Source organism: Odocoileus virginianus, chromosome 21, assembly GCF_023699985.2.
Source record: "Odocoileus virginianus isolate 20LAN1187 ecotype Illinois chromosome 21, Ovbor_1.2, whole genome shotgun sequence".
Lineage (NCBI taxonomy): Eukaryota > Metazoa > Chordata > Mammalia > Artiodactyla > Cervidae > Odocoileus > Odocoileus virginianus.
Genome location: NC_069694.1, coordinates 55,244,580 through 55,374,004, shown reverse-complemented (window position 1 = coordinate 55,374,004; position 129,425 = coordinate 55,244,580). Strand labels below are relative to the sequence as shown.

General features: G+C 40.1%; 1 protein-coding gene, 2 long non-coding RNA genes, 1 other non-coding gene and 1 pseudogene across 6 annotated transcripts; 3 read left to right on the top strand and 2 right to left on the bottom strand.

Moving 5' to 3' along the window:
* Nucleotides 1-36,999: 36,999 nt before the first annotated feature.
* Nucleotides 37,000-114,014, top strand: PRSS12 (serine protease 12). Its single transcript, XM_020879782.2, has 11 exons — nt 37,000-37,664; nt 63,994-64,144; nt 71,845-72,023; nt 74,325-74,466; nt 77,420-77,616; nt 82,504-82,645; nt 91,267-91,472; nt 94,245-94,323; nt 95,215-95,337; nt 110,448-110,728; nt 113,244-114,014. The coding sequence occupies exons 1-11, from the start codon at nt 37,172-37,174 to the stop codon at nt 113,549-113,551; spliced, it is 2,301 nt and encodes a 766-aa protein (XP_020735441.2). The 5' UTR covers nt 37,000-37,171; the 3' UTR covers nt 113,552-114,014.
* Nucleotides 76,833-117,799, bottom strand: LOC110128800 (uncharacterized). 3 transcript variants are annotated; one of them, XR_011482552.1, is made up of 5 exons: nt 117,302-117,799; nt 117,007-117,051; nt 112,980-116,824; nt 108,028-108,249; nt 76,833-77,853 (listed from the first exon to the last, which is right to left on the bottom strand). It is a non-coding gene; the product is annotated as an uncharacterized lncRNA (long non-coding RNA). The 3 variants fall into 3 exon arrangements; XR_011482551.1 differs by lacking the exon at nt 76,833-77,853 and adding an exon at nt 96,976-101,949; XR_002311283.2 differs by lacking the exon at nt 76,833-77,853 and having other exon boundaries at nt 107,987-108,249.
* On the bottom strand, nt 117,121-117,251 carry LOC139030311 (small nucleolar RNA SNORA24). The gene has a single exon (XR_011482611.1). It is a non-coding gene; the product is annotated as a small nucleolar RNA SNORA24 (small nucleolar RNA).
* Nucleotides 117,800-118,082: 283 nt separating the features above from the next.
* On the top strand, nt 118,083-119,630 carry LOC139030245 (uncharacterized). The gene is made up of 2 exons (XR_011482550.1): nt 118,083-118,281; nt 119,153-119,630. It is a non-coding gene; the product is annotated as an uncharacterized lncRNA (long non-coding RNA).
* A 4,635-nt stretch (nt 119,631-124,265) lies between these two features.
* LOC110128802 (peroxiredoxin-1 pseudogene) lies at nt 124,266-125,885 on the top strand (annotated as a pseudogene).
* The last annotated feature ends 3,540 nt before the right edge of the window (nt 125,886-129,425 follow it).

Below are 129,425 nucleotides of genomic sequence, written 5' to 3'. Positions count from 1 at the left end.
ACTCTTCACCAGGTATTTCCTGACTCGCCCTTTATTTCCTTTAGGACTCAGTTCCTCTGGACCCCTTTACTGACCATCCAGTCGAAAGGAGCTTATAGCTATTTTCTATCACAGCATCATGTATTCTTCACAGCCCTTATCACTCTATATTTTCTTTTTTGTTTTTTTGTCTGCCCCTCCTACATGCTTGCACATGCATGTATGCATATGTGCATACATGTGCATGCACATTCCTTAGAGTATAAACTCTGTAAGAAGAGACATTTTCTTTGCCTTGTTTAACCACTGCATCCCCATGGCCTAGAATAGTCTCTGGCCCAACAGTAAAAAATGTTCAATAAATATTATTGACTGCTCTAATGCGTTGCAAAGGCTATTATTTTGAAAATGAGTGATTGGTTAAAAAACTTGTTACCTCTTGCTCTTAGAACATTACTGAAAGATAAGAAATTTATAAAGTAGTTTTAAATTTTAAGATGGCCATAACTGAAATCATTGCTGTCTAATATACTTTATTGACACAGTTGGTTTAACATAGTTATTAGGTAAATACCATGTTTTACATGCTATCTTTATAATATATCAGCATCTACTTACTTATGTATTATTTATTATTTGATTTGTTTTTTGAGGTTAAAGTTTTTTGGGGGATATAAATTATACACTACTCATATCAGGCAGTCAGTACGTGGCACTAAATTGGAAGTCTTCATTTCTCGCTTCATCTTTGCTACTATTTAATTTGTATAGCTTTGGGAAGAAGGGCTTCCCTGCTGGCTCAGCTGGTGGTAAAGAATCCACCTGCAATGTGGGAGACCTGGGTTCGATCCCTGGGTTGGGAAGATCCCCTGGAGAAGGGAAGGGCTACCCACTCCAGTAATCTGGCCTGGAGAATTGCATGGACTGTATAGTCCATGGGGTTGCAAAGAGTCGGACACACCTGAGCAACTTTCACTTTGGAAAGAATTGTTTAACTTGTTTGTATCTCAGTTTTTTCATTTGCAAAATAAGGGGGTTAAATTAGATAAACTGATAAAGTCCCTTCCAACAATCAAATCTATAATTCCATAATTTAGAGTTCAATTTTACTAGTTTAAAATGTTTATAATTGTTGGATGTTCATAACACATTTTTCTTTACTTTTTAAAATGTTAAGCTCTTTAATGTTACTTACGCTATAAAATCACAACCCCCAGTTTGAGCATGGAGATTCCTTTACAGATTTCTACTTAATTTTTCTTAGGAGAAGACATATCTTTTTTTTTGTTCCTACAGTATATATTTTTTAATTTTAATTAATTTAAAATTCTTGGCTGTGCTGGGACTTTGTTGCAGAAAAAGCACTAGGGCTTTCTCTAGCTGCAGCTCTTGGGCTAAGTTGTCCCATGACTGAGATGAGTAGCTGGCTCTCAATAAATTTTCTTGAATTTTTAAGTTGAGTCTGTTAAAAGAAAAGGAAAGATAATATAGCAATGATTGATTGCTAAGAAAAATATCATACTCTAAAAGTATATAACACTTTACATCAAGGAATTCCATTTAAAAATAACAACTAAAATTATAAATTAAAATGCATGATAATTTAATGAGAAGATGAAATGCTTTCAGACTCTATGGTATCTATAAAATAAATTTTATTCAACTTCGCAATTAGATTTAAACATAAGAGACATGAATCCTGATATAAAAAGTAACATCAAAAGGACAATGTTGATTTCTTCTCATAAACTTTAGGATCTTGAATATAAACAACCATCATATGTTAGAGGAAATAGGTCTTAGAAGTTGAGGTAAGTTTACTTTTCCAATTTCCTGACCCACTCCTGGACTGTCACAATTTTCCTCTCTCTCTCTCTCTCTCATACACACACACATGCATGCACATACATATGTAATATTTTGGATATATTGAAAGTAAAAATTTTAGGAAATGTAGCAGGTAACTGTTGTTTAATTGCTGGTTGTGTCTGACTCTTTGTGATCCCATGGACTACAGCTGCCTGATTCTCCTTCCCCTGGGATTTCCCAGGCAAGAGTACTGGAGTGGGCTGCCATTCCCTTCTCCAGGGATCTTCCCGACCCAGGGATCAAACCCGTGTCTCCTGCACTGGCAGGTGGAAAGTTTACCACTGAGCCACCAGGGAAGCCCAGGAAATTGTTAGTAGTCTAAAATACATAATTGGTGTCTTCAGAGATTCAAAATGGGAGGACTAGCTATAAATATCCAATATAAAGTCCTGCTCATTAAGAAAATAGTGAGTTGTGACTCTACGAGGTTAAAAAGCTTTGATTTACTTCACCTCAGGACACTTCTATGATTATAAATGTGTTCTGTGAATGTAGCTAGTCAATTTGATTTGTTACCATTTCTATATAGGAATAAAGATAACATAAAGGGAGTCTCTCAAGAGGATTAGAGACTTCAGTACTGGCCAACCACTTGGTACCTTTTTAATTATCTTTTTTCTCTTCTCTGTATTTAGACCATTTAATTCATTTAGAATCCCCATTGAAACTCTAGCATCTCCTCCACCATGAACCATTTATGGAAAGACTTCCTCCATACAATCCATTTTGCATGATATAATGAAAGGGCTGAGCAGAAGGGATTTGTTAAGCATAATTTACATCTACTGCATAGTCAACCTTAATTATTTAGTGACTGATTGTCCTTTTAGGGGATTATGCAAGCATTTTGTTTCTACTCTGTCTCACTGCTGCTGTTTAGCCATTTCAGTAATCAGCATGTCTATTAAGAGCAGTTTGGAGATAGAGTAAAGCAGAGGATCACACTGTGATCCATCATTTTGCCATTTCTTAGAAGATTTAGTAAAATCTTTAACGATGTGGGGGACTGAAGCTTTTGTGTAAATCAGTGGAATTTAATGATTTCATTATCCATCTTATTCTTTGTCTCCTGAGGACAATTAAAAGTTTGATGTATTCATTTTGAAAATCTTAAGAATAAGAACATGCATCTTACTTTGTTCAGGATGCTATAATAAAATACCACAGACTGGGTGGCTTATAAACAGCAGAAATTTATGACAGTTCTGGAGGCTAGAAGTCCAAGGTCAGCGTGACAACTCTCTGACTGCAGAACTCACTGTATCCCGCTGGAGCACAAGCGGCTGGGGAGCTCGGTGCGATTTCTTTTTTATGGAAAAAACTCGAAAGAATTTCTTGGCCAGCTGGATATAAACACACTTATTCCGTCTAGGAGGGCTCCATTCTCATAACCTCAACAGCCCCGAAAGACTCCCCTACTAATAACATCACCTTTGAGGGTTAGGGTTTCGGTATATAAATGATTGAACATAAACTTTCAGCCCACAGCAACAAGGCTATTGTTGTTCAGCTGCCAAGTCCTGTCTGAATCTCTGTGACCCCACAAGACTGTAGACTGCCAGGCTCCTCTGTCAATGGGATTTTCCAGGCAAGAATACTGGAGTGGGCTGCCATTCCCTTCTCCAGGGGATCTTCCTGACCCAGGGACCAAACCTGTGACTCTTGCCACATCTGCATTGACAGGTGGATTCTTTACCCATGAGCCACCAAGGAAGCCCCAGCAACATGACTAAACACATTTAAATTTTTAATGGGTATTGCTATATCATCCTGTAAGAAAGTTTCACCAGTTGTTACTCCCCGTGAATGGTGCATAAGCGTGGCTTCCCTCTCTAAACTTCTCCAAACAATACGACATCTTTTTCCCAAAAGGATGGTTGAATTTAACTGTTAAATCTTTCAGGTAATTTATCTTTCAAATAAACTTACATAAATGTACAAGACATTTTCATTTAAAGGGATAAAACCCATAGTAGAGAAGTTTGAGGGGTAAAGGTTAGAGGGAGAAAACATTTAAATACAGCAAATTATTTTTAATAATACAAAATGTTTCCCTTGAAATGCATTGTTACATTAAAATTTCCTTTTGGGAGTTGAAAAATCAAGTGGAGAACTGTATTTTTAAACAAATATTTCATGTTAATATGTAAAAAGATAAAAATGTTAGTCGCTCAGTTGTGTTCCCTCTTTGTGACCCCATGGACTGTAGCCTGCCAGGCTCCTCCGTCCACGGAATTCTTCAGGCAAGAGTACTGCAGTGGGTTGCCATTTCCTTCTTCAGGGGATCTTCCTGATCCAGAGAGTCTCCCACATTACAGGCAGATTCCTCACTGTCTAAGCCACCAGGGAAGCCCCAATGTTAATATATAAGCTTACATTAAGTTATAATATTAATATATAAGCTTATATTAAGTTATATTGTTATTTCAGTATAAAATGCCACTAGTAGATAATAGATGGGGAAACAATGGAACAGTGAGAGACTTTAATTTTTGGGGCTTCAAAATCACTGCAGATGGTGACTGCAGCCATGAAATTAAAAGATGCTTGCTCCTTGGAAGAAAAGTTATGACCAACCTAGACAGCATATTAAAAAGCAGAGACATTACTTTGCCAACAAAGGTCCGTTTCATCAAAGCTATGGTTTTTCCAGTAGTCATGTATGAATGTGAGAATTGGACCATAAAGAAAGCTGAGCACCAAAGAATTGATGCTTTTGAACTGTGGTGTTGGAGAAGACTCATGAGAGTCCCTTGGACTACAAGGAGATCCAACTAGTCCATCCTAGAGGAAATCAGTCCTGAATATTCATTGGAAGGACTGATGCTGAAGCTGAAGGTCCAATACTTTGGCCACCTGATGCGAAGAACTGACTCATTGGAAAAGACCATGATGTTGGGAAAGATTGAAGGCAGGAGAAGGGATGACAGAGGATAAGATGGTTGAATGGCATTACTGACTCAATGGACATGAATTTGAGCAAGCTCCAGATTTGGTGATGGACAGGGAGGCCTGGCGTGCTGTAGTCCATGGGGTCGCAAAGAGTCAGACACAACTGAGCAACTGAACTGAACTGAACATAGCAGTACTATAAACTAGAAAATTAGATAAGGATTATAAACTGGAAAATTAGATAAGGGTTATATGCTACATTATAAATGAAAGGAGTGTATAAAAATTCACCCATTTTCAAACTAACAGTAGCATATTTGCCTTTGACATTCAGACCCTTTTTCTCTGAATCATTTCCTAATTATAATTATTTACAATAGACAACATTTGGAAATGGTCAAAATCTTCAACAATGTAATTGAATACTATGAAGCCATTAAAATAGACATTTCAATGAAATTTTTAATGGCACAGAAAAGATTCTACAATGATATAATGAGTGGTGGAGTCAGAGAACAAAACTGAAAATACAATGTGACTCCAATTTAGTATTTCCATCCTCCACTGGAAAGAGAGAGTGTGAGTGAGAAAGGAAGTATGGAAAATGCACAGTAAGAGCACTGAAAGGAAATCAAGTCAGCAAAATGTTAACAAAATTACCTCTGGGCGATGGCATATAAGACCTTAATTTTCTAAGTTTTCCTTTATTTTTGAGTTTTTATAGTGATAATAACTTTCGTTAACAAAATTTCTTCCTTATTTTCTGTTTTATTTTTTTAAACATCTACACTATCAGCATGCACTGCAGCAATGATCATGTTAACTCTTCCACAAAACTAGGATTTCCTGGGGAAGACAGCCTTGTTTATTTATCTTTATACTCTCAGCAAGGCAATGGCAACCCACCCCAGTATTCTTGCCTGGAAAATCCCATGGACAGAGGAGCCTGGTGGGCTACAGTCCATGGGGCCGCAAGAGTCAGACACGACTTAGCGACTAAACGAAACGAATGATACTCTCAGCATATAGAGCTTAACAAAATGTTTGTTAAATTTCAAAGCTTGAGATAATGAGAAAAAAAAAAAAACACCTCACAATATAACTAACACCCAACTCTCGGGGCTTTGGACCTTCCCTTGCGGCTCAGATGGTAAAGAATTTGTCTGCAGTGAAGGAGACCTGGGTTTGATCCCTGGGTTGGGAAGATCCCCTGGAATAGGGCATGGCAACCCACTCCAGTGCTCTTGCCTGGAGAATCCCATGGACAGAGGAGCCTGGTGGGCTGCAGTCCCCGGGGTCACAAAGAGTCGGACACGACCGAGTGACTAAGCCCAGCGCAGCACATCAGGGCCTCCCAGGAGGCTCAGAGGTAACGAATCCACCCGCGGTGCAGGAGATGAAGGTTCAGCTCCTGAGGCTGGACCACGCCCTGGAGAAGGACGTGGCAACCCACTCCAGTATTCTTGCCTGAAAAATCCCATGGACAGAGGAGCCTTGCGGGCTACAGTCTATGGGGTCACAAGAGTCAGACATGACTAAGCCACTAAAGAAACAAAAAACATGAGTACTCATCCTCTAGTCCAAGTGCTAGCATCTGCCACATTGTTCTATCCATCTATCATCCTTCTATCTATATCACTGCTGATGCCATGTGTCACCCTTACAGAATAAAAATACTCTTCTACACAAACATCACCACCAAGAAATTTAATACTATGTAGTAATGTTATATTCAAATTTCCCCAACTGTCTGAATAGTGTTTATAGCTTTTCGTTTGTTTAATTTAAGATCCAAACGAGGCTCATGTATTGCATTTAACTGATAGGTTACCCTAGCCTCTTTTACTCTAGGTAAAAAAAGGTGTTTGTTTTTTTTTTAACCTAAAAGAGGGTTCTGGATTTTTTTCTTTGACTTTCATGACCACCATTTTTAAGCATCTAGGCCAGGTGTTTTGTAGAATTTCAGTTTGTCTGACTGCTTCCTCACAATTAGAAGCAGTTGAAATATTTTTGACAAAAATACTAAAAAGATGATATAATGTCTTTTTTAAATGCATCACATTTGGAAGTACATAATATCCACTTGTCCCATTATATTTATGCTATTTTTAACATAAGTGTTAAAAGTTTTGTAATTCCTTCCGACTGCCATCATGGCTGTATCCCACAAATTTGGATAAGTAAATTCATTTCATTCAATTCTAAATATCAACTTCCACTATAACTTCTTTAACCCATAAATTACATAGATATGTGTTTTGACATTCCAAACAAAATTTCCTCATTGTTTTTACTATTTTTCAGACTTCATATTTTGAAATAATTGAAGTTACTGGAAATTCACCTGAAAGTTTCAGAAATGTACACAAAGCTCCTGCATGTCCAGTTTTTGAGCACTTCCTTACTGGCATATCAAAAGACTTCAGATTTGTACTTTCCTAATCCTGATGTGGAGATAGACAATATTCTAAGGATCTTGGTCCCTTTTTCTATGTGTGTTCAGTCGCTTAGTTGTGTCCAACTCTTTGTAGCCCAATGGACTGTAGCCCATGGGGCTCCTCTGTCCATGGAATTTTCCAGCCAAGAATACTGGAGTGGGTTGTCATTTTCTTCTGCAGGGGATCTCGCCAACCCAGGGACTGAGCCCATGTCTCCTACGTCTCCTGCACTGGCAGGCAGATTGTTTATCATCATCAGTGCCACCTGGGAAGCGCCGGTCCCTTTTATAAGGTGCGTGTTTGGGTGACCAGTCACTTCAGTCACGTGGACCACAGCCTGCCAGGCCACGCTGTCCATAGGATTCTCCAGGCAAAGATACTGGATACAAGGTAATGGAATTTAAAAACAGGATCTGGGCATGGCATGCTTTCTTATTCTGTGTTTTTAAATGACCATAACGAGGCATCGTGAGATGGAGATGAGCGCATGAATTTGTTAAGTCAAAGTGCAAGGCTCCAGTTTCGACCAGCCAAGTTGCCAGCTGTGTGACCTAGGGGCATTATCCTTCCTGATATTTGGTTTCCTCATCTTTAAAAAAGTTACCTAAAAAAATAGTAACAACAAAAACAATAATGATAACAAAGAAGGGAAGGGAAAGGATATGTGATTATAGTAATCTGATGGGTACTATTCTAAGTTCTTATATAAATACTTAATTTTCACAATAATATTGTTATTATACCCATTTTACAGATGAAGTAAATGAAGGTCATAATAAAATATTTATATCATTCAAATAAAATGAAGTATGTGGAAGTGATATGGATTCGAATTGTTTGGGTCCACTTATGTGCGAATTTTTTTCAACAGTCAATACTACAGCACTACACTGTCTAAGGCTGGTTGAATGAGGGGATGTGGGACCTCGGATTCAGAGGAATAGCAAGCATATTTGGAGGGTCAAGTATAAAATATACACAGATTTTGGATTTAACCTCCACGTTGTTCAAGGGTCAATTGTATATATATACATATAATCACTCAATTATTTATTGATTCAATCAGTGAGTATCTATTAAGTATTTACTAAGTACCATATGCAATTTTTATGCTAAGTATAAAATAAAACAATGTATACATGTTAAAGTTTATCATTATATATGCATATCTATATGTTTGTAACTCCATAGAAAATTTATTTTAAAGTGCCATACAACAAAAATATAATTAAGTCACATATGTAATTTAAAATTTCCTAGTAGCTGTAGTAAAATGGCTTTATTAAAGGTGAAATTAATTTTAATTGTATATTTTATTTTACATAGTATATCCAAGATATTGTCATTCTAACATGTAAATGTAAAACAACTATTAATGATATATTTTACACCTTTTTAGTCTTCAAAATCCATTGCAAATTTTATACTTAGCACATCTCAGTTAAAACAAGCAACAGCTTAAGTTCACAACAATCACGTGTAGTTAGTGGCATCTGTTGGATATTTCAGGTCTAGAATAATATACAAAAAACTGATTGGGAGATGGAAGAGGCAGAGGAATTTACCTTTTATTACATATCCTTTCATACTTTAGATTCCTGTATGCTGTGGACTTGTTGCCTAATCAAAGAAATTTGAAAAAATAAGTTAATATATTAAAAGCATCATGTTTTTATCTGTGCATGTGTGTGCATTCTTGTCTGTCAGTGGTTTTCAATTGCGGGTGATTCCCCGTCCCCTTCAGGAGACATTTGGAAACTTTTGGAGGTATTTTGGGTAGGTGGGTGGGGACCGCTGGCATCCCCGAGTAGCTGTGAGGCATGCTGTTATAGATCCTATGATGTATGCTACAGCACCCACCCCCCAACAAGAACTATATGACCCAAAATATCAACAGCGCCGAGGCTGAAAAACTCATCTACGTTATGTTTTACAAAGTAAAAATTCCAGTGTCTACTTGTTACCAGGCATCATCAAGACCTGGATATACAGAGAAGGTCCACACACAGCGCCTGCACATCAACGTCTAGTGAGGGAGGGAGACAATAGGCAAATAATTGCAGAAATGTGATAAATTTTAGAAGAGAGTAGAAAGAAGGCATTAAGAAAGAATTAAAGTATCTGTAAACATATTCATTAACTAGAAAGCCACTAGTTAGAAACACCCATTTGAATCGAATAGTTGAAATTGAGGGCTTCCCAGGTGGCGCTAGTGGTAAAGAACCTGCCTGCCAATCCAGGAGATTTAATTAAGAGACCTGGGTTCCATCCCTGGTTGGGAAGATCCCCTGGAGAAGGTCATGGCAACCCACTCCAATATTCTTGCCTGGAGGATCTCATGTATAGGGGAACCCGATGGCCACAGCCCATGAGGTTGCAAAGAGTCAGACACAACTGAAGCAATTCAGCACGTACACAAGCCACTGAAATTGAAACATCATTTCAGAAGTTATTTTCTACCAAATCCTCAGATTGAGAGTGTAGCACTTTATTCAAAGGCTTTAGTGTGCCTCTGTACCACTCTAATGTCAATAAAAGATGTCTGGAAAGAACCCTTAATTTGGTTATAACATCTGTTACTCTATTTCTGTGCTGAGTATTACATTTTGGAACTTTAAATGGACTCTGATATATCTTAAAAAGAATGTGTAAGTCATGACTAATTGTTGTTGCTGTCTGAAAGAGATAGCTATATTTTATAAGAACAACAGTCCAAAGGATTATCGTGCTTTGCAGATTTCTTCCCACGAATGTCTCCACTTTTCTAAGAGGCTCCCAAGTTCAACCATATTTCACTACCTATCAGAGAAATGAGACAAAAACTCAGACTGTGAATTCCACTGAGTTTGTTTAGGTTTTCTTAAACCTTAATGCTCTCATATTTTTGCTTTGGTTTAGTTTTTCACGAGTGAGCTCACAAAGTACTGTCCACATCTGTTTGCAGATTGAAAGAAGCCTGTGGCCTTCTCACTGCCTGCAAACTGCCAATACGGGGCAGTGGGGAAGGGCAAGTGCTCTGGCATCTGGTAAGACCTGGCTTCGAGGCCTGGCTTCACCTCCTAAGCTGCAGCACAGCTTACTTAACCTCACCAAACTTCTGTATCCTCATGTAAAATGTCTATCCTTCAACAAGATCAAACAAGATAACATACTAAATTCACTTATCATTGCTAGGAATGAAGTAATGGGAGCTGTTATTATCTGAATGGCATAAAACAAAAAGCAGACTTTTAAGCTGCAAGTCAGAATAGAGCTCATGGGCTTTTCTCCACCAGAAATTATTTACGTTTTCATAGTCATTATGTTCCTAAAAAGTCAGTGATTCCCTACCTTTTTATTTGAACCTTAATCAGAGAAATGTGAGTGCTGCTTTGGCACTCTGGGTTGAATTGGTTCACATTTCCATTCACTATTCATTTCTTGGTAACTTTCACCACTGCGCTGTTAGAACACTGTTACTAGCTCCTATCTTTTTATGTCTATGCTTCTTCCCAGCTAAGTTCACACTGTGTATTTAAAACCCAACTTCCCCGTTGGGCCCTCATTATCACACTAACTAAACCTCACTAAAGAGTAACCTGTATCTGTTTAGCAACAAGCCCATCTTCAACAGCTTGAAAAAATACAGTGCAGTTCCACAGAGTTCATCTATACGCAGAGACAAAAGGCTTCTTCTCGACTTGTAATTTCAACAGACCAAGTGATTGTAATGTTACTGTGGTAAAAAATGCAGCTGCATTTTTTCACGCTTTCTAGAAAAGTTGAGATACAATCTTAACAATCACACCACACAAGGTTTATTATTCAAACCTCAAAGAGGTTTGAATTTTTCATTCTCAATTTTCAATTTTCCATTTTTCAATTTTCAATTTTTTCATTCAAAAAGCTGAAATTATACATTTCATTTTGCTTGTGTGAAAAGTTATACTGGAATCAATTAATTTTATACAAAATCTTACATTCATCTTCTGTCAAAATACCCACTGAATGCCCAATTAAAAGATGCAATAGCTTTCTTCATCTTTTAATATATTGATATTTTACACTACCCTATTTTCATGACAGCAAAAAGTTAATGACCTAATTCAAGATTAGAGGAGGTTATAATAACAAAGAAATAGGTAATTTCATTGTTTTTCTTATGATTGATATTAATAATGATAGCATTAACAGAGAAGAGCATAAATAAAAGGTAAACTAACAATCTAATAGCCTAATGACTTGAGACAGACAGTTAGGCTCCAATCCATCAAGGAAGATGAGGAGACCTCCAAGGTGAGCAGGTTTTTTGTAGAGAGGCAGAGCCTGGACACTGTCCTTCCCTTGCCACACAAGGGAGGATGAGAACCAGATCCAAGCTTCTTTTAACATGTTTCCTCCTGTTTTTCCCTGCATTCCTTTCCTAAAGGGAATATTTCAGAGGTGGTATGTCCATTATACACATAACAGATTCCAAAAGAGGGATTTTTTTTTTTTTTAATGATAGAGCATGTAAGGGAAGGAGGAAAACACAAATGGGGCAGGCAGAGAGCACCTGCAGACTTCGTAAGTAAGCCGTGGAGAAGAACTACCACCGGAATGGGTGTGGGGAGAGGCAAAGAGAGCCTTTGGGGGAAATGGCTGAAGAGCTGAGAGAACAATCAGGGGAATGCAGATGTTTAGAAATCTCCATAGGAAATCTAAAGCCTCAAGTGGATCATTTTATTATTTTGCCCCCCAAACTGAGCTCAAGTTGCTTCTTTATCCAGGTCTGGAGAGCTGCGAGAAAAAGTCCTTGGCCACAGGCCCAGCAGAATATGAGCTGCTCAACAAGCTTCTCATCAGAAGCACCAGTCTCAACCTGCTGACGCTCCTTCACCTCTTACCTGGTCTAGAATTTTAACCTCTCCTCTCATTCCTGTGGGTGACACACCGCAGTGGATGGTTATCTTAGAAAGCTATTACAAGACTCCTGGAGGTGGAGAAGAGGCCCTGAGGGTTCTAGTCCAGCACAAAGGAATGAATCACATCAACTGCTGGCGAACACTCAGGATCTGATGCTGTCCACAACCCTGGAAAAGGGCATGGCAACCTACTCAGTATCCTTGCCTGGAGAATCCCACGGACAGAGGAGCCTGGTGGGCTACAGTCCATGGGGTCACAAAGAGTCGGACATGACTGAAGCGATTTAGGGGTGCACATTGTCCGTAAGGCAGTGTTTGTGATAGGAGATGTGCAGAGAGAGGACAGCAGGCAGCCTTGAGGCTGTATTCCTGAAGCTACCTTCTGCGTATGAAGGGGTGAAGAGCTGGAAAGTGCCGGATCTAGGAGAGCAGGTCCTGGAATTCCACTCAGTGTACTGCTACAGAGGGTGCTCAAAAGGAAGAATATGGAAAAGCAAGAAGTACCAAATTTATGTATTTCTTTTTTTTATTGCATATAGGGCTTAACTTGGTTTGATATCAGTTAACAACCATTCTGGAGTGGGTCTGGGTTGGAATGCTCACTGTCTGGAGCAGGCTGGTATGAAAAGGGGGGGATTATATTAGCATGCATTGTCTCAAAGAGGCTGGTGGCACTCTTGAGAATCCAGAGCTATATTTTGGGGCTAATGCCTGAGCTCCAGGTGGCCAAGGGATAAAGAATCATCTGCCAACGCAGGAGACGCAAGATATACAGGTTCAATCCCTGGGTTGGGGAGATGCCCTGGAGTGGAAATGACAATCCCCTCCAGTATTCTTGCCTGGAAAATTCCATGGGCGGAGGAGCCTGGGTGGCTACAGTCCATGGCGTTGCAAAGAGTTGAACATGGCTAAGGGACTAAGAATGCGCACAAACACACACACACACGCACACACACACACGCACTCACACACACTCACACGCACACTCACCCACACACTAACACATGCACACACTAACACACACTCACACTCACACACACACACTCTCAACGCACACTAACACACACACTAACACACACAAACACACACACATTCACACACACGCACACTAACACACACACTCACATACACACACTCACACACACACACTCACACACACTCACCCACACACTAACACATGCACACACTAACACACACTCACACTCACACACACACTCTCAACGCACACTAACACACACACTAACACACACAAACACACACACATTCACACACACGCACACTAACACACACACTCACATACACACACTCACACACACACACACTCACACACACTCACCCACACACTAACACATGCACACACTAACACACACTCACACTCTCTCACACACACACTCTCTCAACGCACACTAACACACACACAAACACACACACTCACACACACATTCACACACACACGCACACACTAACACACACACTCACACACACTCTCAACGCACACTAACACACACACACAAACACACACACACTCACACACACATTTACACACACACGCACACACTCACACACACACACACACTCACACACATACTCACACACACACTCTCTCAACGCACACTAACACACACACACAAACACACACACACTCACACACACATTCACACACACACTCTCACACACGCTCACCAAAAAGTCTCTCAGAACTGAATGAGGTCAAAACTGACTGATTCCAACCTAAATCAAGGTTAATCATTCAGATGAGTGAACTAACCACTGAAATTTAGGGCAGAGTCGTGAGGAATTCTATTAACAACAGGTAGCCCAGTGCTTTTTAGAATGAGGACCATTGTTTTAAACAACATTGTGGACTAGAATCGTCTCGAAGGATATTTATAGGAGGAAACAATGGACCTTGGTTAATTGGTAAGATTAAATAGTTGGAGAAGAGGATGAAGACAGTCATTGATTCACTCATTTATTTCTTCAAGAGATTACTTGTGAGGCCTCTATGGGAACTCTGCCATCAGGGGTTTCGTGGAGAGCAGAAGGGACAGGTTCCGGCCCTAACGGTGCTTACCTTCCTGAGTGTGGCGTCAGACAACAAACACAGTAAAAGACAAAGCTCACTTCAGGCAGCAGTGGGTGCTGTGAAGGGAGGAGAGCAGTTTAACAGGATGGAGAGTGACCTGCGGGGAGGCTGACGATGAGTTTTTAGCTAGAGTGTGCAGATTCGCAGACTACCTGGAGAGGTGGTATCTGATTGAGACCCAAGAGTTGAAGTGTGGCTCTGTGAAGACCCAGAGAAGGGCATTCTTTGAAGAGGGAGTAGCAAGTACGAGAGTCCTGAAATATCAGTGAGCTTGATAGAGCAGGGGAAGAAATCAGCAACAACAACAATGAAAAGCAAAGTGGCCAAAGAAAGTAAACAAAGGACAAAAACTCCAAGACAAAGTTAGCAGGCTAGGCCACATGGAAAGTTTCTGCAACTGTAAAGAGAATTAACAGGGAAGATTAAAGTAGAGGCCAGTTCTGATCCAGACAAGATCCAGAAAAAGTCAGACAGAATCCATTAAAACAGCATTTTTGAGGACATAGAGAAAAGAGGGCAACCCTGGGTGTAGCGCCCCTATAATCGTAAAGACAAGAGCTAAAACCTGGGTGATACTCAATGTCAGTAAGCTTTGGTTTACAAATATGTGCTCCAGAAAAAAAGGTGAAAAAAAAAAAACAAAACCACCTCTCTGTGGCTGTAGCATAGGTAAGGAAGCCCAGGGATCAACACAGACTACAGTGTTACAGTCCCCACAGCTGGTATTCTAAATCAAGAGGAAGAGGGAATGACTACCACTGACACCTTCATTAAACTAGAACAACAGACTTACACAGATAAAATGTAATGGCCTCAATATCTTAGATTTTTAATGAAGTAAAAAAAGTTAAAATCCCTGTGTAAGAACCCAAAAGAGTATCGGTGCATAATTTAGTCTTTAGAGGTAATATCTTACTTGTTTTATGTTTCAAAGGCTTAACAACACTTTAATTTGGTCTGAATGCCTTTGTTTACCAATTTAAAAGGCAAAGGAAGTTCAGTTCTTTCCCAAAGAAGCTGAGATTTTAACTAACTACACATTATTTACCAGATTTCAGAGCCACAAATGCACACTGGGTAAGGGTTTGGTTTTGTTTTTTAAAGGTTAGCATGTTCTCAAGGATGTGTAGCAACTTTCCCTGCTGTTCTGCTTCAGTCTGGATTGTAAAACTGCATGTTGACTCAACATGCTTTGGTGGGAAAAAACTAACATCCTTCAATAATATTGAACAAAGGATGAGGTTAGACAAAGAGGGGAAAAATGAAACAGAAAACATACCATCTGTTCAGTGGTCATGAAGCAGTCAGCACAGCATTTTTCTTGTTCCTGCACAACATCACCCTGAGGTGTGGTGACACCCCTAGATGCAACTCGGAGAGAAACTAGCAAAGACCTGAGCTGTTAAAAGGCTGGGGAGAATTTGATACAACAGCCTTTGGTTGACAGTCTGTGCTGTCCATCATGCTACACAGCATCCCCTTATTTAGATGTTTGTAATAGAGACGATAAAAATTTGTTTGCTGACGTTAAGAAAAATTAATAAATGCAACTGATGAAAGGTCACTTTAATTGTAACACCCCCTTTTTCTGATGGAAAAGTTACCTATTAAAAATTGGCGAAGGATACAGGTAGCTTGGCGGAAGGAAAACAGGGCCGCAGAGCACGAAATGGTTAAATAGCATCACTGACTCAATGAACAGGAACTTGAACAAACGCTGGGGGACAGAGGAGGACAGGGGAGCCTGGTATGCTGCAGTCCCTGGGGGTCAAAAAGTCAGACACGACTTAGCAACTGAACAACAACATAGGTACTGTTGGCATTCCCTGACGGCTAAGTGGAAAAGCATGTGCCTGCCAATGTAGGAGATGGAGGTTCGATCCCTGGGTAGGAAAGACCCGGAAAGGAGAAAATGGCAACCCACTCCAGTATTCTTGCCTAGAAAATTCCATGACGGAGGAGTCCATGGGCTCACAAAAGAGTCAGACACAACTTAGAGACTAAACAACAACAGCAGGTACCTCTCACAGAGTGTGATGCAGAAGGCCTGGAGAAAGGAGGGAGAAGGTAACAACAGCCTGCGTGGGAGCCTAGGATGATTGTCCACCAGAGTCTGAGGAAAGGGAATTTTTCCAATTCCTTTCAGTCAGTCAGTTCAGTCACTCAGCTGTGTCTGACTCTTTGCAACCCTGTGGATGCACCCATTGGATGCCGTGGCATGCAAAATGCCAGGACTCCCTGTCCATCACCAACTCCCGGAGCTTGCTCAAACTCATGTCCACTGAGTTGGTGATGCCATCCAACCACCTCATCCTCTGTCATCCCTGTCCCCTCCTGCCCTCAATCTTTCCCAGCATCAGAGTCTTTTCCAATGAGTCCGCTCTTCACATCAGGTGGCCAAAGTACTGGCGTTTCAGCTTCAGCATCCATCCTTCCAGTGAATACTAAGGACTGATTTCCTTTAGGATGGACTGGTTGGATCTCCTTGCAGTCCAATGGACACTTCTCCAAGAGTCTTCTCCAACACCACAGTTCAAAAGCATCAATTCTTTGGTGTCAGCTTTCTTTAGAGTCCAACTCTCACATCCATACATGACTACTAGAAAAACCATAGCTTTGATGAGTCAGACCTTTGTTGACAAAGTAATGTCTCTGCTTTTTCATATGCTCTCTAGGTTGGTCATAGCGTTTCTTCCAAGAAGTAAGCGTCTTTTAATTTCATGGCTACAGTCACCATCTGCAGTGATTTTGGAGCTCCCCAAAATAAAGTCTCTCACTGTTTTCATTGTTTCCCCATCTATTTGCCATGAAGTGAGGGGACTGGATGCCATGATCTTAGTTTTATGAATCTTGAATTTTAAGCCAAAATTTTCACTCTCCTTTTCACTTTCATGAAGAGGTTCTTTAGTTCTTCACTTTCTGCCATAAGGGTGGTGTCATCTGCATATCTGAGGTTATTGATATTTCTCCTGGCAATCTTGATTCCAGCTTGTGCTTCATCCAGCCCAGGATTTCTCATGATGTGCTCTGCATATAAGTTAAACAAGCAGGGTGACAATATACAGCCTTGACATACTCCTTTCCCAATTTGAAACAAGTCTGTGGTCCCATGTCCAATTCTAGCTGTTGCTTCCTGACCTGCATACAGATTTCTCAGGAGGCAGGTAAGGTGGTCTGGTATTTCCATCTCTTGTAGAATTTTCCACAGTTTGTTGTGTTCCACACAACCAAAGGCTTTGATGTAGTCAATAAAGCAGAAGTAGATGTTTTTCTGGAACTATCTTGCTTTTTCAATGATCCAATGGATGTTGGAAACTTGATCTTTGGTTCCTCTGCCTTTTCTAAATCCAGTTTGAACATCTGGACATTCATGGTTCATGTACTGTTGAAGCCTGGCTTCAGGTATTTTAAGCATTACTTTGGTAGCATGTGAGATAAGTGAAATTATGCAGTAGTTTGAACATTCTTTGGCACTGCCTTTCTTTGGGATTGGAATGAATACTGAACTTTTCCAGTCCTGTGGCCACTGCTGAGTTTTCCAAAATTGTTGGCATATTGAATGCAGCACTTTGACAGCATCATCTTTTAAGATTTGAAATAGTTCAACTGGAATTCCATCACCTCCACTAGCTTTGTTCACAGTGATGCCTCATAAGGCCCACCTGACTTCACATTCCAGGATGTCTGGCTCTAGGTGAGTGATCACACTATCACAGTTATCTGGGTCATGAAGATCTTTTGTGTATAATTCTTCTGTGTATTGTTGCCACCTCTTCTTAATATCTTCTGCTTCTGTTAGGTCCATACCATTTCTGTCCTTTACTGAGCCATCTTTGCATGAAATATTCCCTTGGTATCTCTACTTTTCTTGAAGAGATCTCTAGAATTTCCCATTCTATTGTTCTCCTTATTTCTTTGCATTGTTCTCTAAAAAAGGCTTTCTTGTCTCTCCTTACTATTCTTTGGAACTCTGCATTCAAATGAATGTATTTTTTCCTTTTCTCCTTTGCCTTTAGCTTCTCTTCTTTTCACAGATATTTGTAAGGCCTACTCAGACAACCATTTTGCCTTTTTGCATTTTCTTTCCTTGGGAATGGTCTTGATCCCTGCCTCCTGTACAATGTCATGAACCTCTGTTCATAGTTCGTCAGGCACTCAGATCTAATCCCTTGAATCTATTTGTCACTTCCACTGTATAATCATAAGGCATTTGATTTAGGTCATACCTGAATGGTCTAGTGGTTTTCCCTACTTTCTTCAATTTAAGTCTGAATTTGGCAATAAGGGGTTCATGATCTGACCCATAGTCAGCTCCTGGTCTTGTTTTTGCTGACTGTATAGAGCTTCTCCATCTTTGGCTGTAAAGAATATAATCAATCTGATTTTGGTGTTGACCATCTGGTGATGTCCATGTGTAGAGTCTTCTCTTGAGTTGTTGGAAGAGGGTGTTTGCTATGGCCAGTGCATTCTCTTGGCAAAACTCTATTAGCCTTTGCCCTGCTTCATTCCGTACTCCAAGGCCAAATATGCCTGTCACTCCAGGTGTTTCTTGATCTCCTACTTTTGTATTCCAGTCCTCTATAAATAATAAGGACATCTGTTTTGGGTGTTAGCTCTAGAAGGTCTTGTAAGTCTTCATAGAACCATTCAACTTCAGTTTCTTCAGCATTACTGGTTGGGACATAGACTTGTATTACTGTGATATTGAGTGGTTTACCTTGGAAACGAACAAAGCTCATTCTGTCATTTTTGAGATCGCATCCAAGTACTGCATTTTGGATTCTTTTTTTTTTGACTATGAGGGCTACTCAATTTCTTCTAAGGGATTCTTGTCCACAGTAGTAGATATAATGGTCCTCTGAGTTAAATTCATCCATTCCAGTCCATTTTAGTTCCCTGATTCCCAAAATGTCGATGTTCACTTTTGCCATCTCCTGTTTGACCACTTCTAATTTACCTTGATTCATGGACCTAACATTCCAGGTTTCTATGCAATATTGTTCTTTACAGCATCAGACTACTTCCATCGCCCGTCACATACACAACTTGGTGTTGTTTTTGCTTTGGCTGCATCCCTTCATTCTTTGTGGAGTTACTTCACCACTGTTCTCCAATAGCATCTTGGGCACCTACCAACCTGGGGATTTCATCTTTCAGTGTCCTATCTTTTTGCCTTTTCATACTTTTCATGGGGCAAGAATACTGAAATGGTTTGCCATTCCCTCCTCCAATGGACCAGATTTTGTCAGAACTCTCCATCATGACCTGTCTGTCTTGAATGGCCCTACATATGGCATGGCTCATAGTTTCATTGAATTAGACAAGGCTGTGGTCCATGAGATCAGCTTGATTAGTTTTCTGTGATTGTGAATTTCATTCTGTCTGCCCTCTGATGGAGAAGGATAAGAGGCTTATGGAAGCTTCCTGATGGGAGAGACTGACTGAGGGGGAAACTGGGTCTTGTTCTCATGGGTGGGGCCATGCTCAGTAAACCTTTAATCCAATTTTCTGTTGATGGGCGGGGCTGTGTTCCCTCCCTGTTGTTTGACCTGAGGCCAAACTATGGTGGAGATAATGAAGATAATGGTGACCTCCTTCAAAAGGTCCCCTGCAAGCACTGCTTCACTCAGAACCCCCCGACCCTGCAGCAGGTCACCACTGACCCATATCTCTGCCAGAGACTCCTGGACACTTACGGGCAAGTCTGGGTCAGTCTCATGGGGGAGACTGCTCCTTTCTTCTGGGTCCTGGTGCACACAAGGTTCTGTTTGTGCCCTCCAAGAGTCTCTTTCCCCAGTTCTGTGTAAGTTCTGGCAGCTCTATGGTGGGATTAATGGCGATCTCCTTCAAGAGGGCTTATGCCCCTCAGGTCTGCTGCACCCAGAGCCCCTGCCCCTGCGGCAGGCCACTGCTGACCCGGACCTCCGCAGGAGACACTCAGACACTCATAGGCAGGTCTGGCTCAGTCTCTGTGGAGTCTCCTGGTGCACACAAGGTTTTGTTTGAGCCCTCCTAGCATCTCCAGTGTTCTTGCCTGGAGAATCCCAGGGATGGAGGAGCCTGGTGGGCTGCCTTCTATGGGGTCACACAGAGTCGGACACTGAAGCGACTTAGCAGCAGCAGCATCTCTGGTGGGTATGGGGTTTGATTCTAAACTCAGTTTCACCCCTCCTACTGTCTTGTTTGGGCTTCTCCTTTGCCCTTGGATGTGGGATACGTTTTTTTGGTAGGATCCAGCATTCTCCAGGTGATGGTTGATCAGCAGCGAGCTGTCACAGAAGATCAGCGCACGTCCTTCTACTCCGTCATCTTTTAGAAACCAGTTCCTTTGGCCTGTTATTATACTATCCAAGAAATCATGCAGAAGCCTAGGATGAGCTCCTTAAAATTTACAGAAACCAGCAATCTGTTTTGTCTTTCTTTACAACACAATAAATACAGAAGTGTATGAGTTCTTTCAGGTAACATTTAGGTTTATGGATCAGTATTTTTGCTTGGAAGAAGACTGCTGTGCTTGCTCTTAAGCATGGACCACTTGAAACCCGAGCACCTAATGTTATCCTGGCTCCTGGGCAGGTTGAGTCTAACTGTTAGTGAACCTGTGACTTCTCTAAACCACGTCCAAACTTCCTTCTTAACCTCGTTCTCAGAAGACAGTCTAATGGCCTGATCTGGGGCCAACATCAACAAAGCAGTACAGAAAGCCCTGTTCTATTACGTTGCACCTCCCCGATCCTAAGGTGTCTTAGTCTGGCAATAATATTAATAGCTATCATTTATCCAGAACTTACTGTATGCCAGGTATTATGCTGTTACTGCACTATTTTATTTAATCATCACCAATGAGTATACTTGAGGTAAGTATTACTGTTGTCAGTCGCTCAGTGGTGTCTGACTCTTTGTGACCCCATGGACCATAACCCACCAGGCTCCTCCGTCCATGGAATTTTCCAGGCAAGAGTACTGGAGCGCGTTGCCATTTTCTTCTCCAGGGGATCTTCCTGACCCATGGATCAAACCCAGATCTCCCACAATGCAGGCAGGCTCTTTACCATCTGAGTTACCAGGGAAGCCCAAGGTAAATATTAGAGTTGAACTCATTTTATAATTGTAAACGGAGCTAAAAGAAGTAAGCAACTTGCTTATATGATAATAAGTACATAATTTCTTCAAAAAATGTTTTTGTTTATGAACAGCAGTTTTCAAATACCTATTTTAACGAACTAACTGCTTCTCACTTTTAATTAATATTCTTTTGATCCCTTTCCCTCTCTTTTTCTTTCTCAAAGAGCCAGACCTAAATAAATGCCTTATAAGCATCATCCCACTTAATTCTCGTAACAATTTTATAAAGCTTATGTAAGTTATGTAACTTGCCCAAATGATCAACTTGATACTAAGCTACTAGGATGGATTTGAACTTAAGCTGTCTGAACCCAGAGCTTGCACTGATAACAGTCAAATCATGCCATTAAAACTCACCTGTGTGATAAAATCATAAACTAATCAGACAACAGCTCAGGTAGTCTCTCGGGAGCTATCATCTTCGCATTTGACTTTTTAGCTTTTCAACAGGTCAGATCTATGTATTCAGCTGGCACTAAAGTGTGAAGATCTATCTGAGAAGTTCAGTCACTGAACCCAAATAAGCCCCTGAAATCTACTTTTCTATGGCTGCACAGCAGAAATTAACTAAAGCCTGATTCTAGCCTTCAGTTTAATACTGGAAGTTAATCAAATCTACTGAATCTTTGCTTTGAGAACTGGTGAATTGTATATTTGTGCTGAAATCTATGGGTTTCCCTGGTGGCTCAGTGGTAAAGAACCCACCTGCAATGCAGGAGACGCGGGTTTGATCTCTGGGTCAGGAAGATCCCCTAGAGAAGGAAACGGCAACCCACTCCAATATTCTTGCCTGGAGAATTCCATGGACAGAGGAGAAGGGCAGGCTGCAATCCATGGGGTTGTGAAGAGTCGAACACGACTTAGGGATGGAAACAACAAGCTCTCTAAGTCAGTTTTCTCTTCGCTTGTCAGTGGGATAATAATGCCTCTATTATGGAATTTAGGAAATATTAATAAATATGTATTAAATGTATGGTTGATAATGTGGTTAATGTTACGGTTAATAGTGTGATTCACTTAGTGAACATAAGTGTTCAATTAATGTCAACTCATTATTTAACCTAAATTGTCAAGACAGTTATTTTGACTCTTCTCTTGCCTATAAATTGTACACTACTAACATAAACTTTGAATGTGAGGGTTCAGTAGGCAGACAGATCTGAAGAATTAAGCATGCATTTTTGATCTAGTACTTATTAGGTTTATTATTCATAATTCTTCATACTTTGCTCCATATTAGTTCACATAAAGGTTGAGTTGGCATTCATAACAAGTTCAGTTTGGAACAAATTGTGGCAGATACTTAGTGACACACAAAAAAGAAACTCTTGCCTCTATTGTTTGCAAATAAAACGTAAGTAACTGGGACTCCCATGGTGGTCCGGTGGTTAAGAATCTCCCTTGCAATGCAGAGAATGTGGGTTTGATCTCTGGTCCAGGAACTAAGATCCTACACATGCCTTGGAGCAACTAAGCCGCACTCCAAAATTAGAGAGAGTCTGTGCGTTGCAACAAAAGAACCTGCATGATAGAGAACCCAGAGATAAACCTATGCACATATGGGTACCTGATTTTTGACAAAGGTGGAAAGAATATACAACGGTCAAAGATAACCTCTTCAATAAGTGGTGCTGGGAAAACTGGGCAGCTACATGCAAAAGAATGAAATTAGAGCCCTTCCTAACGCCGTACACAAAGATAAACTCAAAATGGATTAAAGACCTAAATGTAAGACCAGAAACAACAAAACTCTTAGAGGAAAACAGGCAGAACACTCAATGACATAAATCAAAGCAAGATGCTCTATAACCCACCTCCTAGAGTAATGGAAATAAAAAGGAAAGTAAACAAGTGAGACTTGACTAAACTTAAAGGCTTTTGCACAGCAAAGGAAACTATAAGCAAGGTGAAAAGACAACCCTCAGAATGGGAGAAAATAATAGCAAAGGAAACAATTGACAAAGAATTACTTTCCAAAATACACAAGCAGCTCATACAACTCAATACCAGAGAAGCAAACAACCCAATCAAAAAGTGGGAAAGGGACCTGAAGACATACAGATGTCTAAAAAGCACAGGAAAAGATGCTCAACACCACTCATTTTTAGAGGAATGCAAATCAAAACTACAATGAGATACCACCTCATACCAGTCAGAATGGCCACCATCAAAAAGTCTACAAACAATAAATCCTGGAGAAGGTGTGGAGAAAAGGGAATGCTCTTGTATTGCTGGTGGGAATATAAATTGATACAGCCACTATGGAAAACGGTATAGAGAGTCCTTAAAAAACTAGGAATAAAACCACCATATGACCCAGCAGTCCCACTCCTATGCATATACCCTGAAGGAAACCAAAATTGAAAAAGACACATGTACCCCAATGTTCATTGCAGCACTATTTACAACAGCTAGAACATGGAAGCAACCTAGATGTCCATCAACAGATGAATGGATAAAGAAGCTATGGTACATATATACAATGGAATACTACTCAGCCATAAAAGGAATGCATTTGAATCCATTCTAATGAGGTGGATGAACCTAAAGCCTATTATACAGAGTGAAGTGAGTCAGAAAGAGAAAGATAAATACAGTATACTGACACATATATGTAGAATCTAAAGAGATGGCACTGATGAATTTATTTCAGGGCAGCAGTGGAGAAACAGACATAGAGACCAGACGTATGGCCATGGGGGCGGGGGGGGAGAGAAGGGAGAAGGGGAGATGTAAGGAGACAGTAACACAGAAATTTCCAATACCACATGTAAAATAGACAGCCAATGGGAACTCAAACAGGGCTCTGTGACTGGGTGAACAGCGTGCTGGGGAGGGAGATGGGAGGGAGGCCTGGGAGGGAGGGGACGTGGGTGTACCTATGGTGATTCTTATTGACGTCTGACAGAAAACCACAAAATTCTGTAAAGCAATTATCCTTCAATGAAAGAAATTTTAAAAAAAGAAGCCACATGATACAACAAAGATCCTGTGTGCTGCAACTAAGGCCTAACATAGCCAAATAAATACATTTTTTTTAAAGTTATTGTTGTTTAGTCACTAAGTCATGTCCAACTGTTTTGCGACCCCCATAGACTGTAGCTCAGCAGGCTCCTCTGTCCACTGAATTTCCCAGGCAAAAATATTGGAGTGGGTTGTCATTTCCTTTTCCGGGAGATCTTCCCAACCCAGGAATCGAACCTGAGTTTCCTGCATAGGTAGGTGGATTCTTTACTGTTGAGCCACCGGGGAAGCCCTTTTTGAAAGTAAGCAACCATAAAAATTCTCAACTCCTACAGAGTCATTTAGATTTAGGAATAGTTAAGTTTATATAATAAGAGTTTCTCTTTGAAATACAGATATTCCTCAACTGACCACGGGGTTATATCCTATAAACATAAGCTGAATATATTGTATGTTGAAAGTGCATTGAATACACCTAACCTACTAAACATCGGAGCTTCGCCTCATTCACCTTAAACATGCTCAGAACAGTTACATTAGCCCACAGCTGGGCAAAACCATCTATACAAAGTTTAATTTATAATAAAATGTTGACTAGCTCATGTATATGAATATTGCACTGAAAATCAAAAACAGAATGGCTGTGTGGAGACAGATGGTTATTAACATGTGTTGGTTGTTTACTGTCATGATCGTGAAGGCAGCTGCTCCTACTGAGTATCATGAGATTATACCATATAATGTTAGCCTGAAAAAAAGATCAAGCTTCAAAATCTGAAGTATGATTCCTACTAAATGCATATCGTACTGCCATTAAGTTAAAAAATCATTAAATTGAACTACTGTAAGTCAGGGACCATCTACAGCAGCATTGTTAATACCATATCTTTTGTCTTTAAATACAGCAATGTTGTTAATAACATTTCTTTTTTAACTTTATAACTTCCTGAAATATTGGATCCATTTACTTGTTTTTCCTGAACATAGTATACGTTCATTTTTGCTGATTCATATAGAACAATTTCTTTTTCATTCAGTATCATTCTTAAGATTGTTTAATTTCCTGCAACTTCATGAGACAGGTGGGCTAGAGTGAAGTTTATAAAAACTGAAATCACAGCATTCTCCAGTATTTGCAAAATAGGAGGAGGGATACAATGTGGTTGTGTGAGTTCCATGATTAATTTTGCGCTTGTATGATGGGCTTCCCTGGTGGCTCAGATGGTAAAGAACCTGCCTACAATGTGGGAGACCTACGTTCGATCCCTGGGTTGGGAAGATCCCCTGGAGGAGGGTATGGCAACTGACTCTAGTATTCTTGCCTGGAGAATCCCCATGGACAGAGGAGCCTGGCAGGCTAGTCCATGGAGTTGCAAAGAGTCAGACATGACTGAGCGACTAAGCACATGACTGACCCTGACCACCAAAAGCACTCTAAAAAAACTGCCATTGCTCCAAATTCATCTCCAGATGCTTAAAAATTGTTTGGTCACAGTCCCTCTAGAATTGCTAATCCAATCTGTATCTAAGGGCATAAAAAAGAAAATATAATGGGAAGATACATATTTGTAGCAAAATAAGATGTTGTAAATAAAGTCAGTTTCTTTGTTTTTATTAATATTTTCCATAAAAACTCATTTAACTTGCAGGAAAAACTCCGCATTTCACTGCCTTATGTGCATTTAACTCCAGGCAACCATCTCACAAAGGTAAACAACTAACCATCAAGAGAACTAGACAAGAGACTACAGTCACTGAAAATATTCACTGAGAAGCTTCGTAATGAGGATCCAGAAATGAATAAGATCCAGCACCTCACTCAAGAGCTTATAGAAGCCCAGCACAATTCCATCCAACCACTTGAGAAAAATTCATTATGAAGAAGACAATATATTTTTAAGTGCTGACTTGGATTCCACTAAATGTGCCCTTTGTGCTTTCTGTGTAAATCTTTATCAAACATAGTTTGAAAATAAAAGAACATAGAAAATTATGAAGTATAAAATCATAACTTTCAAACACTATTATGTATCACAATCAAGAACCAAAATTATGGCATTATCTATATTCTTAAAACTAATGCTATTGCTCAGATTTTTGTGTTGATTTCCAGTGTTCAAGCATTTTAAAACTCTTCAAGAGGTCTATCTCTTAAAAGATTTCTTCTTTCTGCCTTCATCATTATATGCCCTGTTGAGCTAGTTAAGTTCCAAAGGTTAATATTATTCAAAGTTATTGTTGAGTCTTTGAAATAATTTACCTAAAACATTCCTGAAGACAAACATTCCACAAGACATTTAATAGCGGTTCTTTCACAGAACAAAACCTTGTTAGTTAACATTTCTTATTTCAGGTTCCTAGATAGAACCCACAAACATCCATGAAGTTGCGTTTGCTCAGACTCAGGAGTGAGCTCCAACAGAACTGATACTGTGGGCCTAGTATTGCTTTTCTTGTTGACTGACTGACCATGTTTCATTTTTCTAATGACCAGGGGATAGCAAAGAACATTTTGCCATATGTAGAGACTTTTTACACTGGAGAGAGGTTTTCTAAGCCTTCTAAAAATAAAGACTAGTCAAGAGTGGTGCAATATTTTTAATGCCCCGAGTTTATTACACAACTCAGTTATAAATACTGCCAATGAATCTCTGTTTCAAAACTGTATCTATCTTTCAGTCTCCAAATGAGGGCAAACTGTACTTCACAATGTAACTGCTTTATGGAAGGGGAGAAAAGAAATTCTTTCTGATCTCAACTCCACCAGCATATTTTGTTTCTAGTTGTTATAGCAGTGTTATGCAGGAATGTGAGCCTTTTTAATGCTTTGGTGTTTTTGGTTAGGGTGTGTAGGACAGCAACAGCAATGGGTGAAGCTTAAATTTCTTGGACAAGAAACTTCACTGCATTACAAAATTCTGGGAGTTGTGGTGAATACAATTTAACTGAGAAGTTTTGTGATCTCCTCATCAAATTGTTATTGCTGTTGTTGATCCGTCACTAAGTTGTGTTCACCTCTTTGCAACTCCATGGACTGTAGCCCGCCAGGCCCCTCTGTCGATGGATTTCCCAGGCAAGAATACTAGAGTGGATTGCCATTTTCTTCTCCAGGGGATCTTCCCAACCCTGGGATCAAGCCTGTTGTGGTCTCCTGCTTGGCAGGCATATTCTTCACTGCTGAGGCAACTGTGAAGTACTCCCATCAAATTAAACCAGGGCTATTTTTGTTTCATGTTTCTTTTTCTTTATCAGTATCCTACTAGGGACAGCCTTACATGTGGCACAATTGCAGGAGGCTTCCTTCTTATCCAAATTCCTGCTCTCCTGGGACTCAGTTCAGGGGATGCCTGAAAGCCCCTAATTCCTTTGTCCATTCCATGCATTCTTTTGTCCCTGTTACAATGTTAATATCTCCACACTGGTTGATACATTAAGTCTTATCAGGCAGCTGGTACACTTTGGGAGTCTTTTACTAGGAGTTTGGAGACCTGAATTCATTGATAAAATCTTTTGGTTTTTTTTCCCTTTGCAAACAGATGAAAAACAAGACTGAGTTAGCTTATAATGTAGAGTGGGGGATGTAATTCTAGGGATATTAAGACACCTTTGCTTACAGCTGACCCTATGTTTCACTGACGTGATTGTTTAATTGACAATCACCTCCAAGTTATTTAGCATTGGGAAAATTCATGTAGTCACACTGCAAAGAAGTATCTGTTTAAATTTCCTGTCTGGGACTTCTCTGGTGGTCCAGTGGTTAGGAATCTGCCTTGCAATCCAGGGTACGTGGGTTCGAACCCTGGTTGGGTAACGAAGATCCTCCATGCAGCGGGACAGCCTGGCCTGTGGGCAGGGCTGGACGGTCCAGGCTCTGCCGCAATCTGGCACGATGCAACAAAGACCCCACGTGCGGCATCTGGGATCCAATGCAGCCAAATAAATAAAGAAGGACTTTATCAATTCCTATATATATATATATATACGTAAAAATTCCCTGCACAGAACAGTTTTGCAGAATGCAACCCTGGGACTCACACCCTGGGACTCTGCACCGTAGCAGAGTTCGTTTACTCTGTGAGCAATAGGATATGGCAGAAGTGACAGTATGTCTATTGTAAGATTAGATCATAAGAATCTTCATGATTTCTGTCTTGGTCATGCTCTTGCTCTTTTGGATCACTGGCCCCGGTGGAAGCCAATGCCTCATTGTGAATGGCCTTATGAGAATTCCATGTGCTGAGGAACTAAGGCCTCCAGCCAACAGCCTGTGAGTGATCTGGGAAGCAATTCCTCCAGCGCAGCCAGGCCTTCAGATAACTGCAGTCCCATCACCGGTTGGACTGCAGTTTCATAAGACATCTTAAGCTGGAAACACCCAGTTTGGCCACTCACAAATTCCTGACTCCCAGAAACCCTGTGAGATAATAAATGCTTATTGTTTTAGACCACTAAACTGTGAGACAAAACATCGTCATGTCACTGTAGACATTTACTATGTATCTCCAGAATCTATAGGCTAAAAAGTGTAAGTTTAAAGGCAGAATCTGTGAAACATCATAATTTAGCATGAAACTGCTGCCAGATAAAAAAGTATAAACTGGGTGTAGTAAACTCAAATGCTTACAAAGTCCAGGCAGGTAGGACCCATGGTGAATTGAGGACTGTTCCCTAAGTCTAAGGACGGAAACAGCCATAGACATTTGTCACTGTGTGGGAACTAGGGATGTCACAGTACCAGAGCTTCTGATTTTTTCAATTTGTATTGTACATCGGTCAATCCTTCCCAAGTGCCCACATAGTTAGTCCAAGCTAACCACAGCTAAGTCTATCCTTCAGTCAGTGATCGTTGCAGGGACAGGTGTGCATGCAGGCTCAGCTGTGTCCGACTCTTTGTGAACCCGTGGACTGTAGCCTTCCTGCCTCCTCTGTCCATGGGATTCTCCAGGCAAGAGTACTGGAGTGGGTTGCCATTTCCTTCTCCAGGGATCAAACTCGTGTCTCCTGCATCTCTTTGGCAGGTGGATTATTTACCACTGAGCCACAAGGGAAACCACAGGGACAGGCATGGAACCCAGGAATGGCCTACAAGGTGTGTGGGGAAATATCTCTGGACGACTCTGGGAAAGATTATTTTGCTCCTGAAAAAGGGGCACAGAAAGAACATGTTCTTCTTCCAGACAAGAACTCTATCTAGATGTAATGTCTTGTTCTTTGTTGGAGGTCTGAAGATGAAGCCAACACTCAGATAGCCAAACAGAGAGATACAGAGCCTGCCACCTCAAAGGTGAGGTCAGGCACCGAAGCAATCAACCTGGATTGCTTGGTACTGCCTACCGAATGAGATCATGTAATCCTCAAAAATACCTGACTTTAAGCCAGTTTGAGTCAAAGCGTCTTTTACTTGCAGCTAAAAGCTTTCTAACATGCACTCACACAAGGAAGGCTGGTAACCCATAATTTCATGGATGAGCTACTGATTTTAAATAATACATACAGTTCAATTATTAAAGTAATGCTTCACTAAACAAATATATCTGAATGGCATGTTCATCTTGGTGGTGGCTAGTTTGTGATCTCTCTTGTAGACACTACACTATCATATTATAAAAAAGCATTAAAAGCTCATTTGCATTTTATTTGAGGATCTCATTTGTTCACTGTTCATTGGCTGACGTTTTTAAAAACTTGACTTAAAATTTTTAGAGCAGTTTTAGGTTTACAGCAAAATTGAGGGGGAAGGTACATAGATTTCCATATATCCTCTTCACCATTCATGCATAGTTTCCTCCATTATCAACATCCCCCACCAAAGTCACTTATTTGCTACAACTGATGAACCTACAATGATACGTGGTAATCACCCAAAGTCCATAGTTTATATTAGGGTTTACTCTCAGCATACATTCCATGTGCTAGGACAAATGTATAATGACATGTATGCATTATGATAGTATCATATGAAGTATTTTTACTGTTCTAAAAATTCTCCAAGCTCTACCTATTCATTCCTGTCCCAACACTTCAACCTCCAGCAGCCACCAATCTTTTTACTGTCTCAACAGTTTTGTCTTTTCCAGAATGTCAAATAGTTGAACTCATATAGTATATAGTCTATTCAGATTGGCTTCTTTCACTTAGAAACATGCTTTTAAGATCCCTCCACATCTTTTCATGCTGAGTAATTCTTTTCAGTGCTGAATAATACTCCATCACCTATTGGCTTCATTTAAGGACCAATCACTATAGAATGCATGATTCTTTCCATTGGGGGTTTTACAATGAAAACAAGTCTGGAACAACGTGATTGTGGCTGTAGAAATTCCATGTGTACGGCATGCCAGGCTAACCTATATTTCAAGAGCAGAATTTGATTAGGGAAGATTTCATAGTTTGAACAGGCTATGGGGAATTTTGTCAGATGGACAAAAGTTAAAGAGTAAACTCAAATACAAGAGTGACTGTGTTTATTGTATAACAACCACATATTATGCAGCTGTGGAAAACAATGTAATCATAGTGTGGTACATGGAAGAAGAGTGACTTTTTTCCATTGAAATCTGCAATGGGTAAATAATATCTGATGTACTGTTTTTAATTCTGTGAGTTGCCATTTACTGCCATATTTGTCCTGATAATTGTCTTCACATACTTAAATGATAGTCATATGCTCACTGTTCAGCCCTTAATATACTGTTTCTAACTCTTACAGCTTCGTAAAATAGAGTTATCTCCTTATTACAGACAGGGAAACTCTATTTTCAAAGAGGTGAGCAGTGATTGATGGATGAGTGGGCAGCCAGGACCCCTAAATCCTATCTCCACCCCCACCCTCTCTCATTCTCAGGCAACGAGTTCCCCAGAGGACGTTTATGTATAGGATACAAGCCGGGCAAATACAGACTTTTACAATTAGCTGAGGCTTTGATCCCAAACCCCAAAGTAGTTTCCTACTAGTGGTGGACGTGTTAGTCACTTAGTTCTATCCAGCTCTTTGTGACTCCACAGACTGTAGCCCGCCAGGCTCCTCTGTCCATGGAATTCTCCTGGCAGGAATACTGGAGTGGGTTGACATTCTCTTCTCCAGGAGATCTTCCAGACCCAGAGATGGAACCCGGGTACCCTGCATTGCAGGCAGATTCGTTACCAATGAGCCTCCAGGGAGGCAACCAACCAGATGGCTAAACAGCTTCTCTCCCTCTCTTCCAACCTCAGCCCAGGTCCAAATCTCAACCTCATGGTCCCTAAGATTCCAGTGATGAAGTAGGAAAAACAGTGAGCAGAAGGAGGGAAAACAGGACATTGACCATTTATGTTTACACAGACCTATACCTCCGATGATACTACTACTAAGACAGTCCAGAATGAGAATCAACTGCTGTCCTTGGATCTGCACACTCCAAATCAGGACATCTCTTTCTTGAATGTGAAGGAAGTTGGGGAGAAAGGAGTCTTTAATACCACTCCCCCCCCCCCCAGAGGCCAGGAAACTAATAAATAATTTAATAGGGATTTGAACCCAGGTCTGCTGGACTCGAAATCAGTAGGAGAGTATAACCAGCATCATAGCTGGATAAAGTAGGTTTCCACCTGGGGGCAACTTGTGGCTTAGTAGATGGTAAGATTTTCCTAACAATTTGGATTTTCTAGAGACGGAGTGAGCTGGCTTCCAAATAGAAATTTCCCCCACCTACAGTTTTTAAAAAATACCTGGAAGTCCACTTGTTAGGAAATTCTGGAAGGGTTTCCTGCATTTAACAGAGAGTTGGGGTTCTAAGTCCTTTTCAACGGGGAGATTCTGTGCTTCCCAGATCACAGGCAAACAGTTCTAGCCAGGTTTTTCTTTCTATCTGTTTATTCCTTTTACCAGTGACCACAGCTCACTTGCAACTGAAAGATGTGAAAACTACGCATTATCCTTAGGCAGACTGCTCAGGAAGCGTTTTAACTCAAAATGTCTAGTACTGGGTTGACCAGAAAGTTCATTCGGGTTTGTCCGTAACACTTTGGCTTTCAGGGACCAAACCTGTTGTGGGGGAGGAGACAGAAAACCCATGGGACAGGACTAGTGCTCAGGGGAGTGGAGCGAGGGTGGCTGCATGCTTGTCCGTCTTAGAGGGGAGATGCTGGGGGGCAGCGAGGGGCAGGGGCGTGGGAGCGAGGGGATTTTCTGCTTTGTGGAGACAGGTTTTCAGAGTGACCTACTCTGAGGAGTTAAGAACTCAGTTACTGAGGCTAACCTACCACATCATAGTTGGCACTTTCTGGGTGCTCTGCTCATCAGTTTATAGGCATTATCTCAGTTACCTTCCCCCATCAGATCTATCCTGGAAACATGACTACTATCCCTTTTTCGAAGATGCTGAACCTTTGACTTAGGAAACTAAGGGAACTCGCTTAAGATATTTCAAGGCCCAAATTAACCTTTTTTCTTTTGGGGGGCTCAGGGGTAAAGAAACCTCCTGCCAATGCAGGAGATGCTGGTTTGATCCCTGGTTCAGGAAGATCTCCTGGAGACAGAAATGGCAACCCACTCCAGTGTTCTTGCCTGGGAAATCCTGTGGACAGAGGAGCCTGGTGGGCCACAGTCCATGGGGTCACGAAAGAGTCGGACACGACTGAGCAACAAAACAACAATGAAAATCTATATATTTACATCTATATTCCTCATATACCCTATGTATAATTTGAGTAAGCCTGAAAGTGAATCTACAGAATTAATTTCCATGTAGGGATTACACCAAGGTTAGATGAACTTTTTAAAATAAATGGAAACAAAAAAGTATTCTGTTTTATAAAATTCTTTTTTAAAACAATAAGGAAAATAGAGATCAAATGCCTTTTAAAACCATTATTAATACAATGAGCCAAGCAGAACTTTTCTTTGGCTCTCGGCCACCATAAGTAAGGTCAGCAGCCCTTACACATGGTTATATATGGTTATATACAGAATGGCTGTTGCAATTGTGGGTCCTCAGACGTCTTCATGGCACAGGGCTGGCAAAGCAGAGGGTGATCAGTATGAGGAAGAGATATAAACCTGACATCTACTGCCAGACACTTCTGCCAACAGAGGCCCTTTGCCCAAACCACTGTGCCATTTATTTAGCAGTTCATTACTTGGTTTCTGGATATTTCCTTTATTTTCTAGAACTTTTAACTAAATACTATATGTTATTTTGTTGTATCCATCCCCCTTGACCAACGGCCTGATAATGTCTTATAACTAAATCTTCCACAGTCCCTAGACAGAGACTTATGTTATTGATATTATTTAATAGATTTTTGCTTTTATGTGAAAGAACAGTGCCCAGTGTTTCTTTTTTAACAATATTTTTGCACTTGGAATCATTCAAATAAATACTGCTTTTAGCTTTTCCAAATACAGGCGGTACCCAAATTGTACGTGGAAACTTATCCAAAAGTTATTGGTGCATTGGTTTTAGAACTCTGTGTATTCAGTGCATTATGTCGGTAAAGCATAATGATCCCCTAAACGACCGGAAAACCAAATGCCCCTGTATAACACAGTTGCCAGAGTCAAGTGCAGGTATGCACGTGTATTCAGTACTCAGGCCCAGCTCTACCCCAAGGCCGCACCCCCCTCCCTGCTGTGAGGTGGGAGGGAGACAGCCCTCTTCACTTCCCTTGTTAGGCTTTTGGCTGGGAGGCTGGGGGCGGTTGAGTTCTTGAGCCTTTGTCACCCAGGTTGCTTGATAGGACTGGAGGTTACAGGGATGACAAGAGAGACTGGGGACCTCATGGGGCTTTCGAAGGCTTGTGTTGGGAAATGCCTGCCGAGCGTTATCTGTTTCCTTCTGTTCCTTCTCCTTTCTCCTTTATTGCTGCTGAAAGGATTGGAAGGCAGAGAAAGAACCCACAGTGGGCTTCTTGCAGCTGTAACACGATGGAGTTGCCGCCCCCTTTGCTTCGGTTTGCTGTGTGTGACTGGGTGAGCAGTCTGATGGGAGAGCGGTGGCCGGGTGGGGCCTCTCCGGGGTGGGGGGAGACTTCTCCCCAGCCCCCAACACAGGTACTGTACTGTATCAGAGGCAGGGGCGAGAAACGCGTGTCAGGGAATGGGGAATCCACCCCACTGGATGGGGAATTGGAAATCCTAAACATCTGCATGTTGCTAGCAGCCAGGAGGAATGAAAGAAGAGAGGGAAGGAAGAGATTAGCAGAGGAGGGGAGTAATATGTAAAGAGCACGTCTGTTTAAGTCATACTTTCCCGTAAAATACAGGACAAAACCCAAATCGAGGCCCTTGACTTCGCAGTCCAATTACCGACACGCTGTTTTATCATCTCGGAAAGGGTACGCTTTAAAATGGAAGTGATTACATCCAGATGTGGAATTTTCTGTGTGTAACTCCACTTCGTATGTGTCAGCTTCATAACCTGCTAAACGTTAAGTAGACCTTGGAAAGCCTTCAGCTCCTCTCAGGTGTGAAACGAGCTGGAGAAGAGGCCACACCAGGGTCCCTCCTCTTTTGAGCTCAGTTCCAACCATCTTCTCTTCTACTCACTTCTGTCTTGTTATTTTCCTCTCTCCAAGGTGCAGAGGTGCGCTGGGACTGGGTCTGCCTCCAGACTCCAGGAGGTGTGAAAGCTTGGGTGTGTGAGCCACGCAGAGAAAGGAGGGCAGCAGGCCTAAGCGGGCCACTCAGCATCCCCGAGTGAGCCTTTCTTGGACCATCATGTGGCAGAAGGGGGAGACTCAGTTTTGAAGAAAAAGGGTGATTCCTTTGAGAACTGTCACCTATTATAGGCAAAGAATCTATGATTTGTCAGAATCTGTGATTCTTCCCTGATGGTCCAGTGGCTCAGACTCCCTGCTCCCAATGTAGGGGCCTGGGCTCAATCCCTGGTCAGGGAACTAGATCCCATGTGCTACAACTAAGACCCAGCACAGACAAACAAATAAAAATAAAGAAGTAATTAAAAAACATAAAGTGTAGAAATCAATGGTTAAAGAAAAAAAAAAAAAGAATCTGCAATTGATGAATTCTGCTGACCCCTACTAAAACAAGTAAACCAACTTCCCCCAAATATGTATTTAACTTTACTCTTCTTCACCAAGTACAGTTTTAACCATGCTTTTGGAATCAGAAAAGTGTAACTTTAAAAAAAATGAAACAGTGGGCAAAAGCATCTTGAGTAAAAACATCTTGAATAAAGATTTGATAAACACATTCCTGGATGCCTAATATTGTTCATTTGTCCACTTCTCTAAGTAAAAATCAGATATTTCATTAACAGGAGTGAAAAATTAAGAAAACAGGAAGATGATTCAGAATGGTTAAACGAAAATTATTCGAGTTGGGTGTAGGAAATTAATTCAGTTTCGAATTGAAACTAGGTTTGAACAATAAACATTTAAGTCAGGTTCAGGTTTTCTTCGGAGTACAGTGTACTATGGGATTCCCGGTGGCTCACACTAAAGAAACTCCCTGTGATGCAGGAGACTCCGGTTGGATCCCTGGGTCAGGAAGATCCCCTGGAGGAGAAAATGGCAACCCATTCCAGGGTTCTAGCCTGAGAAAACCCATGGACAGAGGAGCCTGGTGGGCTACAAAAGAGCACCGGGTCATAAGAGTCAGACACGACGGAGCCACTAAAGAACAGGATACGTGGGACGGCCGGTCTCCCCACCCTTCAACGCGATTATGCCAGGATGCAAAACATTACCTTCTTTATTGGCCTCCCTTGTTTCTTGTTTAACTTCAGTGGCATAGTCAGGAACAACTGAAAGGGGAAATCCCCAAAACATCCAGCTTCAGGGATTTTAAAAAATATTCTAAAGCAACTTTTTTTTTTTTTCCCCTGCCCGGAGAGGTGGGGCGGTGCAAGCCGGGGGAGCTGTTGAAAAGGCTTTGCGGAGGTCGAGCCAGCAGCTATAGAGTTGCCGGTGGACACAGTCCACTGTGGAGAGGCAAATGAGTAGGCTTAAGTCAAGTCCCATGCTCGGCCAAAACGGGGCAGGTGTTAGAGCGATGGGCTTTTTGGATAGGATGGAGACCCGGACGGATGAAGTCTTCTCTGGTTAGAAAGGAAATTTGGTATTAAGAGGGCTTCACTGAATCCCAATAATAACCAAACAACTGGTGTTGTTCAGGGCTCCGGTGGAGAGTGGGTGGCAGGAAGTAGAAAGGCTCGACCTGCTTTCCCTGGGTCGGTTCAGGAATTTAATTTCAGCAAATGTTTATCGGAGCCTAATAGGTGTTGCCCACGGTTTTAAGTTTTAAGCACTGGGATACAAAGGGAAACGAAACGTGGTCTTGTCCTTGAGAAGCTCACAGCTCAGAAAATGGCTTCGGCATCCCAAGTGGGCTTAGATAACTTTTACCCCGGGACTTATCAAGGGACTAAACCCATCCATACTTATAAATATTGCAAAACATAGGAAATGAGGCGCGGCAAGGGGGGTGGAGGAGAGGTGGGCTGCAAGGGCTGGCGGCGGGTTTGGCAGCCGCCAGACGGAGGGGCTGCGGTGGTGTCGCCTGCTGGCAAGGAGCAGCCAAGACCGTCCCCCGCGTTGGCACCCTCGGACTTGGCTCGGGCACCCCGAGGCCGCCGGGGTGCCAGCGAGCTCGTCTGGCCGGGCCGGGCAAGGACAGCGCGGAGCCCGGCTCCGGGGCGACACCGCGCGCCTGTGCCCGCCGCCAGGGGGCAGAGTGCCCGGGTCCGCGCCTTCTCTCAGTGGGTCCTCTCCACGAGCCAGGGCTCCGCGGAGCGCACGCCTTCCCCGCCCGGGACCGCTCCCGGGCGCGGCGAGCAGGGGCGCGGCCGCGGGCTCCGCGGCGGGAGGCGGTCCGCGCGCGGGAGGGCGGGAGGGGGCTGGCGCGGGGGTTCCGGGAACGCGCAGCGCCGCCCCCGCCTCCCCTTCAGAAGCGGCGGAGCGGGGGAGCATGGACCAGACGCCGCGGCTCCGGCACCATGACGCCCCCCCACTTCGCGGTGGCTCTGATTCTCGGGGCGCTCCCCGGCGTGGTCAGCTTTGATTCGGTCCTCGGTTATTCCCTTCCCCCCCGCCATCACCGTGCGCCCTCTCGGGGTCCGCAGGACCCTTATTCCCTTACCACCCAGCGGCGGCCACAGAAGACACGGCCGCCGCCCCCGCTCCCGCGCGCCCTGCACGCCCCGCCGGCGCTCCCCGCCTCGCACGCGCACGGCCTCCGCACGCCCCGGCCGCCGCCGGGGGACTGCCCCGCCGGCGCGCCCGGGGCCAACGTGACGGACTCCGGCGCCCCTTGTCTGCGCTGGGCAGACGTGCCGCCGTTCCTCGCGCGGTCGCCCCCCGAGGGCTGGGCGCAACTGCGAGGGCAGCGCCACAACTTTTGCCGGAGTCCGGACGGCGCGGGCAGACCCTGGTGCTTCTACGGGAACGCCCGCGGCAAGGTGGACTGGGGCTACTGCGACTGCAGACGGGGTGAGTGGCCGCGGGGCGGCGGCGACCGGGGGCCGGCGGGGAGCCCGCCTGGGTGGGCGAGCGCGTTAGGTGCTCCTGGAGGAGAAAGTGAGAGGCGGTGGGGTTGCGGGTTTGCCTCGCTCGGTGTGAAGGTGGACGGCCACGGACTTAGCGTCCGCGTCCCTTGGCACCGTGACTTGGAACTGGCGAGGCGCGCTTAGTGTGCGGTTACCTGGGTTGACAGTCTCCTTGGAAGGTGCTGCACTCTCGGGCTCCTGGGTGAGGGCTTGTCTCCGGGCTGCGGGCTTGGCTACAGGCTCCGGGCTCCGGGCTTGGCTCCGGCCACAGTGATGCGTGGGGTGGGGGGGCGGGGAAGGGGGTGCGCGCGCGCGGCGTGGATGTGTGTTTTCTGCATCAGCTGTGCCTTGAGAATGATACCGTATTTACGGAGAAGTGGCAAAGCAAAAGAGAAGATAATTTCTAATTACCTGTTTTGGAAAGGGAAATATTAAATCTAATATGACAGTCAATTACCACCCCCGCCCCTCAATTTCTTCCGGCAGTTGACATGTATTTGAAAAAGTTTTTGCAAACTTGCTGGGCCAAAACGCGACTTGTCAAATGATGTTCATGTTCTGGGGCACACCGTGGTAAATATCAGTGAGTGGAGAAGAAAGAAAGGGAAAAGATAGGAATAGTAACTATTCTTGGGAAGAAGCAACTTGATATAGTCAAGTGCTGTTTTCAAGAATGCCAGTATTCAACTGTATATGTTATTTGTGGAAAACCGGAATTAGTTGGTAAAGAGATAAAGTTGGTAAGATGTTTCACATTAATTAATGTAAAAGATCACATTAATAGATTTAATGTAAGTGAATCATGTGCCTTTGAACAGTGCTTTGTTTTGAGTTGGTGGCGTTTTGTTTACTATTAAGGCTTTTTTTTTCCCTTTAATAGTTGTGGGGAAAAAACCTAAAGTTCTTCAAAGTTTGGATTTTGAATTTTTTCTTAAATTTTTCTTTTTTTTTTGGCAGCTCTCCATCCAAGCACTGTGGCCGGGGCTTCGTTAATTGTGATTCTGAGATATATTGTACTTTGTACCTTTTGGTGATTTGGAGGTTAAACTTTCACAGGCCCGTTCTTTGCCTTCAGAAATTTTTATATATCTGTGCCTTCAGTTGCATTAGTGCTTTGAGTGAAAGGGAAGTGATAGGAAGGTTAAGATCCATTATCCTTCATCCTAGAGAATGAAGTCATCGTTATACTTGTTACACAGACAGAATGCCAATGTGGCTGTAAAAAATTTGAGGTGATGTCAAGCAGAGAGCCCTAGTGCTGTTTCACTCTTTACTATGAAAATGTTTCTAGTAAAAGCTCATGGTTAGCAAACACTGACACTTTTTTCATTTTTGTATTATTATATTTCATATTTCCTATTGTGTGTACATATATATGCAAATAAGTGGAATTCAAAGTTAAAACACTGTAATGATCTATTGTTCTCTAACACCTAATTTTTTAAATTTTACATCCGGAAAGAGGAGAACAGCATGGCGGTTCATTTTCCCCACCCTCTTGTGTTGAAAAGAAATTTAAACCTATCATCAGTACAGACTCTTTGGGTTACCTTTATGTTCATAGCTAATTCTCACTAGACAAAACTCTAAGCACTGCGTAATGGTGTGTCCTTCCTGAAATAAAGTGACTGAACACAAGAGAAACAAAAGAAACCCCCCAAGATGAGAGATAAATACACTCCCCCCCCCCCAAAAAAAAAAAAAAGAAACAGGAAAACAATCTGCTGGCTATGTATTAATTTCATTACTCTCACAGGCCCAGTCTGTCATTTACTCCTCACTTTCTGACTGGGCATAGTCATGCCTTAAAAGGACTGACATGTTCTGAAACGATAGCTTTCTTGGTTCTGCATTTCAGTTAGGAGTGTAAACAAAGCTATCATGGTGTGGTGAAAAGAATATGGAATTGTGTTCTGGAAAACACTGGTGTCCACTTTGGCTCAGCCAGTAGCTATACAGTGCTGAGTAGGACTCGTCACCCCCAGGGCTTTGGTTTCCTTATCTGGAGGAATGCAGTTTGGGGATAGATTTATTCAAAGGACTTTCCTAGCACTGAGCACATACCAGAACAGCCCAGCCTGATAGTAACAGGTAGGATTTATTGAGGATTCATTCTGTGTTGGAGGCTGAGCTAAGCATTTTATATATTAGTTTTCTCATTTAATTCTCATAGGAACGTTATAAGATAGTGCACATTCCACTCCACAGCTCATTTTCCTCTTTAATTAGATGAACATGTAGAAAGTCTCTGTGCTCAGTTGCTCGACTGTGTCCAGCTCTTTTTGACCCCATGGACTGGAGCCCGCCAGGCTCCTCTGTCTGTGGGATTCTCCAGGCAAGAACACTGACTGGAGTGGGTTGCCACTTCCTCCTCCAGGGGATCTTCCCCACCCAGGGAAGGAACTCGAATTTCATGTGTCCCCTGCCATGCTGGTGATTGTTTACCACTGAGCCTCCTGGGAAGCCTGTAGAAAAGTCTAATGATTCTTTTTTTGTAGCTAAAGACTAGTTTAAAAGGAAAGAGAAATGAAACTATGTTTGGTTTAATGCACATGATTTCCAGTCTCTTATGACTTGAAAATATCCAGGGTTTTCGTTCTCTTTCTTTTTTAAACAAAAAACAGCTTCAACAAAAGGAAAGAAGATTAATTGTAAGGGAATCCCTCTGTTGAAAAATACACTGGAGGCCAGATTTTCATGTACCTGGTTGCGCGGAGAGCAGTGAGGAAGTTGGTGCCTCCAAGGTGGAAAGTTGATTGAAACCTCGTTGCAGGGGTGGCAGGGGGATCTCAGGTGAGCCGGCTCAGGGTGTGGACATTCAGTGGCTCAAATGTCTGAGAACAAGGAAGATGATGCCTGGGCCCTGGTTGTGTGAAACTTGCAAATTAGTGATCAAAGAATCTTTGGGGGATTGGAATACCCTGAATCAGCCCCGGGAGCTAGTTCTTATAATAAGCATTAGAATTGTGGCATGGGAGAGGTGGGGGCGGGGCTTATTAAAATGCAGATACCTAGACTCTAGCCTTGAGACCCTGTTTAAGTAGTCTCAGGAATCTGGCTGGGGAATGTGCGTTTCTACTGGGCAGTCAAGGTCATTTGGAAACTGAAAACTCATTGCCATAGTCAGGGAAAACCAGGGGAGGGATCAGAACCCACCTAAGCTGTATAGAGGTGGGTGGTCACATCAGCTGAATCTGCCATTCTGTGACTTAATCCTGCTAGATTAAGGTGGCACTAGTGGTGAAGAACCCTCCTGCCAATGCAGGAGACATAAGAGATGCAGGTTCGATCCCTGGGTCCGATCGCTGGGTCAGGAAGATCCCTTGGAGGAGGGCATGGCAACCCACTCCAGTATTCTTGCCTGGAAAATTCCATCGACAGCGGAGCCTGGCAGACTACAGACGGTAGGATCGCAAGGAGAAGCGATTTAGCATACATGCACATATGGCAGGCCTGTGGTAGCTTTTTGTGTGGTTTTAGAAAATGGTACCACACTTGTTATTTGACCAGTGTGGGATAATACCAACTTAGTTCACCAGAATGTGATTTATTAACTGAATGTGAGCCAGATTAGTTTTTACATTTCTACAGGAAGAATTAACAGGATGATCTCCAGTAATGTGCTCAGTTGTTCAGTTGTGTCTGTCTCTCGGTGACCCCATGGACTGTAGCCCACCAGGCTCCTCTGTCCATGGAATTTTTCAGGCACGAATACTTGGAGCGGGTTGCCATTTCCTCCTCCGAGGAATCGTCTAGATCGAACCCCCATCTCTTGTGTCTCCTGCATTGGCAGTCAGAGTCTTCACCACTGTGCTCCCTGGGAAGCCCCAGTAATTTACGACTTCCTGACTAGAACCAGAAATCCCTTTTCTAGTCTCAGGTTGGCCCTGCAGGTGGGGCGACTTGCTTGCACTGTGCTGGGAACTCCTCTTTGTTACAAGCAACTGAGTGGAACTCAACCTTAAGTGACTGATGTGTAAAATAGATATAAGAAACAATAGTGCTCTAATAACTGAGATTTTACCAGAAAGAATGATTCATAGATCTGATTATTTGTTGTGTCCTGCTAATCTGTTCACCCAAATCTGATTCAAATAGAGATAGTGGACTTGTGGGATAAATGCTGTTGTTTACAGGCTGTGCTCTCTGAAGTCCATCTGGTGTTTGAAGTGAGGGTTAATTAAAAAGTTGGCTGAAAGCTGTCTCTTTTAAAATTTTTTTAATGCTGCATCTCGATTCTGTGTAGCAGGTGCTAAAATCATTTATTAGCAGTAACAGATTTGATACATTTCCTGGCTGGATTTTAGATACTGAGCTCAATTTTCTTTACAGGCTAAGGCAGATATAAAATACTTTGATTTGGAGTCATTATCAGACTCTTTACTAATGTGAAAAAAGATTTTAAGAAGAAAATGAGACGTTCAGTTACTATTGCCTTTTATTGATTATCCTGGACACACACTGTATACAGATAGACATAAACACACTCTCACTGAATATATATTTATGAAATAAATATATTTATTCATATATAAATATGAATATATTTATATTTATGCAGTGTGTGTGTGTGAAGGTAACCTTTGTAAAAATAACTGGTTTTATAACTGTGAAGGCAAGCCTAAATGTGCAGCAGTAATGGATTACTCAGAGATCCCTTTATTGGATGTATACTGTGCAGGTCCTAAGGCTTCCCAGGTGGCACTAATGGTTAAGAACCCAGCTGCCAATGCAGGAGACGTAAGAGACCTGGGTTCAATCACTGGGTGGGGAAGATCCCCTGAGGAGGCATGGCAGCCCACTCCAGTATTCTTGCCTGGAGAATCCCATGGACAGAGGAGCCTGGTGGGCTACAGTCCATGGGATCGCAGAGTCGGTGTGTGGTGCAGCTCCTAAGTGATAATTGCGAAGATTGTCTATAAAAGATAGAAAAATGCTCATGATAAGGTTGAAGGGAAAAGATTGACACAAAATGTATATACGTTATTGCTAACTGCAAATAAAGATGGCTATGGAAAATTTGGGAGAGAAAACAGGTGATGATTATGAACTTGGATATGAGTGTGGCTTGGATCAGTTCACGTAGCTTTGGTGGCAAAGAATAGAAAACCCAATTCAAAATGACTGAAGGAATAAGGAGGTTTGTTGTTCATATTACAAGAAGTCGGGCTCCAACATAGTACATCTCTGTCTTTCTGCTACTCTCTTGATTCCATTATTTTCAAAGTGTGGCTTTTATCCTTAGACTAATGGTTATTCCAGATTTCATATTGAGATAGAATAACTTGAAGATGCAAGATGGGGCGTTCTCTTCATGTATGTCCTGTTGAGAGAGCAAGGAGACCTTCCCAGAACTCCTGCACAGATTTCCTCCTGTGCTTCACCGGTCAGACCTTCCTGGCACTCTCTGGGAAGGAAAATGCAGTTACTGCGCTTCGCCGATATTAGTCAGGACTGACCTCTGAACACATGGGGCCTCTCCGGGCAGTGAGAAGCAGGTAGTTATTCAAGAGAGCCAACAGAGTCTGTCAAAAAGTGTGATTGAGGTTTGTCCTGTTGGGCTGCACGCCGCAAACTTGCAAGTCCTGCTACCTGCCCAGCCTCCTACGTCCATGGTTTAATGGATGCGGGGGACCTTACGTGTCTGCAGCCAGCTCCTGAAGCAGCTTCTCACCAGGTGTGGCAGGCGGTGGGCAGGACATAGCAGAAGTCTTTGCTGTGTGTGCGCGTGTGTGTGTAGGGGGTGCGAGGTAGGAGGAATAGGGGTGAGAGTTGGGGCTGGGAGGTGGAGAGGGAGGTTACCAGTGATAGAGGGAGTTGAGAGGTCAGGTTGGCCGCCTGGTTACCAGGGAGACCAGCAGAGGCGCACAGCTCTGCCACCCCTTTGATGAGCTGTCACAGGGCGGTGCTGTTCTCAGAATTCACAGTCCCTGGCTGGAGTTGGGGCGGGTGTGCAGGAGTTTACTGATGAGGCTCTGTGATTGAGAGGGAAGGTCATTCACGTGAGTAGGGTGTAGGTAACGCAGGGACCGATGGATGTCCTGACAGCAAGGGGACTCCGTCTGGGATGGCCTGACTTTACAGTCCTCACACAGGTGTCCCTCACTTTTTGAAAGTTTGGTTTATGCCGCTTCGCTTTTAAGAAAGACCTACATCAGTACTTGTTTTCACTAACCAAAAGAAATCCAAAGACAATTTTCACTTTTATGAAAAATGGTGAAAATTGAAAAGTGCTTTCAGCGTTTGTTTTGCTAGGGGCCTTTATAAACTGAGGGAGATAGTGGAGGACAGAGGAGCCTGCTGCCGTCCATGGAGTCGCCGAGCTGAACACGACTTAAGCTACTGAACATTGTAGAGGCGGCGCACACCCCCCTCAGCAGCGAGAGTGCTGCCCCCAAGCGCCTTCTCCAGGAACTGCACTCAGCATGTCCGCGTCCGGCGGCCGCCAGTCTTTGAGCTGTGTCTGGGAGCGTCTGTGCCTTTTCTGTTTATTTTGTGCGTTTCTTAGCAAGATGTTTCCTAAGATTAGTCGCTTCTTTTGTTGTTGTTGTTGTTGTAAGGTGTAGGTGTTGTTTTTTTGACAAGTTGTGTCTGACTCTTGCAGTCCCATAGACTGTAGCCCGCCAGGCTCCTCTGTCCGTGGAATTTTCCAGGCAAGAATACTGAACTAGGTTGCCATTTCCTTCTCCAGGGGATCATCCCGACCGAGGGATCGAACCCATGGCTCCTGCATTGGCAGGCAAATTCTTCACCGCTGAGCTGCCAGAGAAGCCCAGGAACAGAACTTACAAAGATGAATAAGAAATCACCTAAGTCCTCTGGTTAAGGATGCCCACTCTCTGGTTGAAATGTCAAGATAATACTAGGCATTATTTATTACCTTTCCTGTGATATGTACTCTGGGAGACAGATAAACTTACTATTAAGTGTAGTTTAGTTTCATCGCTTACAGTTGTACAATAAAATGTTAATATCCACACTATGTGTTTATGTGTGGACTGGACTGAGCTACTGAACTGAACAGTGGATAGTTCAGACACAATTTGTAAAATTTTCTGCTAAAGTTATTTAAACGTATATATTGTTTTCTTTTTTTGCATAATGTTATATAATGTTTTAAACGCATGAATGACGGGTGGTGGTGGTGTTCAGTAACTCAGTCGTGTCCGACTCTTTGTGACCTCATGGGCTGCAGCACTCCAGGCTTCCCTGTCCTTCACCATCTCCCAGATGGGCTTATAAATTTATGTAAGCCTAATGTAAATGGGTAGAATTGCTTATTCAGTAGATATGCTTTCATTTTGAACCTGACAAGTTCATATTTTTCTTAGTACAAAAGGTATCTACATAAATAATAGATGAACAATTAATATGAATTATAGATGTGGACTAATGGGGAGAGTATAGTTCAGTCGGATACTTAAGGGGTTGCTTCCTATGTTAAAAGGTGATTTCATTTTGACATGGCATGATTTGGATAAAATCTATTATGTTGCAATGCTAAACTGATTTCAGTTATGGGTAAGTGTAATCATTGACCAAATAGAATACCTGAATACTATCAAATAAGCTGTAGGAGAAAACCAAACAAAACATAAAAATTAATGTAGCCTCCCCAACTGTACTTGAAAAATTCAACTAACTATTGCTCTATTCAGTTGTTTTGAGGCAATGTGATTTTTTGTGTGTATTTTATAATTAAGACAAAAAATGATCACTTAGTATATTTTTCCAATTTTGCCTTTGGTAGAAGGCATGCGATTATATTTAATTCATTGTCAAATATGTGTGCTAAATTGTCCAATATGTAATGGATTTTTGTTCTGTTTTTTTTTTAGTAGTTCGTAAATTGAAATTTCTACATCACTTTCAGCTTTGAGTATATTTTTTGTCAAAGATCTAAATAATAGCTTGACGTCACCAGCATGAATTTCTGACTCCACCAGAACAATAGAGCTGACTAAAATTAATTATTTTGTGCCTCTGTGAAGTTCATTAATGATGAGAAAGGATTTGGGTGATAACATTAATTTTCTATTATTCATTTATCAAACTGTGATTTATACAAGATTTCAGAAACATTTATTTTTAATTCTGTTCAGAATACTACTGGAATGGATCTTTGTTTTTGCTGTTTTTTTCTGTCACGTGACTTCCCTGGTGGCTCAGATGGTAAAGCATCTGCCTGCAATTCGGAAGACCTGGGTTCGATCCCTGGGTTGGGAAGATCCCCTGGAGAGGGAAATGGCAACCCACTCCAGTACTCTTGCCTGGAAAATTCCATGGACAGAGGAGCCTTGTAGGCTACAGTCCACGGGGTCGCAAAGAGTCGGACACGACTGCGAGACTTCACTTCACTTCACTTCACTTCTGTCACATGAGTGAGTGCTATTGTGTATTTTAAGGAGTTAACTAGATAGGCGTACCTTTTCATTTGGCTAATTTTGGAATGAGCTGGATTTAGAGAACAAAGATAACTGATCTGTTTGGTTCCTTTCCTGCTATTTCTTTTAGGTCTTCTTGAGGTGTGGATGGTGAGAAGGGAGGTTTTGCCAGCTGTCCATGGAGGGATAATACCAGAATGGGTCTATTAGTTTGCTAAAGCTGCTGTAATGAGTACCACAGACCAAGAAGCTTAAACAAAGAAACTTGTTATTTCACAGTTCTGGGGACTGGAAGTCCAAGATCAGTGTCAGCAGAGTCATACTTCCTCTCCAGACACTAGGGAAGGATCTGGTCCAGGGCTGTCTCCTGGCTTCCTTGGCTTGTGGAAATCTAACTGCAACCTCCGGATGGCGTTCTCCCTATGTGTGTCTGTCCAAATCTCTCCTTTTTACAAGATCATAGTCATACTGGACTGGAGCCCACCCTGATGACCTCATTTATCCTGATCCTCTGCAAAGACCCTGTTTCCAAATAAATTCACACATTCACGGGCACTGGATGTCAGTGCTTCAACATCTTTTGGGGGGAAAAGGATTCAGCCCACTGCAACAGCCTGGAGAACCAATGAAACTTGTGAAGAGAATTTTAATCTAGTTAGTTCTCTTTCTGTAGATTACCTTGTATTGAGTGAGACTGATAACATGGCAGAAGAGAACCCCTCTGGAATGTCTCTTTGTTTTAGGAATCCCTATTTTTTTTTTTTTTTAGCTAAGTTATCCATGAAGCAAATTCCTGTAACAAAAATCTTTTATGTTCCTTTTCCTTTATAAAACTGGAGATATGTTTACATGATAAAAAATAGTAGTAAACTAATATGACAGTGATTTCAACATTTTTAAAAGTGTATTCATTTTTAATTGGAGGGTAATTGCTTTACAATATTGTGTTGGTCTCTGCCACACATCGACAGGAATCAGTCACAGGTACATGTATGTCCCCTTCTTCTTGAAACTCCCTCCCACCTCCCGCCCCATCCTACCCCAAGTTCAACATTTTCGGCAGGGAATTAAGGTAGTAGAATTCTGACCATTGCTGTGTATTGGCACATTTTGCCTTTAGGTAGTTGTACCAACAGGCTGGTACAACTGACAGTTTTTTTTGTTTTTTGCAATAATTCTTTTCATGAAAGAGGGGAGCTCTTCTCCATGATATACCATCATGCATAGCTTTATAGTTCCAGACTTTTTTCTATTACTGGTTTAGTCTGTAAATTAGTAATGACTACTATAGTTGATCTAAAACCTCTGAGACTTCAAATTTTAGATTATTGCTGTTAACACTTTTTAAAAATAGGAATATTTAGAATAGAATATTTTCCATCAAATTGGCACATGAGAGACTTTAAGACCATGCAACTCTGGATTCACTGAGGTGTTGCTGTGAGACATGAGCTGAGACTATAAGGAACATCGCAAAGTGCTGGGCGGAGGAAGGAAAGTATGAACCAAGGAAGATAGATCGACTTTTGGTGATAAGAGACTGGGACAGAGGAGCACTATTTACCAAGGAATCTGGTCTGGGGTTTGTCTGGAGAACTTTATTGCTAGGAAGATAGTAATAGAAATGAGTTTACAAAAAAAAAAAAAAAGAAAGAAATGAGTTTACCAGGCTCGGGCCTTTGTGGATTGCTTTATTGTTTTATCCTCTCTCTCTCTTTTTTTTTTTTTTTCATTGAGCTAAGAGTATTTCATCTTGTAATTTCGTACCTATAAATTTGTGCAAATGTATAGTCCTAGAAATTTGTACAGCCCATGGGACTGGCCTCCGCTGGAAGATTAGCCTCAAATATAGATCACCAGAAAGCCACCTCTCTCATGTTGTGTAGTATAGAGAAACTCTTAAGACTGTCTTATGGATCTGCCTGGCTAGTTCATTCCCATGTAATGTTTGGTGGATTTGTTGTAATATTTCACCATGCTGGTCAGTGCCCACATGGCAGACTGCATAGAGTGGTACCTGAACTATGGAAAGGTGCTTATTGCATCCCAAGTCTTTGCTCAGGTTCGGAGGCAAGGCACGGGTAGCAAGGGAGGGAAGCTGGGAGGCAGTTTGTCATGGCTCTGCAGCTGCTCAGATGATTGGCTCCACAGCTTCCTCATCCATAAATTAAGGGAAACCAGTGACAGTTTGACCGTCTTAAGCATTCTAAGAGAGCTAAGTGAAGCAAGAACGAAGCAAAACCAAAACCAAACAAAAACCACTGCCTGTCTTAAATGTATGTACTGTGAATTATGTGTTCTTGCTTTTATTATCTTAGGCATATTATCATGCTGATTTTTTTTTTAAAGTTCTTTCAAAAGATTATTAGAAGTATAAACTTCATGGAATTACATACCAGTAAGAAATACTGAGTTCAAGGTAGATGATTGCTCAGATATTTTGGAAATTTTTATGGCGTGAGGAAAGGATAAACTATGTGGAGGGGCACTGCTAGGCAGGTGTGTGCTTTGGGGATGTTGGAGTTGAGAATGGATTCTACCAGAGAATTTGTTAGTCATTGACATGCAAACTGCCTTTCCAGAATCTCAAATATTTGTATCCATTGTTTAAAGGAAAATTGGATGAGCACTCCACATTTCTTGCCATATAGCAAATACAGATAAACAAATCCAGGTTTTCACAGCATGTTTGGCGCATGTGAGACATGATGGTAGAACTTACAGTTGACCTGGAAATTATTTCCAGTGCTATCATTTTTGTTACAATGATGTTATGGTAACAATTACACATTATGCAGAGTTTTCTCCTCCTCATTTGTAGATGCCTTAATCACTTAGATAATATTCCTGCATCATTTCTTCTTTGAAAGCTTTTTAGTGATTTGGGCAATATTTTGCATTTTATTGTGATTATTTAACATGCATAAATAGAGTTCCAGTTTGTTTTCATTACTAGAACTTTTGTCCAACCCTTTGACATGAATACTTTGATGGTGGTGGTATTTGTGGTGGTGGTGAATTAATAAACAGATAATAGATTAAATGGTTTCCCTGGTAGCTCAGCTGGTAAAGAATCCGCCTGCAATGTGGGAGACCTGGGTTCGATCCCTGGGTTGGGATGATGCCCCTGGAGAAAGAGACAGCTACCCACTCCAGTATTCTGGCCTGGAGAATTCCATGGACTGTATAGTCATGGGGCCACAAAGAGTCAGACATGACTGTGCGACTTTCACTTTTCAGATTAAACTTTCAGATTTCAAATAACATGTGTCTGAGCTGAACAAATGAATTCTTTGATTTGGAAAAAAAATCAAAAGATATTTTTACTGTGCATGATATTAGTATTATATGGGTCTCTATAGAAGACATTTTGTGATTATAAAAAATCATTCAAGTTCAGTTAAACTCTTTGGACATATTTCTTTAAAAATATTCTATAGTTCACACTTTTTGTTGCAGGAAGGGGGACCTCTTCTAAGGCCCTTGTCTGACACTGAGAAATGAATTGTCTGAGGAGGCACATGTGCTGACAAAGCAAGAGATTTTATTGGGAAGGCGCACCCGAGTGGAGAGCAGTAGGGTCAGGGAACCCAGGAGAACTGCTCTGCCACATGGCTCACAGTCTCGGGGTCTGTGGTGATGAGATTAGTTTCCGGGTTGTCTCTGGCCAGTCATTCTGACTCAGGTCCTTCCTGTTGGTACAGTCAAGATGGATTCCAGCGAGGAGGATTCTGGGAAGTTGGTAGGACCTAGGGATTGGTGTCTCCTCTGGAGCTTTCCCAAATTCTTCTGGTTGGTGGTGGCTTGTTGGTTTCATGTTCTTTACCAGGACCCCCTGTCATAAAATAAATTGTGCAGATGTTTACCGTGGTGCCTGGCCAGGGCGAGCGGCTTCAGTTGGTGTTTCCCCCTAACATTTTCACTGAGCTAGACAGGGCTTCCTCTTGCTTGGTCTGAATTAAGGAAGGTTAGAATATATATGAATGAGTTTTAGATCATCTGCCATATGAATGATGCACACCCATGTTCTCTCCTGAGTAGTCAGGATTTGGCAGTGCAACTTTGCCTCCATTTGTTCTTGCCTCTTGTTTGAATTAAATGACACTTTGTATTTATCATGAGAGATAAGATATGTGTTTCTTAAATAGTCACATTTTTTTAAGGATGATTGTGTGGAAAATAATAGTGATAGGTGACTAGGCTGGTGCAAATGAAATGAATGGATGATTTAGAATCTATTATTTTTGAAAAATAATTATAAAGCCATAGATTACTTTGAAATATGTAAAATGTGTCAGAAATTTTTAGTAAAATTTAATTTCTTAACCTATTTACTTATGAAATAAAGGTCATCTTAAGTGACTTTTCACAGGCTTTTAAGAAATTTTTAAGTTGTCTGAGTTTGATTCTACCTCTGCATATGTCTCAACTGCAGCCTCAGGACCAACTCTAAAAACAAGTGCCAGTGAGAAGAGAAATGTAGTCCTTTGATGCACACTTAAAAAAACCCTGAAATATATTTGATTTACACTATTATGTTGGTTTCAGATGTACTACGTAGTGATTGGAATTTGCATATGTTATGAAATAATCACCACAGTGAGCCTAGTAACCACTTTGATCCACAGTTAAGGGGTAAGACTTAACATATTATCTTCCCAGGGATGCTTTAATTTAAATTTTGACTCTTTTAAGACTGAGAAGAATGACTCAAATTATGGACTGTGGAGCAGCTGAGTGGGGATGATGTGTAAAGAGAAGTGAAGTTTCAGGGTCATTCAGTCACACCACACCACTCTCGCTAGGGGCAGTTTCCCTAAGACTACTTTTAGACAATATTTCTGACACTTAACACCTTTCTGAAATTTTAGACATTATCTTTAGACTTCTCACAACTACTGGTAGAGGCTAAAAGGGGAAAAACATTTTATTCTTTAGTGGAAGAGCAGGTAGAAAGAAAATACAACAGGTGATATCAGGTAACTTGTTAACAGCATTCTGTTTGTTTCTTTTTTTTTTTTTTAATCTATGACCTCTTGTGGAGATGGAAGGTGATGTATAAGTGATAAGAACTTCATATGTGATGTAATCAAATATGTGGGATGCAATATCAGCCATTAGTCACAGTCTTCCACTTTTTCCCGTTGGACTTCTGTTTGCCTGGATTGAAAAAGAAAGTATCCTTAGCATTGACATCAGGATGTTAATTAAAAAAAAAAAGAGCCTACTAAATCCTCATTTAAAGAAAGCAGGACTTTCTGTGAACAGTGAAAGCCTGGTTCTCTCAGCATGCTACCCGAGGACTCGTTCAGTATGTTCGAATGGTTATGTTCTATTCAAGGATTTGGGGATTCTTTTCCATTTAGGGTCAGTCTGGCTTCGTGGTGGCGAAAGCGCCTTTGAAGATACAGTAGAAGTATATGAGAGTGGCCTCTGGGGCGTCGTTTGTAGCAGCCACTGGGACGATGCTGATGCTTCAGTCGTTGGTCACCAGCTGCAGCTGGGCTGACTTCGTTCGTCCTTGACCGAATCTGTCTGCTGATGCCTGAAGGGGGTGCTGGCCCCCTGCCGTTACCTTGGAGAAGTTACCTCATCCTTTTCCTTCTCTCACGTTCCTTTCTCACTTCTCTCAGAAGACGTTTAAAGGAAGGGCTCCCAATGGAAGGCCTGAGTTCCTTTACGTACGACTGCACTTCACTTGTTACTACCCCTGCTGCTAGGAAATACCTGCCAGAAACGCTCAGAGGGCTCAAATAGACCTTGTGCGCCCCAGGACCCAGGACCCCACGGAGACTGAGACAGACTGTGTCTGAGTGTCCCTGCGGAGGTCCGCGTCAGCAGTGGCATGCCGCGGGGCAGGGGCTCTGGGTGCAGCAGACCTGGGTGTGGCTGAAGCCCTCTTGGAGGAGGTCGCTGTTAACCCCACCATGGAGCTGCCAGAACTTACACAGGACTGGGAAACAGACTCTTGGAGGGCACAAACAGAACCTTGTGTGCACCAGGACCCAGGGAGAAAGGAGCAGTGACCCCACAAGAGACTGACCCAGACTTGCCTGTGAGTGTCCAGGAGTCTTCAGCGGAGGCGTGGGTCGGTGGTGGCCTGCTGCAGGGTTGGGGGCATTGATTGTAGCGGTACATTCTTTGGAGTTTTGAAGGAGGGCACCATTATCATCATTGCTGTAGTTTGGCCTCAGGTCAAACAACAGGGAGGGAACACAGCCCCACCCACCAACAGAAAATTGGGTTAAAGATTTACTGAGCATGGACCAGCCCATGAGAACAGGACCCAATTTCCTCCTCAGTCAGTCTCTCCCATCAGGAAGCATCCATAAGCCTCTTATCCTTATCCATCAGAGGGCAGACAGACTGAAAACCACAATCACAGAAAACTAACCAATCTAATCACATGAACCACAGCCTTGTCTAACTCAATGGAACTATGAGCAATGCCTTGTAGGGCCACCCAAGACGGACGGGTCATGGTGGAGAATTCTGACAAAATATCGTCCACTGGAGAAGTGAATGGCAAACCACTTCAGTATTCTTGCCTTGAGAACCCCATGAACAGTATGAAAAGGCAAAAAGATAGGACACTGAAAGATGAACTCCCCAGGGGCCCAATATGCTACTGGAGATCAGTGGAGAAATAACTCCAGAGAGAATGAAGAGATGGAGCCAAAGCAAAAACAGTACCAAGTTGTGGATGTGACTGGTGATGGAAGTGAAGTCTGATGCTGTAAGGAGCAATACTGCATAGGAACCTGGAATGTGAGGTCCATGAATCAGGGCAAATTGGAAGTGGTCAAACAGGAGATAGCAAGAGTGAATGTCGATATTTTAGGAATCAGTGAACTAAAGTGGACTGGAATGGGTGAATTTAACTCAGATGACCATTATATCTGCTACTGTGGGCCGGAATCCCTTAGAAGAAATGGAGTAGCCCTCATAGTCAACAAAAGAGTCCAAAATGCAGTACTTGGATGCAGTCTCAAAAATGACAGGATGATCTCTCTTTGTTTCTGAGGCAAACCATTCAATATCACAGTAATCCATGTCTATGCCCTGACCAGTAATGCTGAAGAAGCTGAAGTTGAATGGTTCTATGAAGACCTACAAGACCTTCTAGAACTAACACCCAAAAAAGATGTCCTTTTCATTATAGGGGACTGGAATGCAAAAATAGGGAGTAGAGAATTACCTGAAGTAGCAGGCAAATTTGGCCTTGGAGCACAGAATGAAGCAGGGCAAAGGCCAATAGAGTTTTGCTAAGGGAACACGCTGGTCATAGCAAACACCCTCTTCCAACAACACAAGAGAAGACTCTACACATGGACATCACCAGGTGGTCAACACTGAAATCAGATTGATTATGTTCTTTGCAGCCAAAGATGGAGAAGCTCTATACAGTCAGCAAAAATAAGGCCGGAGCTGACTATGGCTCAGACCATGAAATCCTTATTGCCAAATTCAGACTTAAATTGAAGAAATTAGGGAAAACCACTAGACCATTCAGGTATGACCTAAATCAAATCCCATACAATTATACACTGGAAGTGAGAAATAGATTCAAGGGATTAGATCTGTAGACAGAGTGCTTGAAGAACTATGGATGGAGGTTCGTGACATTGTACAGGAGGCAGGGATCAAGACCATCCCCAAGAAAAGGAAGTGCAAAAAGGCAAAATGGTTGTCTGAGGAGGCCTTACAAATAGCTGTGAATAGAAGAGAAGCAAAAGGCAAAGGAGAAAAGGAAAGATATACCCGTTTGAATGCAGAGTTCCAAAGAGTAGCAAGGAGGGATAAGAAAGCCTTTTTCAGAGAACAATGCAAAGAAATAAGGAGAACAATAGAATGGGAAAGTCTAGAGATCTCTTCAAGAAAATTAGAGATACCAGGGAAACATTTCATGCAACGATGGGCACAATAAAGGACAGAAATGGTATGGATCTAACAGAAGCAGAAGATATTAAGAAGACGTGGCAAGAATACACTGAAGACCTGTACAAAAAAGATCTTCATGACCCAGATAACCACAATGGTGTGATCACCAGCCTAGAGCCAGACATCCTGGAATGCAAAGTCAAGTGGGCCTTAGGAAGCATCACTATGAATAAAGTTAGTGGAGGTGATGGAGTTCCAGTTGAGCTATTTCAGATCCTAAAAGATGATGCTGTGAAAGTGCTGCACTCAATATGCCAGCAAATTTGGAAATCTCAGCAGTGGCCACAGGACTGGAAGGGGTCAGTTTTTATTCCATTCCCAAAGAAAGGCAATGCCCAAAAGAATGCTCAAACTACTGCACAATTGCACTCATTGCACATACTAGTAAAGTAATACTCAAAATTCTCCAAGGCAGGCTTCAACAGTGAACTTTCAGATGTTCAAGCTGGATTTAGCAAAGGCAGCGGAACCAGAGATCAAATTGCCAACATCTGTTGGATCATTGAAAAAGCAAGAGAGTTCCAGAAAAACATCTACTTCTGCTTTATTGATTATGCCAAAGCCATTGACTTTGTGGATCACAATAAACTTTGGAAAATTTTGAAGGAGATGGGAATACCAGAGCAGCTGACCTGCCTCTTGAGAAATCTGTATGTAGATTAGGAAGCAACAGTTAGAACTGCACATGGAACAACTGACTGGTTCCAGATACAGAAAGGAGTACATCAAGGGTGTATATTGTCACCCTGCTTATTAACTTATATGCAGAGTACATCATGAGAAATGCTGGGCTGGATGAAGCACAAGCTGGAATCCAGATTGCCGGGAGAAATATCAATAACCTCAGATATGCAGATGACACCACCCTTATGGCAGAAAGTGAAAAACTAAAGAGCCTCTTGATGAAAGTGAAAGAGGAGAGTGAAAAAGTTGTTTTAAAACTCAACATTCAGAAAATTAAGATCATGGCATGTGGTCCCATCACTTCATGGCAAATAGATGGGGAAACAGTGGATGACTTTATTTTTTTGGTCTCTAAAATCACTGCAGATGGTGACTGCAGCCATGAAATTAAAAGATGCTTCCTCCTTGGAAGAAAACTTATGACTGATCTAGACAGCATGTTAAAAAGCAGAGATACTGCTTTGCTAACAAAGGTCTGTTTCATCAAAGCTGTGGTTTTCCCAGTAGTCATGTATGGATGTGAAAGTAGGACTATAAAGAAAGCTGAGCGCTGAAGAACTGATGCTTTCGAACTCTGGTGTTGGAGAAGATTATTGAGAGTCCCTTGGACTGCAAGGAGATCCAACCAATCCTACCTAAAGAAAATCAGTCCTGAATGTTCATTGGAAGGACTGAAGCTGAAGCTGAAAGTCCAATACTTTGTCCACCTGATTCGACGAACTGACTCATTGGAAGAGACCCTGATGCTGGGAAAGATTGAAGGCAGGAGGAGAAGGGGACAACAGAGGATGAGATGGTTGGATGGAGTCACTGACTCAATGGACATGAGTTTGAGTAAACTTCGGGAGTTGGTGATGGACGGGGAGGCCTGGGGTGCCGCAGTCCATGAGGTCGCAAAGAGTCAGACATGACTGAGCGACTGAACTAAACTGAATTGACTAGGAAATGGGCAGAAGCTAAGTGGTCCAAAAATAAAAGCATCTTTTGGTCTTTGATTTAACAATCGGATTCTTCAGTGCCAGGAAACAGAGAACTGGGTCCTAAGAGTTTTATTTTCTCAGTAGCCTGTACAGCCTGTGGTTGCTGTCATTTGCTTTTAACTTTCTACCTTGAACCACCCACAAATTCCACTGTTGTGTGTGTGTGTGTAGGAGGTGAAGTTCATTTGCAGTTTCATCCCATGCTGGGTAAGGTGTGATATCCTGGGACACAGGTTTCTGCTCCGAGGAGATTCTGTAAGAGATGGCAGCTTCCCGCAGCTCAGCGGCACCCATCATCGTGAGAAGCTGCTGGCCCTTGCTGCCACCCTCAGTTCATTTCAGTTCAGTTGCTCAGTCATGTCTGACTCTTTGCGACCCCATGGACTGCAGCTCGCCAGGCCTCCCTGTGCATCACCAACTCCCGGAGTTTATCCAAACTCATGTCCATTGAGCAGGCGATGCCATCCAGCCATCTCATCCTCTGTCACCCTCTTCTTCTGCCTTCAGCCTGATCCTAGGCACTCTCCTTAAAATGGACTGGTGTACCATGCCCAGGACCTTTGTGCTTTGTTTCAAGGGGTTTCCCAGAAGCAGAAGTTTCCATTTTGGTTCCAAATAAATGGCTTTCTTTTTGTTGCTATCTTTCTGTTTTTGTGTATCATTTATTTTTTCCAAGTATCCATGCCCTATATTTTTCTTGACCTTTATCACAAAGGATCTTTAAAAAGCTTGGAAAATTTCTTGTTATAAAAAAAATAAAGTTTTAAAGACCTGAAAGAAAAGCTTTCCATTTGCAAATATTTTAGATTAATAATCAATGAGTGGTAATATCTAATGTGATGACACAAATGGAAAGGTTAGTCAACTGCAGTCAAATCAGTAAAAATTTTGATTTGCCTGTTTCCTGTCTTCTCACTCGGAAGGTGGGAAATTAGTATTTAGTACAGGCGAAACTTGAGGGCTTGTTTTGTCCAAACTTTTGATTCTATTCAGTTCAGTTCAGTCGCTCAGCCATGTCCGACTCTGTGCGACCCCATGAATCGCAGCACGCCAGGCCTCCCTGTCTATCACCAACTCCTGGAGTTTACTCAACTCATGTCCATTGAGTCGGTGATGCCATCCAGCCATCTCATCCTCTGTCGTCCCCTTCTTCTCCTGCCCCCAATCCCTCCCAGCAGCAAATAGGGTTAATGTAATACTTATTGATGCTTTCCAACTGTGGTGTTGGAGAATCCTCTTGAGAGTCCCTTAGACTCAAGGAGATCAAACCAGGCAATCCTAAAGGAAATCAACCCTGAATATTTATTGGAAAGACTGATGCTGAAGCTGAAGCTCTAGTACTTTGGCCACCTGATGTGACGAGCTGACTGATTGGAAAAGACCCTGATGCTGGAAAGATGGAAGGCAGGACGAGAAGGGGATGATGAGATGGTTGGATGGCATCACCGACTCAGTGGACATGAGTTTGAACAAGCTCCTGGAGATGGTGAAGGAGAGGGAAGCCTGGAGTGCTGCAGTCCTTGGGGTCTCAGAGAGTTGGACATAACTGAGCGACTGAACAACAATACTTAATTAGGCTTCCTGGTGGCTTATCAGTAAAGAATCCGCCTGCCAGTTCAAGAGATGCAAGTTCTGTCTCTAGGTCAGGAAGAGCCCCTGAGAATGAAGTAGCAACCCACTCTGGTTTTCTTGCTGGGAAATCCCATGGACGGAGGAGCCTGGTGGGCTACAGTCCATGGGGTTGCAAAGAGTTATGCCTCAGCAACTAAACAACAATTAGTTAAGTTATTAGTTAACTAAACAATGAGTTAGGTTAAGCAACAACCTCACTAATTTTTTTACAATGAGGGTTGGAATAAATCAGGATAAAAGCAAGAGGAAGGGGAGCACCTACAAAGAGTTATGGTGTTATCATGTTAATTACTGATTTTATCTGCAGTATTTTGTTGGAAACAGTCCTTGGCTGGTGGGCAAGTCACAAAGAATATCGGCTTGGTGCTGCTTCTTTGACAGCCTGCAGGTGTAACAAATTTGTAGGCTCCTGTCAGTGTCTTTCTTCATGTATCTTTCTACCTGTGCTTTTATTATCCCTGAAAATCAGGGAAGAGTAAAATTTTCTGTGAGACTGACATCAGAACACAAAACTGGTACAAATGAACTTATTTACAAAATAGAAGTAGAGTTACAGATGTAGAAACAATCCTATGATTAGTAAGGGGGAACAGTAGGGAGGGATAAATTGGGAGACTGGGATTGATATATACAGACTACTATATATAAAATAGATAATAAGTACCTGTTTTATAGCACAGGGAACTCTACTACATGCTCTGTGATGACCTATATGGGAAAATAATCTAAAAAGGAATGGATATATGTCCATGCACAGCTGATTCACTTTTCTGCACAGCAGACAGAATGGGTGTGTGTGTGCATAATTGATTCATTTTTCTGCACAGCAGACAGAATGGGTGTGTGTGAGAATAATTGATTCACTTTTCTGTACGGCAGACAGAATGAGTGGGTGTGTGCATAGCTGATTCACTTTTCTGTACGGCAGACAGAATGGGTGTGTGTGTGCATAGCTGATTCACTTTGTTGCACAGCAGACAGAATGGGTGTGTGTGTGTGTGCATAATTGATTCACTTTTCTGCACAGCAGACAGAATGGGTGTGTGTGTGCATAGCTGGTTCACTTTTCTGTACGCAGACACAACATTGTAAAACAACTATATGCCAATAAAATTTTCTAAAAAATTTAAAAACAAAAACAAGCTCTGCAGTGGAGATGTGAATTACAGAGATTCTCTCGATTGATCAAAGAATGTAAACTAGCTTTCTGCAAACATAAACTTCAGAAAAGCTGATCTGATTCCTTCTGTCATCTCTTAGTCATCCATTAATAAAAGAGAATTTCAAATAAGGGCAGAGCAACCTGGCTTTATTGCTGTCAAGACAGATTCATATTTTAGATACACCCCAAATATTTATCGTTGGGTTAATGGAAGCTGTCGCATGGTGACAGTTCTAGAGATCATCATGTTATTCAGATAAGCATTTAATCTTTTAAAACTTTAATTTCAGTTTTGTACATATCAGAGGTTAAAAGTATGTAGACTAGATGAGTTATCTTAATTGATTTCAAAGTCTTGCTAGCAAATGCTATTATATATATATGTATAAAATTTTTAAAAATGGGAATGGATTGCCTCTCTTGGTATTACCTTGCTTAGATGTGGTAATAATAATTGTTTTGAAAATGACAGCCTAAGATATTGGAGTAGGAAAGAATCTTCAAGCATCCAGACTTCTTTTGTGTATCAGAAGGAAGGACTTAGAGACTTGTTAGAGTAATTTGCAGCTGAGTGCAGACTGGAATCCAAGTCCCACTAGATCACAGGACAGACACACTTCTTTCACATAACCATCCAGATTCCTGTTTTATGTCTGTAGTATTTGCCCATTTTCTTCTAAAATCAGCTGTAGATAAAGGCACATGCCTAGCATTAGTTATTCAAGGTTAATTAGAAAGATTACCATAGCTAATCACCCTGTTCTGATCTAATGTTTTGATTTCCTTGAAATTTACATAATCCATTATGTTTGTCTTTTTCTTCCACATCCACCTTTATTGATTTCTTCCATTTTTTAAAATCCTAGTGCTTTGATAAAAATTAGCCTACATTAGATAAACCTAACCTTGAGCATTGTACTTCCAGAGGAAAAGGAGTCGCAAAACAAGCCCTGTTTTCTGAACTGGGCCTTATTCCCGTTTATTGGAGTAATGTCCGTTGCTGAGGAGATGAAGAAAATATACTGCTTTGTGAAAAAGACATCTGGCAGGGCGGGGCATGTTCTGAGAAGATGGCAGCTGCTGTCCTGTGTAGCTTTTCCCATGGTAAAAAGAAAAAAAAAATTGTTTTCTTGCTTTACTTTTATTCTGTTTTCAACATTCCAGATGAAAAATGTGTCTTAGTTAAATGTTTTCCTATCGTTTAAATACAGACCTGAGTCTGAATCATCATAGTCTATCAACAATCTAATTAGTGTTTAAAGGAGTTCATCTAACAGTTGGATTTATGGTTGAACTCAGTTTTTTTTTTTAATTAAAAAATTTTTTGGTTGCACCGAGTCTTCACTGCTGTGCGTGGGCTCTCTCTAGTTGCAGTAAGTGGGCTTCTCCTTGAGGTGGCTTTTCTTGTTGTGGAGCACGGGCTCTAGAGCATGCAGGCTTTAGGAGCTGTGAAGCTTGGGCCTAACTGCCCCCTAGCATGTGGGATCTTCCCAGACCAGGGATTGAACTGGTATCCCCTGCATTGCAAGGCAAACTCTTAACCACTGGACCACCTGGGAAGCCCTGACCTCATTTCACATATTTTCTGTTTTAATCTAATTTTTTTATAGGATTATTATATACTGTATTTGAGACACTTATTTGGGTAATGAAAAATTGTGATGGAATCAACTTAAAAATCATCTTGAAACCAAATATAAAATACAGCAACTACAACAAAATATTTTCACTTTATAGAATAGAATAGACTCATAGTATTAGTGTTCTCCTTTGAAGATAGCACATTCCATAAAACAATCACCACCTTGGACAAGGGCTCTTTCTATGCATGATGTCCTAGGCATTCAGTTCAGTTCAGTCGCTCAGTCGTGTCTGACTGTTTGTGACCCCATGGACCGCAGCATGCCAGGCCTCCCTGTCCATCACCAACTCCCGGAGTTTATCCAAACTTATCTCCATTGACTCGGTGATGCCGTCCAGCCATCTCATCCTCTGTCGTCCCCTTCTCCTCCTGCCTTCAATCTTTCCCAGCATGAGGGTCTTTTCCAATGAGTCAGCTCTTCGCATGAGGTGGCCAAAGTACTGGAGTTTCAGCTTCAACATCAGTCCTTCCAATGAACACTCAGGACTGATTTTCTTTAGGTAGTACTGGTTGGATCTCGTTGCAGTCCAAGGGACTCTCAAGAGTCTTCTCCAGCACCACAGTTCAAAAGCATCAATTCTTCGGCACTCAGCTTTCTTTATAGTCCAACTCTGACATCCATACGTGACTAATGGAAAAACCATAGCCTTGACTAGACAGACCTTTGTTGACAAAGTAATGTTTCTGCTTTTTAATATGCTGCTTAGGTTGGTCATAACTTTCCTTCCAAGGAGGAAGCGTCCTTTAGTTTCATGGCTGCAGTCACCATCTGCAGCATTGGTGATTAGTATATGGTTTTGGTATACGGGTGTGTGTATGATCATGTGAAGGGAAGCAGCAGGAGAAGCTCCCTTTGCCAGTTATTTTTCCTTGTTTGGGATATTCTTTCTAGCCTTTTGGTTTCACAATGGCGGGTGGGTTTTCTGGGGTCCATGGTTGTTTTAACGTGTGACCACAACTTGTGGCTGTCACACCTTTTTGGATTTTCTTGGAGATAGCAATGTGATCAGATGTCCCAAGTCTTAGAATGCCAGCAGACAGCCAGGGCAATGGTTTCTGATTTAGTACAAGTATCACGGAAGGAATTGACACACTCCCTCCACAAAACATAGGAAGATCCAAGCTAGGGTCATTCCTGTCAACTGACTGGAAGAACCAATGGAAATGGTGCAGGATATCATACAAGTGTGTGCTTGGAGAGCTACAGTCCTTCTGTGGGTGCAAGGTGCGTTCTGAATCTCTATGCTTAGTAAGTTTTTCCTCTTCTTCCTTTGCCTCTCCACCTCTTGGTAATCCTACCTTTGGCAAATACATGTTTACACATTGCTACATCAGGAATGCTGTGAATCGGGCTCAACAGTGCACTGCTTTTTGTAGATATTGCTGTATTCTGTGTTCAACCTAACTGATAAATATGTTAGCGTTTTTCACGTAGTGAAGTGAGTAAAATTTTGAAAACAATCCTTTTTTTCAGGATCTCTGTCTATTCTTTCTTTTTAAAAAGCTCTCCATTCTCTATAATCTATCCACTTGTTTATACTCTGGCTGCAGAGATAAATTTAAGCTTGGTGTAAGCATATATAAAATATCGAAGATTGAGATAAATTAGAAGTGAGAGTGAAAAAATATGCTTTTATGGTAAATTAAATGAGAATATGAAAACAAATAGCACAAATCAGCAAACACTGAGTCTATCTTAAGTCACAGTAGCAGACCTTTAATATTAATACTTTCTTTTAATGTGGAATTTACATTTAGCATCTTGGCATGTAGTGTTTTTCCAACACTTAGAAAGTAGAAGATCTTATCTGAGTATTGGACATAGGAAATATCAATATAAATGAAAATGTCTGGGAGTTTTGTTTATCCACAAGTTAAATACGAGTCAACTACTTCACTGAAATTTCTTTCAAATGATTTTTTTTTTTTGTGAGTGTATTTGTTGGGAAGATGTGAGATGGTGACTAATTTTGTCTTTGAGCTTCTCTATATTTTCACAAATACTTATACAACCAGTGTAAAAACTACATTTAAAAATAAAGCACAACATTTTAAAAAATATAAGGTAATTATGCCATAATGTTTCTAGGTTGTAGATAATTTAAAATTTCCTCTTGAATTTTTTTGTTTTTCTGTTTTTCCCAAGCTTACCATGGAGGTGGGGAGAGGAGAGGCAGAGAAGGATATAATAATTTAAGAAATTTATGCTGTTTCCATTGGTTTGTTTCTATATTTTCCAAGCTTCTTAAAAGAAAAACATAATAACATGTAAATTTAGGTTTCTTATACATAATTCAGCAATTGTAAATCATAAGAAGCTGCTATATAATGTTGAGAACAGTTATGTTTATTAAACCTACCTTTATTATTTTCCAAATTACAAGTGCTAGTTGACTTATGTAAGAAAACTGTGTTACAAATATCAGAATATGAGTAGATGTACATGTTCACTAATCTAAATCCCTTCTCTGGTGTGATATTTGAATATAAATACAAATATCCAAATACCATTTATTGATAGCTGCTTATACTGTGGAGGAATTAGAAGCATATTTCATGTGGATAAATGATGAGTCTTTGGCAAAAGATAAAACTAAATTCCCTAATAGGGACCCAGCCTGTTCTGAACCTTTGACCATCTCACATTCTTTATTCCAGAAAAATTAGAGGCCGTTCTGTTTCCCAAACACATAGAGCTTTGTGCTTCTGTGCTTTTGTTCATTTGGTTCATTTTGTCTGAATTGCACATCCCCCATGTCTAACGTATGAAATCCCATCCATCATCTTGGCCCTCTTAGCTGCAGCTCCTTTAGAAGGGATTCCCTAATTTCCTCTAGTGGTGGGCAAGCACCTTTTGCACCTGAGCCCCTGCAGGGCCTTCTCAATGGTCTCTCATCTGTACTCATGTTGTCCATATCCCAAGGCAATATACTTAAGGGCAGCATTTGTGCAGTGCCTCTCTGCCTAATAGCAGTTTAAGAAACAGAATTGAAGGAATGGATGTCGATAGCTATTTTCTCGTTGTTTGGGATATTCTTTCTAGGCTTTTAGTCATCACTTGCCAATCCAATCAGTCAACAGATATTTATTACATGCCTTCTCCATAGCTGGGTATCTGAAGTACTTGAGTGAAAGGGAAAGGCGTTCCCTGTGTACTCAATTCTAGACTAAGAAAAAGAGAGAAAAATTTAAAAACTGATGAAGCTAGATAAGGGCATTGTAGACTATAATAAGGAATTTGCATGGGGAAGCCTCTAGTATTCTTCACAGAGAATGAATTGATTCATACACAAATGATGAACTGATTCATACACAGATGAATCTTCAATATTGTTTTTTGAAGGTACTGGCTGGGATGTCCACCAGCGTCTTATATTGTGATAATGTTAACTTTGACTTGATGTTTACAAATGTAAAAATATTTCTATGCTGAAAGCAAGTATGTCATAGATATAAGTGCCATTGTTAATAATTACATGTTGGTAATGCTCAAGTTACTGTAAATAAAAAATCAGTGCTACCCCCCACAATACCATAAAATCAAATGGATTTCCAATAACTTCAGTTTTGAGTGTATCTTTTCTGGTTTCTGAGGTCCTCGGGGAAAAGTGAATTTAGACTGCTTCCTCTTGACAGCTATTTGTATGAGTGTAATGCAAGTTGGAGGGTTTTAATCAATTGAGATTATCATAAAATATATTAGACATGCGTGGGTATGTCCATATCACTGAAGTGGCTTATTAAATATAACTTTATGATTGGGAATGGCAAAGAAATAGAATATGCCTGATCTTCTACAGGTCAGTGTAAATGTGTAGGTTTAATTTGTTGTTAATTTCATATTGCAGGCCCTGCGTTCCCCATCCTGCGCCTTGTTGGGGGGAGCAGTGTGCGTGAGGGCCGAGTGGAGGTCTACCATGCCGGTCAGTGGGGGACAGTCTGTGACGACCAGTGGGATGATGCAGATGCAGAAGTGGTCTGCAGGCAGCTGGGTCTGAGGTTGGTGGTTCTTGTTTTGTTTTGCTTACATTTCCAAGTTTATTACTTCCATACCCAAAGGTAGGTGTGTTTAAATTGCACATTTCTTTGAACAAATAGAGAAAGCCACCTTTTTGATCATTGTATTGGCTTTAGTCTCCTTGAAGAGAATGTCTGTGTACCTGTAGATTTAACCTGTTTGTATCTGAATTCAACTGATTTTGTATCCTTAAGAATCTTAAGCCTTTTACCACTTTTTATCAGGAACCTTTACAGGACTCCCAGGTAGTGGCTAGCCCGGTCAAACGCAGTAACTTATCAAAGTCATACGATGAAACTAGTTGTGAGGCTTTAACTGAAGTTCAACTTCTTTCCCCCAAATATTGTCTAAACTTTTGACCTTTGCTGCCTTATTTGTTAGGTATGTGCTTAGAACAAAGAATGTTTATTAATGTTCAAAGGAAATAATTCCTATGCAGGATATGGCAATGAAGCTTGTGGAAAAAGACAGAAAGCCAGTTTTATATGTTGCTTTAGTTATGGTTACTTTGGAATAGTATGTTATAATTTTGTATCCTCTGATCCCTGTCTTTAGTGATTTTGAACATTGGTATAGCAGGCTTAAAAGTTTCTCTCAAATTATACTGGCAGATCTTCTGAAAGTTGATATTTTACTTTAAATTTGAAAAAAAAAATCACTTAGCATGTTGTGGCAGATAGGGGTGGGTTGATGTGGAGACTTCTCAAAATTAGAACTTCTCAGTTCTTGTTTCACTTTGTCCAGTTAAGCATGGTCTTTGACACTGGAGTGTGATTTTTGAACCTTGAACCATGATTTTTTGGCAATTGTTTTTGCAACTGACCCTCCCCCCCCTACTTTTTCAAAATCATAGGTTAATAATACTAAAGTATTGTAAAACAAAATAAAGATGTTTCAACATTTTACCTCTAAATGCTTCAGTGTGCATCTTTTAAAAGTAAGAACATTGTCCTACATAACCAAATTATCATCACCACTAATGTAAGTGGTAATCATTCTTACATTGTTTAATATCCTGTCATATTCAAATTTCCATAGGTGTTCCCACCATGTCCTTGACAGATGGTTTCTCTGTAGCAGAATTTAGCCCAGGGCCTTGTGGTGCATCTGGATGTCATATCCTCAAAGTCTTTTAATCCAGAACAGTCTCTTGTTTTTCCTAACACTGACTTGTTGCAGAGACCAAAGACAATACCAGTTGTTTTGTAGAATATACTACCTTCTGACTTTGTCTCATTTCTTCCTCCTGGTGTCACTTAGCTTACTCCTCTGGTTCTTGTAACTTCTGAAATGGGAGGCTAGATCCAAGAGTTTGATTAGATAAACATCACTCAAGTATTTGCTTCCCAGGTAGTGCTACTGGTAAAGAACCCACTTGCTAATGCAGGATACTCAAGAGATGTGGGTTCGATCCCTGGGTTGGGAAGATCCCCTGGAGGAGGAAATGGTAACCCACTCCAGTATTCTTGCCTGGAGAATTCTATGGACAGTGGAACCTGGCAGGCTGTAGTCCGTGGGCTCGCAAAGAGTTGAATACCACTGAGCAACAAACACTTTAACTTTCATAGTTTTAAAACTGATTATAAAAATTCATGTTGTAATGTAGAGTTCTTTCTTGAGAACCAAGATTTTTTTTTTCACTTACATAAACAGTTCTTAAACAGACTGTGTTGACAAACAATAGTCTACTACATGGAAAGAGTGTAGAGATAGAATCACAAGGAAGACTGTATTAATGTTGAACATATGTGTGGGTTGAGTAAAGTGTTTACATCTTTTTCAAGCATTTGCTCATTGCTATCTTTTGTATGAGGAGATTTGTGTTTGGAGAAGTGATGAAAAGGAAAAATACCTTCAAATATTCAAGACAGCAAAGATCTTCCACAAGCCTGTGTAATAACCAACAGTCTAGCTTGGTGGAGATTTTTTTTTTATTATAAGTACCCTAGGATCTGAGTTGATGCTGTTCTTTTGCTTTATTTTTCTTTCCTTTGATTTTCTACTCTCATAAGCTTGCAGTACAGCAGTATTCTGCAACTGCTCTTCCCCTAGAATTTGTTTTGCTCACTTAAAGGCACAGTACTTTCAGATGAAATAATTTTTAATGTTACATGTTTCATCTCAGTGGTACTTGCTTTGTTGAATTCCCAAAGGGAGACTATATCATGCCTCCCTGGAGTGCTGGTTACAATTTCTTTGTGATATGCTGTCTTTGTTGACCGTCATTTTAATGGTGGCTGTAGATTTTGGTAGCTGGCAAGCTTCCTAAAACACAAAAGGAATAACTGTACTTAAGATATTTAAATTTGATTAGCCCAGAACTCAGAGAAACATGAGGATCAGGCAAGGAAACAGCCAAGTGTTAGAAAATTGAACTTGAGAATGCATACATATGCAATGAAGTTTCAGGTAGAGACATTTTAACTGGAGTTCCTTTTGTGCACTTAACATTGAAGCATTTCCTATGTCTTTCAGAACTCTTAAAAGTGTAGCTGCTCATGGGACTGTGACATCATATTTTATTCTGTAGATATGCCATAATTTATATAAGAATTTAAAATTTTTGAACCCTTTTTTCTTCTTAGGTTTTTTTTGGCTATAAAATTATCTTACAGAATCATGTTATTCAGTGGTCAAAATAAAAATTCTTCTCATACTCTTTTAAAATATTTATTTGTTCTTTTATTGTTTACTAATTTTTAAAATACTTTATAAACATTATTGGTATGTCAAATTATTGAGCAGAAAGGAGGCCTTATTTAACAGATGAGAAACTTAGGCTCTCTGAGATTACTCAAAGTCCCCAAATTATACTGTGAGTGAGGACTGGAATCTTGAGATTTATGGCTCCCAAAGTAGGATTTTTCCTTTCATGTTACACTGTTTGCAAAATAGGCAGGTATTAATAAGAATAAATATGAATATAGGCTGAAAGAAATAGGGAAGTCAAGAGAGAAAAGTTTATTGTAGGAGGAAATTAATGAGGAGCATGTTTTAGACAGACCACAGACACCTCACTGAAGATGCCTGAAGAGACTGAGAGAAAGCAGAGTGCTTCAGAGTCTGCTCTAAAGCCAGGCAAAGTCTACCATCTAATGCTGGGCAAGTTGTTTAACTTCTGCACCTCAGTTTCCTCATCTGTAAGCAGTGGATAGTAGCATTATGGGGCTGTAGGGAGGGTTGAAAGAGTTAATACATTTGAAGCTGTTGGACCAGTGTCTGGCATACAGTGATCATTCAGTACTCTTCAAAATGCCATTATTGGAGATACAGGGGATTGTTTTCCAGAAAGAAATATGGACTACTGACCTGTAAAAATGAGTTTTTCATCCAAATGTTATGTGTCACAAAATGATATTTGCAGTCAAAGAACCAATCTTTTATAACCTAACAAGTAATTCTTTTTACACAATAGAATTGTGTAACTCAATTCTGTGTCTATTTAAAGTAATAGCTAAATCCAAGGATTGAGTTAGTCAGGTGGTACTTTTTATTTGCTCTTTTTCTATGAAAAACAGACAAATTTTATATGAATACAATCAGAGTAGCTAAATAGGTTTAGAAATGTTTGGATATGGACCAGACATAGGATCAATTCAGTGTTTATTGGGGATTGCTGCTATGTAGGTCAAACAACTTTGCATAAGATAACCTAATAAATTGATGTATTATATCAGAGAACCCCTATTCCACAGATTTAATCTATGGTCAGATGGTGAGAAAGTAGTAAAACTGGGACTGTTACTGCAAACGAACTGCCAGGGCTGGTGTGGACATACTTTTCATAACGGAAGAGAAGAGAACACACAACTTTATCAAATTTACATCGTATTTACTAGCCTTTAACAAACCATGAGTTTTATGTTGCTCTCCCTGGTATCAGACAGTCTCTTGAAGGGCAGAGTCATCCATTTCTTTGGTATTCCCCTGAAAGCCTGTACAGTCCAGGGTACCAGGAAATAGGCTGAAGGACTGTGTGTATTTATAAATATCATCTTAATTTTTAACAAACTCAAAAATTAGCTAAAAAACCTGGTTTGTTTTACATCATGGTTTCCTAGTTAGTGTTTTTTTTTTTGTTTTGTTTTGGTTCTTGAAATTATTGCATTAATTTTTCTGATTAGTTTATTTTAATTAAACATTTTTGTGATCAATAAAATAATGGTTGTAAGCAATGGAAAATATGGAGATACAAAAGGAAAAAAATAAAACACCCAAATGATGTTTTAAGGCTGCATTATAACATAGATGATTTTCCCCAGAGTCACTATCCGGGGCTTCTGAGCTCCCATCTAGTGTCCTCCCTTAAGGAAGGAACACAGTTTAGAGGCTGTTAATCAGGCCTTTTACTTTTCCTAGAACCTCGACAATATCTTTGACATATTTGAAATGTAATGTATTTCAGTTACTCTGTCCAGCCTATCTCAAGTCACTCCCAAGTAATGAGTATTTTACGTTTGTTATTTTTTTCTTGGGAATAGAAAGCCTTTAGTTTTTAATCTTTTAGCCTAGATTTTTAGTGCAAAGGATTTTAAGATATGTAAAAATGCACTGTTACTGTTTTAATTTGATCATTGTAAGTGGAGCATCTTGCCATATGCTCAGTGGCCATGGATATTTCTTCTTCTGTAAATAGCTTGTTTCTCTCCATTACCGTATTTTTGATGTTGGTCATTTTGTCTTTCATTATGATAATGATAATTTATGATTATTTACTTCTAGGAATTTTTTATCTTTGATTGCTGTTATATTTTACAAATATATCTTTAACCTTCTTTGCCTTGTGATCTGATTGTGGTGTATTTTGCTATACAGTAGTTCAAATTCATGTGATTGGTTTATTTATTACATAGTTCAAATTTATAAGTTTAACTTTTTTTAGTCTTTGTTTTCTGATTTCTCAGTTTTTTATCTTGCTCAGAAAATTCCCTTATTACCAAAGTTATAAGAACTATGTTCTTATTATTTCATTGCATTGTATTAACTTTTTAGTCATCTTGTCTTCCTCTTTCCCTCCTTCCACCCTTTCTTTCCTTCTTTCTATTTAGATTTTTAAACCATCTGGAGTTTATTTTTTGTTTCTGAGTTTGGGATCAAATTTTATTTTCTCTCATATTGGTCCCTGGTTTTAATTTAGCACCTAATCTTGCCTCAAGGAATTATACTCACTGAAATTTTCTTTAACAGATCTTTTTCTTTTCTAGCAATTGTCACAGGGCAGAGATCCAAGGAGACGGTTATCTGCCTTTCTCCAAAGCTCTCCTGTCTGGCTCCCCCGTGACCTGCATTAGTCATCCTGTCTCCCCTGCTTCTGTCCTCCAACTTTCAGTGCTCTCTAAATCAGTTTCCATATTTGCTTTCATTAATCTCTTTCCTCTAGAGCAAGGGTCAACAAACATTTTCCGTAAAGGGACAGATAGTGAGTGCTTTAGACTTTCCAATTACTCCACTGAGCTTTGGTGTAGTGCAGAAGCAGCCACAGACAGTAATTTGGGAATGAGTGTGACTTTGTTCTGATAAAACCTTATTTCTGGATAGTAAAATTTGAATTACATATATTAAAATTGCATTCCTGTTTTGGTTTTAAATTCTCAAGATAGTTATAATGTAAGGAGAAAAAAGCAACTTAAATAATGGGGAATAGATGGAGTATTGTTGAAAAGCAAACTAAAAATATAAATACTCTAAGAATTAAATGGCTGAAAAGGGCTGAAGATGCAATTTCTGAAGTCATTTATCATTTTGACAGGCAATCATGATCTTCTTCATTGAAATCTGGGGTTCTAGAATATATGGTATCACTTTGAATTGTGAGAGAAGTAAATTTAGTCAAATAAATTTGAGTGAAGTGATGTTTGGCCATGAGTAACAGAGAACTGAAAATAACCGTGGCTTAAACAAGACATACCTTATAGGAAATAGTTGGGGAGACAGTGGAAACAGTGTCAGACTTTATTTTTTTGGGCTCCAAAATCACTGTGGATGGTGACTGCAGCCATGAAATTAAATGACGCTGACTCCTTGGAAGGAAAGTTATGACCAACCTACATAGCATACTAAAAAGCAGAGACATTCCTTTGCCAACAAAGGTCCATCTAGTCAAGGCTATGGTTTTTCCAGTGGTCATGTATGGATGTGAGAGTTGGACTGTGAAGAAAGCTGAGCACCAAAGAATTGACACTTTTGAACTGTGGTGTTGGAGAAGACTCTTGAGAGTCCCTTGGACTGTAAGGAGATCTAACCAGTCCATCCTAAAGGAGATCAGTCCTGGGTGTTCATTGGAAGGACTGATGTTGAAGCTGAAACTCCAGTACTTTGGCCACCTGATGTGAAGAGCTGACTCATTTGAAAAGACCCTGATGCTGGGAGGGATTGGGGGCAGGAGGAGAAGGGGATGATAGAGAATGAGATGATTGGATGGCATCACCAACTTGATGGGCATGAGTTTGAGTAGACTCTGGGAGTTGGTGATGGACAGGGAGGCCTGGCGTGCTGCGATTCATGGAGTCACAAAGAGTTGGACACGACTGAGCGACTGAACTGAACTGAAACAAGACATGTGAAATGCCAGGCTGGATGAGAGTTACAAGCTGGAATCAAAATAGGCAGGAGAAATGTCAACAACCTCAGATATGCAGGTGATACCACTCTAATGGCAGAAAGCAAAGAGGAACTAAAGAGCCTCTTGATGGTGCAAAGGAGGAGAGTGAAAGAGCCGGCTTAAAACTAAATGTTAAAAAAGCTAAGATCATGGCATCCAGCCCCATTCCTTCATGGCAAATAGAGAGGGAAAAGGTGGAGAAGTAGTGACAGGTTTCCTCTTCTTGGGCTCCAAAATCACTGTGGACGGTCACTGCAGCCATGAAATCAGTAGGTGTTTGCTTCTTGGCAGGAAAGCTGTGACAAACCTAGACAGTGTGTTGAAAAGCAGAGACATTACTCTGCCGACAAAGGTCTGTATAGTCAAGGCTATGGTCTTCCCAGTGGTCATGTCCGGTTGTGAGAACTGGACCGTAAAGAAGGCAGAGTGCCGAAGAATTGATGCCTTCAAACTGTGGTGCTGGAGAAGACTCCTGAAAGTCCCTTGGACAGCAAGGAGATCAAACCAGTCAATCTTAAGGGAAATCAACCCTGAATACTTGTTGGAAGGACTGATGCTGAAGCTGAAACTCCAATATTTTGGTCATCTGATGTGAACAGCTGACTCATTGGAAAAGTCCCTGATGCTGGTAAAGATTGAGGACAAAAGGAGAAGAGGGCATCAGAGGATGAGATGGCTGGCCGGCATCATTGATGCAATGGACATGAACTTGAGCAAACTTCGGGAGATGGTGAGGGACAAGGAGGCCTGGCGTGCTGCAGTCCATGGGGTCACAAAGGGTCAGACACGACTGGGTTACTGAACAACAACAACGAACAAGACAAGAGTTTATTTCTTTCTCCAGAGACCAGAGATAGTCAGCTCAAGGTTGGTATGGTGGTTCCACAGTCATCAGGGCCCCAGACTCTAGCTTGTAGCCCTTTCATTCTTAGTTTGGTACTTTATGGACCGAGATAGCTACAATGGAGTGAATTGATAAGGAAAATTATAAATTAATCATAAGTTTACCTTTGTCAGAGGCAAAAGAAGAAACAGGTCAGACTAAGCTTCGATCTGACTTATGTTTTTATGTTTGTCCAGTGGCATTGCTGAAGCATGGAGTCAGGCGCGTTTTGGGGAAGGGTCTGGCCCAGTAATGTTGGATGAAGTACGCTGCACCGGGAATGAGCTTTCTCTTGAGCAGTGTCCGAAGAGTTCCTGGGGAGAGCATGACTGTGACCATAAAGAAGATGCTGGTGTGTCCTGTACCCCTCTAACAGGTAGGAACTTCACCCTGTCAACCTAGCCACTCTTGCCTTCGCCCCTATTTCGGCTTAACTTCCCTGCTCAATTTAGCTAAGATTACTAAATGAGCTTACAAATAAATCCCCCAAATAAGACATAAAAAGAATATATACTGTATATTAAAATGCTGTCTCTTTATTTATAGATATTTCTGAATTTTCAGTTTAAAGCTGCACAATCCTATAAAGTAATTAAGAACATATGATCTTGTTGCAATATATAGTACCCAGTAGTCAGAATCAGTGTACAATGATAAATTTAGGATATTAGGTATTATAATTATATATTTAATCCATTCACTTATTAGCCTGTCTTGACTCTCAGAATGTGTTTATAGCTGGTAAAACTATTTTGATGGGATTGTTGATTAAAGCACACTATTAAAGAACCAGGTTGACCTTTGCTGTGCTGAATATTCAGACTGTTCCAAATAACGGCATGCTGGTCAAGCTATGTCTTGTGTTGCAGGAAGGACATGTCTGAGTATATGTGTATGTACTTAAACGTTTAGGGGGAAGAAGAGAGAAATGGACGGGCAAGAGAAGTTGGGTCATCACAAATCTATTGTTTCTGTAGCAAAAAGAGCTTGAAGAGAAAAATTAGGGTTTTAATATTTCTTTAAAAAAGTCAAATGAAGTACTTCCGAGAGACTCTGAAATGCTCAAGGTCTGCTTTTTTATTTACATAGTTCTGTACACACTGTTGTTTTATTAGAATAACACATTTACACACAAAATAAATAGAAAGTTTATACCAGATTGTAAGCCAGAGCACTTCATCTTCTTGAGCCTCCATTTCCTCCTCTTTCAAATGAGGATAGTCTTGTAGTGTTGCTGGTCAGATGAGGTAACAGGTGTAACAAGGCTTTGCAAACAGTGAAATTTTATATTAATAATGATTCTATTGCTAGGAGACCTTAATTTGAATGATCCCAGAGATTCATGAAAAGTATGACTTTCCCCCAAGATTATATATTTCATTTGGGAGGAGGGACAGTGTTTGGATTATTTTGGATGGAAATGGCCTCTTATATTTTTTGGGGAATGAATTTATTATATTGTGTATCTGCTTAGAAGCTTTTTACAGGATTTTCTGGGAATTAAGTATTCATCTAATTTCAGAAGATTCAATTTAGATTTGATTTATCGATAAAAGAACAAAGGCAAAACTTGCACCCCAGTTTTTATTCCCTTCTCCAGGGGATCTTCCCGACCCAGGAATCGAACCCAGGTCTTCTGCATTGCAGGCGGATTCTTTACCATCTGAGCCACCAGGCAATCCTTTATGAAAGCCTAAGGAATCATAATAAATACTTTGACGTGATAGATCACTCTTTAACCAGGATAGCTTTTTCTGTCTTCATATTTCAGTACTTTTTCATTCACAGTTAAATTTTTCAGCTATTTCCAAGTTACTGTGTTTTTATACTTTTTAAATTTAAATGACAAATATTGCTCGTACTTAAGGAGATTAAGGAGAAGGCAATGGCACCCCACTCCAGTACTCTTGCCTGGAAAATCCCATGGATGGAGGAGCCTGGTGGGCTACAGTCTATGACTGAGCAACTTCACTATCACTTTTCACTTTCATGCGCTGGAGAAGGAAATGGCAACCCACTCCAGAGTTCTTGCCTGGAGAATCCCATGGACGGGGGAGCCTGGTGGGCTGCCGTCTATGGGGTCGCACAGAGTCGGACATGACTGAAGCGATTTAGCAGCAGCAGCAAGGAGATTAAAGCCGTAAGAAATTTCCCAAGTATTATTTAATCTGGAGAAATCTAAATAATTACTTTAGAATTACATCAGAGTATATTTTTCTACTGAGACACAGGAGTACAAGTGAAAGGGAAAGCATTTTGTTAGGACAGATATGTGTTCTGACTTGGTTCAGGAGCAGCCCCATTAATGACCTCAGATCATTGAGCACAGTTCTGTGCTTGTGTGCTGAGGCGCTTCAGCTGTGAACGACTCTTTGCAACCCTATGGACCGTAGTCCCCCAGACTCCTCTGTCCATGCGATTCTCTAGGCAAGAATCCTGGAATGCGGTGCCGTTTCCTTCTCCAGGGGATCTTCCTGACCCAGGGATTGAACCCAGGTCTCCAGCATTGCAGGCAGACTCTTTACTGTCCGAGCAACCAAGGACAATTCTAGTAGGAGTTTAAAAAAAGGCCTAGAGAGCGATCTGGGTCGGATGCTATTTCTCATGAAATTAACACGTTGCTTGGCCTTTTTCCGGTTGTTATTCGCTCAGTCTCCGTGTCTCCTTCTTGTCGCAGATGGCGTCATCAGACTTGCAGGTGGTAAAGGCAGCCACGAGGGTCGCCTGGAGGTGTATCACAGGGGCCAGTGGGGGACTGTCTGTAGTGACGGCTGGACTGATCTTAATACCTATGTGGTTTGCCGACAGCTGGGATTTAAGTAAGATCTGTTGATACGAGATAGCTAAATGCCAAGCTATATTTTTAAAAGTCTTATTTTGTTATCCTTACTTGTAATGTGTGTAATACTAACAATATATATTCTCAATCATTATCTACCTGTCTATTCTACCTACCTTCCTACCCCTCTTATCTACCTATCTATATATGGAAGTTCAGCAATTAAAAAACAATAACATTCTCTTCGATGATAAATACCATATCTTGCTGTTTTTCTCATTTGCCTTTCCTGCCACCATCCCCCTTTTTGAATAACTGGAGCCATGGATGACCTTTAAGTCCCATTTTGTCTATTTAAGTGAGACTGTATGCTATGAATGTTCAGTTTTATCCTGATGCATTGCTGCTATTGGATGCTGTTAGTAATAACATCACTGTGTTTAAAATTGCAGAGAAGTCCAATGTCAAATTCTTTGGTATTACATTATTTCCTTTCTCATAATGTGATGATAATTATCACTTTTGTTTGAGAAAAACAGCTTTCTTGTCATGAGATGACCTTTTGAACTCACCCTTGACCTCATTCTCTTAAAAACTGAATATCATACTTTGAGCAATATATTTCATGTCACACACATAATGCATTCCAGAGTAAAGACCTAAATTGCTTGAAGTAATTGCAAATGATGCCTTTGAGATAATCTCTGAATGAAACCCATGATTGCCCATTCTTTCTTATTTTCCGTATTTCTATGTCATACTTGAAGTAATTGTCTCATGTTTAAAAGAAATAAGCAAAATTATATTATTTCTTGAGATAGAATTAATTGCAAATGTTAAAACAAAAATATGCTTTCATTCAAGCTATGTTTAAACATACATTTTTAAAGGTGTAAAAGTAATATAAAATTTTAGAGATATGCAAAAAGAAAATAAAAAACTACCCCTAATTTTTCCGTTATTAAAACTTGTGTATAACTTTGTAACAGCTCTAGTAGTAGATATATAATTTTACCATTCACTTTTTTACTTTATATAACTGTAGTCATAATTTTTAATAGCATAACTGATGATGTTCATACTATAATTTACTTAATATTTAAATTAGCTTAAATTTTCCTGTTGTAAATAATGACATCACAAAGGTATAGATGTATGTGATTGACAAATATTTTGAATTTTCATGGGCAGTGCAGTTAATTATAATTATGAGGTCAAGGGCTATGACATGCTAGCCAAATAAATATTGATATTTAATTAATAAGAATTACTTTAAAATGCCATTGCATTTGCCATTAGTCTGAGAACTGTATCCCATTTTCACAAGTTTAGAAAAATTCAAAAATATTATTGTTTACTGTTCTCATATTTTTCCTTACTAGTGAAAACAATTGAATAAATGCTGAATTTTTTCTCCATTTTTTATTTTTGTTTCACAGATACATTCAGTTTTTCTTGCATATACAGAGTATCAGAACTTAATGGTTCAAAGTGTTCTCAATATTTGTTAAAATTCTAAGTGATTGCGTTAGAAGGTAGAATAGGCACCTGCTACATTTACATTTTAGTTTACAGAGGAATTTCTGAAAGAGAATGCTCTTTTGGAATGAAAAAGAGGGTGAACTCTGGGTTTCTTCATACAAACGAAATCCCAAAGTAAAGTGGCCTCTTGTCTCTTACATAATTGACATGAACGGATGTAATCAGACTGCTGCATTTTGTGGAAACCTGGTGTAAGTTGAAAGTGATAGGAGTATGGAATTTAGGATAATTACTTTTCTAGCTAAGAATTGATTAGTCAGCAAAATAGAAGTCTTAGAATGACACTGATAGTTGTGTTGTTTTAATTTATTGCAATGTTCATTATGTTAAATAAATTTAATAAATAAGTGCATGGGAAAAAATTAGGAAAATTCCTCTTCCAGACCAAAAGATCTCTTCATATTCTTAGTATAAAAATAATAAAATGAAATGGAAGTGACTAACATAAAATTTATGAGTTAGAGTTTAATTATTTATATAGACCAATTGAAAGACTCTTCAGATATCTTTTAGTCCAGGGATTTCTGGAGGCTTGTTTGGATTTTATAGAACAAAAGAACCAAATTGGGGAGAAGATGAATGAAGGTAGAGATTGACTTATTTGCTAATTTTTAATTTAGTGAATCTTTCCTATTTCTACAGTGTGTATATATATTATAATACACTTAGACTTTTTCAGTAGGGCAGTGTTACAAATAAGGTCAATTGAAACACAAATATAATTCATGAAAGTTTAAAAAATCAGATTTTTTAACCTTATAAAAAGCTAGAAACACTGTTATTACTCTGATTTCGATGGGTTAAAATCCAGGTTTCATCATGGATTGGAATGATGCTTGAGAAATCACTGAACCAATACATATATTTATTTTATTTTTATTTTTTGTTTATTTGTTTTCTTTGACTGCGCCATGCAGGTTTCAGTATCTTAGTTCCACTACCAGGAATTGAACCAGCAACCCTTGGCAGTGAAAGTGTGGAATCCTAACCACTGAACCTCCAGGAAAATCCTCACATGGTTTATTTTGGAAGACAGGATAGGAAAGGGGCTTAGAGAGCTAATGAAATCAACCGCACTCAGAAGGCTTTCAGAGGCTGATATGAGTGTTCTCCCTTTCTGGTGCACTGTTTTATTTCCACGGTCAGGAATTTGACATTTATCTGTCTGCATTCTCTCTGGATAGTGGGTTAAATTGTAGACAAAACACAAGAGTGGTTGGGGGAATAGGATTAATCATCCACTCATTACCCATTCAATCAATCAAATATTGTTAAGATCATCAAAATATATGATATAGTGAACTCTACTGTTAGAACTGAATTCTCAGGATAGGAGAAAAAACAAATACCCTCTGAAGTCATGACTTAATGAGGTTGCTTGTTTTATGGTTTGTGGTTCCGTAAAACAAGAGACAGCAGTTGTGAGCATGATGTTTATTTTATTGCCACAGATATGGCAAACAAGCCTCTGCAAACCACTTTGAAGAGAGCATGGGACCCATATGGTTGGATGGTGTCAGCTGCTCAGGAAAGGAAGCCAATTTCCTTCAGTGTTCACGGAGACCCTGGGGAAGCCATGACTGCAGTCATCGGGAAGATGTTGGCATCTCCTGCTACCCCGGCGGGAACGGATTCAGATTCTCCATGGGTGAGGTCCTGCCACAGCTCTTGAGTATTCAAAATCCAGTAGTCACTGCACATCTAGCCGCTGGTCCGGAATGTGAAACATTTCTCATCTCTGGCTTTTCAAAAAGTCTGTTTCCCCAGATGCTCTAATTTTTAGTAATTTGATTTCAGAGAAAAATAGTCTTTGGAGTCTTTCCACCAATGTTACAAAATTTTACTCCAATTTTTCTCTACCTATGAGCCTGCATTTCTCATGTATCTGAAAGATGGAAGAAAGAAACTGCAGTGTCCATTCTCCAGCTGGTTAGTCACCTATTCTGCCTCTCATTTTCCTTGAATTCTAATGAACTGTTTGAGAAAGGATTGAAAATAAATCAGAACAAAATCATAGGTCTCTTTCCCACCCTCCATGATTCATTTGCCTTTAGTCCTGAGGCCTTGTCAGTCATTGCTTGCCAGCCAACCATTGCTGTGTCCTAACCTAGATCTTTCAAGTTTCTCACTGGACTCCAAGGTGGTCCATTGGAGTAAACAGCCCACCTATCTTTCTAAGATATCCTGTTACTAAAAACCCATTAGCATCACTTATTACCCCTCATTCCAAATTTCTTCAGACTTATAGTCAGATAAAAGGTACTTAGCTCATCTAACAGTCTAAAATATTTGTGTGTAGTGTTAATCACTCAGTCGTGTCCAACTTGTTCGACCCCATGCACTGTAGCCTGCCAGGCTCCTCTGTCCCTGGGATTTCCCAGGCAAGAATCCTGGAGTGGGTTGCCATTTCCTTTTCCAGGGGATCTTCCTGACCCAGGGGTCCAACCTGGGTCTCCTGCATTGCAGGCAGATTCTTTACCATTTGAGCTACAGGGAAGACCTTAAATATTCTTAGATAAAGGTCCTTTTGTGAGCAGAGAGAAACTACTATATATCCTTGACAGACTTAACATCTGATGAGGAGGTCAGAATAAATATGAATGAAAAGTATAGAGGGAGATATTCAGAAGATTTGCCAGGACATAAATATTGAAATAACCACTGGGGGTCCTTAAGTCTCACCTCAGGCTTGAGTCAGCCCCTCTTATATCCTCCTGTTATGAGATTCTGAAGCTGGAATCTTCGTATTATAAAATAACGGGATATGTTGAATCCCACAGTATTAACTATTCCCTGGTAGCACAGTGGTAAAGAATCTGTCTGCTAATGAAGGAGACGTGGGCTTGATCCCTGGGTCGGGAAGGAAATGGAGAAGGAAATGGCAACCCACTTCAGTATTCTTGCTGGAAAATTCCACAGATAGAGGAGCCTGGTGGACTACAGTCCATGGGGTCACAAAGAGTGGGACACGACTGAGCATGCAGTTAAGCACGCATACTTTAATTTGTCAAAGTGTCTGTTGATTCCTCATTGTATTCTGACTTGTGAGATCATAGTGATGTACCCCACTGATGTAGTACTAATGATACTAGGTAGAAATACAGCATTTCACCCTGTCCCTCATAGGTCATATTTTAAATTGTTTCTGTTTGGTCTCCTCCCTTGCTACTTTCTTCCTATAAAAGATTTATGATCCTCCTAGGATTATGTGATGAATAATTACATGTGGTTGGGAGAGATAGACCTGTTTGCTAGAAATGGAACCTCTTAGCCCCAGATAGCAGGTATTTGGATCATGGGAGTGATCTATTTAGGCATATTCCATCAGTACTCCATGTGATGAAGTATTATAAATACTATGCATGTATTCTAAGCCACTTCAGTCATGTCTGTCTTTTTGTAACCCTTTGGACTATAGCCTGCCAGGCTTCTCTGTCCATGGGATTCTCCAGGCAAGAATATTGGAGTGGGTTGCCATGCCTTTCTCCAGAGGATCTTCCCGACCCAGGGATGGATCACCCCCCACCCCACCCCCCCGCCCCGTCTCTTTTCTCTCCTGCGTTGGCAGGTGGGTTCTTTACTACTAGTACCATCTGGGAAGCATACCAAATACTACAATCTCAGTTCTCTGAAGATCTGTGTGGTTAAATATACACATACAGTTAGGACAACTAATCCTTTCAATTTCCTTAAAATCTTTAATTTTCTAGGATTATTTTGATATATTTTTTAAAAATTTAAAAAGTTGAGCGTGATAATTATTAATAAAATATGAGATCATTATGAATTCTTTGGTCCTAATTTTGGTAATATATTAACTATTCATTTGTCCAAAGAACATTATATTTGAGTCAAATTATTCTTTTGCAACAGAATCAGATTACACTTTATTCATCCAAAGAGATCATTACTTTCCCACTTATCAAAAAGGACTGCATAATTAAAACAGAAGTTTAGGAAAGAGATCATGGAATGGTGCATTTTAAAAACAATTGAGTTTTTTTCACTTCTTTGGCTCTATGATAAGACTATTGATAAGTCTATGCTAGACTATTAGAGCATTCAACTGTTTGAAGGCAACTCATTGACCTTAACTTCAATTGTAAATGAAACTTTTCTCAAAATTAGTAGTAGTTTAGTAGACACTTCCTAATTTTAGGTGTGTGGTAGATGGAATGCTCAAAAACAATATTCTAGGTCAGTAAAGGTGATTTAGTACAAATGTAGTTAATGCCTATGTTAGTTGGGGGAAATTTGTGGGGTGGTAAATATGTAGATTTCTTATTTTAATACTGCATTCTTTTTTAAAAAGTTAAATAAATTTATTAATTACCAGATTTTCCACATCCTATCTCAGACTTACTTGCCCTGATTGCCCTAAGACTACTGTCCACCAATATTGCATTAATTCTAAAGTCAGAGTATTAAATCTTAACAGAGATATCTTTCACACTTCATTGTCTCTGAGTTTTACAGTTTAAAGTTCAACTTTACTTTTATGCTAGATTTTATCTTTTAGGAAAAACATTATTTTCTTAATAATGTATTAAATCAGTTTTATAGGAAAATTTAAATAAAGAAAACTGTTGTAATCAGAGTTTGAGACATATAATGAAAGGATATATATACCCTGTTTAGTTTTCCCAAGCATTTTAAGATTTTAGAAATAAATCACATATGTTATTATTGCTATAATAAAAAGAACTTAGTGAGGTGGTATTAATAGAATGGTTTCTGTCATTCAGTTTCCCTTCAAGCATCAAAAATCCAATGATTTAATAAAATGAATGGCTAAAATTAGGTTCAGAAATATTGTATGTATTATTTTTACAAAATATGCAACTTAAGCTTTACAAATACTTTATTGTTTTTATGGAATGTGAAAAACTGCCCATAAAACAACTAGGTTGGAATGTGGAGATCTAATTCCATGTGTGTATTATTTCTTAATTTTGCACCAAAGATCTAAAAAGCGTAAAAATCGAAAACTTGAAGAATTTCATCCTTTAAATTTTTTCTTTGAGAATTACTTTTCCCCTTGCTCCTCTCACAAAGAATCCCTAAATTTCAGATACAATAATAAGAAATGTAAAGTTTTAAATATAATGTGTTTTGTAACATGCCTGTTACAAAAATTTTTTAGCTAATGTAAACAACACATAGAGAAGATTGTTATTTTGACTTTGCTGTATTCCACTATGATGCCGGTTCCATGAAGTGAGTATGATCAGAGATTAGAGGGGCAACAGAGAATTTGAGCAATCAAAGTAGGATGTGTCTATCTTGCCAACTGTGTTTTCTTTCAGTTGAAAAATGTCATCTAGTGATTACATACATGGAGTTGAACACATATTGAATGATACTTGGTTAGCTGCTTGCGTCACCTCCCTAGGTTCTGATAATTTCACCATGTTGGATGGTATTTGAATCCTTATCAATCTTAGAGGCGCAAGCTGGAGACCCTTCTAGTAACTAGATAATGTAAAGAAAGTGTATTAGTTTGCTTGGACTACTGTAACAAATCACACACTGGGTGGCTTAAGCAACAGGTATTTATTGTCTTACACTTTTAGAATCTGGAAGTCCAAAATCAAGGTGTGCACAACGGTTGGGTACTTCTGAGGACTGGGAGGGAAAGATCTGTTCCAGGCCTCTCCTCAGCTTGTAGGTGGCTGTTTTCTCCCTCTGTCTCTTCACAACATCTTCCTTCTGTGTATCTCTGTGTACAAATTGGATTAGAGCCCATTCTAATGGCTTCACAATTCAACCCCAGGCAGTATGCAAGCCATAATGAGGGCTTTTAATTAAACAAAACCATATTTATTGGTGTCAGTAAAGATGTATGAAAAACTCTACAAATCATTTCTTTTGCATAATTCAGATAAACCCCCAGTTTGCTAGAGATCAGTTTCTCAACTTTTACATCTTTAATGATTTTTATGACTTAAGCCCTTCCTTGGGAATCAATAGTAAATAGGAAGCCTGAGATGGAAATTGTCCTTATTAGTTGCTTGTGTTTTTTTTTTCTTCTCTTCGATCATTCAAGTTACTCATGCATCCTGAAGTATATCTAAAAAGTCTTCTTTAAAATCCTAGCTTTGGAATATAATTTCTAGGTATGTTCGTGGAGAAGTGAGTAGATGTAGAACAAAAACAATTCCAAGTTAATGTCTTTTACTAACTAGAAGTTAGAGGTAATAAAATAATACACAGTTTTACAGTGCTATATATTCATTTATTCAATAAACAGATGTTATGTGTACTCTATAGTGCCAGGCACTGTTTCAAGTGCTGAGAATATAAAGTTGAGCAAGATAAGCACTCTGACCTCAAGGCTTCAAAAGATATTGCAAAAGTGGATACAGTTTTTTTTTTTTTTTCTAAATTGGTATGTCCTCTCTCTCTCACTGTCCATCTAATATTTAGCTCATTTCAAATGCAAGTACTATTTTATAAAGTCTCTGATGCTTTAACATCAGTTTGCTTGTTTTGGCTCTTATAAAAGTAATAATGAGTATTTTAACTCCTGACTTAGGTTTCCCAATCAGACTGATGGATGGAGAAAATAAGAAAGAAGGACGAGTGGAGGTTTTTATCAATGGCCAGTGGGGAACAGTTTGTGATGATGGGTGGACTGATAAGGATGCAACTGTGATCTGTCGACAGCTTGGCTACAAGTAAGAAAAGCTAATTATTTGGGATGGTTGCTTGACAAAAGTATGATATTTTTACTTTTGTTCTTGTATAAAATAGTATTTATGATTCAGTTGAAAATACTGGCAACCTGCTGGCTTGATTCAGAATGGTAAAGAAATATGAAGTAGAGTCTGTTTAAATTTTTCTATACTCTTACAAGACATATACATTATGTTACTTAAGAAATGTAGCTTTTATCTAATAACAAATAGTCCAATAACTCTTGATTACTCATAACACTGGAGAAGGAAATGGCAGCCCACTCCAGTATTCTTACCTGGGAAATCCCATGGACAGAGGAGCCTGGCTGGCTACAGTCCATGGGGTCGCAAAAGAGTCGGACAGAACTTAGCGATTAAACAAAAACAACAGCATTCGTCACATGCTTCTGTCAGCCAAACATATTAACCTTTTCTCTGTGATTTATGTCGCAACACAGTAGCCTTATAAGGGATTCTGCTGTTACTGAAATTACAGTTGGTTCTTGTTATTTGCAGTAGTTACGTTCTGTAAAGTCACTGTGAACATTAAGTTAGGAAATACTGAGCCATTGCTTCTAGAGCTGAGGTCAAACCAAGTGATGTTCTGCCTTCTTGTTTTAATTCTCATGCTTGCAAGCAGTTGCCCTTTTTGTAGTCTCCTAATGCTTTCCCCTCCCCTGCATTTCTGCACCTTTTTGTTAACGATTTCTCTGTTTAAAATGCCCCTAAGCATTGTGATGGACAGGGAGGCCTGGCGTGCTGCGATTCATGGGGTCGCAAAGAGTCAGACATGACTGAGCGAACTGAACTGAACTGAACTGAAGCATTGTGCTGCCGTGCTGGCTGGTACTCCTGAATGAAGAAGGCTGTGATGTGCCTTCTGAAGAAAATAAGTGTGTTAGGCTTCATTCAGGCATGAGTTATATAGCATGAAAAACGTGGCACTAAATGAGGTGGGAAACGGACACTTATTTCCAGTTTGAGGTGAACTAGAAAGGTAGTTTATCTCCTTTAGAGACCTCAATTGGGAAACTCAAAATTGTTTGAGACTTTGTGCATGTCCACAAATGACAGTGAAAAGTCTGATTGATTTTAGAGTTGCAAATATATATGGAATATGTTACAGTTTAGAGGTCTATGAAATTTAACCCAATAAACAATTTGCCTGGCTTATTTTGGATTACTAATAGTGGTGTGAATTTTAAAATATATCCTTAATTACACATCTGTGTGTATCTTAAATATTGATAAATTTAACTGGTTATTCCCATGCGGAATATACTTTTATTTTTAAAACTATTTCCATTTTGATAAAAATTCAAATTTTTTCCCTGAAGTTTTAACCCAAAGTTTATTTTCGACTACTTAGATCCTACTTCAATTTATTGCTCAGTTTTGGACCTAGTTGCCATTCCAATTGCTCTGTGGTCAGTGGGTTCATTATTTGTAATATAGATTGTTCAGTATTCAAAATTGTTCAGTATTCAGTCACAAATTGGTATGTGACATTTTTGACTTTCAAAATATAGGGTAATAGAATAAGGGAGGAAGAATCTACATTAGATGAATTTAGTCAACAATTTAAGTTTCCTTTGCTCACTACTTTTCTAACATTCGTTTTTCCATTATATATATATATATATATATATATATATAATTGTTCTTAGATTACATTCTCAGTGAATTTCTTATCTAAAATCAGCCATTAAAGTGTATTACTGCTTGAGACTAATTTTTTGGCTTACTTTTATTTTTTTGGTAGAGGTAATCTAGGAAACCTAGTGTTACCTTTGGAAATGTGAAAGAAAAGGTCAAATTTGATCCTTGAATTGTGTGTCTGAGTCACACTTAAGGAGCAAAAAATTTGTACAAATATCCATCAATGCATTTTCACTTTGTTTTCCTTCTACATCTTTCCTTGCTTTTTGCTTATCATTTAGTCCATTTTGCATTCAACTCAAATGGTGAATTTAGGTGAGACCAATCTAGATTAAGTGAACAAAGTTTGTAGAAATCTTCAATACTATTTCTGTAGCAAGTATCAAGAAAAGCATTAAAAGAAGATCCTGCTTCATGATGGTCTTTATTTTTAAAAGTATCTGTTTGTTTCCGTGGTGCAGACTCTGGCTGCGGCGAGCTGGGCTGCTCTCCGGGAGTGGCGCGTGGGCTCTCACGGTGGGGGCTTCTCCTGCTGCTGGGCTCAGGCTCTGGAGCCTGGATTTCAGTAGTTGCAGCGTGTGGCCTCAGTCGGTGCGGCTCCTGGGCTCCAGAGCGCAGGCTCGATAGTTGTGGCTTGGGGGCTTATTTGCTCCTTGGCATGTGGAATCTTCCTGGGTCAGGGACCGAACCCATGTCTCCTGCGTTGTCAGGCAGACTCTTTACCACTAAACCACCAGGGAAGCCCCTTACTTTATAATTGTTTCTAAAATAAAGCTTCTTGATACATAAATCAGTAATTTAATGTTACTATGACAAAGTGGAGGGTCATCTTCTAGTGTACAAGCTACAATTTGCCATCAAATAGTGTTTAGAAGAGAATCATTTAGCTTTTGATCAGTCTACATATATTTGAACGTATACTTGTTTTTATAATTTCCCACTGAGAGGAGATAGAATTTCATATAAGAGCTTATAATTATAAATAAGTATGTGATTAGAATAGGGGATTTTTTCCCCCATGTCTACTTTGAATTATTAAAAATCTTTAATAAAGCATTTATTTGTAGAAATCAATCCAGAAAGCTTTGAAGATGTCAGAAGACTTCAGGTTTCTTAATAAGAATACCAGAGAACTGTTCCCCCACCAGCTATATTGCCCCTGAGGATTAGTACTTGGAAATACTGAGAATCAAAAGAGCGTTAGCTTTTTCATAATGTAAGAAACAGAAATGAAGTAATAAAAATCAGGAACATGAATGGCAACTAATATAGGTGCACTTAAGAGTGAACAGAAAGTAAAAGGCACTCTTTAATCGTAAATTACATAATGTCTGACAAAGTCTAGCATGTGAGCACATTGCTTTTAGAGGGTTGAGAGAGAATGTGTTGCTATCAGCTAACCTCGTTAGGACTAAATAGTCATGATGGAGATTCCATTCTTTTTGAACTTTGTGTGATTCCATTAGTGCATGCTTCAGTATGACATTGCTCTTGCACTCTGTTTATTAGAGCTATATCCCCTAAAAGAATCTTCAAAGGGTGTATCCTTATCGCTTTGCCTGTGTGCTCAGTCGTTTCAGTCGTGTCCAGCTCTTTGCAACCCTGTGGACTGCAGCCCACCATGTTCCTCTGTCCATGACAGGAATACCATTCCTCTCTCCAGACAGGAATATTGGAGTGGGTTGCCGTGCCCTCCTCCAGGGGATCTTCTCCACCCAGGGATTGAGCCCGCATCTCTTAACGTTTCCTGGCACTGGCAGGCAGCTTCTTTACCACTAACACTACCTGGGAAGCCCATCCCTATTGCCTTAATAGAGACCTAAAAGTAACTGTATCTAATTTTTAATCTTACATTTAAATAGCTGCAAGGAGTTTAATTTCTGGCATATTTGTATGTGACATTTAAAAGTTGAGGTTACATCATTCTTTTAATTATATGCAGTAAAACATAAATACAGTGTTTTGATACTGTCATTCATTTAAAAAATACGTGAATAAGTTCTTCTTTGACCTTCACAAATTTTGCATAGTTCCTTTTGTCCTTGAAATTTTAGTTTAAATTTTCTTTCCCCACAGAATCCTAATGTTACTGTGTTTTAAAAAATGTGTGTGTGTGTGTGTGTGTACACATGCAGAGAGTGAGATAGAGAAAAATTCTAACAAGTTGCTCTCAGGATTTTATGATTTCTGGTACACAACTAATTAAGAACAACACATTTGATAAATGATTTTTCAACATGGAAAGAAAAGTTGACAAAAGGTTCCCATATCTCTTGGAAAATCATCATCTACTCCCAGGAGGACTTGATACTCAGTTTGAGTGAAGTGAAAGTCGCTCGGTCATATCCGACTCTTTGTGACCCCATGGATTGTCCATGGGATTCTCCAGGCCAGAATACTGGAGTGGGTAGCCTTTCCTTTCCCCAGGGAATCTTCCCAACCCAGGGATCAAACCCAGGTCTCAGTTTAAAGACTTGTGTATTAGAGCCTATTGTCTCACTGAAATTATCAGCTATGGATTACTTCATGCTTGTAACCCAGAAGTCCTATAGGTGAGACAGTCTTTAGTTATTTTTTTTTAAGTCAAAGAAAAATGTATTAGATTTCACTGTATCTTTGAGAATGTCTTTAATTATGTACTTTTATTAGTTAGAATGTTCTCTAGTTCTGCTTGTTGATATATCTAAAATGGTACATTCTCTTTAGTTTGTGCATTGATTGGTAGATTGCTCAGAAATCATCCTTTTGGTTTATTTAATGAGTCTAATTTTATTTCAACATGTTTACTTCCACCTGTCATCTACTTTTATGCTATTTATCATGCTTTATTTTTGGTTCTTTGTATGACCTTCCAGTTTCTGATTCACAAGCAATCTAATATTCTTTCTTTGCTACCTCTAGTCTGAAATTTCAGCATTCTTGTTTTACTAGAAATTTTCTTTAAATTTTTAGCAAAGATATTCAGATATTTTCTTACCAATTTCACAAATTATCTGTAATTTCCCCTTCTTGAAAAATATCAAAGACATTTAGCTTCTTGTTATTTGCTCTCTACCTTTGCTCACCCTCACACCCAAAACTGATGGGAATCATCTTGGATATTAGTTTCAGGATGCTGTTAATTTTCAATTTTCTTCAAATTATGATTATTTGAATTTCAAATTGCTCTTCATTACACAGGCATTTATCAGCAATTATTTCCATTTTTAAAAAAGATTAATGAGATAACAATTTCTCTCAATTCTGATTAAGAGAAAGAGAGAATATAAGTAAACAATAGAGAAAAGAAATATAAGCACAGATAGAGATGGTTAAAAATTGTAGAATACTATAAAATTGCTTTTAGCTAATGAATTTGCACATCTGGATGAAATGAACAATTATCCAGGAAACTGTACATTTCAGCAAAAGATATAATTATCAAGAGGATTCCCTGGCAGTCCAGTGGTTTGGCCTTGGTTTTTCACTGCGGGGGCCCAGGTTCAAGCCCTGGTTGGAGAACTAAGGTACCACAAGCCATGCAGCATAGCCATAAAAAAAGAAAAAAAACCTAAAAAATCAAAGCAAAACAAAAAATTTTTACAGTTGATACAAAGGATAGAAAACCCAAATAAATTAAAATAAATTACTAATGACAGGAGAACTGACTTTTGACTTTTTGCTGAAGAGTTTTGACCAGTCTTTAAGACACAGATGGCTCCTGAGTTATTAATATAAACGTTGTTGTACAGCAAAAAAACAGATGAAAATCTTTCCATTCACTTTATGAAGTTAATATAACTTGATTTTAAGTCTAGACAAGGATTCATACACAAAAGAAAACTCATGAATCTATATTAAAAATTCTAAACAAAATATTAATGAATTTATCAGCAGTATATTAAAAGAACACTATCACTCAAACAAGTTTTCTATAAGAATTTGAGAGTAGTTCAGCTGAAGCATTCAATTTATTGTATTTTGGCATATTGTCTATAAATGAAAACATACATGATTATCATAGTAATGTTGAAAAGTTATATGATAAAAATAAATATTCCTGCCTCATATCTCCTAGGATGTTGAGAATAGCATAAAACTACCTTAACTGTGTTATCACAAACAAGCATGAAATAGGAACAGATAAGTTTGCCCGTTTTTACTGCAATGATTCGGTATTATCTGGAGTTTCCACTAATCATTACAAACTGAGGTACTGGAATTTTTAAAAAGCCAGAATTGTTATATGAATAATGCATTGTCCACCTAGAATACCCAGGAGGATCATCTGAAAAGACACTAGAACTAGTGTTTGTTAATGTAGCAATATGAAATATAAATATTTTTTAAAAAGCAATAATGTTCCTATATGCTAAGTAGAAAGTTTTTTTAAATGTCCTTTATAAAAGTTATGACTTCCTTGGTGGCTCAGACGGTAAAGCGTCTGCCTACAATGCGGGAGACCCGGGTTCACTACAAAACTCAAAAAAATTCAAGGAATAAACTTCACAAAAATTGAGGTCTATGTGAACAAAAGCTATTAGTAAATCTTTACAGAAGCTGTAAGACTTCGTGATACTCCGCAACTCTGAATGGGAAGACAAAATAGAAATTAATCTGTACATTAAATGCTCTCCTCATCGAAGTCTTTGTTTTTCCTGGTGTGTTTGATGGTTGGGGAGAAGGGCTTAACTTCCAAGTTCATCTGAAATCAAGTCTATGTGATATTGGCATAGGAATAGGCAAAGAGGTCAGTGGTGGTTAACAGCCTTGGTTGTGCATGGAAATCACTTTGGGACATAAAAAATATTACCCAGGCCTGGCCCCACTCCCACTGTGCTTCACATCTTAATTCTGCTTTAATTGACATCCAGTGGGGTTCAGATTGTGCTGTATTTTAAAGGCGCCCAAAGGTAATTTTAATGTGCAGAATTATTGAGCTATAAAGACCGAGAGGTGGCCTGTGTACTTAACAAGCATGATAAATAAGTGAATAAAAATGCCCTTTAAGTCAGCAGGAAGAGTTATTAGGACAGTTACTTAGGGACAGAAAGAAAGCTAGATCCCTCACTAATATTAACAGAGATAAATTCCAGACAGATCAGAACTGTGATGTACAAAGTAAATCAGAAAAATACCTTTCCCTTAAATAGTCATATTTTTTTGTACATATTTCAAATGCATAATTTGCTTTCCAAAGACTTGTCCTATATGAAACAGTGTATATATCCAGAATCTTAAGAAATGTTTATATCTGTTGAATAAAAAATTTCACTTCTGGGAAGAAATCTAAGCTGCCAACAAAGATGAATATATAAGGATGTATATACTTGTAAAACCTATAAAATTTTTAAAATAAATGTGCAGCAGTAAGGAAATAAATACTTTTTTTCCCCCTACACTGAAATTTGATGCAGAACCACCTTCATAAGAATCGTCCACTTAGTTTGAGATCCACTAGTCTGTACAATGAGTTTTTTTTTAACAATTAAAAATCGTAGTTAATATTTTCCCCTTAAATGTGTTCCAGATGCCAGCAGTGTGTGGTTGGGGTTTTTAAATGCATTTTTTTTGCAAACTTGATACAATGAGCATTTTTTATTTATACAACTATTGAAAGTTTTATATGTAGGAAGAATTAAAGAGTAACTTTAAAGTTGCCTATTTTATCTTCCATGACTATAAGTATTTCTGATGGGTTAAATCTTATTTTTATTTGCTATTTATGTCAGAGTAGCTGTCACTAATACAGAAGAAATTTTAGGGCACATTTTTGAAATGAGTGTACTGCCAGCTGCAAGACTGTGAGGCCAGGTCTCATAGCTCAAAGGGGATTTTTCAAGCAAATTCCTCAGATAATCCATATCAATAAACTACTTTGCCAGAGTTCCTTGCATAACTATAAGGAAACTATAATAACCTTATCCTAACTAAGTAGAAAGTATTTTAATATTAGCAATCTAGTCTATATTGTCATTTTTTAATAAGACAGTTTCTTTTGATTTAAAACCCTCCTGCTTTTCTACTGGTTGCTGGTTTTTTATTTTATAAATGAAATTTGAGTTATTTGTATATTATATGCTATTTCCCTCTGTTAGAGAATGCATTCATCAACACACACACACACACACACACACACACACACACACATACATATATATAGTATACATACTCATCAATTTTAAAATTTATCTTTTCACTTTCCTTTGGTGGTTTTTAGTGAAGTGGCATTTTAAAATTTTTGTTGAGCTTATCAGTCTTTTAATTTAAGGTATACCATCTGTGCTTTTTTTTTTTTTAACAAATCTTTCCCTAACTTGAAGTTACAAGGATAATTTTCCTATAATTCAACATTAAAATTTGGCCATTCATGATCATGTCATTACTTTAACAGGAACTGAGTTTTGAATATGGTGTGTGTTTGAAATACTTCACTGAAAATTTTGTATTTGGATATTTAATAAGAAGTAATATATTATTAAAAAAAGAGAGAAACCAAAGAAAAGTGATATGCCTAAAGTAATTGTGCCTTCTTAACTGTGGTTCCTGGTCTTCTCTTTCTCAGTTAAAAATTGTGCATTTTTACTTCTAAAGTGGGCTTTAAAAATTCTTAGCTCCCTAGGTAATTGTTTATTTAATTCTCATAATTTTCTTGGAAACCAATTTTAAGAGAGTATTATGCTCTGGAAGAGAGTAGATATTTTTGAGAAGATTTTTTTTCCTACTTAAAATTTTGACATGCGACTTTCTTATTAGAAACTAAGATATAATCAAGAAGCCGTGGAATATGATAACAAAGAATGCATAGTTATTACCTCTCAAGCTTGTTTTTTGATAGTCATAAAATAATTTTTTAGCACATATAGATGCCAATGTTAATATATGGAAGTTAAGAAATATACTTGGATGAGAGTATATGTTGTGATTTATTCAAATGTACAATTGACTGACTCTCCACATCCTCAAGAATGCTCTGTTTCCAGGGGCCCAGCCAGAGCAAGGAGCATGGCGTATTTTGGGGAAGGGGAGGGACCCATCCATATGGATAACGTGAAGTGCACAGGAAACGAAAGGTCCCTGGCTGAGTGTGTCAAACAAGACATCGGAGATCACAACTGCCGCCACAATGAAGACGCAGGAGTTATTTGTGATTATTTTGGGAAAAAAGCATCAGGAAACAGTAGTAAAGGTATGTCAAAGGTATGTCACCTTGTGGGACGTGTCTCTGAAGGTCAAAGAATACTCATCCCCACGTCATTATTCTGAGCAGCACTTGGGTAATGAACTCCCTTCCATAAGAATATATTCAACCCCTTCTTCCTTCTGCTAGTATTCAGAGGCAGTGGTTCTCCACCGACTTCCCTGTGTGGGACCCCAGAGAGGGCAGGGTTCAGGGGCAGGGTGGGTTTAGAGGAGTTTGTAATCTCTGAGGTTGTTCCCCTTGGACATTCTTAGCCATTTATAACCGTTCCTTCTTTGAATGTGATAAAACTCTCAAACTTGCTGGTATCCTTGAAGGTTTAGAAATGATATTTGCTTCATAAAAGCAGGAAGAAATGAAAATTTAAAGGTGAATCAGAGAAGGGCACTTCTTCCACTCTTACTAATATCTTAACAGAGATAGTTTTTGAAATTAATTGCAAAAAGAAAATTATCTTTTGTAGCTTCTACTCTCTGAAATTTAAAAATGTAAGGAAAATGAGAAGTAATCTTTCAGTATAATACAGTGATGGATAGTTCATACTTATATAAATAGAAGAGTTCATACAAACTCTGAGTTTAATTTTATGAAACAAATACTGCTTTAAGTGAAGAAGGGGAAAAACTAGCTCTTTTGGAGGAAACTGTGGTTATGTTTTATGAAAAGAACAGTCATTTATTTATGTAGATTAAAAATTCATGGTTTTGATACTTAAGATTTTCTTAAAATCAGGTGTATCTATACTTGAGTATCCTTTTTTCTAACATCTTTTAATAACCATTAAAGACAATCCAATAAATTGGATATTGTTAATATGATTCTTCATTATCTGAGAGTCTTTTTTTGAGTGTGAAGAATATTTGCAACCCTTTATGCTTTGTTTTATATATATATATTTATTTATATATATATATACACACATATATATTACATGAAATAAACATGATTTGGTAAGCCATTTTTTCCTAACTATAGACTGTAACTTAATTAAATTCCCTTCAGTAATTTAAATACAGTTACAAAGTAAACATAGCTAAGTCTTTTGATTGTGGAAAATTTCTTAAGCAGTAGAGATACATAAAAATTCAGTAACTGAAATATTTTAGTATATTTCTATATAAAATAAACCTATTTTAAAATATGAAATGCCATATTTATTTCTTCATTATTAATACATTTGCTTTAATGCCTTCCAAAGGTGTAGCAATGCTCATTTTGATACCTTTTCATGGTCCCAATGCTACCATATCTGAAATAAAAAGATTTTATCTTAGACCAACTGGATTACTGAATCTGACTTATTAACTTGTTGATTTTGTGTTGAGGTTCAAGACCTGTTAACTTCTGTAAGGTGATTAAAACTCAAGCCATCAGTTTTTGGTCATCTGATGGGATCCTTTCATAAGTGAATTCATTTTACTTTATAACCTTTTTATAATAGTGAATTTTATGGCTTTCAGTAAATTTTACTTTCTTGCAATCTGGTACTTTGCCCCAGAATGATGTAAACTTTTGGTTTTGCTTGCTTAATATTACATCATTCTTTGTGTTGGCATTATATGCATTGACCTGACTTGGAACATTATTGGAAACTTGTGTTTTTCTGGTATCTTCTAACTTACAGGGTCATGTAGAGGACTCATATCATAAGAGATGAGGATTAAGGTTTGACAGCATGTCTCTGAGATCATTGGACAAATTAGTGATCTTGGTACACATTGCTGAACCTCTTTCCCATGAAGAAATACCTAGTGCTGAGACTCCTGTTTGGCTCCCTTTCACCTGGTTATTATGGAGACTATTAATGCTGGCTAGACTCTGTTCGTGGTCTTGGCACAATTCCTATGCTTTCTTCCTACTCTGATAGAAAAATAGTATATACTGTATTTTATACATATACACTTACCCATCCCTGGTTTGGGAAGATACCTTGGAGGAAGAAATGGCAACCTACTGCAGTATTCTCACCTGGGAAATCCCATGGATAGAGGAGCCTGGCAGGCTCCGGTTCACAGGGTCACAAGGAGTTGGACATGACTGAAGCAACTTAGCACGCACACACACTTTCTAAAATTATTTTTAAAACTAGTCATACCTTATTTACTCTTCTTTTATACATCACCTTTTCATATATTTTCAATTTAACTCTGCCTTTTTTAATACTCTTGACAGAAATCTGTTATTTTGAGATGTTTGACTGTATAGCCTTAAATCCAATTTTCCACTTAAACTGGCTTAGTAAATCCTTTCCATATATTAATATGCTATTTGAATAAATGTAAATTTGTGTCAGAATTTCTTCCTGGGAATGTGCTTTGCTTCTCTGAGTTACATTTGTATATGTAGCTTGGAAGAGTGTTGTCTGTGAAAATTAAATAATTCAGATCATCATTATTTTTTGTAGTCCTCTTGTTTAGTATTTCCGAACTCCTGAACAGTCCCCATTGTCAGCAGAGGAGTAGGTGTGGGTACCATAAGGACGATGCACTAGACAGGGCCAGACCATTCAATGGTCCATGAAACCTCATCAGAGCTGACTGTGGGAAACCTCATAAAGTTCCGTGTCTACTTGTCAATTATTGTTGCCTTCGTTAACTGACAAAACAATGTTTAATTTTTATTATAAGAAAAATAGCCTATAATTTGAAGAGAAAAGGCACTTTAAAATAGAGGAAGCAGCTGCAGGGAAATGTGTCACTTGTATCTCTACCCCAGTATCAGCAATGTGGTAGTTTAATTAAAAACCTCATTCTGCTTCAGAGTCCCTCTCATCTGTTTGTGGTCTGAGATTATTGTCCCCTCGGCAGAAGCGGATCGTTGGTGGGAAGAATTCTTTAAGGTAAAAGTTTCTTCAGAAGTGATTTTCCATATTACAGAATTATGTATACAGAGAGGGGGTTACAAATTGGGGCATTTTCTACTATTATATAGTGGATTTCTCTTATTTTATTTTCTAAACTAAATACAAATTACACCGATAATTTCACTGCCCTTTGACCTATATTTATTTATATAGACCATGTTCTTCAAATCACTATCCCCGATATATGATATATATATATATATATGTATATATTTGTTGTTGCAGAAACAAACTGATTTACCAGGAAGTCTGAAAAATTGTATAACTACATGTTTACTTAATTTAGAATATATTTGTTTTGGACTTGACTCATTCTTAATATAATTTTTTTGTTTATTGAATTTAAAAATGGAAAACCAGTGCTTTGCTTAGTAAATATGTCTTCAGGGGAATTCCCTGGACCTGGCGGGCTACAGTCCATGGGGTCACAAAGAGTCGGACATGACTGAAGCAACTTAGCATGCATGCCGATGGTTAGGACTGTGCTTTCTCTGCCATGACTTGGGTTCAATCCCTTACTGGGCAGCTGAGATCCCGCAAGCCATGTGGCATGAAAAACAGAAAAAAAAGAAAAAACACAACTTCTTTAGGGTGTTTGGGTGAGGGAGAAAATATGCTTCAAATCACAAAATATAAAGAAGACACTAATTGTTTGCAAGGACGTCAGAGTTAGGGGTGATGCACACAGATGCTATAGGCAAATCTTCGGGGTGTTCTGCTCAAAGTTGCAGGAATATTCTCAAAGTAGGAAAGGAGTTCACATTCTCAAGTCTCTTATACTCCTTTCCTCCTACCTGCATGCCTAAGTCATTGTTTTACTGGATGATGTGCCTTGCTTTTCTGATGAGTGGCTTACTTTCTTCTTAGGGGTAGTTGGCCTTGGCAAGTATCCCTCCGGCTGAGGTCATCCCACGGAGACGGTAGGCTCCTTTGTGGGGCCACGCTTCTGAGTAGCTGCTGGGTCCTTACAGCAGCACACTGCTTCAAGAGGTATGTGTGCACCTTTCCAGATAATGCAGCTTGGCCCTTGCTTACCAGTTCTTCCAACCCCTTCCTGCTCTACGGCGTACTGGACACTTGGAGTGTCAGAGATAGGCTAGAGGCATTCCTCGTCTCCTCCAGTGGCGCCATGGAAGCAAGGGGGTGACATTAGGAGCAAAGAGAGCTCTCAGAAAGTCACTTGCTACCCTGGTACTAAAGCAAACTCTAGGGAGAAGATGGGTCTTTGGAGGGGAGGCAGCTATGTTATTGCTTCTCCAAGAACATGTCTGAGGATGAAATCATGTGCCCACAGAGCTGGAAGAGACCTCAAATTATTTGCTCCTGAATGCTGAGGGATAGGGAGTCCACGTTTAGTGTTTTGATTTGAATTTTAGAACCTCTGAGTCTGCTTGGTGTTTTGTGTCTTCCCGAGAAAGACTTCTCTTTGTGTACCTGTCCGTTTGCATCCTGGTTATTTCCTGTTGTCTCAGACATTTTGGGCTTCCCTGGTGGCTCAGCTGGTAAAGAATCCGCCTTAAATCCCTGTTGGGAAGGTCTCCTGAGGAAGGAAAGGGCAAACCACTCCAGCATTCTTGCTTGGGAAATCCTATGGGCAGAGGAGCCTGGCGGGCTGCAGTCCATGGGGTCACAAAGAGTTGGACATGCCTTAGCGACTAAACCAGGCATTTTATCAGCCCAGTCGGAAGTCTTTCCAGTTCGGAGGGGAAGCCCTGCAGGGAATTCAGCGTGCCAGAGTCACGCTGCTCACGGTGGCAGCGCCTGCAGGGACCTGCTGCTCCCTTCTCCACGCCCTGTGCTCCGTAGTGGCCCTGGGTAGTGGCCACATCCTCAGCATGAGTTTTAGTGTTTAAAAGTGTGTACCGTTGCTTGGCAAATGTTAATGATGACTGAAGCAAGGTGATGAATACAGGGGGTTTCACTATTCTAATTTTGTGTATTTAAAAATACTCAAAAAATGTTTTAAACAGAACACTACCATAGTGTTAAAACATTCTTATAACCAAAAATTTGTTTTGTATTTTTTCATTTGTGAGATTATGTGGCTTCATTGTGTATTTACAATCCATCCATGTAGATTTTGTTCGTTTTAACTGCCATATGAGTGTGTTAAGTCCTATTGTAAGATGCAACCAACCACAGTGTATTTATTCTCCCGCTGGTGGATAGTTAGGTGGCTTCCATTCTGTCATTACTAAAAAGAGTGCTGCAGTAGATGCATGTGTCTGATTGGCACATACATGTGGGACATCGTTCTGGGTCCAGCAGTGTGGGTGCCACTCATATTTACTGGGCACTACTAGTTTATGTTCTGAGTAACGGTATCAGTTTATATCACAGCAGTTTGTAAGTTCCTGTTTCCTCACATCCCTGTCTCAATTTGATACCGTCAATCAGTTTTTGCCAGCCTTAAAGAGTTTTTGGGTTTCTCTCTTAATTCTATTCTCCTTATTTCGTGTCTTCTTCTTTCGTAAATTATTTGTATCCTTTGCTTATTTTTCTATTCAATTGTCTTTTATAATTGATTTAAAATTTTTTTGGATATATTCTTTGTACAGAGGCTTTGTTATTATGTGTTACAAATACCTTTTACCAGTCTGGGATGTGTGCTTTCATTAGCTTAAGGTCTTTTTCTTATGAAGACATTTCAGTTTTAATATTTTTAAGTGTGTCGGTTCCTATAAAAGCTTTGTATATCTTTTTAAAAAAATCCTTCTTTAGCCCCATAAGAAGATACCATCCTAGTTTTTACAAAAAATTTTACAGTTTTGCTTTTCCTGTTTAGATTTTTAATATGGTTACATTTGTGTGTGTGTGTGTGTGTGTGTGTGTGTGTGTGTGGTATATGGTATAAGGAAGGGACCTAATGTTATATTTTTCCTTATGGATAGCTCATTTTTCCAGTACTTTTTAAAATTAAACATTCCATTCTTTATCAACACTGATATGTCAGTTGTGTTGTTAAGTTCTCATATATCCTTGTTTCTAGAATCTCTATTCATTTCCTCTTACCTATTTTGATAAATACTTATGGACTAGTGTTCCATGCTCAAAGTGCTGCGGAAGATACAAGTCTGTGTTTTACATATTTTCTGTCATTCATGGGTAATAGTTGAGTTTGAGAGTTCACCTATATACTAGTAGGTTTAATATATTCATGTGTTACATGAGTGGTACAGACAATAAAGATCCATTTATTAACTTAACAAAAAATTATTGAGCCTCTAATATTCCTAGAAATGTGCCATGCACTAGAAATATCTTGGAGAATAAGACAGATAGCACCCTTGTTAGCATGAAGTTTTCTTGCAGCTATAGGAACCCAGAGGAGGGAGATATATAGGATGAAGAAAAGTATAAAGTGTCATTTTAAAAATGAGGTCTTTTCTCCATAATATTATTTAGATACATTCAGCTTATTAAAAACCCAGATTCCTCAGCCACTATCCTAGATCTTCTGAATCTTTGGAGCTAAGACCCAGGAGTTTGCATTCTTATCAAGCTTCTTTGATGATTCTTATGAACATTAAAATTAAGACCCTCTTGCTCCTGGATAGAATAGCATATGGTCTGGACATTTGAAGAAAGATGATGAGAAAGAATATAACGGAGTTAGCAGGATACTTATCCTTGCCCTATTCAACATATTAATAGCTAAGCTGAAAGAGGATACCGATGGGAAGTTAATTATATTTTTTGATGCCGGGAGATTGGTAGAGACACATAACAGGTTGGAAGATAGGATCTATCGTGGCAAAGAATCTTGATAAGCTGATTCTAACAAGTAATGTGGCATAAAGAATAAAATGCTGCCTTCAGTTCGGGAACCATGACTTAAATGCAGCACAAGTGAAAAAGACCTTATGGGTTTTAGCATCTTGCAGCCTCAGCGGTAAAGAATCTACCTGCCAAGGCAGGAGACGTAAGAGACGCAGGCTCCATCCCTGTGTTGGGAAGATCCCCTAGAGGAGAAAATGGCAACCCATTGCAGTATTGGGATCATCCCATGGACAGAGAAGCCTGGTGGGCTATAGTCCATGGGGTCGCAGAGAGTCGGACATGACTAAGAGTGACTGAGCACGCATGAAACCTTAATAGAGTCAGTGAGGTGGTGCGGCTGCCCACAAAGTTAATCAGCCTTGGGCAGCCCTGCCGGAACAGCACCAGCACCAAGCAGTGAAGAGCCTCGCTCTTCTGCCCTGCTGTGGTCAAGCTGTTGTCGGGGCAGAAACAGAGAGAGCTGTGCTCAGTTCTGAGACATCCTACGAGAAAGCGACATGGTGCCCCACGGAAGGCAAGCAGGAAGGGGGGAGTGTCAGGAATCAGATCAAATTTATTATGTGTTGCTTCAAATACCACAGATGCTAATGGGAGGTAGTTTTCGTTTTAGCATAGGAAAGAGGTCTGTTGTTTGGACAGTTCCAAGCTGGAGTGGGATGTATGTGGGAGGAAGAGTGAGTTCTGTTATGGAGTCTCTTCAAGCAGAGAGGCTGAATTCATGTATTGGTAGAGGCTGGAGGCAGAGAACGTCTAATGTTGAGAACACAGTGGTGAGAAAGCATAAAGCATATTTGAAGGATGGCCGTGACTAGGATCATGGATCCAGAATGTGTATAGTGGAGTTACAGTAAAGAAGCAGGATTAGTCTTGGATGTCAGGGTAGTGAATCTCTGTTTCATTTACTCGGTAGTGCAAAACCACTCAAGGTTTTTGAGCCTTGAAATATGATCAAGAGTAGTTTTAGGAGATATGTCATTGGAGATATATGGGCTAGATCTGAGGGGGAAAGCAAAGTTATTAATCTAGGAGTCTGTGAACAAGCTTCAAATTATATGAAAAATATTTGCATACATGCTTCTATCCTTTTTTCTAGAGTGACTCAAACTGACCCTGTTACCAAGTGATTAAACCCACTGTGGTAGGAACTGAAGGGAGACTGGTTGTAAGGCTACTGTAATGACGGTAGAAGGTTGCAAAGGAGAGGAGGGAGAAAGAGTAGAGACCCCGAGAGAAATCACTAGAGCTTGGGAGACCTGGCCATTAAGACCAAGGTTAGTATGGCCCGGCACGTGTTCGTGACTGGGCCCCAGGGGTTGGAAAAACAGCACTGGTCTAGAAAGCCACTGAAGTCGTAAAGTCCTCTGGTGTGCCTGTTGACGGATTTTATACAGAAGGAGTCAGACAGGGAGGAATAAGAATAGGGTTCGATGCTGTCACTCTGTCTGGCATCCAGGGACTTTTATCCAGAATTGGGTCAGACCTGCCCCCTGGAAAGCGTGAGTAGGGCAGTACGTAGTGGGTCTGACGTCCTTTGAGCAGCAGCGCTCCCAGTCTTGAGGGATAGATCAAGCCCTGAGCCTTGGAGTGAGAGCACTGACTCCAAGACCCTAGACTGCCAGAGAACTAACCCTGGGGAGTATCAAATAGTGAGAACTCACACAAAGGAACCATTTGAATATAAGACCTGGCATCATCCAACCACCAGTAGCACCCTGTGCAGGACATGTCAGCTAAACAACAAACAAAACAAAAATACAAATCCAATGGTCAGCAGACAGGATTACCACCTCACTCAGCCTTGCCCATCAGAGGAAAAACAAAGAAACAAACAAAAACTCAGCACAAATCTCACCCTATGTGAAGCTTACACAAACAACTGGACCAACTTTAGGAGGGCAGAAACCAAAGGGAAGAAAGAATTCAGCCTTGAAGCTGGGGAAAAGGAGAGCTTAAACACAATACTTAAAAGAAAAGAAAAGAAAAGGCAGAGAAACACTACACAAATGAAGGAACAAATTAGAAACAAGTCCAAATAAATGAAGAGGAAATAGGCAAACTACCTGAAAAAGAATTCAGAATAATGATAGTCAAGGTGATCAAAAACCTTGAAAGGAGAATGGAGAAAATGCAAGAAAAGACCTAGAAGAATTAAAGAATAAACATACAGAGACAAACAACACAATTACTGAAATTAAAAATACTCTGGAAGGAATCAGTAGCAGAATATCTGAAGCAGCAGAACGAATCAGTGAGCTGGAAGATAAAATGGTGGAAATAGCTTCTGAAGAGCCGAATAAAGTAAAAAGAAGGAAAAGAACTGAGGAGAGTCAGAGATAGTCAGAGACCTCTGGGACCTAAATGTAAGGCCAGAAACTGTAAAACTCTTAGAGGAAAACACAGGCAGAACACTCGATGGCATAAATCAAGCAAGATCCTCTATGACCCACGTCCTAGAGTAATAGAAGTAAAAACAAAGTAAACAAGTGGGACCTGATTAAACTTAAAGGCTTTTGCACAGCAAAGGAAACTATAAGCAAGGTGAAAAGCCAGCCTTCAGAATGGGAGAAAATAATAGCAAATGAAACAACTGACAAAGGATTAATTTCCAAAATACACAAGCAGCTCATACAGCTCAATGCCAGAAAAACAAGCAACCCAATCCAAAAGTGGGAAAAAGACCTAAACAGATATTTCTTCAAAGAAGACAGATGGCTAACAAACACATGAAAAGATGCTCAACATCGTTCATTATTAGAGAAATGCAAATCCAAACTATAATGAGATATCACCTCACTCCAGTCAGAATGGCCATCATCAAAAAGTCTGCAAAGAATAAATGCTGGAGAGGGTGTGGAGAAAGGGAACGCTCTTGCATTGTTGGTGGGAATGTAAATTGATACAGCTACTATGGAAGACGGTATTGAGATTCCTTAAAAAACTAGGAATAAAACCACCGTATGACCCAGTAATCCCACTCCTAGGCATATACCTTGAGGAAACCAAAATTGAAAAAGATACATGTATCCCATTGTTCACTGCAGCACTATTTACAGTTGCTAGAACATGGAAGCAACCTAGATGTTCATCAAGAGATGAATGGATAAAGAAGTTGTGGTATACAATGGAATATTACTGAGCCATAAAAAGGAACACCTTTGAGTCAGTTCTAATGAAGTGGATGAATCTAGAACCTATTATACAGAGTGAAGTAAGTCAGAAAGAGAAAGACAAATATCATATACTAATGCCTATATATGGAATCTAGAAAAATGGTACTGAAGAATTTACTTATAGGACAGCAATAGAGAAACAGACATAGAGAATAGACTTATGGACCTGGGGAGAGGGGAGGAGGGGGTGAGATGAATGGAAAGAGTAACATGGAAACTTATATTACCATATGTAAAATAGATAGCCAACTGGAATTTGGTGTATGGCTAAGGAAACTCAAACAGGGGCTCTGCATCAACCTAGTGTGATGGGGAGGGAGATGGGAGGGAGGCTCAAAAGGGAGGGGATATATGTATATCAGTGGCTGATTCTTGTTGAGGTTTGACAGAAAACAACAGAGTTCTGTAAAGCAATTATCCTTCAATAAAAAATAAATACATTAAAAATAATAAATGGCAACCTTAATACCACCAGTAAAAAAGAAAAAAAGACCAAAGTTACAGTTCCAGCTCCTCCAACTGGTCATTGTTGCACTTTGTGGAGATTATTTTAACCTCCAGCAGTCTCAGTTTTCTCATCTATAAAATGAAGGCAATAATGTTCCACAGTGAGGAATAAATGATCTGCAAACTATGTAAAGGTTTTTTATGTCTGTAAAATTAAGAACAAATGTTGGTTGTTATTATGGGAGGGTTCAAAAACAGGAATCATGTAAATCCATGGCTAATTCATTTCAATGTATGACAAAAACTACTGTAATGATGTAAAGTAATTAGCCTCCAACTAATAAAAATAAATGGAAAAAAAAAAAGAAAAATAGGGAATTCAGGATAGTTTCATCCCACTGACTATTGGAGAAAAAGGTAGGAAACTGCAGAGAAACTGGATTCTTGGGCTAAGAATTTAAGCGAAATAATTCAGTATGTTCAGTTAAGATTTTCCTCCTCTTGCTCAAGACTCCTTATCTTTCAAGTTGATCTCTCTCTGCTAAAAGTTATAGACCTTAGGGTTCAAGGCTTAGAGTATTAAAGTAGGGAAATTGTCCAAAAATTCCACTTGAGGTTGAAAACTTTGATCTGACTTTTGAGTTCCCTCAAAGGTTTTTGTTTTGTTTTTTTTTTAAAAGGTACATGTTTGGGTTTGTTTGTTTAAAGGTCATTATTCCTCTCTTGGCTTGCTCCTTCTAGATTATTGCTTCAAGTCAGTAATCATCTCATTTGTGTTTATTAACTAAGTGTCTAATATATTACTTGGCACAAACAGACCCCCTAAATGATGGTTACATGATGAAAGTGGGGGATCAGTTGCCAGATAGTGGATATATTTAAGAATGTTGGACTCTTTAGAAGATGGTGGTATTTTAAACCTAGATCAATGTATAATTCATTCCATATGTCATTCTGAATTTCTTCCCATTATCTGCACAGTATAAAATAAAGACAGTTGATTAAAAAGCAGAGGGTCAGTTGATGATATGCAGCATTCTGACTTGCTTTGGATAGAATGCAGGACTCTTAATGTTAATAGGGAGAAATCTATTTTGCAAACGTGTTACGCATCCATCTGACTTGGTCTGTTGTTTTGAAGTGCCCAAGAAGGCTACAACTCACATCTTTATTACAGTAAGTTTTTTGAAAGCCAGTAATTAAGAGGACAGTGACCAGTGATTAGAACAAGCTCCAAATTTTGTCTTCTAGGTTCAGGGACTTTGGATTAAAACAACCTTCTTTTAATAATAAAAAACTCGGAAATGTGCAAAAATAGAGAATTTTCCTCTGGAATTGTAGACACTGTAGTGTAGAAGGGGCTGCCCAGGTAGTGCAGTGGTAAAGAATCCGCCTGCCAGTGCAGGAGATGCAAGAGACATGGGTTCAATCCTTGGGTTGGGAAGATCCCCTGGAGGGGGAAATGGAAACCCACTCCAGTATTCCTTTTTTATTTTTTTTAAATATACATATATTTATTTATTTGGCTGCACTGGGTCTTAGTTGTGACACGTGGGATCTAGTTCCTCGGCCAGGGGTCGAACCCAGGCCTCCTGCATTGGGAGTGTGGAGTCTTGGCCACTGGACCAGCAGGAAGGTCCCCCACTCCTGTATTCTTGCCTGGAAAATTCCATGGACAGAGAAGCTGTCAGGCTACAGCCCGCGGGGTCACAAAGAGTCAGACACGACTGAGCAACTGAGCACACAGCCCACTGTGGTGTAGACGCGATGTGGTTAGCTTCTGAGAGGGTCTCTTCCTTTAAAGGGTTTCCCTGTGGCTCAGCTGGTAAAGAATCGCCTGCAGTGCGGGGGACCTGGAACCGACCCCTGGGTCGGGAAGATCCCTGGAGAAGGGAGAGGCTACCCACTCTAGTATTCTGGCCCGGAGCATTCCAAGGGGGTCGCAAAGAGTCGGACACGACTGAGCGGCTTTCACTCCCTTTTAAATTCTGGGGAGTCTAACTTAAGGCCCACTGGGAAGGGGCCTAGATCTCGTATTTTGAAATTAGCTCTCGCACCCGTTTCCTTTCCATTTGTATTTCTGCTGCTTTAACTGTCAGTGAAGTGTCAGTCACTCAGTCGTGCCTGACTCTTTGCGACCCCATGGACTCAGCCCACCAGGCTTCTCTGTCATGGGATTTTCCAGGCAAGGATACTGGAGTGGGCTGCCATTTCCTTCTCCAGGGGATCTTCCGGACCCTGAGATCAATCACTGGCCTCTTGCACCGCAGGCAGATTCTTTACCGACTGATCTACGAGGGAAGCCCAAAAGCCAAATTTTCTTTGCTTTTAAAATTGCTCAGTCGTGCCCAGCTCCTTGTGACCCCATGGACTATATATATAGTCCATGGAATTCTCTAGGTCATAATACTGGCATTGGTAGCCTTTCCCTTCTCCAGGGGATCTTCCCAACCCAGGGATTGAACCCAGGTCTCCCGCATTGCGGGTGGATTCTTTACCAGCTGAGCCACAAGGGAAGCCCTAACTATAGTTTCTTATTCATGGGGCCTTTTTTGGTGCCTAATTCTTGCAGTGATAATATGGGCCAGTGCTCTTGAACAGCCGTTCTGAACAATACAGCATAGATTGCTCTCACCATCTGTTATTTTATGCTATAGGATGACAGTTTCTTAAATGTTTATTTTTTTGGCTCTGTAAAATATTCACTCTTTTATATAATCCTCATATCAGAATAATCTAGGAATGATGGCCTGGGGATGATATCAGAACACAATTACTCACATCCACCATCCTGTTATACTCATTTCCTATAGCATCTCTATATGATAAAGGTACTTTATTGGCAGGCTGACAGAATTTTAGTAAACCAGCTCTATGTTCATAGCTTTCACATGTTATGAGGTGTCCAAAACATTCTTTTATGCTAACAGGGGTAACTGAGGTAGTTAGTGAATCACTGTTTAAAGGCCTTCTTTCCCATTTTTCACATTTTTCGTAGTGTTAATAGGAATGCAATATCCCATTGGCAGTTTGAAGCAGAAACCTGGATAAATGAAGTTTTTGTTTTGCAGTTACCCTGTGAATTTTACAAAATACAAATTGCTTGCTTTTGCTGTTTCCTATTTTAAATAATTATTCAAGTACAATAAAATGATCCTCTGTCTGTGGTAGTATGGGAATATAATTGAGAGGAAAATTCCTGAATGTTAAACTAATTTCTTTTAATTGCTTGTTCTGATAACAAACACCATTTTGGAGGAAAGAATGTACTTCAATAAAAGGATTTTTATTTCTGTAGTTCTGCAGAAAATTTGATTTTATCAAGAATTATAGCTTGACCTGATTTTATCTTTTTGACTGTTTGCCTAGAGACACCATAACAGCTGCAAATTGTCAGAGACTAGTGCTCTGAAAATCAGAAATATCTCGATTATTAGAAATTATAAAGATGAGGCACAGAAGTAATGGCACTCACTTTTTAAAAACAAAATGTGTCCTGTACTTAAACCTGTGTTCCAGCATGACCTGGAACATGGCAGAATTCTTTAAGGACAAGGTCTTTGGTGATATACACAATAGCATCAATCATGCTAAAATCATTTTCTGAACACACACCACATGTGTAAAAGGGGCAGTGAAAGATTCTACAGAGAAGGTCATTCCTGTGAACAATTGGAATCATTTACCCAAGCAACTTAGCCACTTTATGACTTTCGGACAGCAGACAAGGACAGATTCTAGTAGTAGCAGATGTGTACAGGCTGATGTAAAATATTGTCTTTTTGAATAGATAAATCTATAGAGAGAACACACATAAAGGAAATGACCCTGCCACCCGAATTAACTCTTCTCTTTTTAATTCTAGGAATTTTAAATTATTGTTTAACTCTGGAGTCTCAGAAAAACTGAGAGGATCTGCCCTGTCTTACATACCCTTTTGCTCAAACTTGTCCAGGAATTTCATCCAGTTTTTATTTGAGGGGGAGTGGAAGGCATTTCAGCAAAGCAAACAACTGAATGGTGTGTCAGCCAAAATCTGAAATGTTTGTTTTAGAAGCAATTTTGAAAATAATCTATCAAAATAACAAAAGTTCAACTAGAAATACCTTAAAATACATTGAAAAAGCAAATTCCTTGATAAGTTTTCTTGAGAAGTCTAGAACCATAGAAAATGCTTTCTAAGCTCAAGACTATACTGGTAACCTCAGCAGAGTGTTATCTGTGAGGTATATAGTCATACCACTAGGAGAGGTGACACTGGGGACAAATATTTGGCTAGCAAACTAATCCAGTCTTATGTCAGATGACCTTCAAATTCCAAGCATAAATCTATTCTAAGAATAACTGGAGTGAAAGGAGTGTGGGGATCACTTCTTGGGTTTAGCCAGTCCATTTCTTAAATCAGGATTTTAAAAGTATACATACTAATAAAGAACTTCATTTTAACAAGAGTGGTGCGTTTCTTCCTTCTTGTCAGGTAACTATTTTGTTTTTATTCTCAGTTTAATATCAACTCCTGGTTGGTGAGCATGTTAATTTTGGGGTATACTAAAAAATAGGCTTCCCTGGTGGCTCAGCATTAAAAGAGGCCACCTGCCAATGCAGGAGACGTAAGTTCGATCCCTGGGTCAGGAAGATCCCCTGGAGAAGGAAGTGGCAACTCACTCCAGTATTCTTGTCTGGAGAATGCCACGGGTGGAGGCAGGCTACAGTCCATGGGATCGCAAGAGTTGGACACGACTTAGCGACTAAACAACCACTGCAGTACACGAAAATACATGCTGAAATCTACCTGGCCCAAGAGCAGTGTGTGTGTGGAATGTGCACATGTTCGTGTTATTGCAGTCATCTTTTAGGAGGCTCAGTTTTTGCCATCTTAGGGTGAAGGAGGGGGGAATGATATTGCAAATAGTTTGAATAAAGACAGGTTTGTCAGACACCTCTTCAAGCCACTAAAACGACTGTGGCACAGAAGTGGTATTAGAGTGGTGGACAAGGGCCGTTCTTGGATGGATTTGTGTATCACTGAAGAAGTTTGAACTTTATCATGTAGACACCTGGGACCCCTTGAAGGGTATCCAGAAGAGCAGTTATATTACCAGATATTTCTATCTGGCTATTTCTATTTCACTCTGGCTGTAATGTGAAAGATGGCATGAAAAAGTTAAAACTTGAAGTAGTGATGCCATTTAGCAGACTGTTGCAGTAATCCAGGCAAGAAGTGACACATGAAGACAAGATTGTCCAAGACTTTAAGACTTGGATATTTACAAAATAAATTTCCATGTAATAATGTCCTGTTCCTTTGTTCACTGGCTAAATTTTTAGATAATGTAGGACATATTTATGTAGGTTTTAGATGCAAGGGTTATTTTAGCTAAGTGTCAAAGCCCTCTTTTGAAGAACAGAAAATATTATTGTAGTAAAAAAAGTTTTTAGGTTGAACAGTAATGTAATTATCTTTAATATAAAAAGTTGACATACATAGGGAATGTCTCATAACTGGAGCTTAAGAGTTATAAGCAACATAAGAGATTGCATTAAAAAAACAAAATTGGATGCCTACTTTATGCCAGACTATTTCTCTAGACCAGTGCTATCTTAATAGGAATATAATTTGAGCCACAAATACAAATCATGTATGTAACTTTAAATTTTCCGGTAGCCACTTTAAAAGATTAAAAAACTAAGTGGGTGAAGTTAATTTTAATGATATATTTCATATAACTTAGTATATCCAAAATATTATATAAAAATTGAGATATTTTATATTCCTATTATCTATAGAAACAATATATTTTATATTCTTTTCCATACTAAATGTTTGAAATCCTGTGCACATTTTGTACTTTTTTATAGTAAATATTCACCACTATATTTTTTTTTAAAAATTATTTAATTGGAGGCTGATTACAATATTGTGATGGTTTTTGCCATATATTGACATGAATCAGCCACGGTGCACATGTGTTCCCCCATCCTAAACCCCCCTCCCACCTCCCTCCCCACTCCATCCCTGTGGGTGGTCCCAGAGCACCGGCTTTGAGCACCCTGCTTCACGCATTGAACTTGCACTGGTCACCTATTTCACAGGCGGTAATATACATGTTTCAGTGCTATTGTCTCAAATCATCCCACCCTCACCTTCTCCCAGAGTCCAAAAGTCTGTTCTTTACATCTGTGTCTCTTTTGCTGCCTTGTGTATAGGGTCATCGTTAGCATCTTTCTAAATTCCATATATATGCATTAGTATACTGTACTGGTGTTTCTCTCTCTGACTTACTTCATTCTGTATAATAGGCTCCAGTTTCATCCACTTCACATCTCATTTTGGACCATTCACATTTCAAGTGCTCTGATAGCACATGTGGCCACTGCCTCCTGAGCTGAACAGTGAAGCTTGAGATTAATTTCTTAAATTCCACTCCAGAGATACAGGCAACCTTTCAGCAGCACTTTCAAGGATGCAGTGACAGTTAATCACTTGGGATTTTTCTTTAAAAACCTGTATATTAATGAGACATTGAATTTTATAATACAATAGTATCAGTACACAGAAAGTAGAAATGAGTTATTTAAATATCTGATTATTCTTCATGACTGTTAATTTTTATAGTTTCAGGATGTGAAATAATCTTAAATTCAAAGTTTGAAGTAGAACCCACAAGAAGTCTAAGCACAATATATGAAAAGCCTTCTGTACTTTAAAGATATGTGGTAATTTAAGGTTCAAAATGGAGAATTTCAAGGAATCGCAGTTAATTGTTAGTTTCATTGATCACTAGTAGGTGATCATCTTTGTTGCATTGTTCAGGTTTTTGAGCTGACATGGTTACGAAAACCACTTTACCTTTTGAAGTGTTGTCGGAGGCCCACCTAGGGCTCTGCTGCTGTGTGGCTTTCGTCTCGCTGCAGTGAGCAGGCCTGCTCTCTAGTAGAGGTGTGCGGGCTTCTCACTGTGCTGGCTTCTCTTGTTGCAGAGCACAGGCTCTAGAGTGGGCTTCATGACTGTGGCTCTGGGGCTCCAGGTGCATGGGCTTAGCTGCCCCGCAGTATGTGGGATCTTCCATCTTCCTGGACCAGGGCTTGAACCCCTTCTCCTGGATTGGTAGGTGAATTCTTTACCACTGAGCCACTAGGGAAGTCCTGTTGAGAACGTTTTAAGTAGCCACAGAGGAGAAGTGGGGGCTTCCCAGGTGGGGCTGGTGGTAAAGAACCCACCTGCCAATGCAGGAGATTCAAGAGACACGGGTCCGATCCCTGGGTCGGGAAGATCCCCTGGAGGAGGGCGTGGCAACCCACCCCAGTATTCTTGCCTGGAGAATCCCAGGGACAGGAGAACCTGGTGGGCCACAGTCCACAGGGTCTCAGAGAGTTGGACTGAAGTGACTTAGCACGCACGCACAGGTGGAAGTGAACGAGGTGCTGTACTCTTCAGTGAGAAACAGGAGTGATCAGGACGTGGACTGAATCTTGTAGGTTGGTGGTTCTCAATGGGGGACAGTTTGCACCATAGGGAATATTTGGCAATGTCTGGAGACCTTTTTGGTTGTCATACTCGGGTGCGTGTATATGAGTGTGTGTGCAACTGACATCTAGTGAACAGAGAGGCCAGGGATGCTTCTAAACATCCTACAATGCACAGGACTCCCCTTTCCATTAAAGAATAATCTGGTCCCTAATGTCAGTAGTGCTGAGCTTGAGAAACTGCTGTAGGTAGATGTGTCAGAATCAAGGGATGTTGGCTGAAAAACAGGCCGAGACCTATCAATCAAGTAAATATTATGCTTATTTTTTATGTGAGTAGTTCCTATGGAAAAAGACATTCATTAAAAATCTGCATTCATTCATTAAATCAACCAATCTATGCGGCATTTCTACTTAACTGGCGTTGCTGTGCTAGCTGTGTAAGATTCATCAGTGAACACAGATAAAAGATCCCTGCCCTTGAGTACCTTTTGTTTAAGCAGGGCGAGACAGAGAATAATAAATATGGTAAGTAAACTAGATAGTTGGTTAGAAAGTAGAGTTTTTAGAAAAGGAAAAAGTAGAGCAGATAAGGATAGTAGGAGTGCTGGGGGCATGGAGTGACAAACAAGGGTAGGCTGTAATTTCAAATGAGCATCAAAGTAGGTCTTACTGTCTGAACAAAGATTTAAGAGATGAGAGCATATAATGAATGTATGTTGCCTGAAGATAACAGTTCTGGTTTACGTTCAGTTCACAGGAAAGGGGAGTAAAGTGGATTGTGCTAACTAAGTGACCTGGGAGATACAGAGTTAGACCAGACATGGTTTCTGCCCTCATGGAACGTCATGGGAAAGTCACCATCTCGGAAATGACAGGAAAACGATGACAGCAAAGGCAGGATTTCATTTTGCCCTATTGCATTCGCTCTGGTTTTGATCCTTTTTCATGGCGGGAAAGTGACTGATTAGTGATTACTTTCCATTCATCCTCCACATTTGATCCTTCTCAGAAAACAGTTAGACAGTAACCTGGGTTAAACAGTGAAATGAAGGAAAAACACGAGTGCGAGACACAGTGCAGAGAGGTCAGAGCAATGGAGAGAGGTGAAACTCACAAAAGGAGTGAATGATTTGGAAGAAAGGGTTACAAGCATCTCTGTTAAGCTTCCTGGCAGGCAGTGACCAGTTTACAGTGTTTGAAACAAGCCTCCCATTAGCTCTTTCTGCCTCTCAGGTACGGTAACAATACTAGGAACTACGTGGTTCGGGTTGGGGATTATCATACGCTGGTGCCGGAGGAGTTTGAAGAAGAGATTGGAGTCAAGCAGATCGTAACCCACCGGCACTACTGCCCACAGAGCAACGACTATGACATCGCCCTGGTTAGGTTACAGGGACCAGAGGAGCAGTGCGCCAGACTCAGCAGCCACGTTCTGCCAGCCTGCTTGCCACGCTGGAAAGAGAGGCCACAGAAGGGAGCCCCCAGCTGCTACATAACAGGATGGGGAGACACAGGTAACATAGAAAACCCAAGGAAACAGTGAAGATACAGCCACCTTCTGGCGTCTGGATTATCCATTTGGGTATGCAGTGGGTTGTTCAGTTGCTAAGTCATGTCACTCTTTCCGACCCCACAGACTGAGGCACACCAGGCTTCCCTGTTCTTCACCATCTCCTGGAGTTTCCTTTAACTCCTGTCCATTGAGTTGGTGATACCATCCAACTGTCTTGTCCTCTGTCGCCCCCTTCCCCTCCTGCCTGCAATCTTTCCCAGCACCAGGGTCATTTCCAGTGAGTCGGCTGTTTGCATCAGTGGCCAAAGTATTGGAGCTTGTTTCAGCGTCAGTACATGGGGTACAGCATCAGTATCCCATTCAGTACAGTGGGTAGCAAAATCTTAAAAGGGGGTTCAGGCTTAGTTGTTTGGAAATTCCGCCAAGTGTGAGATGCTCGCATGCAGTTTGGATTCCTATCCTGAGGGTACTATGGTTTCCATTAGGACGTAGACGCTACCTTAGGACTTGGGCCTAGCTGTCTCTGTTTGAAAGTTTTCCCAGATGACTTTGACGTAGCTACCCCAGCAAATAGAGAAGGAAATGGCGACCCACTCCAGTATTCTTGCCTGGAGAATCCCACGGACAAAGGAGCCTGGTGGGCCACAGTCCATGGGGTCACAAAGAGTCCGACACTACTGGGCAACTTAACACACACACAACCCAGCAAAGGGCTTTGGTATTAGGTTTTCTTTTTTTTTGTAATGGAGCCCTGTATCAAACTAAATCGTAAGGAGATTATATAAAGGACAGCCAAAAAAAAACAAAGCTGCTGAGGTTCAAGAGGAAGCATCCACCCCACTTGGGTTTCTCCTTCACCACTCTCCCCTTTCTATTCTTCCCACAGATCGTGTTCAGCTTATGCTCTTCTCAGCCAAACAGCTTTCTGTATTGTCTTGCTAGAGTTAACATCAGCTAGTGCTTTCTCAGGAGCTCAGGGGTAAAGAATCCCCCTGCCAATGCAGGAGATGTGGGTTTGATTCCTGAGTCAGGAATATCCCCTGGAGAAGAAAATGACAACCCACTCCAGTGTTCTTGCCTGGAGAATCTCATGGACAGAGGAGCCTGGTGGGCTACAGTCCATGGGGTCACGAAAAATTGGACATGATGTCCTAAACAACAACAGTGCATGCTCAGGATAGTCTTTGAAACAGAACTGTTAAGTCTCGCTTGGATCAGGTACTCAATTCACAAATGTCTGTTGAATAAGGAGAAATTGGGCTGACTGCTCTGCATTAAAAATAATTAACACTGTTAACTGTACTCTTGAAAAGAGCATCTAATACATATTTCTACAGGTGATGATTTCAATAAGGTTTTACCTAGTAAATTTATTATATTTCAGTGTTCATTTTATCTGTTAAATCTTGGCTTTAGACTGGGAGTCCATGGGGTTGTGAAGAGTCAGATAAGACTTAGCAACTAACACTTTCACTTTCTTTAGATTCAACACTATTTCATAGCAGCAAAATGTAGAAACACCTGTAGCAGATACAGAATACTGGGACCAATCCTGAGAGAAACCATAAAAAATGGAAACATTTCCTGGATGATGTAATAAAATCAGGTCAGAGTAAATGCTTTCTCAAGGAAACACTATGCTGAGCTCCGATGCAAATCGAAGATTAAAGTGTAGGTGTTAAAATTACTTCTTCAGGGAGAGTTCAGTCATCTTCCTTAAGACAGACACTACATCTGAACAGAGGTTAACACAGGAAGTGCATTTCACCAAATGATTTTATTATGAAAATCACTGCAGTTGAGGATACTGGACAATAATGGTGGAATTTAGATGCAAGTAAAGGCTATCATGGTTAACCTACCAATTATGCATTTTAGCCCCTAAACAAAGAATGAGTGGCTTACAGTAAATACAGTACCTTAACATCAAGAGTTTAAACTTAAGGCTGTCTGTATATAAAGTTGTTTCTGAATCATCTTCATGAAATATTGAGGATAGTATTTGCCAGCTGACGTAGATGAGTTTTAGAGCAATGGATATGCTAATACAGAAGTAGCATGAATGCACTGTCAGCATTTTAATACAGAGAAGTTTAATTCTAAAGCCTACACAAACGTGCTTTCCATAGGTTACCCTTTTCTAACAGGCAAATCCGTAAATGTTACTCAACTATTCTTCAAAAACTTCAGAACTGAGAAACAGATCAGTGAAGGATTAGAGTATGGTTAACTGCTCACTCTAGTACTCTTACCTGGAAAATTCCATGGATGGAGGAGCATGGTGGGCTACAGTCCACGGGTTTGCAAAGAGTCAGACATGACCGAGCGACTTCATTTCACTTCAACTGCAAACACTGAAGGAAAAAACCATTTATAGTTATCGCTCATTTAAACTACACTAATGCCACAATAAAGCTTTTATCTTCAAGACTATTAAATGTTCATTTAACTGTTAAATATAGCTCTTTCTCTAAGATCTTTAGCTGGAATCTAATCCAGTTGTTTGGCCTGCATAGGACCAGCCTACTCAAGAACTCTACAACAAGCAGCCATCCCCTTACTTGCCAAGAGGTTTTGTGAACATCGTTATAAGGGTCGGTTTACACGAAGGATGCTCTGTGCTGGAAACCTCCATGAACACAAACGTGTGGACAGTTGCCAAGGAGACAGCGGAGGACCACTTGTGTGTCAACGACCGGGAGGGAGCTGGGTTGTATATGGGGTGACCTCCTGGGGATATGGCTGTGGAGCCAAGGATTCCCCTGGTGTTTATACCAAAGTCTCAGCCTTTGTACCTTGGATAAAAAGGGTCACCAAACTGTAATCCTTCATGGAAATGTCAAGAAGATAATATTTAAAGAATATGTTGGAAAATTTCCAACATTGGCATTTAACCAGAGATGCCAACTAATGGGAGTGGAGATCTATGTTTTTGTGTTGTGCTGATAAAAGTGATGTACCTCTTTGCTGCTTGAGAAATTCATGATGTGAACATTCTGGTTACAGATACCTCAGTGTAGTGATGACTATTCTTATTTAGCACTGTTGTCTACCCAAATTAGTTTTATGGGAGACTACATTCGTTATTCTGTCTTGTCTCAATCTCTCAGCATTCTCCAGAGATTATTGTATATTGATTGTGCAATAAGGCTGTTTTTATATGTATTTGGATTGAGAACTCCTTTGTAACTGAATTAGTATGGTATATATTCATATTAAGGGCCTACCTTTGATATAAAAAAATACCCTTTACTACAGTTAAAATAAAAGTGGCAGTGTTTTCTGTTGATGTGATTTTTAAGCTGATTTTTTTCCCTGAAGGTTGATAAACAATCTCCACAGATGAGCCTTTCTGGCCTTTCACAAGTGAGACAAGTATAGAATCCAAAAAGGTAAAGCAATCCTATTACAAACAGACTGGACTAGGAATATCATGTCACAGTACATTTCTGAATGAATCCTTTATACCAAGGCACTATGGCAACTAGAGAAAAACATTCTAGCTACCTTGTATGTTGCTAGCACAATTTGGCATTCCTGATGACATTAAGAATATCTTCAAATAGTGTAATACATAACCTGATTCATCCACTGTGTACTTGCCAACATTTATATGGCTACTTTTAATGACTTCAGATTTGCTGCTTGGTAAAACAAAATTTTTCTTCCTTAGCAGCATGCTCTTTTCTAGACTGTGGTGTAAGAGTGCCACCTATTGCAACTCTCTGGTAACTAACTGAAACCTGCAGATTTCCTAAGACAGTCCTGATAAGAAGTCCGTTTGCTCAGTCGTGCTGACTCTGACCCCAGTTGACTGTAGCCTACCAGACTTTTCCGTCCATGGCATTTTCCAGGGAAGAGTACTGGAGTGGGTTGCCACTGCTGCCTTCTCCAGGGGATCTTCCCGACCCAGGTTTCCCACATTGCAAGCTTTATCCTCTGAGCCACCAGGGAAGCCTGCCATCCTGACACAGTCCCATCTAGTAAAGACTTTGTTGAGTTGCTGTGTCCTCTTCTTTCCAACTCCAGGGACTGTAGCATGCCATGCTCCTGTCCTCTAACTCACTCAAATTCATGTCTGTTGTGGCTCTGATGCTCACGCATCTCATTCTCTTCCTAATAAAAATACACAATTAACAATGCTTTCCTGTCTGTAGCATGGGAAAGCTCTAAAATAACTGCAATATTTAATCCATATGCTAGTTATGTACTAGGTGACTATGCACCTCATTGAGTTTATAAAAGGCAGGTAAGATTTTATAGTATCCCTAGTTTCCAAATGAGTTAACAAGCAGAGGCCAATGAGACACTTGGGTGTTTCAGTCCAAACTCCAGGAGAGTCACAAGGAAGACAAGGGAATCTCTTTCCACCTAGTTTCTCAAAGGAGTAAGGGATAGCTGCTTACTGTGCAGCCTTGCTGGAGAATGAAATGGCAACCCACTCCAGTATTCTTGCCTGAGAATCCCATAGACAGAGGAGCCTGGCGGGCTACCGTTTATGGGATTGTGAATCAGACTTGGTGCTGCCTTTCTCTTAATGCAGCCTTACAGGGCATTCTTGGTGGCAGTACAAAAATCTGTCCCAATATGTAGTTTAAGGAATTGTGTATACAAGGGATAGATGCATAAAGACAGGTAAAGAGGTGAGTGCAAAACTATAGAATTAAGAATGCTAAGCAATCCTTTTATTATCAAATCCAATTTTTAAATTTTTTATTTTTTTTACATTTATTAGTTGGAGGCTAATTACTTCACAGCATTGCAGTGGGTTTTGTCATACACTGACATGAATCAGCCATGGAGTTACATGTGTAAGTAATCCTTTTAAATGGCTGATCACGAAGGGATCTTTTTATTTTCTTTCTCTTCTGCATCATACTGTGTCCTTTTGTAAACTGAGGTATGTAAAAAACTGGTGCTAATCTGAAAGTGCTTTATAATTTACTTTGCAGAATTGCAATGCCAAGCCATATTTTTCAAAACACATTTGATAAAGTAACTGTACAAGCATTTACATTTAGAGATGACAGAACCATAGTGCACACATGCATGAGGGCCTGGGAAAAACATACAGTGCAGGTGAAGAAAACTGTCGCTAGTTTCTCAAGGGCCATCCTTGTAATTAAACTGCAGTGCTGGTGTAAACATTCATAGTGGAATTCTGTTACCGAGTCCAGCCTCGCGCATACAAAATGAGGTGTTGGGGCAAGGAAGAGACTTAATCGGGGAGCCAGCAGACCGAGATGGCAGGCTAGAACCTCAAAATAACCATCTTCTTGGGGTCTGGATGCCAGGTTCTTTAATAGATCAGAGAGATGGAACCAATTAGGAACTAAAGTCAAAAGGCAGAATAGAGAGGGCAATACAGTGAGAAGTGAAAAGGTCTCCAGTCTTGCAAATAATATCTAGCCTTCAGAAGTGTGTTAATCTTTTCTATTCACAGGTGAGCAAGGACTTCCAGGCAAGCCATTGAGTATGATTATAAAAGCCAAGCCAAATAAAATTTCCAACCTAAGAGTCATAATTGGCTTCCTCCTTACAACTAGACCAGAGACTGGTTAACTTAAAAGGTCAGGTAACAGGTTATCTTCAGTTTCCCTTCATAAAATATAACCTTTATTATAACTTTTTCTTATTAAATGACTTGAAGACCCAAGTGTCAACTGCACATGCTATGTGTTCCTTAAATACCATATACAGTACTAACTCATATTACCACCACCGGAGCTGGTAACAGTAGAACAGGCCGCATCTGTTCTCTGTAGTTACCTATGCACTTACAAGACCTCGGTTTGATCCCTGGATGGGAAGATCCCCTGGAGAATCCCAAGGACACAAGAGCCTGGCAGGCTACAGTCCATGGGGTCTCAAAAGAGTTGGACATGACTTAATGACTAAACCATTCCCATTGTACTCATAAATCATTCACTCCTGGAACACTGTATGTACAAATTGAGCATTTTATTATACAAATAAAAGCAGCATGCACTTATTCTCTATTTAAATACCATACACGAGATTTAAAATCACATTTAGCAGTGTCCTGCAGAATGCTCAATCAGACTTCACCCACATCACTTTGGATTTCTTGGTATATCTGCAAGAGAGAAAACCAGCTTAACAAGACTGATTTGAGTACAGTGTTAAGATTTTAGCAGCTAAAGCAGTTACAGTCTCTTCAGTTGGCTATTAAGTTACAAAAAGCCTGCACAATGTGCCAGTTCTGGTCTTCCAAATCCTTAGCTCTAAGGATTTGAGATACATAGAACAGGAACGTACCTCGTTATGCTTTCCGTCTTCCACTGGAACCATTAGCTCAGCTTCCTAGAAACATTTGAACAGTAGTTTAATGTTTGCCCAATAACCCAGCACACTGCAGGTTTTTAAAGTGAAGAATGTTACTTGTGCAAGTCAGAATCTGATACCAATTAAATGGTGACAGCTTTGCCAATAAACAAGAATATGCTCTTCCATGGCTAGGAAGGGAGACTGCCACAGCCGACAGGTCCCAAAGATACATGGAGGTTCATAATCCCAGAAAGGACCAGCAAAGGCAACTACAGACACTACTCACCACTTGGATCAAACCGTCAGGATGCGGTGTTGCTCTTCAAGAGTGGCAGAGTAACAAGATTCAAGATGGCCACATGGCACCGACAGTACAACGCACGACCTTCTTCACCCGAGTCATCGGCGGTATTTAACCTCTGCCGGAGGGCCCACGACCCACGCGCGACTGGCTTCCGACTCAGCTCCCGGAGCTGCACGTGGCCGCCCCGCTAACGTTGAACATGAAATTTCACTCAAGCTTCTGAACCTAGACGTTTTCAAAGCTAACGTCGGTCTACTGCTACAAGACCGCTGCATCTCCTGCATCTTAAACTAGGCCGAAAAGCCGTGTTCCTTGTTACTTTACCTCACAAAACAACCAGTCTAGCGCCTTTCGCTAAACCAGACGCTTACCGGATGTAAAAGGCCGGAGTCGTCTGCACAAGCTCTCTTATAGCGCTGATGACGCCATTCCGGGAAGGCGCCGCGAGGGGCGAGGCCTGCGCACTTGCTCCCTCCGCCCCGCCCTCCAAGCCCCGCCCTCCAAGCCCCGCCCCCGCGGCTCGGCCCCCTCCGTTGGCCAGCTCTTCCCTGATGGCCCCGCCCCTTCCTCAGTGTTCCGCCTTCCTCGCGCGTCTTCTGGATCTGCCCTGCGAGCGCGGCGACTGACTTTGACGCATGCGCACACAGGCCCCTCCCCCTTCCTCAGTGCTCCGCCTTCCTCGCGCGTCTTCTGGATCTGCCCTGCTAGCGCGGTGGCTGACTTTGACGCATGCGCATACAGGCCCCTCCCCCTTTCTCAGTGCTCCTCTCTTCTCGCGCGTCTTCTAGATCTGCCGTGCTAGCGCGGCTTCTGAGTTTGACGCTTGCGCATTACAGAGTTCTCCCCAGAAGGAAATCCTTCAGATCTCGCGCGTACGCTGTGTGAAGAAGGTGAAAGGGTTGTGTTGTTTCTTGTATACTTTAAGACAGTTACCTTAGAAGTCGCTGTTACCAAAACGCCAGGTTCGATAGTTCTCTTCTTAACCTTTTGGTAGATTGATTTCTGTGGAACTACCTTTTTTTTCTCTGCTTAAAAAACTTCGTATCTCCCCTAAGTAAGGGTTAGTCGCTCAGTCGTGCCCGACTCTGTGACCCCATGACTGTAGCCCACCAGGCTCCTGTGTCCATGAGATTTTCCAGGCAAGGATACTGGAGTGGGTTAGCCATCCTTCTCCTGGGGATTTTCCCAACCCAGGGATCGAACCCGGGTCTTCTGTACTGCAGGCAGTCTTTACCGACTGAGCTACGAGGGAAGTCCATGGTTTCCTGTATTCCACTGAAATTACTGTTTCTGAGCGCAGGTGTTAAGTGGTCTACAATAAGTTATTTTGTTTTGTTTTTCGGGAGTCTGAGCTCTTAGGAGTATTTGTACTCATTTTTGAAAGGCTTGCCACACGAATTTGTACACAGAATAGGAGAAGACAACAGGAGCGTGAGGGAGATGCTTTTTCGTGCGTGTGTGGACATTTCGTCTGTTGCCCGCTCGCCCACAGTTTGTGGTCTACAGTTAGCGTCTCCAGAGCTGCTGCTGACTTTTGAAAGAGCGCACCTGGGTCTTAACATCCGTGACTTAAGTTTCTTTAAGGGTGAAAGTAAAGCATAAATCTATTTATTGTAAAAGGAAATTAAAGATATTTAGGAATACGTTTAGTCCTAGGCATGTGCATGGAGTAGAAAGTGGCAACCCACTCTAGTGTTCTTGCCTGGAAAATTTCATGGACCCGGGAGAGTCTGGCTGGCTGCAGTCGTTGAGATCCCAAAGAGTCAGCAGGACTGAGTGAGCACTTGTGCTTGTTAAATGTCACTGAAATGTATTTTCTGTTTTCCATTTTAGTTTTCGCCTCGTGTGAAACAAAAAGGTGGAGCTAGGTGAAGCTTTTACTTAGTAGTGGACAAGTTGGAGCACTGTGTTGCAGCAGTTGTCAGGCATACTGGTATCAAGACGTCTGAACTTTTCACGTGGCTCAGTGGTAAAGAATCGTCCTGCCAGTGTAAGAGATGCAGGTTCAGTCCCATGATTGAGAAGATCCGTTGGAGAAGAAAGTGGCAACCTACTCCAGTATTCTTGCCTGGGAAATCCCATGGCCAGGAACCTGGTGGTCGATAGCCCATGGAGTCGCAAAGAGCTAAATAGGACTGAGTGACTAAATAACAACAATACCTGGTGAATAAAGTGCTACAAAAGAGATCCCTGAAGCTTCTTGAAATTGCTGAAATTAGAGTAAAATTTTTTGTTATGGTTAGGGCTGGGACTGGACAAGTTTATAAGGGCATAATAAATTTTAATTTGAAAGAGCTAGAGCTGTTCCTAAGGCTGACCTTATATCACTTTTTTTACCTTTACTCTTCATGTCAGTATTGAATGGAAAGAACTGTTGAATGACAATGCTTAAATTAGAAATCACAGAGGGGAATTTTGCCAAAATGGGTGTGATTTTTAGAATCTGTAACTGAGCATCTGTGTTATTTTGCTAAGGCTGATATGACAATATACCACATATTGGGTGGCTTAAACACCAGAAATTTGCTTTCTCACAGTTCTGGAGACAAGAAGTCAGATCAAGGTGTCCATAGGTTTGTTCTTCAGAGATCTCTCCCTGGCTTTAGATGACCCTGTTTCTTCACATCCTCTGCTCTGTGCTTATATCTTTTTTTAAACTATTTATTTTTAATTGGAGGCTAATTATTTTACAATATTGTGGTGGTTTGTGCCATACACTGACATGAATCAGCCATGGGTGTACATGTATCCAGGGCCCCCCCAGCCCGAGCCCCCCTCTGACCTCTCTCCCTATCCCATCCCTCTGGGTTGTCCCAGTGCACCGGCTTGAGTGCCCTGTTTCATGCGTGGAACTTGGACTGGTCATCAGTTTCATGTATGATAAAATACATGTCTTAATGCTATTGTCTCGAATCATCTCACCCTTGCCTTCTCCTACAGAGTCCAAAACTCTGTTCTTTATGTCTTTTTTGTTGTCTTGCATATAGGGTCATCATTACCATCTTTCTAAATTCCATGTATATGCGTTAATGTACCGTATGGGTGTTTTTCTTTCTGACTTACTTCACCCTGTATAATAGGGTCCCCTTTCATTCACCTCATTAGAACTGACTCAAATGCATTCTTTTTAATAGCTGAATAATATTCCATTGTGTATATGTCCCACAACCTTCTAATCCATTCGTCTGCTGATGGACCTCTAGGTTGCTTCCCTGTCGTGGCTATTATAAACAGTGCTGTGATGAACATTAGGGTACACGTGTCTCTTTCAATCCTGGTTTCCTTGGTGTGTATGCCCAGCAGTGGGATTGCTGGATCGTATGGCAGTTCTATTTCCAGTTTTTTAAGGACTCTCCACACTGTTCTCCATAGTGGCTGTACTAGTTTGCATTCCCACCAACAGTGTAAGAGGGTTCCCTTTTCTCCACATCCTCTCCAGCATATATTGTTTGTAGACTTTGATAGAAGTCATTCTGACCGGTGTGAGATGGTACCTCATTGTGGTTTTGGTTTGCGTTGCTTTGATAATGAGTGATGTTGAGAATCTTTTCATGTGTTTGTTAGCCATCTGTATGTCTTCTTTGGAGAAATGTCTGTTTAGTTCTTTGGCCCATTTTTTGATTAGGTTGTTTATTTTTCTGGTATTGATGAACTGCTTGTATATTTTTGAGGTAAGTTCTTTGTCATTTGCTTTGATTGCTATTATTTGTTCCCATTCTGAAGGCTGTCTTTTTACCTTGCTTATAGTTTCCTTTGTCATGCAAAAGCTTTTAAGTTTAATTAAGTCCCATTTGCTTATTTTTGCTTTTATTTCCATTACTGTGGGAGGTGGATCATAGAGGATCTTGCTGTGATTTATGTCAGAGTGTACTGCTTATGTTTTCCTCTAGGAGTTTTATAGTTTCTGCTCCTACATTTAAATCTTTAATCCATTTTGAGTTTATTTTTGTGTATGGTGTTAGAAAGTGTTGTAATTTCATTCTTTTACAGCTGGTTGATCAGTTTTCCCAGCACCACTTGTTAAAGAGATTGTCTTTTCTCCATTGTATATTTTTGCCATCTTTGTCAAAGATAAGGTGTCCATAGGTGCGTGGATTTATCTCTGGGCTTTCTATTTTGTTCCATTGATCTATAGTTCTGTCTTTGTTCTGTGCCTATATCTTTATAGCTTCTTAGAAGGACTCTACTCATACTGGATTAGGGTCTGTCCTAATGACTTCTTTTAATTTTAATTACCTTTTTAAAGATCTTCAAGTATAGTCATATTATGGGGTACCAAAGGTTAGAACATCAACATAATGAATTATGGGGAGACTAAGCACCACCCATTTATGCTAAGCTATGAAAATTTACTGAAGATCTTAAAATGAATGTTTCCATTGGGTTACAGTGCAAAAACACTGAATGAATGAGAAAGAGCTCTTATATTTTGTTTATGCTCTTTTTTCCATCTTGGATGTCTTTCCATCTAGTTTTTTTTTCCTTCCTGTAGTTGACATATTAGTTTCAGTTGTACAACATAATATCTGATATTTTTGTGTATATTGTGAAATCATCACCACAGTTAGTCTAGTTAATCTTCATCCTCATACACAGTTATAAAATTGCTTTTTTTTTCCTTGTGGTGAGAAATTTTTATAGATTTATTTTCTTAGTAACTTTCAAATATGCAGTATAGTATTATTAACTGTAATCACTGTGTTGTACATTACATCCCCAGGACTTGCTTCATAGCTGATAGTTTATAGTATGAGTCTATTGTTTTTTTTTATTCCACATATCAGTGGGATCATGCAATGTTTGTCTTTCTCTGATGTATTGAATTTAGCATGATACCTTTAAGATCATCTATCTTGTCACAAATGGAAAGATTTCATTCTTGTTTATAGCTTAATAGTCCCATGTGTGTGAATACACCACATCTTTCTTCATTCATATTAATACATCAGTGGACACTTGGATTGTTTCCATATCTTGGCTATTGAAAATAATGCTGAAATGAACATGGCAGTACATATATCTTTTTGAGTTCATGTTTTTGTTTACTTTGAGTAAATACCAAGGAGTGGAATTGCTGGATCACACTCTATTTTTAATTTTTTTGAGGAATTCCTGTGTAGTTTTCCATAGTGGTTATACACCAGTTGCATTCCCACCAATAGTGCATGACAGCTCTTTTTTCTCTACATTCTTACCAACACTTGTTATTTCTTATCTTTTTTGATAATGGCCATTCTAATGTGTGATGTGATACCCCATTATATTTTTGATTTGCATTTTCTGATGTTAGTGATATTGACCATCTTTTTAGGTGTCTCCAGGCATATAATGAGCAGATATTCTGCTCATTTTTTAATTGGATTTTTTTTCTATTGAGTTCTATGAGTTTTTATGTATTTTGGATATTAGCTTCTTATCAGGGTATATGATTTTCAAATATTTTTTCCTGTTCCATAAACTATCATTTCATTTTTGTTGATGGTTTCCTTTGCTGTGAGGAAACTTATTAGTTTTATGTAGTCCAACTTGCCTATTTTTGCTTTTGTTGCCTTTACTTTTGGGGTCAGTTTCAAAAAATCATCAGGTAGCTTACCACCTGTGTTTTCTCCTAGCAGTTTTATAGTTTCAGGTCTTACGTTCAAGTCTTTAATCCATTTTGAGTTCATTTTTGTGTATGGTGTAAGATAGTGGCCCACTTTTGATCTTTTGCACATGGTTTTCCAGTTTCTCAACACCATTTATTCAAGAGAACTATTCTTTCCCTATTGTATAATCTTGGCTTCTGTCATAAATTAACTGATTGTGTATATGTGGGGTTATTTCTGAGGTCTCTGTTCTGTTGAATCTGTAGATTGCTTTGCATAGTATGGACATTATAACAATATTCTTCCACTCCATGAGTGTGGACGATCTTTTCACTTATTTGTGCCTTCAGTTTCTTTCAAAGATGTATTATAGTTTTCAGTGTACAGGTCTTTAACCTCTTTGTTTGAATTTATCCCTAGATATTTTATTCTTTTTGATGCAGTTGTAAATGGGATTGTTTTCTTAATTTCTGTTTCTGATACTTTATTATTAATGTATAGAAATATAACAGATTTTTGTTTGTTGATTTTGTATTCTGCAATTTTACTGAATTTATTTATTAGTTCTAACAATTTTTGGTGGAATCTTTGGGTTTTCTGTATATGAAATCATGTCTTCTAAAATAGTGACAGTTTTACTCCTTTTTTTTCCAATTTGAATACTTTTTATTTCTTTGCCTAATTGCTCTGACTAGGACTTCCAATACTATGTTAATAAACGTGGTGAGAGTGGGCATCCTTGTCTTATTCCTGATATTAGAAGGAAAATTTTCAGTTTTTCACTATATGATATTAGGTGTGGGATTGATATATATCACTTTTATTATGTTGAAGTACATTCTCTTTATGTCCACTGTTGAGAGTTTTAAATTGCAAATAGATGTGAATTTCCATCTGTTTTCATCTGTCAAAATTATATTCAGTTTTACTTTGCTTAAATATTTCTTGTTCTGTGAAACATTTCATTACTTCATTACTCCAACTGGATTTTATTTTTTTCCCCTTTTTGTGACGCTTTAGTACTTAACCAGCATTTTTCTTGTGCTATCCTAACTACATTATAAACTCCTTGTGGTGCAGGACTGTGTCTAACACTTATTTGAAATGCCTAGCAGAGTGACTCATGTTAAATGGGCACTTAATTGCATTATCAGATGCTTTGGGTACTCAATGTGTATTTCAGAAATTGAGTAAATTTTATGTTTATTCTAAAAAGTCACTTATCTCCAGGAGATGGAGTTTAGTTTCCCTTCCCTACCCCCATACCATCTTGAATATGGGCTGTGCTTAGCAACTTTCTTTCAAAGGGTAGGTTAAGCCAAATGGGGAAAACATAACTTTACAGTAGAGAAATCTGGTAAATGCTATCTAAGCCAGGTAAGCAATATCAGCAACAGTGATAAGTCATATCAATAGTTTGAGCCCTGATAAGATATGATGAGAACACTTGACCTCCTTCTGTGTTATTCTTCCTCAAAGCCCTAACCTCAGTCTATCCATGAGAAAAGCATCAGCCAAAAGCAAATTGATGGATGTCCTCCATCTGATTGGTCTGTGTGGTTTCTCTCTGAGAATTGCCGATAGCAATATGTCTTCAAGGAAATTTGAAAATTGGGCATCCTGCCCCCCAGTTCAAAGCAACAAGCATTATGCCAGATGATCAATTCAAAGATACCAGTCCGTCTGACTACAAAGGAGATACGTCGTGTTCGTCTCTTACCCTCTTGACTTAGCCTTTGTGTGCCCCATGGAGCGCATTGCTTTCAGTGATAGGGCGGAAGAATTTAAAAAACTCAGCTGCCAGGTAACTGTTGCTTCCGTGGTTCTCACTTCTATCACCTGGTGTGGGTCAGCATACCCAAGAAACAAGGAAGACTGGGGCCATGCAGATTCCCTGACATCAGAGTCCGAGCACACCGTTGCTCAGTACTGTGGGGTCTTAAAGGCTGATGAGGGCTTCTCATTCAGGAACCTTTTTATTACTGATGATGAAGGTATCTTTCGACAGATTACCATAAACGACCTTCCTGTTGGCCGTTCTGTGGATGAGACACTGAGACTAGTTCAGGCCTTTCCAGTTCACTGACACACATGGGGACCTGTGCCCAGCTGGCTGGAAGCCTGGTGGTGATACCAAGAAGCCTGATGCCTGGAGCAAAGAATATTTCTCTAAGCAGAAGTGAGTGCTGGGCCATTTTAGGGCCAGGCTGCGGTAGGTGGCCATGAGAGCAAAACCTCTTTTGTACTGTTGTCATGAAAACACACTCAGTCCAGATGTGTGGGACAACACTGGACTTTCCTGCAGGGGCTGGAGGCCAGCCTTTCTTCCTCTGAAGAAGGCCTGAGCTGTGTTATGGGGCAGGTTAGCTGATGTGTACAGTAGTACGGTATCACTTTTGATCTTTTGTAGTTTTATTAAACTTGAACTGAGAAAAAACATCAAATTGATAGACATACTTTAGGATTCCCTTCTATGCTCAAAGCTGTTATGCTCATGAAAAACAAAGTCTGAAAAACACCAAAGGAGAGGAGACATAATGACTGAAGGCAATGTGGGATCCTCAAACCAAAAATGGACATTAATGGAAAGCTAGTGAAACTGGAATAAAGTGTGGGCTTTAGTTAACAGTAATGTGCCATTCAGGTGGCTCAGTGGTCAGGAATCTGCCTGCCAATGCAGGAGACACAGGCGATGCAGGTTTAATCCCTGGGTCAGGAATATCAACCCACTCCAATATTCTTGCCTGGGAAATCCCATGGACAGAGGAACCTGGTGGGCTACAGTCCATGGGATTGCAGAGAGTTGGACAGGACTTAGTGACTGAGCCTGCAGGCATGCTGGTTTCTTCGTTGTACATGGTATCGTAAGATGTTAACAGTAGGGGATACTGGGTGAGGGGTGTCTGGGAACTCCCTGTACCATTTTTGTACGTTTTTCTGTAAATCTGAAACTATTTTTACAATAAAACTTGATAAAAAGTCGTGATTTTTATTTTATTTTCATTTTAAGAAGTGGCACATTTGTGATGATATCTCTCAGTGTGAAATTTGTGGCTAAGATGGCAGTATTTCTACATTTATTTGAGGGGATTCAAGATCATACCTAATGAGTTTAGCTGCTGTTCAATCTTTGAGGCTTAGAGTGAGTTCTCAGGAGAGAGAATGTGGTAATAGAGGAATTAAAAATTGATTATAAGTAAAGTTTAGTTTAGGGATTTTAAAGGTAGACTGTAGGTAGAGCCATCAGACTGGTGAAATGATGGTTGGAAAATACTTAAATTCTGCATTGGCTACATGGACTGTATTCTGTACATTTGTTGTAGAATACTCGTTCTTCAACTATACTACCTCCTTCTTCCTTTTAGGGTTTTAGGGTGGAAACTTTGGTAATCATCAGGGAAGCAAAATTAACATAACTGCACATCTCTCATATGAATGTTGAGATAAGTGGGGGAAAATACAGTCAGGAAATGGCCTGTGAGTCTGTTTTCACATTCAGACACTTAGGAAACTTAAACTTGCCATGGGTGTTCACTAGCAGTGTGACTTAGCAGCAGCAGCAGCAGTGTGATACTGCTGGTAACAAATTGTGATTGAAGCATAGTATCTAGACAGGAGGAGATAGAAAGCTTTTCTTCTAGAACATCTCTTAGTTTCTCCCTTTTCTTGCCACCCTTAAATGTGTACTCTTAGTGCCTTATGTTTTTAAAAATTGTTCATCAGTAAATACGTAATGAATCCCTTCTCCGTTATTCTTACTGAAATATTTTTTTCAGTTCTGGACATTTGTTTTTTTCAGTCAGGCTCCTCTGTCCGTGAGATTCTCCAGGCAAGAATACCAGAATGGGCTGCTGTGCCCTCCTCCAGGGGATCTTCCAGACCTAGGAATCAAACCTGCGTCTCTTATGTCTCCTGCATTGACAGGCAAGTTCTTTACAGATAGCGCCACCTGGGAAGCCCTAAATGTTTATAAGACTCCAGCAGATGTTTGTTTATCAAACATGTCCCTTGCCTCAAAACTACAATGAAATTGAGTAACTTATAGTCAGTGATAATCACAATTTTCTCAAATTATTCCAAGCTCAAAGCCTAGGAGTTATCTTAGATTTTTTTTTGCCACTTTATTTATTTTTTAATTGAAAGATAATTGCTTACAGAATTTTTCAGTTTTCTGTCAAACATCAACAAGAGAAAAGAAAAAAAAAATCAACAAGAATCAGCCATAGGTACACACATGTCCCCTCCCTCCCAAACCATCCTCTCATCTTCCTCCCCATCCCACCCTTCACAGAGCCCCTGTTTCTATCCTCCATTTTCAATTTCTAGTGTGTTTCTATATCATTCAACATATTTGTTATCTATTGCCGAGTCTCAAATTAGCCTAAAGCATGGTGGATTAAGACAATGAGTTTTTATCATCTCATGCAATTTCTGTAGATCAGGAATCCATAGCACCTAGGTTGCCTCAGTGTATCTTTGAAGTTGCAGTCAGTATGTTGCTGGGGCTGTGGGATCCTCTTGGATCCTCTTCCAAGCTCACTCCCAACTTGGCAAGTGAATGCTAATAGTTGGCAGGAGGACTCAAACCCTTAGCAGGTGAATCTCCATAGAGCTGCTTGAGTGTCCTCAAGGTACCAAAGTTCAGTTTTCCCCAAAGTGAGTGATCCAAGAGACAAAAAAGTCCCAATGTTTTTTTATGACCTAGTCAGAGAAGTTAAGCACTACCATTTGTTAGAGGGCTTGTCAGGTGGACGCTAGTGGTAAAGAACCCACCTGCCAATGCAGGAGACTTATGAGACTCAGGTTCGATCCCTGGGTCAGGAAGATCCCCTGGAGGAGGGCATGACAACCCACTCCAGCATTCTTGCCTGGACCATCCTAGGAGCCTGGTGGGCTATAGTCCATAGGGTCGCAAAGAGTCAGACATGACTGAAGCTACTTGGCATGCACAAGCACACACTTGTTAGAAGTGAGTTATTAGCTTGAACTCACACAAAAAGGGAGGGAAATTAAACTTCATCTCTTAAAGAGGGAAATGTAAGTATCTGTCAACTTTAAGTTAAAGCTGCCACAATCAGAATGGGTGAGGCTGTGTTGCAGTTAGGAACAATCTAAAGTCTCAGTGGCTTAAAATCAGAAAGGTTTATTTCTCGTCATGCTCTTGGCCATTTACGGATTCAGACCAGTGAGACTTTCACTTTTGTAATGTTTCTAGGCAACGTGAAAGGAGAAGGGAAGGCAGAGAATCACACTTGTTATTAAAGGCTTCCATTTTGAAGTGGGCCTTGTCACATTGCTTCATATTTCTGGGATCAAAGCAAGTTGCACGGCCATGCATAACTTCAAAAGGGTGGGGAAATGGAACTATACTATGTGTTTAGGAGGAGAATCAGATATGTCAACAAACAGCACTAATGATTTATACAGTTACAGTGTTATAACCTTTTTTTTTTTTTTTACAATTTTATATCTACCCTTTTTCTCTATTGTCATACTGCTAATCTAAAATAACATATCTGTGTTGTCTCCTTACTTTTCTAATTCCCCCTTTCCAATCAAGTGAGTATATTCCTGAAAGGTTAAATTTAATGAAATTGTGTTTTCTCTATGTTAGTCACCTGCTACAGAGACTATAATGGCTTACCCAGGTCACATTCCTCATCCCTGGACAGCATACAATGTATGTTACATTTAGCATGCTCCTCTCTATTTTTTTCATGCTATTTCATACTGTAGATGATATTTCCTTCATATCCATCCTTTAAGACACATTTCAGTTTTTATTTTTTACAGGAACTTTTCTTCTAGAATATCTATTAGTCTCTCCCTTTTCTCGCCACCCTTGATGTTTATTCTTTGTGCGTTATATTTTTAAGAATTGTTCATTAGTAAATATGTAATCAATTCCTACTATGTACCATACATAGGCCCTGTTCTAGGTGCTGGGGAAAGAGCAGTAAGCAAAGCAGGTCCACGTTTTTACTCGAGATTATAGATTTTAATGGCACAATAAAGACATCAAGTAGTGTTAGAGTTCTGTCAGAGAAGCAGGACTACTACCGAAAGTCAGATCACAAATGGTTAGGTGGAGGAAGCACAGAAAGCTGGGAACTTCAAGGATGAACTGGAACCCGTGGGAATGGATTGGAGTTTGCACACCTTTGATGACGGAGGTGATCTGCCCGAGGAGCCAGTCCTTTGTCACAGACTCAAGAGTTACTGAAATTGGAAGAGAATCCCTGGAGTTGAAGGTTGGGACCTGGCTGCTGCCTCACACCTACAAGGTGAGCTGACAGAAGAGGCGACAACATGCATGATGTGCAACAATGCCTGGTACCCTGCACTGGCCCTCCTGGTGTAAAAGTACATGACCACTTACACCTGTCAGATCTCAGGCAGAACACCTCTGTGACTAATACTGTCCCGGAAATCTTCAGGGAAGGAAGTGAAAATGTACTACCAGCTTAACTAAGTTGACAGCATAGAAACCAACCACAATAAGTAAATTATATGGTATGTTA

What these genes read in the sequence shown, in the direction of transcription:
- PRSS12 (XM_020879782.2), top strand. Translation starts at nt 37,172, where the DNA reads ATGACGCCCCCCCACTTCGCGGTGGCTCTGATTCTCGGGGCGCTCCCC. An exon ending in GTCCTGTACCCCTCTAACAG is followed by an intron (nt 72,024 to 74,324) that starts GTAGGAACTTCA and finishes TTCTTGTCGCAG; the next exon opens with ATGGCGTCATCAGACTTGCA. An exon ending in TGTCGACAGCTTGGCTACAA is followed by an intron (nt 82,646 to 91,266) that starts GTAAGAAAAGCT and finishes CTCTGTTTCCAG; the next exon opens with GGGCCCAGCCAGAGCAAGGA.